Source organism: Eublepharis macularius, chromosome 17 (assembly GCF_028583425.1).
Source record: "Eublepharis macularius isolate TG4126 chromosome 17, MPM_Emac_v1.0, whole genome shotgun sequence".
NCBI lineage: Eukaryota > Metazoa > Chordata > Lepidosauria > Squamata > Eublepharidae > Eublepharis > Eublepharis macularius.
The window spans coordinates 14,212,202-14,340,264 of NC_072806.1; the positions used below are offsets into that span (position 1 = coordinate 14,212,202).

The 128,063-nt window shown below is 44.3% G+C and overlaps 3 protein-coding genes and 1 long non-coding RNA gene across 5 annotated transcripts; 2 read left to right on the forward strand and 2 right to left on the reverse strand.

The window, feature by feature from the left end:
• Positions 1–7,758: 7,758 nt before the first annotated feature.
• On the forward strand, positions 7,759–9,172 carry LOC129344453 (uncharacterized). Its single transcript, XR_008598394.1, has 3 exons — positions 7,759–7,923; positions 8,635–8,744; positions 9,073–9,172. It is a non-coding gene; the product is annotated as an uncharacterized LOC129344453 (long non-coding RNA).
• Positions 9,173–14,008: 4,836 nt separating this feature from the next.
• On the reverse strand, positions 14,009–57,449 carry LOC129344885 (trichohyalin-like). The gene is made up of 29 exons (XM_055001800.1): positions 56,920–57,449; positions 55,290–55,393; positions 52,988–53,331; positions 49,652–49,745; positions 47,350–47,532; positions 42,536–42,656; positions 40,136–40,326; positions 39,216–39,305; positions 38,418–38,571; positions 36,608–36,661; positions 35,120–35,235; positions 33,457–33,561; positions 32,827–32,927; positions 31,857–32,049; positions 31,258–31,353; positions 30,987–31,112; positions 28,403–28,540; positions 27,746–27,900; positions 25,945–26,185; positions 24,751–24,930; positions 23,422–23,631; positions 22,935–23,092; positions 21,153–21,318; positions 20,741–20,862; positions 19,754–19,895; positions 18,870–19,006; positions 17,306–17,504; positions 15,576–15,643; positions 14,009–14,375 (listed from the first exon to the last, which is right to left on the reverse strand). The coding sequence occupies exons 1-29, from the start codon at positions 57,413–57,415 to the stop codon at positions 14,162–14,164; spliced, it is 4,698 nt and encodes a 1,565-aa protein (XP_054857775.1). The 5' UTR covers positions 57,416–57,449; the 3' UTR covers positions 14,009–14,161.
• Positions 57,450–57,845: 396 nt separating this feature from the next.
• Positions 57,846–72,872, forward strand: ZMYND12 (zinc finger MYND-type containing 12). Its single transcript, XM_055001229.1, has 8 exons — positions 57,846–57,961; positions 61,375–61,516; positions 63,455–63,626; positions 63,982–64,151; positions 64,705–64,827; positions 66,551–66,668; positions 67,646–67,791; positions 69,576–72,872. The coding sequence occupies exons 1-8, from the start codon at positions 57,846–57,848 to the stop codon at positions 69,693–69,695; spliced, it is 1,107 nt and encodes a 368-aa protein (XP_054857204.1). The 3' UTR covers positions 69,696–72,872.
• Positions 72,791–119,659, reverse strand: SLC2A1 (solute carrier family 2 member 1). Of its 2 annotated transcripts, none has more exons than XM_055001228.1 (10): positions 119,452–119,659; positions 91,442–91,534; positions 84,266–84,426; positions 82,435–82,675; positions 82,166–82,328; positions 79,898–80,085; positions 77,471–77,575; positions 76,882–76,983; positions 76,000–76,203; positions 72,791–74,920 (listed from the first exon to the last, which is right to left on the reverse strand). In XM_055001228.1, the coding sequence occupies exons 1-10, from the start codon at positions 119,467–119,469 to the stop codon at positions 74,720–74,722; spliced, it is 1,476 nt and encodes a 491-aa protein (XP_054857203.1). In that variant the 5' UTR covers positions 119,470–119,659; the 3' UTR covers positions 72,791–74,719. The 2 variants fall into 2 exon arrangements, with proteins under 2 accessions (XP_054857203.1, XP_054857202.1); XM_055001227.1 differs by having other exon boundaries at positions 91,442–91,537.
• Between the last annotated feature and the right edge of the window lie 8,404 nt (positions 119,660–128,063).

Sequence of the window (128,063 nt, forward strand, 5' to 3'; positions counted from 1 at the left end):
ATTATTCATTTCAACAATAACAGTACAACAATATTAAGTCTAGGTAATTTATTAGGTAAAAAAGTTGAGGTCTTCGGGTGGCTTCATGCTGGAGAAGATTTCCTTTTCTGTTAAAGAAAAGTTTATTGTGGCACCCTAAGGAGAGAACTTATAATGCTGCTTCTACCAGAAAGGAATCCAGTGCAGCCTTCACGGCTGACAACATTTCGATGAAATTAAAAGAAGCATGAGTTCTGGGACTTTTATTATTCATTTCAACAATAACAGTACAACAATATTAAGTCTAGGTAATTTATTAGGTAAAAAAGTTGAGGTCTTCGGGTGGCTTCATGCTGGAGAAGATTTCCTTTTCTGTTAAAGAAAAGTTTATTGTGGCACCCTAAGGAGAGAACCTATAATGTTGCTTCTACCAGAAAGGAATCCAGTGCAGCCTTCACGGCTGACAACATTTCGATGCAATTAAAAGAAGCATGAGTTCTGGGACTTTCACAGCATTACAAGGTTTTCCTCATTTTGGCTTCAGGCCTGAGGAATATTTATTTAATTGAAGGGAAATAAGTCTTGATTGGAGCCGTCAAGGCTGACTTTATAATTTATGAGGTAAAAAAGTTCGTCTTCGGACGGCTTCATGCTGGAGAAGATTTCCTTTTCAGTAAAAGAAAAGTCTATTGTGGCACCCTAAATAAAGATCCTATATTGTTGCTTCTACCAGAAAAGAAATAAGTTGAGGTCTTCGGGTGGCTTCATGCTGGAGAAGATTTCCTTTTCTATCAAGAAAAGAAGTCCCTTGTGGAACTCTAAAGAGAGAATCCTACATTCTTGCTTGTAAAACCAGAAAAGAATCCTGTGCAGCCTTCATGGCTGACAACATTTGAATGCAACAAACAGAAGCAAGTGTTGTGAGGCTTTCACAGCCTTATAAGAGGCTCCTCTTTTTGGCTTCAGGCCTGAGGAATATTTACCTAATTGAAGGGAAGTAAGACTTGCTTGGAGCCTTCAAGGCTGTCTAGGTAATTTATTTATTTATTCATTTTTTATTATTCATTTCAACAATAACAGTACAACAATATTAAGTCTAGGTAATTTATTAGGTAAAAAAGTTGAGGTCTTCGGGTGGCTTCATGCTGGAGAAGATTTCCTTTTCTGTTAAAGAAAAGTTTATTGTGGCACCCTAAGGAGAGAACTTATAATGCTGCTTCTACCAGAAAGGAATCCAGTGCAGCCTTCACGGCTGACAACATTTCGATGAAATTAAAAGAAGCATGAGTTCTGGGACTTTTATTATTCATTTCAACAATAACAGTACAACAATATTAAGTCTAGGTAATTTATTAGGTAAAAAAGTTGAGGTCTTCGGGTGGCTTCATGCTGGAGAAGATTTCCTTTTCTGTTAAAGAAAAGTCGATTGTGGCTCCCAAAAGAAAGATCCTATATTGTTGCTTCTACCAGAAAAGAATCCATTGCAGCCTTCATGGCTGACAACATTTCAATGCAACTAACAGAAGCAAGTGTTGTGAGGCTTTCATAGCCTTATAAGAGTCTCCTCTTTTTGGCTTCACGCCTGAGGAATATTTATTTCATAGAAAGGAAGTAAGTCTTGATTGGAGCTGTCAAGGCTGACTTTATAATTTATGAGGTAAAAAAGTTGGTCTTCGGACGGCTTCATGCTGGAGAAGATTTCCTTTTCTGTTAAAGAAAAGTCTATTGTGGCACCCATCCTATATTGTTGGTTCTACCAGAAAGGAATCCTGTGCAGCCCTCATGGCTGACAAGTGACAAAATTTCAATGCAACTAACAGAAGCAAGCGTTGTGAGGCTTTCACAGCCTTACAAGATTTTCCTCTTTTTGGCATCAGGCCTGAGGAATATTTATTTCATAGAAGGGAAATAAGCTTTGATTGGAGCCTTCAAGGCTGTCTACGTAATTTATTACATGAAAAAGTTGAGGTCTTCGGGTGGCTTCATGCTGCAGAAGATTTCCTTTTCAGTAAAAGAAAAGTCTATTGTGGCGCCCTAAATAAAGATCATATATTGTTGCTTTTTCCAGAAAAGAAATAAGTTGAGGTCTTCGGGTGGCTTCATGCTGGAGAAGATTTCCTTTTCTATAAAGGAAAGAAGTCCCTTGTGGCACTCTAAAGAGAGAATCCTACATTCTTTCTTGTAAAACCAGAAAAGAATCCTGTGCAGCCTTCACAGCTGACAACATTTGAATGCAACAAACAGAAGCAAGTGTTGTGAGGCTTTCACAGCCTTATAAGAGGCTCCTCTTTTTGGCTTCAGGCCTGAGGAATATTTACCTAATTGAAGGGAAGTAAGACTTGCTTGGAGCCTTCAAGGCTGTCTAGGTAATTTATTTATTTATTCATTTTTTATTATTCATTTCAACAATAACAGTACAACAATATTAAGTCTAGGTAATTTATTAGGTAAAAAAGTTGAGGTCTTCGGGTGGCTTCATGCTGGAGAAGATTTCCTTTTCTGTTAAAGAAAAGTTTATTGTGGCACCCTAAGGAGAGAACTTATAATGCTGCTTCTACCAGAAAGGAATCCAGTGCAGCCTTCACGGCTGACAACATTTCGATGAAATTAAAAGAAGCATGAGTTCTGGGACTTTTATTATTCATTTCAACAATAACAGTACAACAATATTAAGTCTAGGTAATTTATTAGGTAAAAAAGTTGAGGTCTTCGGGTGGCTTCATGCTGGAGAAGATTTCCTTTTCTGTTAAAGAAAAGTCGATTGTGGCTCCCAAAAGAAAGATCCTATATTGTTGCTTCTACCAGAAAAGAATCCATTGCAGCCTTCATGGCTGACAACATTTCAATGCAACTAACAGAAGCAAGCGTTGTGAGGCTTTCATAGCCTTATAAGAGTCTCCTCTTTTTGGCTTCACGCCTGAGGAATATTTATTTCATAGAAAGGAAGTAAGTCTTGATTGGAGCTGTCAAGGCTGACTTTATAATTTATGAGGTAAAAAAGTTGGTCTTCGGACGGCTTCATGCTTGAGAAGATTTCCTTTTCTGTTAAATAAAAGTCTATTGTGGCACCCATCCTATATTGTTGGTTCTACCAGAAAGGAATCCTGTGCAGCCCTCATGGCTGACAAGTGACAAAATTTCAATGCAACTAACAGAAGCAAGCGTTGTGAGGCTTTCACAGCCTTACAAGATTTTCCTCTTTTTGGCATCAGGCCTGAGGAATATTTATTTCATAGAAGGGAAATAAGCTTTGATTGGAGCCTTCAAGGCTGTCTACGTAATTTATTACATGAAAAAGTTGAGGTCTTCGGGTGGCTTCATGCTGCAGAAGATTTCCTTTTCAGTAAAAGAAAAGTCTATTGTGGCGCCCTAAATAAAGATCATATATTGTTGCTTTTTCCAGAAAAGAAATAAGTTGAGGTCTTCGGGTGGCTTCATGCTGGAGAAGATTTCCTTTTCTATAAAGAAAAGAAGTCCCTTGTGGCACTCTAAAGAGAGAATCCTACATTCTTGCTTGTAAAACCAGAAAAGAATCCTGTGCAGCCTTCACAGCTGACAACATTTGAATGCAACAAACAGAAGCAAGTGTTGTGAGGCTTTCATAGCCTTATAAGAGGCTCCTCTTTTTGGCTTCAGGCCTGAGGAATATTTACCTAATTGAAGGGAAGTAAGACTTGCTTGGAGCCTTCAAGGCTGTCTAGGTAATTTATTTATTTATTTATTCATTTTTTATTATTCATTTCAACAATAACAGTACAACAATATTTAGTCTAGGTAATTTATTAGGTAAAAAAGTTGAGGTCTTCGGGTGGCTTCATGCTGGAGAAGATTTCCTTTTCTGTTAAAGAAAAGTCGATTGTGGCTCCCAAAAGAAAGATCCTATATTGTTGCTTCTACCAGAAAAGAATCCATTGCAGCCTTCATGGCTGACAACATTTCAATGCAACTAACAGAAGCAAGCGTTGTGAGGCTTTCATAGCCTTATAAGAGTCTCCTCTTTTTGGCTTCACGCCTGAGGAATATTTATTTCATAGAAAGGAAGTAAGTCTTGATTGGAGCCGTCAAGGCTGAGTACGTAATTTATTACGTAAAAAAGTTGAGGTCTTCGGGTGGCTTCATGCTGGAGAAGATTTCCTTTTCTGTTAAAGAAAAGTCTATTGTGGCACCCCAAGGAGAGATCCTATATTGTTGCTTCTGCCAGAAAAGAAATAAGTTGAGGTCTTCGGGTGGCTTCATGCTGGAGAAGATTTCCTTTTCTATAAAGAAAAGAAGTCCCTTGTGGCACTCTAAAGAGAGAATCCTACATTCTTGCTTGTAAAACCAGAAAAGAATCCTGTGCAGCCTTCACGGCTGACAACATTTGAATGCAACAAATAGAAGCAAGTGTTGTGAGGCTTTCACAGCCTTATAAGAGTCTCCTCTTTTTGGCTTCAGGCCTGAGGAATATTTATTTAATTGAAGGGAAGTAAGACTTGCTTGGAGCCTTCAAGGCTGTCTAGGTAATTTATTAGGTAAAAATGTTGAGGTCTTCGGGTGGCTTCATGCTGGAGAAGATTTCCTTTTCTGTTAAAGAAAAGTCTATTGTGGCACCCATCCTATATTGTTGCTTCTACCAGAAAAGAAGCAAGTGCAGCTTGAGAACTGTTTGCTTCAGGGGGGGAAGAAGTGCAGCCTTCAGGGCTGACAATATTTCAGTGCAACTAACAGAAGCAAGCGTTGTGAGGCTTTCACAGCCTTATAAGAGTCTCCTCTGTTTGGCTTCAGGCCTGAGGAATATTTATTTCATATAAGGGGAAGTAAGACTTGGTTGGAGCCTTCAAGGCTGACTACATAATTTATTCCGTAAAAAGTTGAGGTCTTTGGGTGGCTTCATGCTGGAAAAGTTTTTTTTTCTGTAAAAGAAGGAAGTCTATTGTGGCACCCTAAAGAGAGATCCTATATTGTTGCTTCTTCCAGAAAAGGATTCTGTGCAGCCTTCACGGCTGACAACGTTTCAATGCAACTAACATAAGTAAGAGTTTTGTGGCTTTCACAGCCTGATAAGGTTTTCCTCTTTTTGGCTTCAGACCTGAGGAATGTTTTTTTCATAGAAGGGAAATAAGACTTGATTGGAGCCTTCAAGGCTGACTACGTTGCTGATAGGTTAAAAAAAAAAAGTTGAGATCTTCTGGTGGCTTCAAACTGGAGAAGATCTCCATATGTGTACACAAAAGAAATCTTTCGTGGCTCCCTAAAGAGAGATCCTATATAATCGCTTCTCAAGGCAGAAAGGAATCCTGAACAATCTTCATTGCTTACTGCATTTCTATTAGTTGAGCAGGAGTTGGAATTTTGAGAGGCTTTCACAGCCTAAGAAAGTTTTCCATTATGGAATGTTGTGTCCTTCTGGCTTAAGGTCTGAAATGGTCTTATTGTACAGAAAGGAAAAAGGAGTCTATTGGAACCTACAAGGCTGGCCACTTATGAGACCTGTTTCTGGCTACCATACGTCCTCTCATGCTGTGTGTGGGGAAGATATTGTTGAATATAAATGACACTGGATGCTTGTATCAGCTCTAACCATGAAAAGATACATTCCTTATTAATGCTACTGTGGCTTCATGCTGAACCCACATTTATTAAATAATGAATGAGCCAAGGTCTTCTGTGTGCTTCAAGCTGAAGAAGAGTTCCTTATCGGTAAAGAACGAATGAGTCTCCTTCTGGCTTAAGCCCAAAGAAGGTTTTAATGTGTAGAAGGGAAGCAAGAGTCTATTGTGGCCTTCAAGGCTACCACACTGTATGAATTTTTCTTAATCTCCTTGTGGGTCACACTGACAGACATTGCTCTTGCTCACAGCCACAGTTTGGAAACTTCTGGAGGAAGGTATTAGGTGGGAAAGTTTCCGCTCCTTCAGAATTTTATTTCTGCAGCCCTTTCGTGACAGGACAGTGCTGTGCCATAGGCCTCAACAGTCATATCGGCCACATACAAGACAGGTGCTCTTAACAGAAAGGGAGAAAAGTACCTAATAATATTTTAAATATGTAAATAAAGTAAGAAGTGTTTTCAATAAAAAATAAAATAATAAATATCTTAAATATAATTAATTAAGCTAAAATTAATGGTTAAATAAATAACTATAATCATTATTAATAACTTTTTATAATTAAATAATTTACTTAATTAATGACTAACATTCTAGAAGTAACTCAGAAACCCATACAGGGCCATTTTGAGGTTGCAGTCTCCCAGCCAACACATCTGGAAGGAGCAGTCTTTCCCACCTGAGTTCCACCTCCAGAAGTTTCCAAATAATGACTGAAGCAGGGGTGAAGTTCATCAGAGTGACCTCTGGGAGAACAACAGTTAATAGCTGAGTGACTTGTTGTTTCCTCCAAAAATAAGCAAGTGTCTGTCTGCTGGCTACTTGAAGCCTGCTACTCTTTGCTTAGATAGAAAGCCAGTGAGATGGATTCTGTGCTTGACCACTTTTTTCCTAAATGAAAGAGCAGCAATGAATGCTGTGGTGGCGCAAAGCCTCACATGCATAAATGAACAATAACTAGGCAGGGATTCTCTTTGGGGTTACAGTCTGGCCAGTTCCTCCCATAGTCTGTGCAAGATCTCTGAAGGACTCCTCTTTGCCTGTGACCTGCTGTCAGCATTTGAACCTGGGGCGGAGTGATTCGCATCGGGAGGAACTCCATTCCAGTAGGGTAAGCCACTCTTAACTCAGTATTCAACAGAGAGGGACTTCCTATCTTTGTTGGAATGAATGTCCAGAATATTTTTAAATTGTTAAGCCACTTCTTTAAAAAAAGATATACAGGAAAGTTACTTTAAACACTCTGGGAATTAGCTAACTAACTAAGGTTGAGCAAGCTTATGTTTTTTTCTGTATTATTTTAGAGAAGAAATAGAAGTGTCCATACATCTTCTCATGGCATGTGTGGAAAAGATTTTATTGCCTCTACAAGAACAGGCTTTGTCTGGCTTTAACTTTCAAGAGTTTTATTCTGTATTAAGCAAGTGGGATTCTTGTGGAGGCTTCGTACCAGACCCTTGTTTATTAGATTAAAAATGTTGAGATATTCTGGTGGCTTCATGCCTGAGAAGATTTCCTTATCTGTGCAAGAAAGAGGATTGTATTGGCACCCTAAAGACTGCTCATAGATTATTGTATCTAAACCAGAGTGGAGTCCTGTGCAGCCTTCCCAAATACATGCTGACAGACTCCTGTATTCATTGATTGCATGTTGCATCTACATTAAAGATAACTGTGTCTATTCCTTGACGCAAAAGAGTTATCTTGAACTGCTTATTAGCATGCTGCATTTAGCAGTGCTGTGATGCATCTTTAGCTCTCCCTGGCATTACCTGACCTTTGGGCTTCATTGGAAAACCTGTCTTCTCACTGTCCCAAGGGTACACAAACCCATCCATCAAGGCATCATCTTGCAGCATCCTTGGCCCAAGGAACTTTAGGCCACAATAAACATGTTTTTAAAATGCCACAAGAGGCTTGCTGCAATAAACTAACTCAAGCCACTGTCTAGCAGAGCCCCTTTAAGTTCATTGCCTGTATTGGTTCAGGCTTCTAAGTTTCCACAGGCCCAGTTCTAGCTTAACATCCTGGAAGCAGAATGTCTGGCTCAGCTAATTAACTGCACCTGCAACCTGTTGCCGAGAGGGGGGGGGCCTTGAGAAACAAGGGAGTCTTATCTCAGTTCCCGCCTAGCAACGCTGATTGCACGCACCTCGGATTGGCTATCAATCAGAAAAGAAGATGGCTCCTCTCAGCCCTCAGTAACTAGCTCAAACTAGCTTGAAGAACTTCCAACAAGCTCCAAGAAGGAGGGAAGGATTGCTCCATGCTACTTTTCGATCAGCATGAGAGAGATTTTTGCTCTATGCCAGGCCTGACGGCCAGACCTGCTTGGTATAGTTTAAGGAATATGTTTGTGAGTACGGGCCTCAAATTTTCCTCAGAGAAATGCTAAGTTAGCCAGCTTTATGTTTTAGTTAGTCAGCTATAGTTACAATAGACAAGCTTTTATTGTTTTAAATGCCTTTTGCTTGTGCCTTAGTAGAGTGTTTCCTGCTACTTGCATACACTCTTCGAATTAATAAATGTCTTTATATAAGCCTTGTGTCCGTGAGCGTCTGACCAAGTGTGTGCAGAGTCCCCCAGGTTGGAAAAGAACCCAGAGACCGGTGAGTCTCAACAGGAGGGATAAGGGCTATTCTTCCAGGAGGCCTGCTAGGGGTTTGAGTGGCTGTAAGCAGCACTTGAAACGGCAGGTGGGAGGTAGCCCCTTTGACCCCTATCCCAGGATAGCCACCTCTCTAGAATTGTAATGCATTGCAGTTGTCAGAGAGCCCTTGGCAATCTTTTGTGTAGTTTTCCTTTTGAAGGCAGGATCCAGCGCTCAGACAGGACGCTCATGCTGGAGGCAAAATGCCATTGATTGGGGGGGGGGGGTAACTAAGACCAGCAGGCTCTCAGAGCATGCATGGAATATGCCTCGCCAACTACATGATGTGTTCTGCCAATGGAATATACTTGCAATCTTATGAAAGCCACAATGCAGGACAGGGTTTTGATTTTTTGGTCTGTGCACGCCAGTGTTGTTTAGAGATAAACTCCACTGCTTCTCATTTCCCCCCACCAGAGCAAATAACTGTTTGACTGTATATGGATGTGAGAAGGGGAGGCTGCCGAGTGCTTCACCACGAAACTGCCCACCCAGAGATCTCAACTAACACGAAACACTAGTTGGAGGTAAATGAAAATTGCTTACACATTCATAAATATGTTTTCTGGAAAAGCGCAAGGTGCTAAAGTGCTAGACAAAAATATATAGGTATAGTATATGCAAATCTAATCCAACAATCCAGTAAATAATTTTCCTATCAATCAATAAATAATACATCCAATACCATACAATGGATAACACACAAAAATCCTTCAGTTCTTAATAGAAAATCTCATACATTACAACCAACCGGTGAAGAGAATCCTACATAAGAACCATAAGAGGTAAATTGTAAAGTAGACATAGTAAGAGTTCCAAAGATTGTATCTTGCAGTCTCTTTTTTTCCTTTTCAGGTGGTGTAGTACTTTCCAAAGTGGGCAGATTCTCCAAGGTGATAACAGCAGTCTAGAAAATCATGTTGAAAATGGAGTTGAAGCTGAAGAGCCTAACGAGTTTTGCCAGCATATCACATAATCTCATTTTGCAACAAACTTTTTCAAAAGCTCATATTTAACAGAGTATTCACTGTAATAAAAATATGAATATTAATAAATTCTCTTTTGCCTTCTCAAAAGTCTTTTTGATTATGTCCCATTGTTTTATCAGTTTAGTCCACCACTCCCCCAAGTAACCTGGTTGCTTTGTTTCTGGGGTCTGGGTAAATGGCATCACTGTGCCTCCATATCCTTGAGCTACCATGGAGATTATAATAATAACAACAACAACATTCAGTTTATATACCACCCTTCAGGACAACTTCATGCCCACTCAGAGCGGTTTACAAAGTATGCCATTATTATCCCTACAACAAGACACCCTGTGAGGTGGGTGGGGCTGAGAGAGCTCCAGAGAGCAGTGACTAGCCCAAGGTCACCCAGCCAGCTTCAAGTGGAGGAGTGGGGAATCAAACTTGGCTCTCCAGATTAGAGGCCCGTGCTCTTAACCACTACACCAAACTGGCTCTCTGTATTGTAGTATTATAACAATATTTGGCGAACACCAAAAATTCAGTCCAATTATCCTGTTGATAATTGATATAACATCTTAAGAACTGCTCCAGGACTTGATTAATCCTTTCAGTTTGACCATCTTTCTCGGGATGACAGGCAGAGCTGAGTCCCTGCTCAATAGCTCCCGCCAGAAGTTGGCAACAAACTGTACTCTGCAATCCGAAATTACCTTATCAGGAAACGAGTGCAGCGTTACCACGTGTTGCATGAATAGGATGGCCACTCTCGTTGTGGTGGGGATCTTGGAGCAAGGGATGAAGTGGGCTTGTTTGGAATATAAGTCCACCACCGCTAGAATCACAGTTTTCCCCTTAGAGGAGGGGAGGTCGGTAATAAAGTCCATTGAGACCACTGCCCAGGGTCGAGAGGGGGTCTCCAGGGGCCAGAGCAGTCCAGGTGGCTTGCCCCCTCTAGTTTTCCCCATTAAGCACACTTGGCAGGCAGAAACATATTGGGAAACATTTTTTCTTATACCCGGCCACCAGAATTGTATCTGTACTAGGTGCAGTGTTTTTAAGCAGCCGAAATGTCCAGCTAATCTGGAGTCCTGACATTGTTTTAATACTTCCCCCCGTAAACTGGCTGGAATGTACAATTTCCCTTGTTTGTACCAGCCTCCCGATTTGCCTTTTTTCAGCACATCTTTGGGTAAGGCATCCCTCTCCTTTTTGGTCTCCTTGGAGACTCTCTCTGCCCAACCTGTGGGAACGGTGTCTTGTTTCACTCACTGGGTTTGGCTTCTAGTGATTACAGCCCCTTCCAGTGGGGTTGGTGAAAATATAGTGTCTACTACTTCCTCCCTTTGGCTTTCATGTTGGGGCATGTGTGATAAGGCATCCGCCAGGAAATTAGACTTGCTGGTGGAGGTCTCCTCATGAGGGGGCTCCTCTCCGTAGCTCTTTCCTTGTTCCTGGGGCACTCAGCAGTGAAGTGGCCCGTGCCCCCACATCTCAAACACTGCCCTTCCTCCAGCAGCTCACTGGCCGTTCCCACACGGCTTACCTGAACCTGAAACGCTGTGCAGAATGCCAAAAAAACCGCGGAAGATCACGTTTTCTCTCACGAGTTTTGCGTGATGTTGCGCAACATCGTGCAAAACTCGCGAGAGAAAATGCGATCTTCCGTGGTATTTTCAGCATGCTGTGCAGCGTTCCGGGTTCAGGTAAGCCGTGTGGGAATGGCCACTGTCTTGGGCTCTGGGGCATTGGCTCTGGGAAGCTTCCTCTCTTTCATTCCCCCATCAGGGTGAGATTTCTTGGCTCCCACTTGATGCTGCATTCGTAGCAACTTCACTACTTGGTCTCGATTCTCCACCTCACATGCGAGTTGAATCCACCCTAGTAGGGTTCTGGGATCACCTTGTACCAATGCCTTGGCTACCAAATTGGGGTTCAGCCCAGCCCAGAAAAACTCAATCTTGATCCCCTCTGTCCAGTCACGTATCTTTGCTGCAAACTGTCTGAACTTGGCGACATACTCATGCACTGGTCGGTGCCCTTGCCGCATCTTCAACTTTGTTCTGGCCCACTTCTCCTCAAGCGGATCCCCAAACTGGGCTCAATGCTCTCACAACTGCATCGAGGTTCAGTAATTCAGGGGCTTGGGCCTTTTATAGGGTAACGTACCATTTGGCCAGGAAAAGGTTAATAAAAGCATGCCAGTTCAGTGTTTTCATGTTTAAAATTTGGACCGTTTTGTCTGTTATGGCTTCCCACTGTTTTTTGTGGTACTGGCATTTCTTTAGTGCCTGTTCCAGCCCATTCCGTGGTGTTCCGGGAGCATTTTGGCAGGGAAAGGGTTAATAAACACGTGCCAGTTCAGAGTTTTCATTTCTAAAATACTGCTGTGGAGTGTCTTTAACACATCCCACTGTTTTTTGTCATTCTGCTATTTGTTTAATGCCCGTTCCAGCGTGTTCTGGCTTTTACCCTGTCCCAGGCCCCTCAGAGGAATGACAGAAGGGCTCTGGGACTGGAATGACAGGCCCTTGAGTAGAATGAAAGCCCCTGGGTGTAGAGGAAGAGTTCTGGAACCTGAATGACACATCCCTGAATGGAATGATGTTCCACTCTGAATATTGCAGAAGAGCTGTGTGTCTGGAATGGCATGCCTCTAAGTGAAATGATGGCCCCTGGGAGTTGAGATAGTGGTCTGCAACTGGAGTCACCAAGACTGGATTTAAATTCTTTACATTATAATTGATATTTCTGAGAGATGTGTTGCTATCACCATATCAGATCCACTTGTATATTTATCCTTCCTATCACCTGCTCAGTTTCATTACACTTTCATGAGGTTTATATCGGCCACGTCCTCTACTTTCAAGCATAAATCCTTCCGCTGTCTCCCTTCATGTTCCCCTGGTCTATTCCACAGCCTTCCATGTTCCCCTTAAGTGTCACATCCTGTATGAGTTCCTTGCTCACTTTTGCTCACTCTGTTGACCTCTGACCCAGAACACTCCTCCATAGTCTCTCTGTGAAAAATCCCATCTCATACTCTAGTTAACAAACAGTTAACAAACTAATGGTTTTATCTCTTTATTTACTTAGTTTGTACTAAGTACTTTTAGCCCGGTTTTTAAACCCAATAAAGGAAACAAATAAATAGTTCTGGGGTCCCCAAACTTGCAACCTTTTGGAGCCTGCAGGCACGTTTGTAATACTGACACACCATGGTGGGTGCAGACACAAAATGACTGCTGCAGCAGTCATTTGGGGACTGAACTAACCATGGTGTGTCAGAATTATAAAGGGACCTGAAGGCTCAAAAGATTGAGGACCTTTGAATTATTTATTTGTTTATTTTGTTGGATTTATACTCCACTCTCCCTGCAAGCAAGTTCAGAACAGGTAATAACACACCAAGTGCATAAAGGGATAAAACAGTAATAGCATAAAACAAGATAAATCCTTCAAAACAATTTGTTAACTGTTTGTTAAGCAGGGTATGAGATAGGAGAGACTATGGAGGGGTGCTCTGGGTCAGTGGTCATCAGAGTGTGCAAAAGTGAGTAAGGAACTCAGGCAGGGTGTGACACGTAAGGGGAACATGGAAGCCGGGAAGGCTGCTGAATGGGGGAGGGGGACAAAGGGAGGATTTATGCTTGAAAATAGAGATGGCTGATATTAACCGCATGAAAGTAAAAGTAAACTGAGGAGCTGACAGGAAAGATAAATACACAGATGGAACTGGTGATACCTACACATCGCCCAGAAATATCAACTAAAATGAAAAGTATATTTCCTTGTATATCGTTTGAGACTTATGACCCCTTTGGACAGGTGCCTGCATGAACACCGTGGGCAAAAAAGTGAGTGCGTACGCCGAAGAGAGACGCATAGCCTCATACTTCTGGCAGCTGCAAATTGAAAACCATTGTAAGGCAGTAATCCCTCTGCCCCAACCTCTCTTCCCTATTATTTGTAGTTTGGAGATGGAGATGTGAAGAATTCCACCTTCCCTTGTTTCCTTTGGCATTGCTCTCAACATTTGCCTATGGCTTCAGTACTTGTAAACATGTCTCTAAAAGAGCATGATTTGGGACCAATAACACCTTGAAGACCGACTAGATTTCCAGGGTGAGCTGTCAAGAGTCAAAGCTCTCTTGATCAGATGATAAGGCCTCTGATCATAAGACAATTTTACAAGAGAAGCCTGTTACACAACAAGCAAACTAGTCATGGTGCTTTCTTAAGCCTATTAAGTTTTGTATAGAGTCACAATTTACATGGTATTTGCAAAGTGCTTAGATGTGATAAACAACCAGTGAATGGGACAGTGTGTGTAGAATGCTTATGTTTTTAAAGATGTACTTTACATGTTGAACAAGCTGATCATGGAATTACAACAGCTCATGCTGTTTGTCTGTTAGATTATATAATCCTCAGGGTGGGGAACTTTTTAACTCCTCCTTGGGCTAGTTTATATAAAATGTGAAAGCTTTCTTTAAATATCCTTTAAATGCCACTTTGAGACAAGACTAAAATGATATGAATCAGCTTTCTGTGTAAAAAGATGGAAGGAGAAGCTTCTAGGTTAGGACTTTGCCCCAAATGGAGCCAGTATTAATTTGCTCCTGTGATGTGTGGAGGCTACAATGTGGTCCCTAGCCTTTATTGGCATATATGAACGTACGCAGGATTAGCAACAACAAGCTCGGGCACAGGCTAAAATATTGGATTCTACCTTGATTTGGAAAGTGAATGGCAAGCACAGACAATCTTTTTGAAAACATTTTTTTTAAAAATCCAGTACAAAATCAGTTTTGTGACTACAACTGTACAAGTCCATTTTTTTAAAAAAAGTATTCCAAAGACTTGTTTAAAGGCAAATCTCAGAGTTCAGCGGGCAAGCTGGACCCAGCAGTCACGGTCACTCAGCTTCTGGGGTCCCTCTGCAGTTCTCCTTTATCTTTCTTCCCTTGTCACCCTTACACATCATCACAGCGGGTAGGCTGCTCCTGTTCCTCCTCCTCCTCATGGCAGTCTGTGGCATCCCCTGGAGAGGCCACGTTTAGGTAACCGATCTCTGAAGGCTGAGAAGGCAAAGGTGAGAGCAGAGAACTCTCTGCTGCGTCCTCAGGTCTGACATCCTGAATGGCTTTCAGGAGGTTGAATGAGTCTGACAGCCCCATCAGAGAGAAGCTGGAAGAGAAATCAGTCCCGTGATTGCTAGGCAGGTATACTGCATCAACTGCATTATTTTACCTACCTATTCCCCCACTTTATCCCCCATGCTACAGTAGCGTAACCTACTAAATACATTAGCTGGGCAAGAAGTGGGGCTCTAATTTAACCCAAGACTTAGCAGCACTTAGCAATGGAACCAGTTCTCAATGCCATGGTGAAGCAATCCTTGAGGAGCTTATGGGCATATCTTTCCTAACCATAGATAGCCTACGCATATCTGGCATGGGCAGGGGGGAGTAGAGATTCCAGGTCAGAAAGGGGGGAGTGGTGGAGCAAGCTTTTATCTAGCAGCTCACATTTTGACACTAAATACTACTGAGAAGGAAATCAAGGGTGGTTAGATCCAGACAAAATTTTCCATCAGCAGAACTGCTTCGCCCTTCCTACTGCTGCCCATTGATCTCTATGAAATGCTTCTGCAGGATAGAGGACCGGCAGCAAAAAAGGGGGAAACAGAAACTGCCAGTTTAGTCTGCATCCAACCCCATGTCATAGTTAGCCACAAAGGAAACAAACTAATACTATTTAGAATCTATGTGGTTTAGTAGGTAGAGTGTCACACAGTCATGACACAGGTTTAAACCTCCACTCTGCCATGAAACAAACTAGGTGGGGCTTTGTGTCAGTCACTCTCATCCTGACACACCTCACAGGGTTGTTGTGAGCTTTGGGAAAGAGCCTTGTGCACCACATTTGCATTTTCCAGGAAGGGCAGGATAAAAATGTAATACAAATAGTGAAGGATTTGATCTGTGCTGGATTAATACATTATTCACTATCTACAACCCTGCAAGGTAGGCTGAGCTGAGAGTGTGAATGCACTCCACACAGACCTCCTCCTGATACTTCTGTACAATTGATCTGTATATGCATGCTGAAGAAGTGAGGCAGCTGCTGAACAAGAGTCACTTGCCCAAGGCCACCGAAGGCATTCACAGCAGAGAAGAGATTCAAACCAAAGACTTCTCACCTCGTCTTCTCAGCCCTTTCGCCCCACCACATGGAGGAGCTGGGCTTTGCAGCAAGGTTTTATTCCTTGCTTGTTATGGGAATGGGTAAATGATACAGAGCAAAGGGAAATAAGCTGGCAGACCAGCCACCTTGTAGGTTCTCTGCCACTTGCACACACCCACATTCAACTCAGACATACAGTACCTTACACTGGGAAGGGGCACCACTTTGCTTTGCAGCTCACATTCAGAGAAGCCAACGTTCCTCAGTTCCTGGAAAGGGTTTAGCATACACAGAGGAAGAAATTAAACCAGGTTTTTAATTGATAAAACTTTGGCTGGGGGGGGGGGGGCGCTTAAAAAAACCGAACAGCATTAACCAAGATGAAAACAGAGTGAGGTAGTAGACACAAATGGGCAAGATAATGGCTACTTAAATGCATTTCTTTTTCTGTCAGACAATTTTTAAAAATACAGAGTGGCCCATAGCACAAAATCAAACCAGTACCCAGTTTCATTCACCCTCACAGCACTTAAACAAAGAACTCATGGCACCCTCTCAAAAGTGCCCTAGCTTTTGGGGGGAAGCCACAGCTTTTCTAGTTGTGTTCCTTTCCCCTTCAATATTTTCACGTGACCCAAATCTTTTCTTAAACATTTGAGCAGAAAGCCCTAAATATTTTTATCTGTTCAGATGTGTTTCCATTTCTAGAAAAGTCAGCGGTGGAGTGTGTAGTTGCTACACAAACACACTGGAACTTTTGCTGAATTCCAGATGGAGAGCCGTATGAATCTGTAGCAGGGCCCTAAAACAGGAGACTGGAGGCAACTTTAAAGATCTAACATAATTTATTCCAACATAAATGTTCATGAGGCAGCGCTCACTTCGTCAGGTGCAGGTACACTTCATGCATCTGGTGAGGTGAGCTTTGACTCATCATGAAAGTTTGTGCTGGAATAAATTCTGTTAGATCTTTTAAAGTTGCCTCTGGTCTCCTGTTTTATTAAACTGCTGTGTTAATAATGCTTACAGATGTAAGCGTGATGGTACAAATAATTCAGAGTGAGCATGTGAGCGTAGTTCATGGAAGTATGGTAAATTTTTTATCTGCTATTCATTTCTGATCTTGCCTTAACACTCCATCTTTGATCCGTATACTTCTGACCTGGCTTAAGGAGATCTATGGGCAAAGGAAAAACGTGAATTGATGTGTTGCCATATTGCATTTTGAAGCTGTTTCATAGAAAGATTTGAATGAATTTACTCCATGCTGTTTTAAACAACATTTTTGAGTCTATTTTGTGTTGGGTCAGGTATTTTTGATTTATTAGCTATATTGATGGAGTGCTTTATATGAATATACACCACTGAGGAAGACCCTTGGGCTAAAATGCATCTGGTTCTGGTTCTATACATATGGAGATAAAATATACGAATATACCTGTATATGTATGAGTTTACCATGTATATATATACAAGAGTATGGTACTTATATGTTGAACCACACTGTCAATATTTTTAATCATACTTTTGCATTTATATTTGTTGAATTAAATTATATACTGGTGTTTTAATTATTTATATTACATTTTTAGTTATACTTAATCCACTTCTGTTTTTGTTCCAACCTCGATTTTGTTCCAAAAATCTATCTGCTATTATTTTCAGGGTAAGGTTTTGGAACTGCTAGGACAGCCAGACTGGAACGGGATTCGGAGTTTTGCATATTCTTCTGGCAAATTTAAACATACTCAAAATGCTATTGGGAAAACAGTGGCTGAGATCAAATGCCAAGCAGCTGCAAAGAAAGACGGAGGGGGGGGCAGGAAAACATCGGTGGGAAATGAACAAGCAAAGGCTCAGCAGGCTGGATGAAGGTAAGCCTCAAGACACCAATAGAGAAATGGGGTTGGGGTGTGTGTGTTAATCCTTACCCCTAGTGGCCGGAGAGGAGGCATGCCAGGGGACTGTGGGAGTGGGGTCCCACCAAAGACAAGACTTGAGCCGGGTTTTCTTACTTCTAAGTTGTGGCTGTGAATGTTCCGTAGGGCACGCTCCAAGGCACCGACCTGGCTGCTCAGCTGCAGGGTGCGTTCTTGGAGCTGCTTGTTTTCTTCGTCCAAGAATCGCACTCTGGAAGGGGGGGAAAAAACCCACCGAGAGGACCTGTCAATGCCACATCTCCCCAACAACACTCTCCGGCCGCTGTTCACTCAAATGTTTTGTATTGGTCTCAATCGAAAAGGGAAAAGGAAGGAGAATCAAAAGACAGAGCAAGACCAGCCCTTCTGCTGAACTGTAAAAAACAGTTCTACCCTGGAGGAACATTTGGCAACAGGGGCATTGAATCAATTTCTTGACATTACTGGAGACTTTTACTGCTGACTGCTTGTTTGATTAATGATGGGTAGTCGTTGTGCTGTGGCTGGTTAGTTGTTTTCTTGTTGGTTTTAGGCCTTTGGTCTTAAGAGTGCTCTTTTTATAGAAAGGCAGGGCAGAAATTGTCCAAATAAATTAATAACCACTGTTTCTGCTCCTTAGCAATGCTCTACCACCCTTTGAGTGCTTGGCATGGTACATAATGCAGACAAAGTATTCAAATAGTCCCCCTCTGGATAGCATACTGGAAATAGGCAAGGAGAGACAGAAAAACATGTTTGGGTGTACTAAATACAAAAAACGGGGATCCTAATTTCCTCCAGCATTCTCCAATATTGCTCCCATTTCAACCCTGGACAGTTAAATGCTGCTGCTGCATTTAGAATACCATGTACAGTTCTAGTTGCCATGTTGTAGGACTAGGAAAGGGGCAGAAAAGAGTAGCCCCAAACGGCCAAGGGATTTGAGCAACTTCACTACAAGAAAAAAAAAGGCTAAGGAGTTTGTGGTTTTTTAGTTTACAGAAAAGATCCTAAAGGCGAGGAGAGGGGGGAGAGATTTATGAAATTACGCATGCAGCGCAGGAAGTGGAGAGTGATTTTTTTTCTCCCACTCCCATCAAACTAGCGCTTGTGGATGCCCAAAGGAATAGGTTTGGAACAGGCAAAGGAACTGTTTCTTCATTCCAAGAATACTTCACTTGTAGAACTCACTATCACAGGGCATTAAGACGGCCACTAGTTTAGTTGACTTTAAAAGGGAACTGAGCAAATTTATGCAGGAGACATCTATTAAGGGCTATTAGCCACAGTGGCTGATGGAACCTCCATGTTCAGAGGCAGCAGCCATCTGAATAATAATGCTGGGAAGGAAACGGGGAGGCTTTGGCCTTCTGCTTGGCTGCTGCGTGAAAAAGGATGCTGATCCATCATAGTCCGCTCTTCTGTTCTTCAACCTTAACCTCCTTGGGTAGAGAGTGTGATTTTGTGTTACAACAAATGCATAAAATATGGTCAGATTTGCTCTTGTTGTGGACCCTACCTCATGACTCTTCTGATTCATATGACAGAACTGCAGGTTTGCATCAAATTGAAATACAATCTTTAAAGTGGTGGCTACCTGTTTTGGGATGCGGAAATGACCTGCCTGTTGCTCTGCTCAGTTTCTTCTTGCTCATGGAACCTTTGCAAGAGTTCCCGTTTCTCGTGGAGCAAGCTCTCATTCTCCGAGGTCACCCGCCTCATCAACAGATGATCCTGTATTGAGAGGAAGAAAGGCTGTATCACTGCACAAGGGACTTCTGGGCACTCTACATCTCCCCCAGTCCTTCTACATATGCCCCTAAAGTTTCCCAAGATTGAACTTGATCAAAACATTATCAAAAGGTATGATGAAAGAAAAAAAAAACAGATTCTGGTACTGGTGCATATCACATAAACAACTCTTTAAGAGAAGCTTCGCCTGCAAATTAACTATGATTAGTTCTCTACATACGGTTATCTATCCTCATATTTATCCTTCCCTTCTTCTAAAGAGTTCATAGTGGCAAATGTGCTTCTGCACCTTCCCCCAAGCTTTTGCCTTCATAACAACACTGTGTGGTAGACCAGGCAGAGAAAGGTATTGAGATATTTAAACCTTGCTTTTCTCCCCAACAGAGATCTCTGAAGCAGCTTACAATGTCGTTCTCCCTGCCTCCATTTTTATCCTCACAACAACTACCCTGTGAGGTAGGTCAGGCTGAGTGGTTAGTCCAAGATCAGCATCATGGGATAGTGGAGAATTCAACTGGGGCCTCCCAGGTTCTTGTCAGATGTTCAACCACTATACAACACAGCCTTTCACGCTGATACAGCAAGTAAAATGGTCCAGGGTTAAGCTCCAGTAACAGGCAGCTTGTTAAGTGTAAGCCATTCAGCAGCAGCCACATCCAATCTCAGGCAGTGCCTAAAAATTAATTTGTGACTGCCTGGAAATGATGAAGCCTTCCCTCCCATTCTCACCTTTTCCATCTGGCTCTTGGACAGCATCGTTTCATTTTCAAGTTGTTTAATGCGCATGTCCCGCTGTTTCACTTCCAAGATGAACATCTCCTTTGCTCTTCGGAGCTTGGCTTTGTGGCGAAGTTGTCTCTCGTTGTGTTTTCTGCAGAGACAACAACATCCTCCTAAATGGCTGGATGCACTTGAGCAATACAGCTATACGGTACCCATATAGCACTCCATCTATGGCAGAAGTCAAACTATTTGTATGCTGGAGAAATTCAGGGCAAAAACGTGTGTCATTTTTTTAGAGGCCGATTTAGAAGTGCCCGATCCACTGTACCTTTCCTCTTCAGAGCAAAACGAGTAATTCAGTTGTGGTACTCACTGATAACAGACATTGTGATAGCCACAAACATGGAGGACATTAAACAGGGATTAGACAGGTTAGCGGAGGATAAAGGGAATCTGCATATCCAGAAGTAGTAAGTGGTTTGATAGGGAATATCTGAAAAGTCATCCCTGGTGTGATAAGAAAGTGCTCTGGAGTGCACAGGAGTGCTCCTGGACCCATTCCCCATGATCCCCCCCCCCCGCCGGACAGGTAAGAAGTAGCGGGGTGGAGGCTGGGAGCAGGGGATCTCCCGCCCCCACCAGGGGACTGGTAACCCTAGCCATCAGGGGAAGGCCTTGGCTTCTATTCCCTCTTCAATAGTCCTCCAGGGAAACTGGTTGGCTGCTGTGTGAGATACAATGCTGGAATAGATGGACCATTGGCCTGATCTAGCATGGCTCTTCTTTCTTAAATTAGCTCTGGAAAAAAAGATTCTGCAACTTATTTTTAAAAAATTATCTATACAACATCTGTCACTTGGACAGCTATCAGATGGGCTGAGTTTGGCAGAGGCAGTTTTCTTGGAGGGGGGGGCTTTGTCCTATTGACTTGTACCATAGAAATTCCCAATGGATGCATCTCCCGTACATAACCAAATCTGTGCTGGAAGTTACCTGACAGAGGCGTCCACCTGCTGGAGGATGTGACTGTATTCCTCATGGAAGGTTTCCTTCTCCCGCTGCAACGCTAACAGCTGCTCTGAGAGTTTCTGACTATATTTTTGGCAGTGAAGATGCTGAAAAGGAGGAGCGGCATTTTCAATCTCATTTTCTATCAAGGTTCTCTCAGAGGGGAGCTGTCAGGAAAATGTTAGCTGGTCCAGAATGCAGTGGTCAGAATATGCAGCTGTGCAGAATGCATATGCAGGTTGCAGAATTCTGCTCAGCCTGATGCAGCGTCTTGATTTCTTATTTTAAGTACAGCCTGTCCCACAATGTGGCTCATTTAAATCCCATGTGCCGTCTCAGACCCTTCTACAAAACAAGGAGCACAATGAACCCATCTTGCAGAGTTATCAAGCTGTACCTCATTGGAAAGGGTCTTCTTCTCTTCTTCCAAGACCTGCAACTGAGCCTCCTGCTGTTGGCACTGGACCTGCAATTTGGCAGATGTCCTCGTGAGCTGCATCTCTTTCTCTAGAGAGAGTCTGAGTTGTTGCTGGAGTTCTTCAGTCCGCTGTTCCAAAAGCTTCCTGGGTCAGGGCCGGGGGGGAAGAGAAGAGTCATGCCAAGGCTAAGGTTCCATATTGTGCTAAAACTTGGGGATTAGCCAACCAGAATTCTTCGAAAGTTATTCAGAATCAGTTCCTAAGAGCACTTCCCAAATGTATTCTGCAAAGCCTCCATCATCTCCATCGAGGTGTCAAGCAAGCCTGTAACCTGCCTGCCATACTCAGTGATGTCTTTTACTGGGGGGGACGGGGGGATAGATAGTTTGTGGTTCTGCTGGCCTACTGCTATTTCCTATGCTACTGCTATCCTGTACTCAGCTGTCTTATCTCGAGGCACCGGGGAACCAGCTGAATGACCTTGGTGCTTGCATCTCTTTCCCCTTCCAGCTTTCCCGCGAGAAAACATGCACCAAGACTAACAGACTTCTACTTGAAAAAGGGGGAAGAGAGAGGAGGGTATAACTGGCCCACTGGCCCTTGCTCTGGCATTCCTGGCAATTGCTTTGTACTGTGCTCTAACGGTGGTAATCTCTTAATAAAGACCTTTAACTCCTCCTGCCTGGCCTGATGAAGTGAAGTGGTCTAGGAGAATCCCCTGGCACAGCCTGACACTAGGAAGGGTGTTTGTTTGTTTGTTTGTTTGTTTAGATTTATGTCCTGCCCTCATTGCAAGTGGGCTCAGGGCAGGTCACAATATCATAAGATCATAAAAACCACACTTTAAAATACAATAGTTAAAATCATTAAAAAAAAATTCCACAGATCTCATTAAAAAGTGAAGTGGAACAATTGAAAGCAGGCAAGGAACCAGCAGGGTAGTTTGTCAGCTCCTCAACCACTCTCATAGGCCTGGCAGAACATCTTCGTTTTTACAGGCCTGGTGGAACTGTAATAAGTCCCGCAGGGCCTGGGTCTCAACTGGGAGAGCGTTCCACCAGGCCGGATGAGCTTCTAGTGAATGGCCTCCTGGTGGTTGGGCCCTCCTTCCCACCCTCGCTCTTCTGAGTGGCAGGAAAAAAGGCCCAGGCTGGAAATGACCTCTGGAAATGCATGATGTCACATCCACCCAAAAACTCCAGGTAGATGTGATGTCAAATGTCACCAGATATCATTTCCAGTCCAGGCCCTTCCTCAAAAGCTGCTGGGGATGCTGGCCAGTGGCCTGGCATCTCTATCACCACCTGTAGTCCTTTTAGTACTCCTAGCCCCAAGCCAGGATCAACTCAACGCTATGGCCTATTCATTTACGCTTCAAGCCACATTAATGATGCAGTAAGGAACTGCAAGTCTCCCCCATGTATTCTCTCTTCCTACCAGGTTTCCTAATGCAACATAAGGCAGGTAATTATTATCCACATATTACAGAATGAACAAGAGTCCAGTAGCACCTATAAGACTAACAAAATTTATGGCAAGGTACGAGCTTTCAAGAGTCTCAGTATACCTGAAGAGTATCTGAATATCTGAAGAAGTGCTACTGGACTCTTGCTCTTTCCTACTGCTACAGACAGACTAGCATGGCTATCCATCTAGATATTAGAAAATGTTTGGGAGTTACAAAAGGGCATTGCCATTCAGAAGGGAAACGCAGATGCAGATGCGAAAATGAAAATCACAGGGCAAGCGATCTGCAGTACCTTTTCCGCTGCTCCTCTTGAAACTGCCGCTGTACCTTAACTTCATTCTCTCGGGCCTCCTTCAGTTCCTCTTCCAGTTGCTTTTGCCCCAAGATGTGGGTCTCGGACAGACGCACCTGGTGGTGGGACTCCTTCAGCTTATGCTGCAGCTCCAGTATCTGGGGAGAATTGAATAATGCATGAAAGGCTTCAAGCTGGATCAGGGCAGATGGCTGGATCACAGTGGAAACGGGGAGCTCAGAGGAGATGATAGCCCCAAAAGAACAGAGAGGATGACGGTCCCTCTAGGATTTACCATTTTGGGAGTGGGGAGAGTTGTGCAGAAAAGAGCCATGCCATATTCAAAGTCACATTGTCAGGACACCTTTTTCCATGATTCTGATTAATCTACTAACAAATAATACTACTTTAACCAGGCTGTTATTTAAAAGCTCATGAGATTAATGTCACAGACAACAATCTAGGGTCCCCCTGCCCAGGCTCTTACCCTTTTCTCGGCCTCAGCAGCCTTGGCTTTCTCCTGCACGAGTTTCTCCTGCAAGCTGTTCTGCTGCTTAATTGCTTGGGATTGTTTCAGCAACTCCAGCTCCAGTTCTTTGACCTTTTGGCGACTGAGTTCCCACTGAGAAGTTAGAGAGGAACACATCTTGGAGGAGTCGGAAAGCTTCAGCTGCACTTGCCTCAATTCAGCCTTGATCTAAAGGAAGAAAAGACACATTCTCAAGTTCCATCTACACATTACACCATCCTCATGTTTACTGAGGAACAACATGAGGGCTTTGCATCACTCATGATAGGAGTTTTGTGCCTTCCAGATTCATGCCTGTTCTTTTCTGTTTGTGACCAACGCAGGAAGGGAGAAGCAGTTTTAGCTTCTCCCCACCTGCTGTTTTTGCATCTGCAAATCGCCCTGTGGAGCTGCTCTTGACTCCTCTGTAAAAATCACAAGATCTACGAGGCAGCACATAGGTTTCACAAAGCAGCCAATGGCGGCACCACAGGACAATTAGCAACCTGACAGTGCTGTGCAGATAAACAGCAGGTGGACAGCCCACATTTATATTCAAAAAGCATATGTATGTATGTATTGTCAAAGTCACAACTGATTTATGGCAACCCCAGCAAGGGGCTTTCCAGACAAGTGAGAAGCAGAGGTGTATTGCCATTGCCTTCCTCTGCAAAGTTTTCTCTGCAAAGTTTTCCCATCCAAATACCAGCCTTGCTTAGCTTCAGAGGCCTGATGAGATTGGGCTATACCATGCTGCTTTCCTCCCCATTCAAAAATTAGAAGTGATTTATTATAAAACACAAATTAAACACTTAACTCGCAAATAAGAATACTGCTTGTGCAGAGTTCCATTCAGCCCTGTCCCCTTTGCTTAAGTGGTTCTATTCTCAAAACAGACAAACAATTCACATAAAATGATTCATATAATACAGCAGCTCACTAACAATTACGAACAGGGGTCTTGCAGCACCTTAAAGACTAGCAAGACTTTATTCCAGAGTAAGTTTGCTTCTTCAGATGCAATGAGGCTTGACTTTGTGACATCTGAAGACAGGCTCTCATCTACAAGTTCTCATGCTAAATTAAAATTCCCTTAACCTTTAAGGTGCTGACAAGACTCCTGGGCCTTTTAGCTGAAACAGCCTAATACAGCTATTCCTCTGGAACTGCTAACCATTAAACATTTATCGACAAGGCAGATTTAAACAGGGTAAGTGTTGGTGTCTCATTGGGAAAGCTGAAGGCACGGGAAAGCTCCCGCATCTCCCAATGGTGACAAAACCACAGGCCGGATTTCCCACCACCCACCTTGATGTTTTCTTGCTGGAGAAGGATGTTGTGCTTCTTCAGTTCCAAGTTCTTCTCCCTCTCATACCTCAGCTCCTTCTCTGCTGAACTGCACACGTTCTGAACCCTCTGAAAATCGTGCCGGAGCTGCTGGAATTCCTCTTGTTGCTGCTGCTGCAGGAGTCTCTCACTGGGCAGGCACTACGCCAAGGAAACAGAGGCCGAGAGGAAGGCAGCTAAAGCATGTGCATGTGCAGTGTGGGTCTGTCAGGCATCCTGTGGATCAGGCCATCGGTTTCCTGTGAGCTGCCAACTGGAAGAAGGAACTGCAGGGAATCCATGCAGGGGGCCCTATGCCAACAGCCCAGGATCCTATTGGTCCTAGGAATTAGGTGATGCCAGGGAGCCAATCCTCTACTACTTCCTCCTATAAAGCTCTCAGAGGCACTGCACTCCCTCAGTATGAGGGTGCTTTCAAAGCGACTCTTCTGGGCCTACGGACTACCTGACCAACCTGCCACTCATTTGCCTACCTATCAACCCCATGGAGCTCAGCAGCTCTTGGCTCAGAGCGCCTTGCAGGTTCAAAAGGCACCCAGAGGCAATACATTTTTAACTGCAGTTCAACAATGTGATCCCTACGGGATAATATTAGAAGTCCAGCATCCTGTTTTCCGCAATGGTCAGTCAGATCCTCCTGGAAGGCCTTGAGGCTTTGAGCAAGTTACCCTCTCTCAGCTTCAACCCAGGTTTGATTCCCCATTCTGCCATGGAGCTTGCTGGTTGCCATCTCTAATATGGGAATAATGGTGCTCTACTCTGCAGGGTTGCTTGTAAGAATTACAGCACGTTAATGTATGTGACACACTTTGGAACCTCTTATTTATTATTTTAATTACAACAACAACAACTGCACTTATATACCACTCCTCTTCTAGACAGATTAGTGCCTCACAGTGAACAAGTTAGTGTATTCCCACAATACAGCTGGAGAGCAGGGGCTGAGAGAAGTGGCTTGCCCAAGGTGACTACTGAGGTGGGATTCAAACCAGCAGACTGCTGATTTGCAATCCAACCACTTAACCACTATGCTACAGCATTATTATTATTGTCTGTCCCTTGTTATCTTCGCCTTTACTATCTCCCTTACACACTAAATTGGAAATGTAAGCCCTTGGGGCAGAAAGAAAATGAAGGATATCTTCCTTTTTTTACCTGCTTCATATCACTTTCTGTATTCTCCACAGCAGTCTGTGGCTTGACAGGCCGATTCTCCACAGCAAAGGCTTCATGTTTCCCCCTCAGAGCCATGGCGTTGTTAAGCTGATGCCGGAGAGCAAGGATGTCTTTCCTCAACTGGGCATTTTCTTCCCATAAGAGCTGTTTTTCTTCATTGCTCCCTTTCACCTGCTTCTCCAGTTCTTCCGTTTTCTCATTGCTCTCTAATAATTTCACGCTTGATGTTCAAAGAGGAAAACCAAAACAGAGTGAGACAGACAGATGGAAAGTTAATAATTTAAAGGAAACACATATTTCATAATTCCCTTGAGCAGAGATAATTACAAACATTAAAACCGAGATATGCTTATGCCTAGAAAGGAATCTTATGGCTTCTCCACCAGGCTTCTGAGCCCTGAAAGGAGAAAATAAGGAAAAGAGGGAAAGGATTCTCCTATCTGCTGTTGTGGCAAGTGCTGCCCATAGAAAGTGGTGCTTTTACTGACCCATGTTAGCACATGTTAGTGAGAGCCAGTTTAGTGTAGTGGCTAGAGTGACAGGCAACCCAGGTTTGATTCCCCACTCTGGCATGGAGCTTGCTGATTGACCTTGGGCCAGTCACACACGCTCAGCCTCTCCTGCCTCACAGGGTTGTTGTGAAGGTAAAACGGAGGAAAGGTGAATGATGTGAGCCACTTTAAGTACCCACTGGGAAGAAAGACAGGGTAAAAATGAAGCGAAATCGACGGACAGACAGTCAGACAGCAATAAGGTTCGTCTGGTGTTGCCCCAAAGTGGACATATTTTAATAAACATTTGTTTACAGGGGATTAGCACATGCCTTATTTACAAATACAGAAGACTTTACCGATTTGCGGGGGCGGGGGGGAGGAAGGGAATGGTGGTGGGAGAGATAATGGGGACAAATGACTGAAGTACAATCTAGCTGCAATCTCACAATACTATCTGAAAGGACCACAGAGATCACAATGCCAATTTATACTTTAAAAAAAAACACTGTTCCAGCTTCTTCCACAAGACAGTTTCTTGGTCCAAAGGAAGACAAGCATGTCTCAGGTCATGTTGCTCAAGGCTCACTGCATCCTGACAGCACAACTTTTAACCAACACATGGCTGGAAATGGTTTGGGGAAAAGTTGGCAGCAGGGATGAAATGCCCTAAGATGCTTGATCGAAACCAGGATTAAAGCTGGAGGGGGGGGGCAGAAAGCGAGAGGGTGGTCCATCTCCAGAGCAGCAGGCAGCAGCCCCCTGCCTCACCTTCCAGAGGGGGCACATCTCTGAGAGATTCTGGCCCTGTCTTTCCCCAGACCAAGCCTATGGGTTGGACTGAAGCCAAGACCAGCGGAACAAAGTGACTCCATCCCCTAAGAGTCGTCTTCAGAATTCCATAGCTGTTACTGAGCAGCCATTTCCTAGTGATGAGGGCTCCACCCAAATCTAATCGATACGGCCGTGGTCAGGCTGTGCCTCTGAAACATTGGCCCGATTCATGGTTTGCTGCTTTTTGGATCAGACAGAGGGATCCTTGGCCTCATATATTTCTTCTTATGCACAGCCAGGTGATTAACAGATTTCTGCTTCTGAGGCTAACCACAGTTTTTTGTTCATTTGTTAACAACAAACTGTGACTGTTGTTATGTTTGTGCCTAGCTGTGGCATGGCATTCCCTGGGCAGGCCTGACATAGCAATGTTCTGGTTTGGAAAACATTTTGTATTTATTTTCCCCAGCACTGGAATTATACGCAACATCAAACTGTGGGCATGTTTCATTTACCACAACTGCTCTTTCTCTTCTCCCAGGCTGTGGATCCGATCTTCCAAAACCCTCTCTGAAGACATTCTTCCACTTGTTGAAAATCTTTCACTTCCATCTTTTTGTTCCATAAGGAGTTGGTTTAACTGCTGGCATTCGTGGGATAGCTCCGAGGCCTGAAAGGAGACACTTGGTAATACAGAGATCAGTTATTGGATGGGATCAAAAAATCCCAGTGGGCACTTACAAGCAGACCTAAAAAAAGCTCTTTGGAAACTCGTCAGTTTGGATGAATCCCTAAAGTTAGAATATGTGAAAGGGAAACCTACTGTACATCTTTAAACTATGATTTAATTGTCCATGAATTTCAAAGATGATGTGCAGTGTTTATAGGTGCTCTGCTTATCTCGCTGTCTTGTGATCTTAGATGGTATCAAAATACCCCTGGGGAGGAACCTACACTTTCCATGTCGGAAGTCCCAGGTTCAATCTCAGCCTCTCCAGTTCTTAGCCAGGCTAAGAAACTCTCTGTTATGATATCTTGGAGTGCTGCCACCAGTCAAAGCAGACAATACTGGAGCAAGAGATGCCAAAGATTTGGGAGAACATAAAGCAGCTGCACATGCTGTTTACAACCCAGTGTATTTGTAGTGTATATGAGCTTACTGCAATTCTTACCTTACTTTCCAGCAGAAGGTTCTCTTGCTGCAGTTTCTTATGTGTCACATTAAGAAAATCTCTTTCCTCTGCTGCCTCCTGAAGCATCTGGAGTTCACTGTAAAGTCTCAGAAGTTCTGACTTAGAGTTGTGCAACTCCTGGTTAAACAGTCAAAGAGATAATAAAAGTATTGATCTCTTTGAAACTCAAATTAGAGGAGCTGCTTGCCTTTTTCTTTCTTTCGTTTGTTCTTTCTTTTTGCTGAAGGAAAATCTAATATTCAAATGCCTAAACTTAATCTTTCCTTGAAGGGAAGGTGTTCTAATAACTTTTACTGACCCTTTTTTGGTTCTTTGAAACACTTCTTTCTCTCTCTCTGTCTACCTCATACTGCTTCATAACTTATTAGTTTAAAGCAGATTACTAAAATATAAAAACTAGACAATACTTAAATGGCTGTGAAAATCACTCATGAGTGCATAAAATTTCACAACTGAACAAGTGATGGGTCTACTATTATCTTCTAATAAAAGAGGTAATGTCTCCATATTGTCTATATTTTGGAGCAAAGGAAAAATTAAGAGACTCCTAGCCTCAGAAAAATAGCTTCATTCAAAAGTCACATGATATAGAGTGCCCACACTACATATACCACAGTTGCATACTCTCTCAGAATATGGTACCCTATGATACCTCCCTTGTAGAACTCTAGATGGTAACACATTTAGGCATGCCAACATAAAGACACGCCTCTTCTGAGGAACAGTCAGATATGAACAATATAAAAGATCACCATATAAAAGTTAAAGGGGTAATATATCTATTATAGATTTTTATAATCAACTCTCATCAGATCTCAGAAGCTAAGCAGGGTTGGGCTTAGTTAGTAACTGGATGGGAGACCTCCAAAGACCAGGGTTGCAGAGGCAAGCAATGGCAAACCACCTCTGTTAGTCTCTTGCCTTGAAAACCCCACTAGGGGTCACCATAAGTCAACTCTGACATGACGGCTAGATTTCATTTTCATAAATAAATATTATTTGAAATGACTGGTAGAATATGTAGGATGAAATCCTTAGTGTTCATGTGCAATTATATTTAATTCTAAGGTAAACTACACATCAGAAAATTACCTAACGTCAAGAACAATTACATTCAACTACAAAACATATATCCATGAAAGAACAACTCTCAACTATAGAGCACTACTCTTATATACAAACAATACCTAACAGAAAGGTCCAACTTTTCAACACAATGCAAATGTTGATTAGAATATACAACAACTTATCAACACCAATAAAATGCTGGTTAGATTACACAGCTCAACACCATAGAAATGCTGATTAGAATACACAACTACAGGCATCCAGTAATTCTCCTGTTTCAAAGGAAAAATTCTTCCTCGGGTTTGAAATTCCTCATGTATAATGTTGTGGTGTTCCTTTGCTTATAGCTGTCTTTAGATTTTACAAACTCAAATATTAGTTGCACAAATCGTGCCTACATCTATTAACATAAACTATCATCCGTTATTTCACTCTACGTAGCATCACTGAGTCATAATCGCCACTCACTAGTCATTGGCATATGCCTATGAAGTCTCCAATGGTTGGCATTTAGTGCTGGCATTTAGCCCTGACTGAACCACCTTGCAAATATGTCTTGCACCCTGTAATCCCATAAGGACTGGAATTGTGCTGGTTTTACAAATAAACACTCAGTTTTTCAGGACTGCAGAGCTAACAAATTTGGTGTTTATTGCCCACTAAATACAGAACCAAACTACAGCCATGCAGATTTCTCCATCTCATGCCTGCAACAGCTACTGGACTGGATGCCAGAGGCAAGTAAGAATCCCCTTCATGCAAACAGGTTTTTGCAAAGAAAGGCAGAGCTGGTTCTTTTTTCAGGCAGCTGATGTGCTCCAAACAGCTTATGTATGCACGGGCAGCGTGTGCAGGCTTACTTGAAGGTGCTCAAAGAAAGAGCTGTTCTTTACTTTCCCTCTTTATTCTTTTATTTCTAATTAGTCCTTTGTCACGTTAATCTCTCTTCTGCTCCTTCTTTCTTCCAGCCTTCTGTTAACAACGATGCGGAGTTTGATTCCAATGCGCTAAGACATGCCTAACTCTGCAGTGGATTGTGCAATTAGACATCTTCTGGCTTTCAATCGTCTTTTCTCGCAAGTTCCTACTTGTCTCTCTGCTATTCTCCCTCTCCATGATTCCTCTGATATTCTTGCCTTCTGTAAACCTAAATTCCATAATATCCCCTGGCTCCCCCCTTCTGCCATGTTGCTCCCTATAATTAAATCCTCAGGCCTCCTGTCTGGCTCCTTCTGTTGATGTCTTTAAATATCTGGTAATGAACATTTCCCATAACTATCATGATACAGAACACACAGACACACACACGCACACACACACACGTGTTCCTAAAGCTGTTTTAGAAATAATCCAGAGGAGTTAGCTGTGTTACGTCTGTAGTAGCAAAATAGTAAAGAGTCCAGTAGCACCTTTAAGACTAACCAACTTAATTGTAACATAAGCTTTTGAGAGCCACAGCTCTCTGCACAAAGATGCTAATTTGTGGGCGTCACACCTTCTTTTCATCTTTCAACACTTGCTGTGTCATTTCAAGGTCATGAGCCAGCTGCTTTCTCCACTCCATCTCTTCGGACAGTTTACTTTCCAGTACTTCAACCTTCTCCTGGTGAGCTTTCAGCATCTGTGACCAACAAAAAGCAGAAAGCAGAAATATGCGCGTGTGACTCCGAGCATCTCACAGCAGGCCTCGGAACCTTATGCAAATCAGTGAATGCTGAAGATAGTCCAGCCTCTCCCCATCCCATTCAAGAACTCCCAGACTTTACCTTCTGGTGATCCTGCATTTCTTTTGCTGTATCTTCACCTGTCTCACCCATTTTGATTTTCTGTGCTTCACGTAACTCTGCCTCTAACTGCAAGACCTTAACAACAACAAGATGCTTCCTATGAGATATTTTCATGTTAAATTAAGACTTTTGATACAGTCCAGAAGGAAGTTCTCTTGACATTTCTCTTCTGCAGTTGTCTTACACCCACACATTAGCGTTCGCCACCAAACACAGGTTTGGATACCCATATTTGTAGAGGCTTTGGCCTTACATGAGGGGCATCTCAGATCTGCAAAGAAATCATTTCTGAATCATCTTTTACAGAGTGCCAGATCTCAGCGGCACCTGCCCATCTCAGATCTGTGATCTTCTACAGCTTATCATGGGTCTTTCAGGCTGATGGAATAAGCATTTCGCTAGGCTTAGGTTCAACCCAAGTGGGAAATGTAATCCTAACCCTAACCCAAATCAATCTAGTTGTGTGAACTGCCACAGAGGCAGATCCTGACCACCCTGAGGCTGGGGGAGGGGGGGAGAAAATGTGTCAATCTGACAAAATGATGAAAAGGCTGCAGGATCCGGCAATTTCAATTTACCTTGCCCCGCAGCCCGTCGACCTCGCACTCAAAGCGTTCGTGCTCTTCTCTGCTTTGGTTCTGCATTTCTCCCAGAAGCGACTCCAGCTCCTCATTCCGCTCGACCAAGTCCTCGTGCTCCTGCTCCAGCTTACGCAGCTCATGACGGAGCTGGGAATTGCGACACTCAATCCCTTCCATGACTCTCTGGCACCTGAGCCAATGAGAGTGCCGCAAATCAGCCCCAGGTGCCTAAAAACTGCTGGAGCAATGCATGGAGAACCAAGGAGGCTACAGCATGGCCTAGAGGGCTGGACTTAAGGCTAAGGGCAAGGGCAGATGGGCCATTTAACTTCCAGGGAAATTTCCTGGAGGATCACTGCCCCAGAGGGCCACTGGTAAGACAGCTGCTCCCACCCGCAGAATTAACGAAATACTGAGCTGAGTACAACCAGTAGATTGATGGCAGCTGACTCCTAAATTACCATAATCTAACTCAGAAGCTTCATAAACAACACTGGTGACTGTACCGACCCCTGCAGTACCCCTATAATAGGTCCCAGGGAGATGACTTGGCACCCCCAGTGTTGACTCTCCATGTCCTATTGAACAAAAAAAGAGACTGAAACCATCGGAGAGCTGTGTCTATAGTTACTCTACCAATCTAGTCCTGGTACAGTCCAGGAACTAAAGGAATCTCCTTATCTGATGTTAGTATGAACAGCCGTGGGACAGAAAAACACAACTGGTAACCAACCCCACAAAATAAAAGCATATGGAAGTAAGAATAATGGGTGTAGTCAGTTTGTGGAATTAAAGGAAGGGGGAATCACTTGCTTATTCTCAGTTTTATAATGGGTTGGATCCAAAGATGCCCTTCCACTGAAAGAGGAGTTTTTGGTCATTGGTAGAAGATCCCTTCTGTCAAAGTATGACTCCTTACTCAGCGAAAGGATGTCCCTGAATCCAACACCTTGCTCAGGTTATTCACCTTTTGTGAGGTGTTTTGCTTTTCTCAGATGTTCCTTCATCATCTGAGGTGGCTTCCCCCAACACGTTGGCCTCTTCAGCTTTCATCGCTTCCCTTTCAGCCTGAGATCAAAGGAAAAAATCTTCAGAATTGACACAGGGAAGAAGTAGGAGAAGTCCTTGAAAAGAAGCCACTATTGAACTAGGAACTTCTGCTTTGGGAGCCTGACAGTGCTGCTCCAAGACTACTGCTGTTACCCTCTGACAATTGCCACAAACAAAGGGATAGTCACAATCCCCCCCCCCCCACACACACACAGTGAAACAGGAGTGGACCTTCCTGATTAGACAGCTGTAAATATTTCCAAAGTAACAATCCCACTTTGCCCAAGAAAACTGTTAGGGCTGAACTCTGCTCCTGCACTCAGATTTAAGGATTCACGGACATAAGGACTGTGGATTTCCCACATCTCCCCCCACCCCCAACTGTCATTTTCAACCCTGGGAAAGCTTATTTCTGGAGCTGAGGGATGTGCAGAGGTTAACAGCCACACAGTGCAAGAGGCTGAAGCGTGGAAGGGGAAAGTGCTCTTGCCTTTAAGCATTACATTTAAATTGGTCTTAAGTCTGACCAGGGTGGGGCGGAAATTACCTGCAACTGGCAGCCTTCAAAGTCTTCAGCATCGTTCGTCTCAGTACATAAATGTTTTGGCTCCTCCTCAGACTTCTGAGACTCTGGAGTCACCTCTTTGAGCTTCTAAAAGCAGATTTGTTGGGGTGGAGGGAGTAGTGTTGCAAATCAGAAACAAACAAGCAAAAACAAAATCCAGAACCAATTATTGATCATAGATGTATTCCTAACAATGACAGAGCTTTCCAAAAATCAAAAGAACTCACAAGGCACCTTGTCTGCTATTCTGCTGAAGATTTCCACATCCAGAGTTTAATCTCAAAACCTCCCTAGTCCAGTACCGGCACCATGATTAGGAGATCAAGAGCGCTCCTAAGAGTTTGCACATTCTTTTTCTCATGGCTATTCCTCCTTTTTTGGAGTGAATCATGACATGCAATGCTGAACAGCAGTTAATACTAAACAGGGAAGGGGGGAGGGACATGAGAGCCCTCAGCCTCTTCCACACTTCTTAATGTGGGTAAGAGATTACAGATGTCAGCTTGGGCCCAGCTGACCCCAGAGACATCCCCAGCTTTGTTTCAACATCCGATCGAGAAGAGCCTCTGAACCCAAATGTCTGACAAGTCCCACAGGCAAATATTTTCCAGGAGTGACTTTAAGATCTCACTGCTCTGCCAAAAACAGTGATGGCTGGTGTGACAAAAAGGTTCATTTAGAGGCCATCTGTTTGTTCCAAAACAAGACTCTTTTGTCTGAGCTAAGCAAGGCTTCTGGATTAGCTCACCAGGTTTTGCGTTTGCTATTTTTCTGAGATACGGACCTCCTTGATCACTGAGTAAATGGCATTTGGTATGCATGTTTGAATAATGTTTAAACAATTCTCGGTTTAAAGTTCAAACTAGCACTCAGTCATCTACACCTGCTTTTAAGGGGAACCAGGAAAGATGCTGAACACATTGCAAAGCTGTATCTCCCTTCGGGAGAGATACAGCCTTACAATGTAAAGCTGCATGCAATGTTGGCATGCAACGTCTATAAAAACCAGCTCGACTCTGGCAGTCTTTTTCATGTGTTCATCCACTGACCCCGTTTATCTATCACTCTGAGGTGTTTCTTCTTTCAAAGAGTTTAGGCTGATGTACATGGATGGATCGATCCCATTTTTCTCCAGTCATAGCAACCCTGAGATTTAGATTAGGGTGAGACAGAACAACAGAGACAAGGCCACCCAGTGAGGAACATGAACCCAGGTCTTCCCACTCCAAGTTCAACATGCGAATCGTTATGCCACACTGATTTGCAGTACAACTCATTAAAGCAAAGCCTCCCGATCAACATTGCAATCAAGAGACACTGTTGTGTAGTAGTTAGAGTGTCAGACTAGGATTTGGGAAACCCAGGTTCAAATCCTTGTTCTGCCATGGAAGCTCACTGTCATGGAAGCTTCAGTCAGTCACAGCCTCTCAGCTTAACCGACCACACAGGTTTATTGTGAGGATAACATGGAGAAGAGAATGATGCAAAGCTCCTTGGGGAGAAAAGCGGGGTAGAGATGAATTAGGTCAATATATCACTAGGAGTTCTCAATGTTGGGAGCCGTTCCTTGTTCCCAGTGCTGGGCCAGGTTACTGATCTCGATAAATAACAAACCCGCATTTCTGCTTTAGTGGCTCAGACCTACCTGGTCCAACATGGTTTTTCTCTCGGAATCAAGAAATCGGACTCTGTTGCGCAAAGCCAGGATCTCTTTGTCCAGTCGGATGTTATGCTCTTTGGCTTTCTGCAGCTCAGAAGCTTCTAGAGGCAAATTGGAAACCATGAGCAAGGCAGACACTGGCTTTTCTAAGGCCTGGGTTCATGCCTATAGGAGAACCAGAATGGAACACAGGCCTTCACACTGCAGGTGATGGACCCCATTTTGCCCATCTGTGGGAAAAACTCCTTGTAAGCGGAAGACCAGCACAGCAAGGAAAGAGAAGAGGGGAAAAAAAACCTCTCTCTCTGCTGCAACGGTTGTCTATTTACAGATCAAAATTCCAGCAGGGTGATCTGTGGCATCAGAGACAAAAGAACTTTCTTGTGGTTCCTGGCAGACTAACAAGTTTTGCAGTTTACATTTTTGTGGGTATAAATGTGAGCTTACATGGTTGGAAATGCATTAATTCTTTCAAGTGCCACAAGACTCTCACCAAGTTTCTTAGGCAAATCAGAATCTGTCACCAGCCACTGGCAGCAGTGCAGTCTGTGGGGTTCTGCCACCATCTCCTCTTGCAGAAGCGAATCAGGACTCAGATGTGGAAAAGGCACAGCTCTCCAGAGGGAAACACACAGCCTGTGACAGGTATTCCCTGCGCTTCCCAGGTTGCTTGTGCCAGCATACAAGGACACGGCTTGATTTTCTGAGCTCTTCTGCTTCTGTGCCTCCCCATTCAAGCATGGGAGTGAGCAAGTTATGTTTCTGAAGCCTTGCTGGAATGACTGCCTGAGATGTGGGATATATGCTAACACTGTTCTGTTCTAAAAGAATGTTATGGAGGAGGGAGGGTTAAAGGGAAATGGCCAAATCAGTCTGTTCCCTAGGCAAAGACCCAGGCCTGACCTGGAAACATTTATAGCCAGCCCAGTCAGGGGAAGAAGTCAATGGATTAGGAGAGCAATACTGGAACCTGGGAGCATCATATAATCACTTCTGCTTTTCTCTCTGCAGCTCTCAGTCGCTCATCATAGTGAGTACAGAAAAGAAGGGTCTTAGTTTTACTCTCAGTCAGTCCCAGTTTCACAGAGGTCTATTTGTCAATGGTTGCTGAATGGATCCTCCATAAGAGGCACTATAGCTCTGTGTACTATGAGTGATTCCGCACATGTTGGATAATGCACTTCCAATCCTCTTTATAGATCATTTGGAATGGATTTTTTTTGGTGTGGAACAAAAAATCCACCTCAAACGATTGATAAAGTGCATTGAAAGTGCATTATCCAACGTGTGCGGAATCAGACTATATGATGGAGGCATATAAAAGGGGAGGGCTGATGTTCTTGTACCCTGCTTGAGACCTTTCCAGGTATAAGGATGTTGAGCTAGAATCGATGGACCCTTGGTCTGAGCCAGCAGAGCTTTTTGTATTCTGAAAAACATGCAAAACGTGTGATTGGTCAGGGTCCGACTTACCACTGTCTCTTGTTCTGCTCATCTCTTCTTTCACGTTTTCAGCCACCGCTGGAGCTGATTGCAAATCAAGATACATTGATTTTTATGCTTGTTTACAGTAGTGTAAAACAACATACTAGGTACTGTGCAGAAAAGTATTACAGCAATTCCTGCCAAGAAGGCTTACAGTATATATTAGAAAGTTCTCTATTTTCACACCAGCAAATCCTCTAATTTAGGTTTTAATGGGGGAAACACGACAAAGTAGCCCAGCAAAGGTGAAGAAAATTGCACTAAGTTTAACTACAGTGACATATGTTATCTTTCCTGTGACCCTCAGGTTGTTTTAAAAAAACTCATGTTTTTGTTTTTTTTAATTTGAAGCTTTAAAAGGCCATTGGGGTCAATTAGGCCACAACAGAAAGGAACAGGAAAAGATGAAACATGCCCATGGGACTGAGAGACAAGGGGAGTAATCTTGTCTATTCAGAAGTGAATTCCATTTTATCAAATGTGGCTTACGCTCATGAAAGTATTTTTAGAGGATTGCTGCCTAAATGACCCTAATATGGTAAAAACTTTCATTATACTTTACTATTAATACACTATGTTTGATGGTGCAATTATGATACGGTGTTAAGCTTTTAGCAGTTTTAAATTCTCACCCCCAGAATATTTGGGAGTATCTGGAAAAGCTGCATGGGTAAAGTGTCTGTAAGGCCTCACAGAAATTTACACTGGGTACAATACAAAGCCCAGATACCAATCGGGTATAGTTTACCTTATACTAAAAATAACAGTTCCTAGTGCACTATCATATTTTTACAATAAACTGGAATCATTGTCAAATATATTGTCTATAGCTGAAGTTTACTCTGTGTTCATTAAAGAAAGTGATAATTATAACATAGGAATAAAAACTTTAGCAGTTGTAGTTAATCCACAACAACCTATGCTGTATGAACCTCTCACATCTAAAAACGGACAGAAGGCATCATGAAAAGAAATACTTAATTCTTAAAACAAACCAAAGATCCAGTTTGATTTTCAAATTCACAGAAGCATGTTAATCAAAACAGCTTCTCCAAAAACTTGGTCTCAGTTTCAGCATTAAGGGGGAATTTAGCCATAAAAATGGAACATCACAGAAAAATTTGAAATTTACATTCAAAGATGTTGGTTCACAAATAGGTTCCTAAAAACGGTACTTACAATTCTTAATATATTTCTCACTGGCTTGTGCATCCCAGGTAACCCTTGAGATAGAAATCCTGTAGTAGTTTTATCTGAGATCTGGCGGAACGGTCTTGTCTGGAAGCTGCCACACGTTGCTATGGATGTACCCCTGCTACAAATTTGTCTGAAGAATTGACTGACCAGAAGTAGGACAGGAGGTTCGATCACACCATGTGGGGGAACAACTAATCCAGAGCCTGCAATAACTGAATGTTCTAGGGTGACCTTTCAACATTAGCCAATGGGAGCTTTCAGGGTCACAGTTGCTAGCAATCAAACAATTGATCTGATTTCCCCTCTTCCTAAACTCTGATCAGACTCATTCCCAGATGGCAACCCTTCTGGTTCTTTGCCATATACAACATATATGTGAATATAATTTGTATCAATGCATTACTTCCTTCATGACACAGTACAAAAGCGCTACATGAAGAGCTACATGAATTGCGATTCAGGGGAGGACTTAAGGATTTTCAGAAGTTGGAAGATAGCTGAAGAAATCAATTCAGGAAATCATGCTGTAAAGACCAAAGAATCAAGCTCTGAGATATGCTGATAAAAGTGAGTTACATGCAGTTGCTGGATCATAACTCACCCAGCATGCTTTGCTCTTTCTTCTGCATGTCCAGTTCTTCTGTCAACTTCCGGATCTCTGCATGAGCCATCTGCAACCTGCACGCTGCTTCGTCCAGGTCTTGCTCCGCATGCTCGCGCACGGCTCTCTCTCTTGCCAGTTCTTCAGCATGAGACTAAAACACAAACCGTACTCTCATAAAAGAACGGAACGTGGCTGGGTGACCTTTCTGCGCAAGAGTGTTCAGCAACTGGCACCAGGCACATGGATGCAGGCAGCTGGTGATGCATTGCCATGTGCAAGAATGCACGCAAAAGCAGGCAGGATGACAGGAGCTGTGACCTTCCTTCTAATACAGTTTGTGGGTCCACCCAGGACGTTCATGATCTGTGGACTAGGGGACGTTAAACACCAATCCACTATCTATCCTAGTGATGCCCACCAATATGTTTCCTGGTACCCATACGTTTCCTCTGCAAAACATCTTTCCCCCAAAGCAAAGAGCCAATCCTGGCTTTCCTCAATCTCACTGCATCAGGAGGTATTTCAGAAGTTTCCTTTGGGCCTATAAGGAGCACCTGTTCAGAAACAGCTACACCCTTCATAGGAGGTTGCTTCACTTGGGACCTCCCCAAATTGCCCCTCTCTCAGTAGTATTTTGTGGTGCTGCCCACTACCCTTGTTCGAAATTTCAGAAGTACCCACAGGCCCAACAAGGCCAGTGACCTGCTTTATCCCATTGTCACATTTCCCATCATGCTGAAGCTGTACCTCTTGAAGCCGAGCTACACAAGAAATTAAAAAAGGCAAAGTGTTTACCCTATTCAAGGTCTCCTTGATGCGCTGCATGGATTCACGCTGCTGCTGAAGCTCATCTTCTAGCGTCTGATGGATGTGATCCAATTCATCCTGCACACACGAAAAAATTACACATAAGCAATTACAATACAAGAAGTACTGAGGGGGAGGAAGGGAGGACTGAGAAGCTAGTTAAATATGAACTATCTATGGATGTGCATTTTCTTGCTCCTATAGATAGATGTGGCCATAAGGATATATATGTTACAGTTGTCCATTGGCCCATTTTTGACCAAAGAAAAATACAGCATTTAAGCCAGTGATCACCAACCTATTTGAACTTCAGGAAGTTTTGGAATTTTGAGAAAAGATGGTCCCACCTCAAAATTGCTGCTGCAGAAGGCAGGACCAAGCAAAAAATGGCTGCCTTAGGAGACGGAGACAAACACAGTACCTCCCTCCTTGCTTTACAGAAGAAACACAGAAGGGAATTTTTTTTTAAAATAAGGAAATCCAAAGGGAAGAAAGAAAGAGAAGGGGGAATAAAAAGAAGTAAAGGCTGAAGGGGGAATGGAACCACAAACCCTGCAGGGGCTGTGGCTGCTATTGCAACTGTGCAATTCACACAATCAAATGAGACCCTTTTATTTGAACGAGGGCAGCCAACAACAAGCCCTGCTTTATAATGTTCCCGCCCTCATTCTGAAAAGTTTGGCGGGTGCCAGGAGAAATCCTGGTGGGTGCCCTGGTGCCATGTTGGGAAACCCTGATGTAAGCTCTTCTCTAGGGAAATGGTCACCATCTCCCACATAGGCAAATGTGGCATTTTTAAGAGCACATTTTAAACAAGGGTCTGCACAATCAGCAAGTTAAATATTTCTTGGGGAAAAAAAGAGAAAAATAAACCCTTGCAGCTGAGTTCAGAAGCCAGCTATAGGTACCTGAAGCTGCGCAGTGCAAAGGTTTTCTAAACAGACGGGGGATCCCAACCTTTGCTCCAGCCCTTCCAGTTTCTCCAGCAGTGTACTTCTTTCAACCAGCAAGTAGGCAATCTGCTCGCTGGGACTGCTGTGGGCTATATCCAGCAAACCTTCCTGTTCCAACATCTCTTCCACTTCCTTCTGCTGGGATTCTGAAAGGACAAACACGCATGCTGTCCAGCAGAACAAGGAGCATGGGGACTTGCTGAGAGGGAAAAAGGCCTGGACCCATCAGCCATGTTCTCATTGACCACAACACGTGTTGGCACCTCAGCATAGCACCTTTCCTTTATACTGAAAAATTATAAAACAGGATAATGGCAAACATAAGGATCATATTCAGTTAGCCAGAACAAACTCTGCAATCAACTGACCATACATGCTTTGGTCTATAAAGCCTTCTTCAGTGGTCGTTGATAAATGGCTACACACCCTTCGCCTATTTATTACATGGGACAGAATAAACCTGACCAGGCAGAGAAGAGGAAAGACATATATCTACACAATGAAAGGGGCTTTAAAAAAATGAAAAGCAGGAATTCAGAGAACATGATAGACATGTGATGATAACAATACGCCAACTGCCTTTCCTTTATAAGCACTCAAGTGGTGGGCAGGGAAATGGCTGCTGCGAGGAACTGGGGCAGGGAAGACGGCACCAAAGTGGGTGGGATCTGTCCGGACTTTCTAATTCCCAGGGATGCCAGGCTGGTTTTGCTGTGATCTTTCTCAAAACACTGCATCAAAGCTAGTTTGGGAAAGACTGCAGAAAAGATGTGGGGAACCCTGGAGGTGCTTGGAAGCAGCACGATGCTGTGAGGAAGCGGGGAAAATCCTTGCTTTCCAATAGTACCCAAGCCAGAGCAAACAATGTGTGTGTAAGTGCCCTCTCTCATCATGGGCATAAATGGGCAAACTCTTTCCAGAGGACAGCCCAGGCCTGGTTTCTGGGCAGAGCTTCTTTGCACATGCGGGGTATGAAAGAAGCTCGGTACAGATATAGAATGTGAATGAGAGAGGCCCTTTGTAACTAGGCTTTATTTCCTAATTTCTCAGAGCAGCAAACAAATCTCTTGAATGGCAATGGAAGCATTCATTCTGGTTGCCATGTGTGATTTCAGCCTACCACCCTTCAAAGCTGCACCCTATGAGAGAAGCTCGTCTTTGGCTTGATAAAAAATTGTCCTGCTGCTGCCAGCAGCACTCACAAAACCTTCCTGGCCTGAGCAGATGGCGGGAAAGCAACTAAATAAGCAGGCTGGAGAGAACAAAGACAGTCTTGCCTAATGAACTCAAATAAAAAATGGAAGAGCAGAGGCAGCCTAGTTGCTGGAAAAGGGCATGGCTACCTCACTCCCCACCCACCATCCAATTCCACGTATCAGCCTGGAAAAAACCCAGGGCAAATCTATGTCACGTTTTCACTTGGTTGCCAGTTCTATCTGCTCTACAAATGGAAAAAGCCCTTAAGGCTTTCACTGTACCCCTCTGCTTACTAAAGGACTACACAGAGGCATTGAGGATGAGCAGCAGAGACAGAAATGGGAAGCCGCCAGTCAAGTAAGCAGAAAGCAGAAACAATCATGCCAAACCCACGACGGTGACTCTCTCCTCCTCCAGCCCCAAAGCGTGCATCTTTAGATCCTCATGGCACTAATTTAAGCAGCTACAGGAGAAGTGTACGTGTATGCATGCACACATAACAGTGATTTCCATTTTTATCCCACGTGTTCTCAAAGGAGCTCAAGGCAGAATACACAGTTGTCCCTTCCTGATCCTCACGGTAACTCTATTGTTTCCCACAGAGGGATGAGCGTGTGTAGTCTCCACTCTGCTGCTGCAGCTGCCAATACAGCGCAGCACTAACGGAGCTTCCACATTGCAGGTTTCCCTGTATTTTCCCTGGCCCAGTCCCCAGTGGTGGCCCCATGTCACTAGAGGCTGGTTCCGGCGTTAATAAGAAACACCAATTGACATATCATTCTAATAATCTGTCTATCAGGTTCTCTGAATAAACAACCAGACTTTTATGTTGATCCCACAGCACCCCAAGTATCAATTCCACCCCTATCCATCCCCAAAATACAAAAAGCAGAGTCAAATAATGCACCACCTCTCCTGTAACACTATTTAGAATATGGTGGATGAGCTGGGGGAGAGGGTACATGTGAAGTGGAGAGCCGTGCCTTTTCCACATCTGAGTCCTGATTCGCTTCTGCAAGAGGAGGCGGTGGCAGAACCCCACAGAGAAAAGTTAATGCTTTCCCTGATTACTGCCTGTACTTGCTCAGAGATGCCAGAACATGCTTCATGCCTTGAGGGCCCTGGACCTGATAAACTTAACAGAGACAGAGATATTACCATGTTCAAGCTGCAGCTTTGTGAATTCCGTTCTAAGTTGCGCATTTTCTTTCTCGAATTCAGTTGCAAGAGCATCTCGTGCCTCTGTTAAGTTGCGGACATGGCCCACGTAGTTTTCCACCTGAAAGAAGGACAACAGTCGAAGTTGGTCGTTCCCAAACTGTACACCAGAACGCTTGAGATGGGCAAGAAATCAGTTCCAAGGGTTTAGTCATATTAGTTTGCAGCACTACCTTCAGGAATCACTGGGGCAAAACGTTTCAAAAGCCAGAACCCACTTTGCCAGATGCATAAAGTGGACAGAAATATACAAACATAAAGATACCAACCAAAGAAGGGCAGGGTAGGGGGGTTGGTCCAAAAAGGGCCAAAAGAGCCAGTATTCCAAGATGTGTGTGTGTTATGTGCTGTCAAGTCGCCCCCAACCTATGGAGAGCCTAAAATAAAAGATCTCCAAAACGTCCTATCGTTAACAGACTTGCTCAGATCCTGCAAACTGGAGGATGTAGCTTCTTTTATTGAGTCAAGCCACCTCGATTTAGTTCTTCCTCTTTTCCTACTGCCTTCCACTTTCCCTAGTATTATTGACTTTTCCAGAGAATCTTGTCTTCTCATGATGTGACCAAAGTACAATAACCTCAGTTTTAGCTTCTAGGGACAATTCAGGCTTGATTTGATCTAGTACCCACTTATTTGTCTTTTTGGCCATCCATGGTATCTGCAAAACTCTCATCCAGCACCACATTTCAAATGAATCCATTTGAAATTTTCTTCCTGTCAGCTTTCTTCACCGTCCATCCATACATAGTAATGGGAAATACCATAGTTTGGATTATCTTGATCTTGGTTCCCAAAGAGACATCTTTATCTTTAAGGATCTTCTCCAGCTCCCTCACAGCTGCTTTTCCAAGTCTTAATCTTCTTCTGATTTCTTCACTGCAGTCTCCCTTTTGGCTGATGATTGAGCCAAGGAATAGAAAATCTGGAACAATTTCAATTCCCTCCCTGTCAATTTTAAAATTGTGTATTTCCTCAGTAGTCATTACTTTTGTCTTCTTGATGTTCAGCTGTAATCCTGTAATCCCAAATCATAGGTGTGCTATTGTAGCTCACACATGAACGAACTCAAGTTCCAGACACAAGAGTATACAGTGTAATCAGAGTGGGCGTGGGTTACTCCAGTGGGAGATAAATTGAGAAAGAAAGATTAGTATAGTCCATAAACCTGTAAGGAACAGCAATTACTTTCTGCAGGGTCTTAACTATTCCTAAGACCAAATGAGGTCAAGCATGAGTAAATCAAATCTGCATACTAATACCAACTCTATAGCTTCTTGCTGGAGTTTCCCTTTAACTGGTGGAGCGAAGCAACTTTTAAAATGCATTTGTGGGGGAGATCTGAATGGGTTGTGTGACTGCACAGCGTACCTTGGAGGTTTAGGGTGCACTGAATGGAAGAGACTCTCTGGGGTAGGGAAATATCTTTACAGAGTATTCAAAGCACCGTCACAAACATTATCTCAGTAGCAACAACCCAGCAAGTTATAACAGTGTCATTACTGTCAGATGGGTGAGGATGACAGCGCTTGCAAACAAAAGGTGTTAACACAATTATATTGCTTTTTCTGGATTTTGCATGGGCCAATACAGCTGTTTACAATTTTTTTTAACAGGCAGCAGAGGGAGCTACTGCTTTGCATAACTGGACAATAAAGAACGCTCTGACTCACTTCGAATGGCACGGAAAGGAGTTCATCCCATAATTGCTCAAGAAACAGTGCTCCTCTCTGTGGGTGATTTTGCTCATTTCCTGTGATCTCCATGTTTCCAGAAATTGACATCATCAGCAATCCGGACCCTGCCAGGATCAAGCCTAGCTCAAAGCGCATGTATTCCAAAAATACACCAAAAATTCTGATCTTATCTACCTCACAAGAACTTTTCCCACATCAGCCTGTCTGCCTGGAAATCCCCTTGCGTGTCCACAGGCAGCTTGGCACACGAGCTGCAAGGGCCTTGGGGCTTTTGCCAAGCCTCTTGCAACTCACGGTCACCTGCACGAGAACCTTCTCCTACTACACAACACTCCCTAGGGGTTCTGCCTTTCAGGGGAAGATCCCTTGTGGCAGACAGACTGTCCTGCAGGAAAGTTTCATCACCATTACTGATCTTCACCTTGAGGAATCACCAGACAAACCCTAGGGTTCCCTGGGACTCAGTTTGAAAGCCACTGATCTAAAGCATCCATCAATAAGAGTTTAATGGGTCTCAGCTGGCATCCCTCCCCAGCCCCTGGCCACACAACCAACTTCTAATTCTTAAGTGGAGATACATTCTGGAAATAACACGTATTTCATTTTCTTTAAAACATATTCCCAGATCACACAGGGCAATACCCAACAAAGAGAGTTGAGGACTCTCTCCTAGGGCGGGGTGGGTGGGAGTGAAATGACACCCATCCAGGAAGGCTATCTTGGTCTCATTACTTTCAAAAAGCCAAATGACATAGATCCGGACATGTTCTTTGCGCTTCCTTTGTTCATCGCAGGACAAGGCTGGCTTACTTGGCTGCCTCTCTTGCTCACAGCAGGGAAAGGCAGTTGAAAATAAGTCTTTCAAAACTTGACGTGGGCAGCTTCTGTACTACCTGGGAAGAAGGCTTTGGGTCCCTGAGCAGCGTGGCAAAGTCTGGCTTGGCGCTGTTAGACTGGTGACAACCGATAAAGGAAATCAATAATTTGCGTCAGAAAGAAAAAAGCCCCTTGTCCCTTTCTATCCTGTTGTCTTTATTTCTCACTTTGAAGCTTGCAAAGCACAGTCACTACTCTTACTGAAATGAACAGCAGTCACAGGATGTGCTCCTGCGCAAATCTCATTCATTTCAACAAGATTCGCACAGGAAAGTTCCCTGTGGATTGTGTTCTGTGTGTTTTTTCACTGTTAACATACCAAAATTTTGATAACTAGATGTGAATTCTAGCACATAACCAGGAAACGAAGAGGTAAGGGGGGGGAACTGCTTTCTCTTACTGCAAGAAAAGCAGGAAATAAAATAGAAAAAAAGATAAAAATCATATTTATGGACATCTTTGAAAGGTACTAAGAATGAGAAGGCTGAATCAGGGCTTGTTCGCACGCAACCGTGCGCTAGAGTCAGTCGTGTCTCTATAGATACCTCACGAATCCTCAGTAGTTGCCCACAGCATGACCTGTAGGGTAAAAATGCATCATTCCAATGCTTACCAGCCCCATGAGAAGATTCACGGTTAGATGGAGAAAAAGCAAAGACTTTTATAACATGTTCATACAGCAGTAAAATGCTCAGACATCGCTTTATATTAAATGGTACTTTAAGCAAACATTGAACATAACGCATGAACAAATCCTATCTTATATAGGGCATTCTCAACATTCCACTACGCTAGGTTAGTGCAGAGCTAGCAAACGACTTGCACCGAATCTGACCAAGCGGACCGTGAAGCCCATTTGCAGGCCCACGAGACAGCAGTGATAAACAGTGAAGAAAGCCTTCTTCTCCACCATTCTTGTGTCAGCAAAATCCTCATTTAGTTGAGCTTTTCCAGATGCTACAGGGCGTATTAGGCTTAATGAGTAACACACACACACGCACGCACGCAGAAGGTAAAACTTCTGTAGTTCACCATTATATGGTAGTTCAATTTTGCTGTTGATAAAATCACTCTCATTCTCTCAGTCAAAGAATCTATAGATGAAGTGTCAGAAATGCTTGCCTCAGATGCTGGAGTTTATTTCTCTCTTGAGGACACAGACAGTGTGATAGCCAGCGTTACATAGTGCTTAGAGTGTCAGACTAGGATCCGTGAGACCCTGGTTCGAATCGCCACTCTGCTATGGAAGCTTGCTGAGTGGCCGTGGGCCAGTCACACTCAGTCTAACCTACCTCACAGGGCTGTTGTGAGGATGAAATGGAGGAAAGGAGGAAGATATAAATTGCTTTGGGACCCCGTGGGGGAGAAAGCAGGATATAAATGACATAAAATAAAGTGTCAGAGCACTTGGGGTTGTAAAAGATTCCAGATGTAAACTGGACAAATGGCTACCATGGCCAGTAAAGGCCAGCCACTGAATTTAACAGAATCAGTCCTGGCTAACACTGAGTCTCTCTACACATGCATCTGAAGAAGGAAGCTGTAGCTCTTGAAAGCTTATGCTACTATAAAGTTGGTTAGTCTTAAAGGTGCTACTGGACTCTACTATTTTGCTACTACAGACTAACATGGCTAACTCCTCTGGATCTCTACACAAAACTTCTGATGTGTACTTCAGTGTCAGGAGACTCAATGTTAGCTGGGAAGCGTAGTTTTAAATAACAGAGCCAGTGGAGATCACTTCAGAGAGGACGGATTTTTTCACAGCCTTCCACCACATTTGGCATACTGGACTTTCTCCCCTCCTGGAGTCTTTGCCTTGCCAAGGCTTAGTTAATTCAAAGTTTTAAGCAGGGATGGTGACAGGGCAAAGGTTCTGGAAGGGGAGACAGTCCAGCACACCAGAGGCAGTGGAGGGCTATGAGAGAATCCATCCTTTCCGGAGCGATCTCTGCCAGCTCCATCTTGTAAGACTATGCTTCCCGGCTAACATTGCATCTCCCAGCACTTGACAAACATGGCTTAGGCGTCTTGTGTAGAGAGACTTATTTGCAGTCCTAAGGAAGCCTTCCTCGCAATAAGCCTCACTGAATCACCTGTGACTTACTTCTGAGTAGTCATGCCTTAGATTTCTCCCTTTGGTAAGCAACCATATATTTGCTATCAGTGCTTCATCATGTCTACCTCTTTCATCTCTTCCACTTGCTGTTGTCTGAGTTGCTCTAACTCGCTGGTGGCAGAATGCAACTTCTCTCGACTGTGCAGGAACAGGCTCCAAACATAACAAAGCTGTTCATCTACTGAGGCTTTCGGGTCAATTCCTTCATCCTTAAGCTTCTGCCTTATATCTTCCACGTAAGTATGTTCCTGTGGAAAGCAATATGAGAACAGCATCTCAAACATCTGCACTCATGTGGACTGGAAATATGCCTTTTTAAAAGTAGCTTGGTTCCCATAATAATGACATACTTTGTAAACTGCTCTGAGTGGGCATTAAGTTGTTGTGAAGGGCGGTATATAAATTGAATGTTATTATTATTATGTTATTATAAGTCTCCTGTAGTCTACATGGACCATGTGCTGCCCAGGGCTGTCTTAGTCAATACTGTGAGTATTTGCTTTCCCTGTGCACTCCAAGCAGTTTACATCAGATAGTGAAGTATCTCATTCACACAAAGAGCCGGAGTGGTGTAGCAGTTATAGTGTCAGACTAGAATTTGGGAGACTCAGGTTCGAATCCCCACTCTTCCACAGAAGCTTGCTGGGTGACCTTGGCCCACACACTCTCAGCCTAATCTACCTCACAGGGTTGTTATGAGGATAAAATGGGGAGAGAAATGGGGAATAAATAAATAAGGGGTGTCCTTAAACTGAAGCTCACCTAGCAAGCACAAAATCACCTCATAGCAAGCTGAAAATAAATATGCATTTTATCATAAATAATAATAATAATGTCAACAACAACTGTGCTTATATACCGCTATGCTTATATCTGCCCTGCGCCTGCTGATGCAGGGAGAGTGGAATATAAATCAAATCAAATAAATAAATTCTAGACAAATTAGTGCCTCATCCAGAGCAGTGAACAAGTTAGTGTTATTATTATCCCCACGATGCAGCTGGGGAGCTGGAGCTGAGAGGAGTGTGGGCCAAGGCCACCTACTGAGCTCATGGCAGTAATCATGGGATTTGAACCAACAGAGTGCTGATCTGCAGTCAAACCACTTAACCACTGTGCAGACTCAGGTAAAGCTCCATCTAGTCTAGTGTTTTTATCAGCGGTCAGATAGACATCTCTCAGAAGCTTTTGAGTAGTACATGATGATAATAGCCAACACAGCTCAAGGGTACACTATGTCTGTACAGAGAGGACCCATTTACCTATTGCAGTTAATACATTCCTATTCTCACACCCCTATTCGTATAACAAAAATCAATGCCTAAGCCCCTTCTCATTATGCATCGCTAAAGGATCTATTCTGCTTATTGTATGCTGCATTTACTTACCTTGCAACAGTCTGTCCTGCAGAGTTATAAACCCAGGAGAGATTTTTTTTCTTCTAGTTAAAAACACTAAGAAAAAACCCCCCATCGTTCTCAAATAGTACGCTAAGACACGTGAAATGGCATACTGTGCAAGCCTTAGCATTCCCAAGTATGACTTTATATGGATACAGACAAGCCATCCATTCCTACTGAGACACGAACATCTAAAGATGCCAAGATGGGGACTGAATCATGAAGAAAGAAATCCAAAATTTGAAGAAGGCATTCCTAAAAGGCAAACAGTGAAGATTTACCAGACACGGGTAACAAAAAGGAGTCCAGTGGCATCTTAAAGCCTAAACAGATTTATCGAAGCCAATTCCTTTTGACTTTTACCGCATTTGACCCCAGTGAGGCCGCACTTATTTTTTTACATTATTTCTAGTCCCAAGGACTTTTATCGTACGCTACTATGTTTCTATCTTTTTGTATTTATATTCCTTGCTGCTATCTACTCTGAGCCTGCCTGCGGGGAGAGCAGACTCTAAATTTAATTAAATAAATAAATAGTCCACCTTTCTCACTGAGACTCAAGGTGGATTGCACAGTATGAGCTGGTCCAGTCAATTTCAAGTATGCAGAGGGTGTATGAATGCAAACTGGCAGAGATTTATACAAGATCAATTCCCAGTGGGAAAGTTGGACAGCAGCTATCAGCAACGGGGACGGATGGAACCTCCATGTCCAGAGGCAGGTTCTCTACCAGTGGCGCGGTGGGGGCAGCGCAAGTGGGAAGGCTGCAGCTCAATTAACCAGCTAGTCAACTTCCCAGAGGAAGAGGTCACCGGGGCTAGACTGGAGAAGGATTCCCCCTCGTCTAGGGCCGGGGTCCCTCTTCACGCAGGGCGGTGTTCGGTTTCTCTTCAAAATCATTCCCGTGCCGAAGGGGAGCCGATCGCATCCGCCCCCGTCCAGCCTCCCGCCACCGCCACAGACTCACCGGCTGGGCTCCCTCCATACGGGCTCGGTGGCACGAGGGGGGAGGCTGGTTCCTCGGGACCGAGGCAAGGCCTCGGAAACCATGGCAACGAGGCCTACAGTTTAGGCCAAGCCAGACGGAGCCTTAGAGGCCCGCGGGCGCCATGGCAACGGAGCTCATGGCCACGCCTCCTCAGCCTGTTCGGTTTTCCCCCCTTCGCCTCCGGCGAGACTGATGCATAGAAATATAAAGTCCATAAAAATAAAGGCACGCGAGGCTCCCTTTCAGGAAATACAAGCACAGTTCATTCAGAAGCTAGATCCACAGTGCAATCTTATTAAGTCCATTGGTTTCAATGGATTTAGACTGGAGTAACTCTTTAGGATTACAGTGCCAGTCTACTGGGATTAGGGCGATAATGGCTGCTTTGGAGGGTGGAATCTATGGCATTATACCCCACTGAAGTCACTCCCCAACCCAAATTTCCCAACCCAGAGGTGGCAACCCTAAGTCTGGGATATACTCCCAGGTAACAACAAGAGAGGGGTCTTGATGGCACCAAAAAACTGAAAAATGTTTATGCCTGTGGTATATTTATTGTGTATATGTATGTACAAAGGAGAACATTAGAATGCTGGAATGAATTTTAAGTTAGAGACTCCAGTTTCTATTTTGCTGCAACAGACTAACAATGCAATCCTACGAAGAGTTACTCCAATCTAAGTCTATAAAAACTCTTTAATAGGTTGGCACTATAACATGACTAATATTTTGGAAAGACTGACAAGAACAAACGTGCATAGAATCACATTCTTCTTTGGACAGCAAGAGTTGTCTAAAGGGAATGAAATGGTAAATCTTTTTTTTAAAAAAGGCACCGCAAGACTCCAGATTCGTCTTACCTTGGGAATGTATACTCAGGTTTCTCAGTGGGGGCACTGGCTTACTACTCCATGTCAAACATGTAAAAGTAACCTGCCACACAGGGTTGCTTGGACGATAAAAATGGAGTAGAGAATGATATAAACCACTTTAGTTCCCAATGGGAAGAAAGGTGAAGTATAAATGAAGCGGATGAGTACAGCATTATGGTCCTAGCCTAAAACAGCAGGATTTGAGTCCAGTAGCAGCTTAAGAGACTAACAAGGCTTTCAGGGTATAAGATTTTGAGAGTCAAAGCTCTTTTGATTCTCAAAATCTCATACCCTGAAAACCGTATCTCCATTCTGCCATAGAAGATTGCTGGGTGGCCTTAGGCCAGCCATGCACACCTACTTGCTCTGTTGCGTTTCTTAAATCTTACGTTTTCCCATGTACTTTGTATCACTTCATTTCCTCCCTTAAGTAACTGATGAGGACATTTAACAGGAGGACACTTAAAGATGTGATTCTCCCACCAGTTCATCCACTGTTTCCGGAGACCAGGTTACTGCTGCTTCTACTCCTAGCTCTTGGTAGTGATAAAAGGCCATTCCCTTGACTTTTGTAAGCAGTCTCTCCTTGTTATCAGGACATATTAACAGAAATCAATGAAGAGAAGCACCAAGGAATGTCATGTGGATAGTACTCAAAGTCAGGCAAGCCCAAGGGCTGGATCACTTGTTGTCATAGTCAGAAATGCGAAGGGATAGGAAAGATCTACTTGTATATGCAATGCTGATCGACAACAGATTACAGAGCAGCAACATAGAAGGGACTGTCAAGCTAGCTCCCACTGAAGCAGCCAGGTCTGGGTCTTGTGAACACCTGCGTATCAGACCACCTGGTGGCCATATGGCTGCCACCCTGAGTTCAACAAAAGAACAGCAATTCCACTCAGTCTCCTGCTCTCCATTCCCCTTTGCCGCCCATTCTCTTCAGAATGTCCACTTAAGAGTAGAAGAGCCTCTGCTTTGCATGCAGGTTCCAGGTTCAATCCTTGGCCTTTTCTTAAAAAGGGTCAGATGGTAGGTGATGTGAACGACCTCTACCCAAGACCCTGATGGACTGATGGTTTGATTCTCTATAAGGAAGCTTCATGTGTTTACTTAAAATTCCTACCTACTGCTTCCTTTCTTCAAGCCCTCTTCAAAACTTCCTTTTTAAATTTTTAAAAATTTTATTAATAGAATTAAAAGTCCAATAAAAAGAAGCCTTCTTCAAAACTTCCTTAAAAAAAATCTGAGTCTTCAACTGAAACAAATCTTAAATGTAATCCTAAACCGAGGTACAGCCTTCTAAACCCATTCCAAGTCAATGTGCTTAGAAGGGTGTAACTGTGGTTAGAATGGAATGCACCCTAACCCTTCCCCATCAAAATTTAGATTGTAATGTTCTTAGGGCAAGGATCTTTTTCAATCTTACGGTACTTTGGGGTTCTTTTTAAATCCCACTTCTCTAGTACAGAATTGGGGGGGGGGGTTTGAGGTCAATTTAGAAGGAATAAATCAGAGTCTGTAATGCTAATAGCAACATGAACTACAAGACCAGAGAGCAAAGTTGTGAATTTCTATTAGATGAGATCTCAAGTTCTTCCCCTTGAAACCAGTCGGCATTTTAATGGGGAACCAGAAAGTACTGAATTTCCAAAAACTTTCATATAGCAGCATTATATTTAAACTATTAATGGGTACCTGTAACTCCCCTAAACCATTATATAAGGCTAACTTAACTAGGTCCTCAGCAAAATTTGAGTCCAGTAGCACCTTAAAAACTAACACGATTTTCAGGGTATACGTTTTTGAGAGTCAGCGCTCCCTTTGTTAGATATGACTTGAATTTGGCTGTTCTACTGCAGACCAACACAGCTACCCACCTGAAACTTAACTAGGCCTTGGTTCCTAAGTAGGATCTATGGCTTTGGCCTTATATGAATTCAGCAAAAAATCACTTTGCAAGACAATTTGATTGCACTATCACATATCGGCAGGCTTCAGTTGCCAAGTAAGAGCTTGGGAAGGCGCTGTGGTCAGAACTGATCTCAATGGACCAATAGCCTGATTCAGTATAAGGCGGCTTCATGTGTATGTATGCATTTGGATAAAATTGTTACATCTTAGTTGCCTTCAGAGACAGGTGATTTGGCAAGATTTTCACAAAAAAGAGAGCACAGCAGAGAGAATAACAATGACACACGCACGCATACACACACAAACTGCAAATCTGGAATGTTCCTATTAGTTACATATATGTATTTTTCTCTGATGAGCAGCAAGCTTATGAAGTTGTGCAAAGAAAGTCATGTCAAATTTTCACCACTTTGATCCGAAACAGAGTTGCAGCAAATTATTTCATTTTTCTCTGTTTACCAGTAGCAGAGAAACCTTCCCATTCCACCACCATTTAACTGTCGTTCAATTCGATTCCAATTTGAAGACTCAAATCACGTTTTTCCTTATCAAGGGCCCTTTCTCCATGAAAGCAGTGTGCTGAGATGTAAGGTGGCTCACAATTTTCTCCTCGATTTCCATGCCTCGGTTCACTTCCTCATCAGAAAGTGATAGTTGCCTTTCTGAATCCCTGGTTACCACGACCACAGAGGTTCTTCGGGAGTCAAGCATGTTTGCTATTACCACCTGGTGTCGGTATTTCTCCAAAGCCTGCCGAGCTTTGTCAATCAAAATGGAAGGATTGGTTTCTAATTTGAAGGAAATCACAAAAGCCTCAGGAGCCCATTCCTTAACCAGAGGAGAGAGCATTTTTGGCACCATCTTCATCGTGATCTGCATCAAAAAGAAGAAAGCAGAAACATTTTCAGGGGACAGTAAGACTGTAATGATTTTAAGTAAATGCGGGTATGTGTCTTTAAATGCTTGGTGTGGCATAGATGAAGAGTGGGGGTGAAAGAGAGGGGTGAGTGAGTGAGATGATTGGTTGATGACTGAGAGTGTGGGTGGAGTGAAGGCAGTTTTGGACTGAAAGTTGAGAAAAAAATTCAGTCAGGGCAAGAGAGGCAAGTTGTGTGCAACAGCCTGAGCATGTTTAAGCATTTCTGAGAAAAATATTGAGTCTGGCATTAGCAGGCAAGCTGTGTGCAGCCTGAGTATTTTTAAGCAATTGTGAAAGAACATTCAGTCAGGAGAAAGCAGGCAAGCTGTGTGCAGCCTCAGCTTGTGTATGTTGTCTGAAAGAAATATAACCTGTGTGGAAGCCTGAACTTGTATTTGTGAAAGAACATTCAGTCAGGCAAAAGCAGGCAAACTGTGTGTGCGCCTGAGAAAACGTCTTACTTGTAATTGAGAAAGAAATTATTAATATCAAAAGCAGGCAAACTGTGTGTGAAGCCTGAGAGAAGATCTGTGTGACTGGGTTTAAGTAAAGTAACTTTAAGAATTGAGAACTACTTTTTTGAAACCATCAAGTTTTAGAAATAATATGAAACCGATACGCTTCTTATAAAAATAAAAGGTTATTTTGTTTTTTTTTAATCACAGAGTTATTCCTATATCCCATTCCTTTCCTCAGGGTCACATAGTACCACAAAAAGCCTGACCCTTGGGCACGTTACTAAATGGAGAAATTTAAGGTATTCTGGAATTCAATTCCTGGCAGCAGCAATCTACCAAGAGGGGGCAAGAATAAAAGGCTTAAAGACCAAATATACCCAAGAGAAAGAAAGGGGCCATAACAAAGATATACTGATGCATAAGAAGGAAACAGAAAGACAGCAGTTCTGCATGCTGATCCACAAAAGTTAATAGTTTGAAAAAAAATTACTTGTCCACCTGCCTACATTGATTAATTTAGAATATTTCTATCCTTCCTTATCTCCTTAGACTTAAGACAGCTAACAAGCAGCAATAAGATGCAAATACATAAAGTATAATATATTAATCAGCAAGATGATAAAAACAGTACCACACGCACATATACCCCTTTGCAGCCACTGGAAAACATACAGCTTTTGTGAGTCGCTGATGGGAAACAGCTCTTACCAAAGCTGGCCAAGGAAGAGATTTTTATACATCTGCAATTAAAGTCTATACTTTAGACCTAAGCTGAAGTTCCTGATCAGTTATCAACACTGCCGATGTCTTTTGAGCAAGTTGCTATCTGTTTCTCACCCGGAAAAAAACCCCAGGAATTAAATAAACTACCTCACAGGTTCCTTGTGACTACCCGGCCCAAACAAAAAACTTTGACAAAGACTCATTAAGTCTTTTAAGGAGCAATTGTTTTACACGTACTGGAAACCTCTCTCGAAGTCCACTCTTATCTTAGGACAAACTTTTAACACATCTGAGGACAAACCTGACAAAGAATCTGTCCCAAAGTAGAGAGAAATTGATGGGCTCACAACATGGGATCGGCTGCTCGTCCTTCTTTTGTCTCCCCATCTCTCCTCCTACCAGCCCTTTACAATCCACGCTGCAGCCTGTATGAGATTCTACTAATAAGGCAAACAGATGGCTCTTCCCAGAGAGCCTACAGCATTTCCACTATTACCAGGAATCCACAGCCACAGGTGATGGATCATCCTGTCAGTTCCAGATTCCAAGCAAGTGCGGAGCAAAATAGACTCACCCAACAGAGAAGGCTTAAGGAAGCTAGTGGCCCTTCTGTAAGGGACAATTCAACATCCGGGTAAAGGGACAAGCTTGAACTAGATCTCTGGCTTCTAATACCATATAGTCTACCTCACAACCCAGAAATGTTCCTGGGCAAAGTTGCAAAGGGTTACCTGAAGGGGTCCATCTGTAGATTGGATCTTATGTTCTGGCATCTCTGAAGCAGGGATATAGAAGTCTGACACGGCAGCTGCCAAGTAGAACATGGCACTGGAACCTAGTGGGGATTGAGAAAATAAAGGTTATGTAAAGGAAAAGATGGTTGGAGAATGCAACACCTGAATAAACACACAGTCCAGGAAAACCAACGCTTGTCCCCTTCATTAATAAAAACTCTCAAATTTTTATGTTAAGCCATTTCCTACACATCTACAGCCATGTTCACACAAAGTGGTTTAGAGAGCAATCCAAAGTGGGTTCAGCGCAATCTGAAAGAGCAAATGCTAAACTATGAAGCTGGCCACATGGGAGACTTTTGCTTTTTTAGTGAATACTTTGAGTAAGTAAAGGCTAACCCTTTATTTCTGGAAGGTTAGCCTAACTGGAAGTGAAAAAAGGGAAACATTTGCCTTTCAATAGAGTAAGGGCACTCTCAAAATTTTGGAAATAAATGGAACATAAGAGTATACATTAGCTAATTTACAATACCAGTCTTCACCTATCTACTCTGAAGTTCCACCATGTTAATTAGTGCTAACACATAAAAATGCATAAAATGACCATGGCTCAGTGGGAAGCCTCTGCTTTGCATGCAGAAGATCCTAGGTATGATCCCTGTATCTTTTTTTTTTAAAGGGGAAATCAGGTCAAAGATGTCTACATGAAATCCACTGGAAGTCAGCATAGACAATACTGACCTTGTTAGTTTTAGGTGGGTTGCTCTATGTCTGCAGTGGAACAGCAGAATTGAGTCCAGTGGCACCTCAGAGAACAAGATCTTCAGGTCATAAGCTTTTGAGAGTTAGAGCTCCCTTCTTCAGATTCAAGTATAATGGAGCTTTGGCTTTAGAAAGTTATACCCTGAAAATCTTGGTCTCTAAGGTGCCACTGGACTCAAATACACCTGCCCTTATTGTGACTTCGTATAGTAGTTTTATGTGTGTACAAATGTGATAAAGGAGTTAGTGTCAGTCAAGGTGGAAACCTGGGTTCAGACCACTACCCAATGTAATTTGCTCTCAGCCTGACCCACATTACAGGGTTTTGTAGATAAAACAGAAGGAACATGTATAGCTGCCTGAGGGCATGGATATTAAAAACAGAAGGTATGGGCACTTCCTAGAGTGAGTCATTCACAGAGCTGACAGTGATTTACTTCCAAGTAAGCATGCTTAGGAGCAATTTCAGGTAGAAAGCTGTGTTGGTCTGCAGTAAAACAGCAAGATTTAAGTCAAGTGACACAGAGAACAAGAAGATTTTCAGGGTATGAGTTTTGGAGAGCCAAAGCTCCCCCTCTTCTGATATAAGTAGGAATGGGCTAAGGATCTCTACTCCTTCCAGTATCTGAAGAAAGGTTCTTTGACTCTTCACAGCTCACACCTGGAAATCTAGTTGTCTTTAAGATGCTAATGGAACCGAATCTTGCTCTTCCTAGAGTGAAACAGCCACAGATTTGACAGTGATTTACTTCCAAACAAGCCTGCTTAGGACCGGGCTCCATTCCTATGGGAACTTCCCATTCAGTATGGCCGGACTGGCCGCCCAGAAGCAACTGTCCTCCTCCTCTTCCTCCAGGCTTCTTACCCAGCGGCGCGAGGGCCCGGGCGGCCGCCCGCAGCAGCCCCAGGTACTCGCCCAAGCCGGTGAACTCGACGGCCAGGAGCGCGTCTCCGTCCTTGGCGCGCCGGTAGGCCAGGAGCGCGTCCACGAGCCCTGGGAGCGCGTCCACGTCGGCGGTGACGGAGGGGGCGGGGCCGGAGGGCTCGGCCACGCGCAGAGCGTCCAGGAGCGCGGGCCCGTGAACGGGCAGGGCGCGCGCCCAGGGGAAGGCGGAGCGCGCGCGGTGCAGGAAGCAGACGCCGTAGCCGGCCTCCACCAGCTGCTCGGCCGAGGCCGCCCCGCGGCGCCCGCTGCTGAAGTTCTCCAGGAAGCGCACAGCCCGCGCCTCCAGCGGCACCTGCGTCCCGCCCGAGGTCACCAGCACCACGCGCCTCCCCCGCGCCCGCTGCGTCTCCGCCCAGGCCCGCACGCGGCGCTCCGCCTCGGCCAGGGCCGCCGTCTCCGGCGGCAGCTCCGCCATGCCCGGATCCCTGTCCCGGGCGTCCGGCAGCCGCGACTTCCGCTTCCGCAAATAGCACGGGCGACGGGGCGTATTCCGGAAGTCCCGCCTTCCGGTGCGTCGCGCGTAAAGGAAAGGTGGTTGTTTGACAACCGGGAAATCCTCCATTTCCTCTCCTCAGGCGTAGGCCTCGAACGCAAGAGAAGGGAGGGCCTTCCGGAAAAGAGGCTGTCATTGCCAGCGATTGCTGGTCTCCAACCAACCTCTCCCGCCCCCAAAAGTGCACGTGAGGAGTTTTATCACAGAACTGGCCAGGCCTAATTCGACACCGTAGATAGCCGCATGACATTTTTACCGGAAGTTCAATGTGTAGCTTTTTTCCTCCGGAAGTCCCACCTTCTCTGACGCTGTCTTAGCAACCGCGCCCTTAGCAACCGTCGCAGAGCGCGAGATGCAGACGGAGCGGATCGTGCACCTGGCGCTGCCTCGAGGGCGAAAGGCCTTTTGCGAGCTGTGCCTGGCGCCGGCGACGGTGCGCTGTGGCGGCTGCGGCGTCACCTTCTACTGGTGCGTAGTTCGTCAGGTTGCCATCCTTCAGGGAGCGCCTGGAGATCTCCCGGAATGGCAACTGATCTCCAAGCGACAGAGGAGGAGGATGGCATTATACCCTGGGGAGGGTCCTACCATCCTGCTCTCTCCAAGATCCACCTCCAGAATTTTCAGGAATTGTCCAACAGGGAATTGACAACCTTGCATATTAGGGTTGCCAACCTCCAGGTGGGGCCTGGAAAGCTCCAGGAATTATAACTGGACATCAGACTACAGACATCAGTTTCCCTGGAGGGTGGACTCTCTGGCATCACATTCTGCTTTGGGGTGGTGAAACTCTTCTAAGGTTGCTAACTCCAACCTGGGAAATTCCTGGGGATTTGTGAATAGTGGAAGGAGCAATTTGGGGACAGATTTCACGCAGAATTTATGGTATACCATAGAGTTTGCCTTCCGAAGCTGCCATGTTCTCAAGGGGAATTGATTCCTGTAGGCTGGAGGTCAATTGAAGTTCTGGGAGAACTCCAGCCCTCACCTGGAGATTGGCAACCCTAAGCTGCTATGGAGCGGGAGAGGTAGGCCTCCCCACCCTGCAATCCCCATCACTCCATTCTCAATGTGAAGCATCTGCTTCAGGTGGTAATCCTTTGTGCCTTTTCTTGGGAGTAAGCAGCACTCAGCTCTAGTTAAACAAAGTGGCTAAATTTTGGAGCTGTAAATAGAACTCGTTCCAAGATTTCAACCCTGTTGAACAAAAATGGGATTTATTTCCAAATACACCTGCTTATGATTCCTCTCAAACACTCCCCACATTGACTTTGGTGCAATTCCCCAAGTAAATTCCCTGGGACTTGCTTCCTGATAAGCCCTGCAATAGCGCTGTCCATGGTTAAGCTTTCAAAGTTTGGTCAAGTTTGCTTCCATGTCTCTATGCAGAAGATTGGGAGTAAGATTACAGCCCAGCGCATAGTTACTCAGAACTAAGCCTGTTGATTTCAGTGGCTTTAGACTAAAGTAATCCAGGCATACCCGATCTCATCAGACCTCAGAAGCTAAACAGGATCAGCCTTGGTTAGTAATTATATGGGAGACTCCAGCAAAGACCCGGGTTGCAGAGAATGCATCACACATCGGACCCTGAGAGACTGAGCTGCAAGTGGTCTCTGCTTTGAATGTGATCTGTGCCACAAATATGCCACTTTTCCAGACCTTTGTCTTCAATATTTTATTTATATCATTTATAGTCCGCCTTTCTCACTGAGACTCAAGGCAGATTACACAGTGTGAGATTAGTACAGTCAATATCACAAACGTTTCCATAAACAATGCCATAGGGTAAATAGATACAAGTTCACAAAGACATGGCATTAGCAGGAATCCAATACAACATAGTGGTGAGGTCCCTAGTTCCGAACTCATTAGCGGATCATCTGAGATCCCCTCCCTACAATACACCCCTCCTATCTGATGAGGGATTATAGTACTACGACTGTTGTACAGCAAGACCATTGTTTCTTTAACGTGGTCTACAAACACTACAAACCATGCATCTGATGAAGAGAACTGTGATTCTCAAAAGCTTATGTTACTACAATGTTGGTTAGTCTTAAAGGTGTTACTGGACTCTTCTATTTTACAAACACTAAATGTTTATCATCATCATTAGTGTGACTTGTGAATAAATGCTTTTTCAAAAGCGTGTTGACTTCTGTACTGCCCAAGACAACTCACAACTTTAAAAACAGTTCAGACATATTGATGGAGCAGATCTCATTAATCCAGTTTCCCAGGTCATTTTATAAAGCCGTATTTTCCTGCACATCTGGGGAGTATGTAGAGGTCTCCCGAACTTGTTCATGGCGATTCCATTGTTTATCAACACTGTATAGTCTACGGTATATATTATCTGTTTATTGTTTGTATTATCCTACTCTTACTACTCTTGTTTTCTACTTCTGAAGTTCATATTCTGCATTTTTTGACATGTTGTAACTGGTACTTTTTGTATTCATTCTAATTTGTAATCCTAGTCCTATTGCATTGCTTATTGTATCCCATGCTATTGGACCACATGGGATACGCAATTACTAGATTGTAGTTAGATGTCTCATCTAACTGTTGGATCATACTGTTTTTACACTGTGTAATCCATCTAGTGTCTCAGTGAGGAAAGCAGGCAATAAATAAAGGAAATAAATTTGTACAGGGTCCAGCCAGTTTAGTATTGCTGTGTTTACTGAAATGCAATACTAGGTCTTTTTTTCCAAATATGCCATCAAAAAGGTGGGGTTGTCTTAAATTTGCATACAGATTACAGTTATGTCTGGTAATAAACAACTTTTTAAGTATAGCACTTTTAGGGGAGAAAAAATCGAGTCCAGTAGCACCTTAAAGACCAACAAGGTTTCCAGGGCATAAGCTTTGAAGAGTCAAGCTCCCTGCATCAGATTTTTGGGGCTGGGGGGGTGCATCTTATCTTCTGTGCCATCTTCTTTTCAAGTAAATATGGTAGATCAAGTGATTAAGTAACAAAACAAACTAGGAAAGTGCTGCACACAGAAAGCCGAGTCCTCTGAACATGTGCAGTAGATTTGTGTTGTTGTTTTGAAGGGCTAGATCCACTAGGGGCTTGCTACAAATCAGAGCCTCTAAGCTAGTAACTAGTTGCCAGGGCAATTGGTGCTTGTACCTAGCAAGAAGAAAAGGTGTTACGTGCTATCCCCTCTTTCCTTCCCAGCTTGAAGCTCCGTTTCGTTCCTCTTTCCTCACTACTCGTTCAGGAGAACTCTCTCCTCCCCAGAGCAAATACAAACGCAGGTTATAATCAGCTGGAAAACATCTCCTGGTGGTCCCTGTCTCCAAGGAGGCTCCGTTGGCCTCGACAAGGGCCAGGGCCTTTTTGGTCCTGGCCCCAACCTGGTGGAACTCTCTGTCTGAGGACACCTGGGCCTGTCGTTTCGGTGGGCCTGTAAGACGAGATGTTCCACCAGGCATATGGTTGAGGCCAGCATGAGATCTTTACTGAGCCTCCCACTAAGTGTGGGGTTTATACAGTGTGCACTGGCTGGCTGCCTGACGTATGGGTACAGCACGGAGCTATATAGTGCCCATTCGTTAGCTGACCCATGTATGAGTTGCAGTATGTTATCTGTCCGCTTCCCTCCCCCTGTATGTTAATGGGCAGGAATCTGGAATTGACCCCATCTTGGGACAGTTGTTATCTGTTTGTTGATTTTATAATATGAACTCTTGTTTTATCAATTGTTTAATATTTTATTGTATTTTTATAACTGTTGTACCTCGCCCTAAGCCTGCTTGTGGGAAGGGCGGGTTAGAAATGTAATAAATGATGATGATAGGTTCAAGGGATGGGGGAGAATCAATCCGTGTCTTACAGTTCTTACTCTTAATAACCACTTTTCTCCTTGCAGTGAAGTAGAACATCAAAATGCTGATTGGGTCAGCGTTCACGAGAAGATATGCCAGCTGCTCATTCCGTTGCGTACTGCATTGCCATTTTACGATTCTGAGAAAAAGAGAAAGCATGGGCGGGAGCAGAAAATCAGTAGAGAGGTCAGTCACTGAAGAGAGAGGAAAAACTTGAAATTTAACTCAGCCAGATTGATATAAAGCATAGAAATTAGAGTTTGAGGGCCTTCAGAATCTTTGACTAAAAACCCAAAATTGTTTGATTAGCAATGTTGATCCATAGAAGGTGATGGGGCAAAGGTTGGTTGCTTTACATTGACCTGGATAGCCCAGGCAAATCCGATCTCATCAGATCTTGGAAGCTAAGCAGAGTTGGCCTTGGTTAGTAGCTGAATGGGAGGCCTCCAAGGAAGAGCAGGGCCTTTATGCAGAGGCAGGCAGTGGCAAAACACCTCTGTTAGGCTCCTGCCTTGGAAACCCAGCAGGGGTTGCCATAAGTCAGCTATGACTTGACGGCACTCTCCACCACCAATTACGTTTCTGATAGTGGCTGTCAAATCAGCACCAAAGGAAAGGTTGACAGCTCCACACAGGGAAGCCGAAATCGCCTTGAGTTGTTCTTTTGGGACAGACAGAATACAAATAAAAAAGGGAAACAAAGAGCTCCTCTCTCCCCTCTCCTCCTTCCTTTTGGTCAGCTGTTTGTCTGAGATGGAAAATTTCTGCCTTGGGTGCTGGCATTTTCTTTCCAATGGGAGGAACTGGCAAGTAAGCGATCTGTGAAAAAGCATGTCTTTGCATCCTAAACATAAGCAGGAGTATTGTGGTATTCAGGGCTTTTTTTCTGGGAAAAGAGGCGGTGGAGCTCAGTGATGGAACTCAGGACTGCACAATGACAACACTTTGGGTCAGCTGGAACAAGGGGGAAGTTTTTGAAAGTTTAAATCGCCCTCGAGGAAAATGGTCACGTGGCCGGTGGCCCCACCCCCTGATTTCCTGACAGAGGAGAGTTTAGATTACCCTCTGCGCCAGTGACATGGAGGGCAATCTAAACTCCTCTCTGTCTGGAGATCGGGGGGCGGGGCCACCAGCCATGTGACCATTTTCAAGAGGTGCCTGCTGAAAAAAAGCCCTGGTGGTATCATAAAGGCTAACAAAATTCTATCCCAGCACATTTTGGTAACTAGAGCCCATTTCTTCAGATGCAATGTGTGGATCTTGATTATGTTGTCATTTTATGTAGAAAGTATGGAGTGGGGAGCAGGGTGAAGGGGACATGAAATGCAGAAATTATCTAGTGCTCCCTTTTACTACTAACTCTGTATTGCCACCTCTCCCTTTTTCTGCTGGGAATGAAAGCAGCCCTCCAGTCAATGGAAATGGCATATCATTCTCTGTCTTTTTGGGCTAAGGGGTTCTTGTCTCAGGCAACTGGCTGTGAGGGGCCACTGACTTCCCCAACAAGGGGAAGAAAACAGTGCTAACACCACCTTACAAAGAGAGTTCAAAGCTGATAGTGTACTCAGCAGCAAGAACTTGCTTATGCACACAGCAGAACAAAGCTTTCCACGTGCTTTACCTAGCAACAACAATTCAAGTGCTGTGCACAAAATAAGAAATGCAAATAAGCTAATTTTTACTGTAGTTATTTTGTTAACCATTTTTATATGATATAAAGTTTTTGGCAGAATGGGAGGTAGGTTGGCACCTGACACTGTGGCAGTTGGTGGGGCGGGCGTTATGAGTTGGAATTGTGACGAGTAGCCAGGAAAGGTAGAGAAGTACTTTCCTCTATACTCTCACGCCCCTTGCTGGTATCATTGTATCATTAAAAACTAGAAACGTACTTTTAAAAAGTAAATGAGAAACCAGAAATGCCGTGGAATCCAAATTCTGCACCAAAGAATATTCTGGACCCTATAATACGTGAATCTCTTGGTGCATGCAGACTTGGAAAACCAAGAGATACAAAGTACCACATTGAGTCATCGAAAGTTACCAAAAAGAGGGGTGGGAGAGAGATGTACATAGTGGGTAGCTGATGATGCATTATCCGTCACTTCTGTCTTTGTGCTCTCCCAGAAATTCCTAGCAGAAGTGACTCACAACACGGCCCAGAAATTTCTCTATGAAGGCAAACACGAAGATGCCATTCCAGCCGCACTGCATTCTCTGAAATTCAACATTAGCGTCCACGGTTTGAATTCCAGTGAACTGGTGCCTGCTTACCTCATGTTAGCGGAGGCGAGCCTTGGTGAGTATGGCTGGAACTGGGTCCACACAGTTTTGATTTCCAGGTAGTAATCCCCGAAGTGCTGAGATCTGTAACTATTTATCAGTGGCCCATCTTGAAGATTGCAGCCAAATAACCGATCAGGGCTCACTTGCCAATTTTTTAAAAATGCAGTAACTAATTCATTTAAGCCCCTGCTGGTGATACAGAAGGCTCTCCTCCCACCCTGCTTCCCATCTTCCTGCCAGAAACTGCTCTAAATTGCCCGTTGTCCTGGAATGCCAGATGTCAGGGGTCAGAGAGTTTGATCGAAAGGTGAGTTATAAAGCCCCTGAAGCCCATTTTCTTCTCTTCTGTTGGGTTTTATTCTTGTCAGGCCTTGGACATCTCTCCCAAGCAGAGGAGTACCTGTCCCAAGCTCGGTGGAGTGTCCTCAAGACGTCTCAGTGCAGTCCTGCCATTGAATCAAAGCTGCATCGTAACCTGGGACTCCTCTACGTGGCCAAAGGGAACTTTGAGGAGTCTTTGTACCATCTGGCAAATGACGTAAGACATCCTTTCCCAGTTAAAACTTAGCAAGCATCCTCATACAATGGAGGCACTGAATGGGTGCTCCCTTTAGACGTTAAGGGGATATCTTCTTCCAGGGCTCCTCCTCCTCTAAGGAAACAGGAAAGCTGAGATTGGCTTTTTGTGAAATGCTTTTTGGTGTCTGCTTCCAAAAAAGGGAAGGATTTGTGCCCTGCATGGTCACTGGGAAGGTTACCAGGCTAAGAGACATAACAAAATCTGTGTTTATGACTAAGTTGGGGATGCACAGCTGTAACACAGCTGCCTGGGATGAACTCAAGGCATTGCTGGTCAGCTGGTAAGGAGTTTCTTGGAGCCCCCTTATTTTCTGTTCCAGTCCCATTCCTTTGGATTTTATCCCCAGCACTCTTAGAAGCGGATACCAGGAAACGTGACAAGTGTGCCATGAGCCTTCTGGGCACCCCATTGGTGATCATGACTAGCTTTCTCTGTTCTGTATTTTAGTTTGATTTTGGCACATGAGTGGTTATACTGTTACCATACAGTCTTTCTCTGGATCGGATTTCAGATTTACTTTGCTAGCTGTGCCTTTGGAACAAATGATGTGGCTGTCTCAGGAGGGTATTTCCACATGGCCAATGTTTTCTTCCGTCAGAACAGAATGGATGTTGCTGACTCAATGTACACCGAGGTCAGTAGACTATGAACGTGCTCTGCAGGAACGAGGGTGACAGCAAGGATAGGAGGACTGCACCAAAGGAGTGTTCTTTTTGCGATATAAAATAACCCAAGAGTCTTGCAGCCTCTAAAATACAAAGATATTTTATTATAGTTGTAGCTTTCATGAACTGGAAGCCCCTAAATGGCAGCTTAATTGAAGAGAAGTGGTATATAAATCAAATAAATAAATAAATAGAATAAGTAAGCTGCAGATTCATGAAGTAGAAGCTTCTACTGCAATCAGATATCTTTGTATTTAAGGTGCGGTGAGGCTCTTTTGTAGTTTCAGCTCCCCTTCTGCAGTTTGTCATTATGTAACATGCAGTCATGCAAAGTTGTGATTGCCGACATCATCGTTTGCCTCACTGCTTCTGTCCAGCAACTGTCCGCTTGTGTAGCATCCAGTTTGGTGTAGAGCCAGTTTGGTGTGGTGGTTAAGTGTGGCAGGACTCTAATCTGGAGAGCCAGGTTTGATTCCCCACTCCTCCGCTTGAAGCCAGCTGGGTGACCTTGGGTCAGTCACAGCTTCTCGAAGCTCTCTCAGCCCCACCCACCTCACAGAGTGATTGTTGTGAGGATAATAATAACACACTTTGTAAACTACTCTGAGTGTGGCATTGTTGTCCTGAAGGGCGGTATATAAATCAAATGTCACGTTATTATCATGCATTTCCATCGCTACACATTGCAGAGGAGAGGAAGGGTGTGGCCATGGATAATGAGGAAAGAGAAGCTCCACTTTGATGCCTCCAAGAGAGCTGAGGAGACAGTGAGGTGGAGGGCAAGAGAGCCTGGCCTCTAATTATAAGGGGCCAACCAGGTAGAGATGAAGATCAGGGCAGCCCCCCTCCCCCCCAGTTCAGAGGCATCACCAGCAAGGTGAGGATTACCTATCCTTCAGTACATCCGTGGTAGTTAACGGCCTCTGACTGTGACAGAAGTTTGCCTCCTGGCTCTTCATAGATCAATTAACCAGTGGGGGGTGGGGTGGTAGAAATAATATTCAGCTCATACCTTCATGAACGAGAACTCAATGCGGGGGTGGGGTGCAAAGGAGTTATCATTTTTATATCTTGTTCCACCCATAGTCAGAACTGCCTTTGTGGTTCTCAGTGGCATGTGAGGAGCTGCTGGGTTCTTGTAACTCCATCTTGAAAGCTAAATCGATTTTTCTGCCCCGCTCCTAGAGGCCAAAAAAGGACATTTGTTGTCCAAAGTGTTTAGCAACAAATATGCAAATAAGACGTTTGGTTATCAGACAGGTAGAGAGTAGGTGTGGACATGTTTTAGAACAGTTGGAAAATCTTTTTGTTAGATGGGAGTTTTAAAAATAGATGCAATAGTACTTTGGGTTGGGGGTTTTCTTTTGCTTGTCGGAGTTGTCGGCCTTTGGCTTAGGAAATCTTCCCACTTCCTTTTAGAAAAAGGAGATTCTTAAGAATATGGATCTTGCACCCAGTTCTGATTGCTGAGTTTGCATGGTGAGATTGTGGAATGCCACACTTAAGAAGTACATACCTTGAAAGATACCCAAAGGAGGAAGTCATGCTGAACCATGCTGCCTTCTGCATACTAAACAAGTGCTGTACCTTGAAGCCATGCCCACTCCCCAAATGAGGAACCATCACTTGTTTTGTTTTCTCTCTTTTTGTTCTGTAAAATCACTTTTTTCTTTTTTGTTTACTGGCCATGAGGTTACTGAAATTTGGTACAATCACTTCAAACGCTTGATAGATCAGCAGTACCAGTCGCTCATGAGTCCGTCTGAAATCAACATGTTGCCCGAGGAGGAGACCACTGGAGACGTTCTTGGTAAGTGCATTAATTTGGGGAAGGGGGAACAGTAGCATGGTGTATGGTTAGTGTGTCAGTCTAGGATCTAGGATACCATGGGTTGACTCCCCACCTGGCCATGGAAGCTAACTGGGTGGCCTTGGGCCAGTCAGTCTCAGCCTAACCTGCAGTTGTGAAGATAAAATAAAGGAGGGGAGAACAATATCGTCCCCACTGGCAAGAAAAGCAGAGCATGTATGTATGTATGTATGTATGGTGGAGAGTGCCGTCAAGTCATAGCTGACTTATGGTGATCTCTGGTGGGGTTTTCATGGTAAGAGACTAACAGAGGTGGTTTGCCATTGCCTGCCTCTGCAACCCTCGTCTTTGTTGGAGGTCTCCCATCCAATTACTAACCATAGCCGACCCTGCTTAGCTTCTGAGACCTGACAAGATTGGACTTGCCTGGGCTACTCAGGTCAGGGCATGTATGTATATATGTATAAATAAATAAATGTGATCTTTCCCAAGGGATCAGAACAGGTTCTAATTAGAGCTACAGTGTTTAGCTTAAGTGACTAACAGGTTAAAAAACTTTTAATTGACCCCCAAAAGGACCTTGGATTAATCAGGCAACAAATATTTTAAAAATTGTTAGTAATTTTTAACACAAGTATTCACAAAATCTTGTAGGCAGCAGGGTAGAAGAGGCATTCCTTCTGGGCCAAGGGAAAGGAAAAGATCTCTTCCAAGATGATGCCACCACAGGCTAAGCCAGTCAGTTAACTTATTACAATCAGTATGCTGAATCTGTTCAAGATTTCTTTAATCTCATGATTGTTTTAAGTGATAATTGCTCTGTATGTTTGTTAAATCAGACAGAGCAAATCCGAGCCATCCATTTAGCTGCAGGGCTGGTGGGAGATTTGAACTCAGGTCTTCCAAGTTTACCACACTTGCTCTTTTCCTGTTGGCTGAGAGTAACCCCTTCCTCACGCTCCTTTTCTCTGCTGCAGATGAAAGCCAGCAAGCTGAAGCGACGCAGATGCTGAACGCCATCTTGGATATCCGAGAGCAAGCATCCAAGCCGAAAGTGGATAAAATAGCCACGCTTGTCTGCACCCTGGCCATGTTCCATTGCTTGATCTTTGATATGCCGAAGGCAAGTTGATCAAAGAGGTTTGTTTGGCTGTGCCACCAAAGGCTTAGCTATGCCCATTTTTAACTGTTATGGGACTCTAGGATCTGTGAGTTTTGCCCATTAAGGGCTGGTTCTTTCACATGCCCAGATTCATTGATTCAAAGTTTGTATGTAAGTCATAAAGTGGATCTATTCTGTAGGCAGCTTTCTAGCCACATATCTTTGGGAAGCTGAGACTGGCCTCTACATATTAGCATGGGCAGCACATGCGGCTTGAAACCCAATGTCTTGTATTATGGTATGCAGAGAGGTTGCAGATGAATTCTTTCTCCGTAGGCTTTGATGCATGAATAGCCCCTGAAGTCCTGGATATTTGGGAGCGTGCTATAGTGCTTAGAGGGCTGGACTAGGATCTGGGCGACTCAAGTTCGAATCCCCACTCTGCCGTGGAAGCTTGCTGGGTGACCTTAGGCCAGTCACACACCCCCATCCTGACCTACTTCATAGGGCTGTTGTGAGGATAAAAAGGAGGAGAAGGATGTAAGCTGCTTTGGGGTCCCCAAATGAAGTAAATAAATAAATAAAGCTGATTTGAGACAGGAGGGTGAGAAGGAAGGCAATCGTCGCGGAGTCTTGGACCACCACCAAACACACCAGATAGAACTATCTGCCTTGAGTGTTGCTGACAAAGGTTGGCTACAAATAAATAAAATATTTTGCTGAGCAGAGCACTGAAGCAAAACGAAAATGGTGAGGACTTGCTTGCCTTCTCCTGTTCCTTGAACGGGAGGCTCTCCCTCCCCTTTTGAAAGTGTTGATTCATTTCCAGCTTTGTTCTTTCAGTCTGTCTCCAGTGTGGTGTAGTAGGTACGGTGTCAGACCGGGACCAGGAAGGTCTGGGATCAAATCTTCCTTCAGTCATAAATTTCCTTAGGTGATCTTGGACCACTCGCTGTCTCTCAGTCTAGCCTACTTCACAGCATTGTTATGAGGATAAATATGGAGAGAGGAGGGAAACAATTGTATACCATCCTGAGCTCCTTGAAGGAAGGGCAGGCTAAAATTAATACATAAATAGGCATTCTGTTCGTTCCTTTTTTTTTTAAAGAAGAGAATCCCAATTAGCCAAGTGCACATCACGTTAATAAACAAATGTGTGTGTGTTATGTGCCGTCAGGTCGTCTCCGACCTATGGCGACCCTATGAATGAAAGACCTCCAAAACGTTCTATCTTTAACAGACTTGCTCAGGTCCTGCAAACTGGAGGATGTGACTTCTTTTATTGAGTCTGGCCATCTCATTTTAGGTCTTCCTCTTTTTCTGCCGCCTTCCACTTTTCCTAGCATTATCGACTTTTCCAGAGAATCTTGTCTTCTCATGATGTGACCAAAGTACGATAGCTTTAGTCTTGTCATTTAAGCCTCTAAGGAGAATTCAGGCTTGATTAGATCTAATACCCACTTATTTGTCTTTTTGGCTGTCCGTGGTATCTGCAAAACTGTCCTCCAGCACCACATTTCAAATGAATCAATTTTCTTCCTAAGCAGAGTTATTCTAGCCCAAGCCCGCTGAAATCAATGGGCTTACGCTCGGGTAACTTTGCTTAGAATTTCACTGTAAGTCACTGGTACAGGTACAGAACTCATTAACGAATTATTTTGTATTTTATTTGTGGGATCTGGGCCTCACCTTTCCTCCAGGGATTAGGGTTGGGGTTTTTTTTCTTACGACTGCTGCTGAAAAGTCTAGAAGTCACTCCATTGCACTGTCCTTCTTTATGGCCACTCTTTTCTGTACAACTGCAGGCTCATGAACTTGCGAAGAAAACTCTGCACCTCATAAAGTTGGAACCGGTCGAGGGGCTGGAAGACACTCTCCACCGCTTGGTTAAACTGATCAAATCCAAGCCTTTCTATGTGAAATAGAAGTGCTTTCGATGCCATGTCCCAACCCGACGTTCAAGTAACCACAACGATGTTAGGAGCTGCCACCTGCCAAGCTGCCCTGGCAATCATTCAGCTGAATCTCCTTTCAATTTTAATTAAATGTAAAGTTTTTATATTTCTACGGAATTGTAACCTCAGAAGGCTTCCAGTCGTCACTCAACTGCAGTGGTGGGTGAGGCCCAGGAGCGAGCAAGCAGGCCCTGTGGTGGTGGCAGCTGTGCAAGGGCTGCTCATTACAGGCTTGTAATGATTTGCTCCCAGCGAGAAGGAATGCATTATTGCACAAAGATGTGCTTGCGTCGTAGCATACAATCAAGGCTGCATTTAAAGCTCTGCAACCTAATGCAGTGCTAAGAAGAGCAAATTTCTGCAACTTGGATGCATTATTTAAATTAGATTTATATAATTTTTGCCTAGTTTAATGAGGTTGTGCTAATCCTGGGGGGAGGGCCAAGGAGGCAGCAAGGCCCTCTGTCCTTAAAACATCGACTTTCCCAGCGTCTCTGATTTTGGGAGAACTTTTCTGTAACACTTTAATCATATATTTACAACTGTGAAAACTAGAAAGTTCATTCATGGTTTGGGGTGGGGGGAGTTAAATATCTAAGGAGACTAACTTATATGCCTTGTACCGCACTGTGCTCCCAGACAACTGAGGTGTATGCACAGCTGCAAATGTGGCCTGTTAAAGAATGCATACAAGACACAAAACCACATACCTTCAATGGGGCTGGCTAATGTCTGTCCTTTTAGAGTTGTACTTTGTAAGATAATTCTGTCTTAGTCTCAACCCCGCCCCCTCTCAAATAACATATCTCCCAGCACCACTCTCTATCCAGAAGTTAATGGGATTTGAGAATAGAGCCAGAGGAGTTAGCCGTGTTAGTCTGTAGTTGCAATAGTAAAAATTCCAGTAGCACCTTTAAGACTAACCAACTTTATTGAGACGAGCTTTTGAGAACCACAGTTCTCTTCGTCAGGTATGAATTGGGATTTGAGAAGGCTCAAAAAGGTTTTGCCTCATTTATGGAACAGAGCAAGGCAAAGCAGGACATTTCTGGCTCTTGTGAAATCTGGTACTTTCTGCATTCATGGCCCTTCAACCCTGCTGCTTCCATATTTTTTTGTTAACTTATGCAGCTGTCAGATTGGCCTGTAGTCCACAGAAGTGTGTGTGTGTGTGTGCGCAGAGTGCCCTCAAGTCAGAGTTGACTTATGGCGACCCCTGGTGGGGTTTTCATGGCAAGAGACCAACAGAGGTGGTTTGCCATTGCCTGCCTCCACAACCCTGGTCTTCGTTTGAGATCTCCCATCCAATTACTAACCAAAGCCGACCCTACTTAGCTTCTGAGATCTGGCGAGATCAGGCTCACCTGAGTTATCCAGGTCGGGGTCCCCAGAAGTGTACAATGCATAAAAATGCATTGATCTTTAAGCTGCCACAAAATTAATTTTTTTGCCACAACGTATGACTAAACCTCTGGAACTGCAAAATGCATGATGCTCTGACAAGATTTTGCAAAATAAGCATTTTTTAAATTTACTTAGCGTATTTATGTGCCTCTTTTCTGTTCAGTGAATTCCTGTGGTGTTTGCATAAGTGGCATTGGCATGGAGGATTTTGATTTTTCTTCTTCCACCCCTTCTTCCACCCCTTCTTCCATCTTATAAGCCCGTGTGAACTCCAAAATGCCTTTTGGCAAATATTTAGAATCTAATTCCAGCTCAACAAACCCACCTATACCCTTGTGCACCTGTTAACCCCTCTCAGAGTTTTATGGTTTTTAAACTGGGAAGTATAGAGATAATATATCCCCTCAAGAGCCGAATCCAGTAGGATAGACTAATTGTAAGGGGGGAAATCCTATCCTATAACCTATGTCCTCTTGCTTCTCTAAGCCATTAAAAATAACAAAAATGGTCTAAAATGAGAGTTTCTCTCTCTCCCCCACTGAGGTATCACATCAGGCTGTAGTCATGACACAACAGCAGGCGTATTTCCAGAACCACTAATTAAAATGCTGTACATAGAAACAAGGCTGGTAAATATCAAATCCCAAGGCCAATTCCAGTGAGGGGGGAGGAGGGAAACCATAACCTGGTTTGTTTTTCTTTTTAGTTCTTATCTGAAGTAAAATTGACATTTTTTAAGAGCAGAGGAAGGCAGATTGGGAAATAAGTAAGTAATGAACAAAAGGACCTGAGAGGGACAGAAGAGAGGAACCTAGTTGGCCAGACAGAAGAGGGCTGGCAGTTCCATGCGTGATCCGACTCACCCCCCACCCCCCAAAATAAACTCCTTAATAGATATTTCAGGACGCCAACTCATAGGGGAAATTACAGGGCCAGGAAGAGAAGATGGGAGACTGAAGAAAGTAGCAGGAAAGGTACACAAAAGGTACATGTGTGGAGAAGGGTGTGATGAGAATAAAAATGAGGAAATGATTGAGTAATTAAAGAGTTGGTTGCAATACTGCCAGTGGCCAGGAGGAAAAAGTTCATTCCCATTCCTTGGGACTTACTCCTGAGTTGAAACTAAGAGTCTCTCTACACAAGACATCTTACACGGGAACACTTAAGTGTAGGGAGACGCAATGTTAGCCAAGAAACGTAGTTTAAAAAGATAGAGCCAGCAGAGATCGCTCCTCAGAGGATTTGTTAATTTCATTTTTGCCTCCTGGAAGGCTCTTATCAATTTCACCTCTACTTTGGGGAGACTAAGATGAAATTTACAACCTCTCTGAGGTACAATCTCCGCCAACTCTTTTTAAACTACCCTCCTGTAGAGAGGTGAAATCAACAGCCTTCAGCTCTGTCTTTTAAAACTACGCTTCCCAACTAACATTGCATCTCTCTACACTTGAGTCCCCTGTAAAGGGACTCTAAATGAAGCAGCCAGACTAGTCAAGATCAGTCAAGTGGGGCAGTAGGGAGTTCTTCAGCCCTAAAATTGCACTCTTAGATTCCAAACCAGAGGATCCAGCTTGACCCTCGCCCCCGCTAAGCTCCCACCGAAGAAGAGATTCTCCCACAAAGACTGCCGTGAAAGCAGAAGACGCAGTTCCGGGCTCTCAAACGCTCATGTCATTTATTCTGCTCATACAAACGTCTCTTCCCATACATTTCTTTCCCCCCCTCCTATTGGCACTTCAAAAAGGAGTTCAGGATAACATTGCATCAGACACAGCAAAATTAGATTTTTTTTTTCATTTTTTGTTCTTCCTAAAACGTATATTGTCTTTCAAGTGTGGTCGCATACTTTAAAAACAGACAAATAAATAAAAAAGTAGATGCTTAAATAGCTGTGACCTTTTTTGTTTTTTTGCAAACATTCCAGGAGCTTGTAACAAACACGCTCAGGGAGCCGGGGACCTTTAAGGGCTTGGGGTGGTTATACTAAGAAAAAAAATTCTAAAAATTCAGTGCAACAGATGCAGCTACAGTGCAGGTAAGTTATCTATACAAAACAAGGTCATTGTACAAGTCTTCCGTTACAGTTGCTACAGAAATTAGATCTGTTTTTATCATACAGTGTGAATATAATTCAAGAATATTTACAGTAAGTTGCTTGTTCGTCAGAAACCACACTATAATTTAGTGCACTATTAACACAGTTGAACAAAAAATATATATATAATATAAATATTTTCCAGTCTATACACAGTAAGCAGGAAATGTATGCAGCCATTTTCACTGACTCATTTCTTTTGGTACAGTGAGTCCAGGGCGTTAAGGGCCAGGAGAGAACATTTGCAGAGAACACTCCTGCCCTTGAACAGACACAATAGAACTGTGCCTTTATGGAACCTTTGTGTATGGGGTGGGGACTTGGGGGGGGGGACTTTGATATGTGAGGTTTAGGGCATATTAGAGCTCCTCCATCCTGCTTGGAGGAATTCTTCACATGGAACTCCCTGCCACAAGATGTAGCATTGTCCATACACTTTAAAAGGGGACTCGACAAATTCATGGAGGAGAGGTCTGTCAATGAGTACTATCCATGACTGCTAAATGTAAACTGCAGGCTCAGGAGCAGTCTACCTCAATGCCAGTTTATAAAGGGGAGGGCTATCGCCTTTCTGCTCTGCGTGTGGCCTTTTCAGGAGTGCCCCGGTTGGCCATCGTTGGGAGATGGGACGCTGGAATGAGTAAGCAGGGCTCTTAACCCAGAACCCTCAGAAGGGATCTATCAAACCCACTTCAAATTCCTTGCGGTAGGGGGTGTGGGGAGCCAGTTCAGCCCAACAGAAACCTATTTGCTGTCTTGCAGCCCCGTGGCGCAGAGTGGTAAGCTGCAATACGACAGCCCAAGCTCTGCTCATGACCTGAGTTCGATCCTGGTGGAAGCCGGGTTCAGGTAGCCGGCTCAAGGTTGACTCAGCCTTCTATCCTTCCGAGGTCAGTAAAATGAGTACCCAGTTTCCTGGGGGTAACGTGTAGATGACTGGGGAAGGCAATGGCAAACCACCCCGTAACAAAAGTCTGCCAAGAAAACGTCGTGATGCGACGACCCCCCATGGGTCAGTAATGACTTGGTGCTTGCACAGGGGACTACCTTTAGCTCATAATCCCCCACCCCCACCGCTGAAAGTGTAGCCTTTTTAAAAAACCAAATTTGGATACGAGATTTCATCTAAAAATACTTTCCATGATTAAAATGGTTTGCTTCTGGAGCTGCAAGCTTGGCATGCAAACTTCTCCTGCTTTATTTTTCCCCTTAAAACGGGGCAGGGTTGGGGGAGAGCGAGCTGGCTCCCAAGAAGGGGCGGCTCGCCCTGAATGGGAAGCCATGGATTCTGAATGGGTTGGCATTGAAATCCTGGACATGAAACCAGCTAACCGTTCCTAGCGAATGGTGTCAGTTCATCACCTGGAAACCAGGCGGCAGCCCCGCAGATGGGCTCGAATGCCTCTTTCACCTTGGACCTGGCTTCTGTGATAAGCATCAAGAACAGGCAGGAAAAGAAGAGTGAAGCAAAGAAGGAACCAAAGTCTTTTGTGGCTTAGACCTGGGAGTCCGCTCCCAAGCTGTGGAACTCATCCGGCGTTTTGTTTTCAGACTGCCCAGCTCCCCCCTGGCGGAACCCGGAGGCTATCTCATCGAAGGTTCGGCCCTTCGTCTCGGGCACCTTGAAGTAGGTGAAGACGAAGAACAGGATCAGCAGCACCATAAAGATGATGAAGACATAGGGGCCGCAGAGTTCCTGCATCAGAAAGAGGAGGGACACAATGAGAAGGGAGATCTTTTCACAGCCAGGTTGGTATTGTTTACTCTGACAGGTAGCAACTCTCCAGGATCTCAGGAGGTGATCTTTCACATCACCTGCTACTGATCCTTATTTCATTTCATGAGTTTCAGCCCCATGCACGAATGTTGGCCGTGCATACGCAAACACACTTATTTTCAAGGAGGTGAGGCTCTGGGGCAGCTACTTTTGCATGCGATGGCACCAAAATCGCTTAGAAAACAGTCCTCCCTCTAAACTAATGACCTGCCGAGTTTGAGAGCACGCAACCATCGAGTTCTGTGTTTATGGACTCCGAGGAATGGGGAAGGCATGTGTCAAGGTGAGTGTTGAGCAGCTGCACACATAACACACACACTATTCTTTTGCATCATCCCCAAACCCGTTGATCCAACGAGTTTCTCCTCAAGCACATGAAAACTCACACAACGATGGACTGCAAAGAAGATGAATGATGAGGGACGAATCCTTGCAGCAGCCCAGGACTCCCTTTTTAAACTCACTGGCTACCAGCCTGCCCTTGCACTGTTTATAAAGTGCAGAGAAAGGAAGGGCTAGACGTTGTTTTTTCCTTCATGGAAGGGGAAGTAGTTATGCAGACGCTGAGGATCGAACCAGGGACCTTCTGTGCATGAAGCAGATGCTTTACCGGGTATAGATGCACCTGGGAATGGAGATCCCTGCTCTCAACTGATCCAGCAACGGATCCCATAGCCCAGGCACATTTGTGCTTGCAGGTGTTGGAACACTGTCCTCTTCTGGGGTAAGCTTCCCAGCCTGAGCTCACTACGCTCTCTTTTTGGTAACTTCTGTGTGAGTGTCAATGGCTTCTCCCTCTTACTTGCTCATCCATTTTATCCCTTTCCCCAGTTCCCACTTGTTCCTTGGCGCCTCCCCCTCCCTGCCCAGCCCCTCCCTGTCACCACCTCCCCAATCACCTCCACTGTAGCCACAGCATCCCACAGTAAAGATGGCGCCAGGCAGCAGCCAATCTAGCCCGCCATTTCCTAGAAGCAAACGGGCTTAATCTAAGTTACCTCGAGGTATTGGAAGGCCATCCCTACAATGAAGTTTGACGTCCAGTTCGACAGGCCAGCCACAGCAAAGGCAGAAGGGCGCGGGCCTTGGCTGAACAATTCCGCCACGATAAACCACGGAATGGGGCCCGGGCCAATCTCAAAAAACGCCACGAAGCCCAAGATGGCAATAATGCTGATGTAGGACATCCAGTTCATTTGATCCTAGCACCAGGAGAAGAAAAGAAGGTAAGTAAGACCTACAGGCAAACATAGTACACTGGTGTCAATTCTCACTTTCTGCAACCTGTTTTGCCAGTTTTCTGTTGCCCCTACTCCAAGGAGATGAGGGCAATCTCTCTGGTTTTCAACATTTAATCTTCAAAGCTAAGCTGAAAGTAAACGACTAGCTCGAAGTCACCCTCGGATCTCGAAAGCTGAGCTGGGATTTGGACCCAAGTCACATGAACCCAAGAAGCTACCTTATACTGAATCAGTATAAAGTCAGTATTGTCTACTCTGGCTGGCAGCAGCTCCCCAACCTTGTTTTTTTAACTAATCCTTGCAACTGGAGCTGCTGTATTCAAAACAGAGGAGTTAGCCGTATTAGTCTGTAGCTGCAAAATAGTAAATAATCCAGTAGCACCTTTAAGACTAACCAACTTTATTGTAGCATAGGCTTTGGAGAACCACAGCTCTCTTCATCAGATGCATCTGACAAAGAGAGCTGTGGTTCTTGAAAGCTTATGCTACAATAAAGTTAGTCTTAAAGATGCTACTGGACTCTTGACTATTTTGAATTCAAAACAGATTCTTATCCATGGCCCCTCCCAACATCACCCAATATCAAAGGTATCAAGAGGTCTTGAAAAACAGATCTGCAGTTATGCATTCCCCACTCACCAGGAGGGCCAAAGCAATTGTCATGAGGACTGCACAGCCCGCCATCCCAGCCAGGCCAACAAGATGGAGCGTCCGTCGTCCAGCCCGTTCCACTACAAACAGCTGTCAGAAAGAAAGAGAGAGAGAGGAACAATGATGAAATGAGTGCCTGTTCATTAAAGGGGGGGAAAGGGTGAATCAAATAACTAAAAGTTGCAGGAGCAAAATGTGCCCCTTCCACAGAGGAGTCTGCCTGCTCTCTCTCTCTGCATGCAAACTTTGGCTTTAACCTTTTAGTCTTCCTATCTGCAGCTAAAATAAAGATGAAGCTTTCGACCCTCCTCCATTCATTCCTTTGCCTCCTCCCCTCCTTCTGTTCTCCCTCCACCTGCCTGTCAAAAACTGTGTTGTAAGATCCTTAGGGACCTTGTTTTTATTTTCTTATTCTGTAAGGTACCCTAGTAGGAACATCCATCATCACTGTCTCAGCTGAAGTGTGTTCTGATATTAAAGTAGCCCTAGGCATAAAATAATCCTTCCCCACAAACATGCATGCTTTCCCAGCTCCCAGGAACATCGGCTACAAAGAGCAAGCTCAGCAGACACGCACCGAAACAACTGTGAAGGCTGTGTTTACGACCCCAGCACCTATGGTAGCATAGACCGGCTGCTTCACCCCAGCTTTTGCAAAGATTCTCGTAGAATAGTAAAAGACCTGAAAAAGAGAAATGTGCAAACCGTTAAGGAGCATCTACCAGCATCCTTGAGCATACAGAAAGTGCTGACCTGAGGCAGAAAGAAACAATGGCCAAAGAACTTTCACAGCTCCCAAACAGGCTTAGACCTATGACGTTTCCACCCTATTCTCCTGTGCCCGATAGTGATCAGACCTAGATACCTTTCAAGGAATTTTAAACTCACAGGGCCTTAATCCAGAGTATCTGTACCATATTTTCATTTCAGACATAACTATCAAAGCTCTCCCATCCAGAGAAACCCGAGACGGGTTTCTGCAAGAGGAATAAAATTATCAGCCACCATTTCAAAGGAATGCCCCAAGTTTATTAGAAGTTGGGACATTCTATGCCAAATCCACAAATGAGTTGCATCATAGTCATGGATTTTGTTGCAAGTTTTTGCTGAGTCACTCTACATGTTGAAATGTGTCTACAGCTGAAACTTTAAAAATCTTCTATCACTGGGGTAAGGGGGCATGGCCACACCGCTCTAAACATTCGTTCAAAGACAGGCACTTTGCATGAAGCATATGCGCTTGCTCTTGAATGAGACGTACTCCACCCCACAATAATCATTAAAGCCTCACTTTGAGGCTCACCCTCTTTTTCAAAAGTGTAGAGTACGGTGTGCCGAAATGAGCAGAAATGAAGCAATAATGGATTACCAAACATGCATACCAAATTTCTAAATGTTAAGGAACGTATGCAAGTAGATCCAGTAATGGGTTTTGATATGTGGATTCACATACGAGAGATCGGTTCACCCAGCATATTTTATTACAATATTTTCATGCGCGCATGATGTTCTGAGCTGCAAAGTTTTCTGAAAAGTGCAACAAGAAGCCTACTTCTGCCTCCTCGAATGAGCAAGTGTGCAAGGGACTGCAGTAGTTTAGTAGGCTAAAATAGGTTTAGTAACTTCAAGAAAAATCATCTTGGAAGATCAGGTCTTCCAGGGTGGAGAGGTAAGATTCATGAATATGCTTCAATGGCTAAATTGACTACCTGTTTACATAACAGACGGTTAAATGAGTTTTGGAAAAAATGGAAGGATCTTTTTGAATATTTAGGTATAATTAATCGATACAGAAGCTCAGAGGGGGAGAGGGAAGGAGAGAGAAGGAGAAATGTTATGTATTGTGGCTAAGGGAAGACAAATATGCAATGTTCTTCTTTTATTAGATCAAAGAAGCTTAAGTGTATTGTCTAACTCCCAAAACTATTATAGACGTATGGCTTACATACTTATGTTTGTATAAGATTGTATAAGTTTCGATTTTAATGTCTAATCTAGAGTCTGTATAACCTTTTTGCTATGCACTTACTTTACTATACTTTTAAGTAAAATTCTTTATTAAAGAAAAAAGAAAAATCATCTTGATAACTCAACCCATTTGTACTTTTAAATTATTTTAAAACTATATGTCAATATTAGGTGTGCTTTACCAGCAGGCCTACGATATCCTTGCTAACTACTAGGAGCTTACAGTGCAAAGAAATCTGGATAGGTGGAGGTTGCAGGTGGTCTGCGACACGCTGGAATTGCAAACTGCTTCCGGCACACACTGGCCTTCGTTTCCTATTTAGTGATTTAGTAATCAAGTTTCAGGCTATAACCAGTAAGACCCTGCCATGGGCCAATCTCTCACTCACTTTCTCTCTCTCTTTCTCTCTTACTCTCAGTTCCCCCTCAGCTCCCTGAAGAAGGGAAGGAACAGGGTTTTTTTCAGCCGGAACGCGGTGGAACGGAGTTCCGGAACCTCTTGAAAATGGTAACATGGCTGGTGGCCCCGCCCCCTGATCTCCAGACAGAGGGGAGTTGAGATTGCCCTCCGTGCTGCCATGTGACCATTTTCTCCGAGGGCAACCCACTAAGTTCCACCACCTCTTTTCCCAGAAAAAAAGCTCTGGGGAGGAATAAAAATAAAGTAAGTACAGGCTATCCCAATGCTATCAGATCTTGGAAGCTAAACAGGTCAGCTCTGGTTAGTACTTGAATAGAAGTCTAAGTTCATTACACAGAGGGTCAAAACACACAAGATGCACGGGTGTGGGTCAGATCCTGCAAGGATCCCTGGGACTACCACTCCCAGGGAAGCTTGTGGGACCAATCAAGTGCTCTTCACGTGTAATTCATCTCATGTGTTTCCACTCAGTCAGTCAATGGCAAACCACCTCTGTTCATCTCTTGCCTTGAAAACTCTACAGAGTTGCCATAAATCAGCTGTGACTTGATGGTACGTTAAATTACATCACTGCATGGTAAAGACGAATAAACTCCTTTGCAAGGTCATACTCACCGCGTTAATCCCCGAGAGCTGCTGAGAGAGTTGAAGGACGATGGCAATGAGGATGGGCTGGCGGTACATGGGCGAGCGGAACAGCTCCGGGATGGTCACTTTCTTCTCCCGCATCATTTGGCGGCTTTCCTCCTTCATCTCCTGGAGATCACTGCTGACATCGGTTGTCCCTCGGAGCTTCTTCAGAACTGGAGGCACAGTAGGAGGGGGGGGGGGTCAATGGGATCCCAATCTCACACCCAGGGCTGCAAGGAGCTTGAGCTCTGAGGTAGACAAGTCCCTCACTATGTTCAGTCTAAAGTCTGGAATGCCCTGAGAAACCCATCCTACAGCTTCTCAGACTATCTTGATCTGAATGGAGAAAACCCATCAGTGGACAGTGACTATTGGCTAGTATCTGCAACATCATTGTCACAGCTTCTCCCAGCCAATTTTCAAAATGTTCACCATGTTAAAAATAAAATAAGGATCAATTTATAAATAGGTAAAGATGGGGCGGGGGTGTCTTCTCTTTCCTGTCATTCATTAAGACAGAGCAAGGCTGTCGCCTGTGCATGTGTGTTATATGCCCTCAAGTCACTTTCGACTTATGGCAACCCTATGAATTAACCTCCACAACATTCTATTGTCAGCCTTGCTCAGGTCTTGCAAACTGAAGGCTGTGATTTCCTTATTGAGTCAATCCTTCTCATGTTGGGTCTTCCTCTTTTTCTGCTGCCTTCATCTTTTCCTGACATTACTGTCTTTTCCAGGGAGTCTTGCCTAGCTCACAAATAATTAAGAAAGATTTGTTTGATAGATTCATCAGGGAATTAAACCTGCATATGAATAAAAGCAATTGTTCTGAATGGGAGGGGCGTATATTTTTAGAGAAGCTCTGCAGGCATCACTCTACACCCATCTTAGAAAATGCATTTCCCAGTTCTCGAACCGAAAAGAATACCTCTTCTAAGACAGACCCAATCACCTGCAGATTTCGTAACCTACTCAAAAATCATCTTAACATTTTAGAGCTTCTGCCTGATTAATTGGAGGACAAGGTTTTTAATGAGTTAGACAGTTCAAAGGGTAATCCATCCTTCTGATATCTAGGTCAATAATCCAAAACTCTCCAGAGAACTGAAGCTCCCACTTCCTCTGCTCTGCAAGCTCAAGCCACCTCCAGTTTCTGAGGTTTCATTAGAGGCACTCTTTTCAATCTTCCTCTTTTCAATCCTACCTCTTTTCAATCTTCAAATGCAAACCATTTTCTGACAGCAAAAGCAGAGGGGTGATGTTCATTGATTCCCCTTCTCGTTACAGATTACCAATTTGTCCTCGAAGCTGTTACAGAGAGATCCCACTTGGAACAGAATTTTAGGGAGTTCAGTGGGCTGCAGCAGGAGTTGGGTGCGGGTGGAGGCGGTGGGAGATTCTATTCTGCTAAAGTAAGTGCTTTCTGACAGCAAAAAATGGCATTTTTATCCAATCCATAGGAATCTACTTCTTTAAATGTGAGATTCCTGCAGTCGAGATTGTAAGCTCCTTAGAGCAGGGAACTATCTTTTTGAAAAGTTTTTGTTTCTCTGTCCATGGATGGCACTGCAGAAACCACCTTCCTACACCAATACTTAAGAAGAGCCTTGTTGTATCAGGGTCTAGCAAAACCTCATGAGATGATGGCCATAAGCAGAGCTGAAAGAAACAGCCCTTCTCTGGTGTTTCCAAGGTACAGTTCCTCTGAACATGGATGTTCCATTTAGCTGCCATGACTAAGAGCCATCGATAACCCTCCTCCTCCATGGTAAATGAATATGAATCTATGAAGCTTCCTTAGACCAAATTGGGCCATCTAGCCAAATACCAGCATTGGCTTTCCATGGTCTTCAGATGGAGATCTTGCCCAGCCCTGGTACCCAAGACTCTTTGTGATGGAGATACTGGAGACAAACTGGTACCTTCCACATGCAATGAAGATGCTCCATCACTGAGCCACAGATACCTTGAAGCAATTGCCCCAGGCACACAGAATATACAGTGACCCAAACTTCAGCGCTTGCAACCCATGGTCCACATGAACCCATGAAGCTGCCTTCTGTTGAGACATACTCTTGGTCTATCAAGGTCATCATTGTCTACTCAGACTGGCCAGGAGTTTCCAGAGTCTCAGGCAGAGGTATCCCATCACCTGGTACCTGATCACCTTAACGAGAGATGCAGAAATTGAACCTTCTGCATGGCAAACAGATGCTCTACCACCGAGCCACAAGTTACTACAAGCCCACTCACCACTCTTAGCTTTATTCTCCTCATTACGATTGATGAGGAGGAAGCGAGGACTCTCGGGGGCAAAGGGCAGCAGGAGACATTGCGCCAAGGCGGGGACAAAGATGAAGCCTAGCAACAGTGGCCATAGCGACTCGCTCCCCATGATCAGATCCATGCCGAAGATCTGTGGAGAAAGCACAGCAAACAGGTTCACAGAAGTGTATCAAAACATCAGTGATGGGGAATAACCTTTACAGTTCCCAGCAGGGGAGCCGATGAGAACCACTCACCTGTGCTATAAGGATGCCCACAACGATGCCAAGCTGATGAAGGGTCCCCAGAGCCCCTCGAAGGGCTGTGGGCGACACCTCGCCCACATACATGGGCACGAATCCTGTGGTGAGGCCAGAATACACCCCGATGATGAAGCGGCCAAGGATCAACATTTCAAAAGAGCTGGCCATCTTGGAAAAACCCATAAGCACGGTGGCAAGGAAGGCGAGGCTGTTGGACATCAACATAGAGTTCCGCCTGGGAGAGGAAAAGGGCCAGAACTTAAGTCAGGCACTTGCTGTGTGAGACAGCACTCAAGGAGGGGAGCCATTTGTTAAAGGAGACTGATGAGGCTTGAATCAGTTGTTGAACTACAGACATGTTCTTTTCGGTGCAGAATCACTGGGCACGCTTTTAAGATAATGGACAAGATAATCTAGACAGCAGCTTGCTCCGAGGCTTAGAGTGGGCAGCAGGCCAAGGAGAGTAGAATGGCAGTTCCAGCTGGTCATGGCCTTCCACAATAAAGCGCATCCAGCCAGAGAAGAAGAAGAATTTTAATCTTTCAGCTGCTGGTCATTACGCAGCAACACATTTTGCTTCACAGCTTCTGTGCAGAAGCAAAAAGCCTGTGGAGTTTCTGCAACAATATTTGTTTGTTCTGACCATGCGATGCCCCATGTGACACTCTTCCTTACTGTAAGCTTCTTGGGGCAGGGCTTGCCTTCTTGCATTTTGTCAAGTGCCATGCACGTTGATATTACATTGTTATTTATTAACTACTCCAATTACTCACAATGGGTATAATTAATACAATCAGTATCATCAAACTGGTTTAATTAATTGATTATTATGTTATCACGGTCCAACACATCCAACTCGGATTTTATCCAAGCATCTAGGAGTCAGTGAGGTGCCGTCTTAGTATGTGGCATGTTCCAAGCAGTGCGGCTGTTTGCAACTGTCCTTTTGTTACGCTGTCCATGCCAATATTGCCTAGATGTTTTGGTAGTCCTTTTAGAATTTAGAATCTCTATTAGAATAACCTTTGTATGTTTCTTTTAATATTATTTTTGTGGCTGTTATATAAGGGTTCACAGTGATTCTTAACTTTCCCCAGACTTTTAACAATTACAGGGTTCTTTCAGGGTCAGTTTATGGCTGTTTCCACACGTCTTACCTGCCTGCGGAACACTGTGTGAAAGACAGCGGCCTCTCGCGCGAAATCGTGCCAGGAAGATGCTGTTATCCGGGAGTTTTGCGTGATTTTGTGCAAAACTCCCAAATAACAGCGTCTTCCTGGAACGATTTCGCACGCGAAGACGCTGTCTTCTGGGTCTTTCACGCGATGTTTCACAGGCAGGTAAGACGTGTGGAAACCGCCTATTTCTCTGTCTAATAGATATTAAGGGTTGGATCCAACCAGCGTTTCTGCTAGTGAAAACGGGAAGTGGCATCCTCTTTGACTACCCAAAATGACTTTGGTAAGAATCATGGGATCTGCATACTAGGGCTGTAATATGGAGTGGACCAGAGGAGACTGAGTGAAAAGGGGGGCTGCATCCAACTCTAAATCTTCCAAATGTTTCATGTGAATATGTGCCTTGCTGGTTTCAGGGAGGAGGAGGAAATGCAGAAACAAAAGCCTGACCCAGGCGTAGAAAGACCTAAGTTAAGTACTGATGGGACTGCTTATAAAATGGCAATTGGTAGTACGGGCTGGAAAAAATTGGGCTTTGGGGAAGGGAGACTGTTTTACATTGTTGAAAAGAAAATATTGCATTGATTCCATGTTATAACAATGAAATACAGTGAGCTAAACAAAAAAAGAGGGGGTTATGCACTCACCGTCCAAAGCGGTTAACAAACAGCCCAACAGAGAAAGATCCAACCATCCCTCCAATGGAGAATATGGACACAGAGAGGGACCACAGAGTGGTGAGGGTGCTGCGGCTGATATACTCCCCATAGCGGTCATACCACGTCAGATTGTAAAAGCGTTCAATCACCTGCAAAGGAAAGGCCAGGAGGTCATTAAGACTGAGTACAGTACCCATGCTTGGCTCTTAAGAATGAAAGGAATTTGTTCAGGGTTTGGGGGTGGGCAAGATGTTAGGGGGCCTCAGCCAGTCTCTCAGCAGTGTTTCTCCCTGAGCTGAGACACTGGCAAAGAGCTCTTTAACCCTTTACCCTCTCTCAACGGAGTGGCAAGAGAAACTTGGGTGGCTAATGATACCCTGGCAATTGAGAGCAGACAATTCTCTGCTGATCTCTCTGTTGCTGTTTCACAGAGGGGGAAACGGGCAGAGGATGAAAGTTGCCTTTGCCAGAGCCTCCACCCAGACCAATCAGTCAGGAGGCACCACCAGCATCGCCAAATCTGGCTCCATTCAAAATAATGGTCAACTATTAGAAGCGAGTCTCTAACCGGAGCCCTTTTCTTCCCACCCAACCACAGACATTCCTTTCTGGTTTCATCACCATCCCTGGCTTCTGGCAATGTGCCTTGGGCCTGCCCATATGTGGACTTTAACCTACTTGGGGCTCTGTTTGCCTCAGCTGCCAAACTAGACAGACTGGATGGGTAAGAGAACACATCTCTCTGAGCCACAGGGAGATACTTTCTCCACTAGGTGGTGGCGAGAGTCAAGTTGGCACCAGCGCCAGGACTCCTGGCCAACCAATTTCACCGTGACCTGTCAGGAAATCTGAACTGGCTGGTTCCAATCCTCCCCTTTACCGGCTGTTCATGAAACCCTGAAGGGTGACGTCGTGGAGGCTGAGTTGTTTGCTGAGTCATAATGGCAAGGGAGGAATGGAAGAGGGAGGGAAAGCACGCGGGAAAGACGTAGCCAGCACTTTTCCTCAGTCACTTCACCCAAATTCCTAATTTGCTGCCTTTCCCCAAAAAGAAGAAATTGCCTTTCTTACAGGCCAGCCTTTCCAGTTCTTGGGCCCTGCGTCGTCATCACTTTGAATGGGCATTTTTGTTTGAGAATTTTATTTTTAATGAAATGAAATAGTTATTCATGGAAAGCAGCTCACTTTGGGTGCTGAGGAGAAGCAAACGGGTGTGTTTACTTCTCCCTTGCTAAAGGAGACTGTAAGTTGTACTGGTCTATTTAGACTAGAGGGGCTTTCCGGCAAAGAGACCACGATCTTAAAACAGTGCATTTACATTGTTCTGTTGTTTCAAAAGCAATCCTGCTGGTCGTTCAAACAAAAATAATTCACATTTTTGTTGTAACCTGCTTTCGCTTCGGTCCATTGAATCAGGAGTACAACAAAAGGAAAATTACCTGCTGGCATACCCACACACATACACACACCCTTTCAACTAAATGAACTGTGTTTGTCATCTAATGGAAGGGGGAAAGCTCTCTCCCAGAGCTTATTTGAAAAAATGTAACAATTTTATTTAACAAACAAACAAAAAGCTCTCATCCAGAGTAGGGGTGTGCAAGCCAAAAATTTTCGGCTATAGCCGAAAGTAGAAAGCCGAAAGAAGATTCTCTATCGTTAAAGCCGAAAGCCGAAACAAGAATCTCTTTCGGCTTTCGACTTTCGGGATTCTTTCGGCATTATTTCGGCATTCTTTCGGCTTTTTTCTATGGGAAAATGCCTCCGTCTTCCAGGACGCCTGGAGGAGGCATTTTCCCACCGAATAAGCCCAAAATTGGTGGGGACCTTCCTCTAACCCTTCTCTAACAACCACCCAAGTTTCAGACAGATTGGACTTTGGGGGGCCATGTTATGGCCCCCCAAAGCAGGTCCCCCCATCCTCCCATAAGAAAGCGAAGGAGCAGCATATTGTTAGCATGCTGCTGCTCATCTTTCTTCATTATTTCCTATGGGGAAAAAATGAAGAGGCAGGCTTCCTTTGCCAGGGGTGGCATTTTGCATGCAAAATGCCCCCTTACCCTCAGGGGCCCTTCTCCCACCCCTCCTCCCACCCCCCACCAAGGCTCAGCCTGCTCCCACTTGGGGGGGCCATTTCATGGCCTCCCCAAGTAGGTGCTCTAATCTCTACCACTGACAGCTGGGGGAGGCTTGTGTTGCCAGGGGTGGCATTTTGCATGCAAAATGCCCCCCAACCCTCTGGGGCCCTTCTCCCACCCCTCCTCCCACCCCCCACCCAGGCTCAGCCTGCTCCCACTTGGGGGGGGCATTTCATGGCCTCCCCAAGTAGGTGCTCTGCTCTCATCTCTACCACTGACAGCTGGGGAAGGCTTGTCTTGCCAGGGGTGGCATTTTGCATGCAAAATGCCCCCCAGCCCTCTGGGGCCCTTCTCCCACCCTTCCTCCCACCCCCCACCAAGGCTCAGACTGCTCCCACTTGGGGGGGCCATTTCATGGCCTCCCCAAGTAGGTCCTCTCAGCCCCTAAAGTCCACCCCTTACAGCCCCACACAAACCCAATTCCCCCCCAGCTGCCACACACAGACCCAAATCCCCACATTAGCCCCTCACAGACCCAAATCCACCCCCACCTGCCCCACACCCATAACCCCAGGAACAGGCTGGCAAAGGCCAGCCCTCTCCCTTTGTTCCCTATGCTGGGAACTTCTAAACTCTCTTTCCCTGGGCAATTCTGCACAGCCCAGGGGTGCCACAATGGTGGGCACACTTCTGAGTGCCAGCTGGTCCCTGTGAAAGAGCACCTGAACCACAGACACCCTCCCTCAAATTCCCCCACCACCTACAGAGATGGCTGGCCAGCCAGCCCCATTGTTCCCTATGATGGGAACCAACTGCACAACAAAGAATAAAACAAGCACAACACAAAATAAAGTTTTAAAAAAATTATTTTCTCCCTTCCAAAGTACAAGTAGGCAAAGCATTATGACACATTACACCAGCAGTCCCCCACACAGAAAAATTAAAACAAAACTCACTTAACATCAGAGAATCACAAAGCACGATTCCTGTCAAAAACACTTTATTTCTTGAACAGCTTTAGGTTACACAGCAGGGGGGAACACCAAAGGGCATGGCAGCAGTATCTTACACAAAAATAACACAACTCACTTAACATCAGAGAATCACAAAAGCACAATTCCTGTCAAAAACACTTTATTTCTTGAACAGCTTTAGGCTACACAGCAGGGGGGGGGACACCAAAGGGCATGGAAGCAGTATCTTACACAAAAATAACACAACTCACTTCACATTAAAGAATCACCCCAAAAATTGCTGTCAAAAGCACTTTATTTCTGTAACTGCTTTAGGTTACACAGTAGGAAGGCACCACAGAGAAGGAAAGCAGTGTACTACACAAAAATAACACAACTCACTTCACATCAGAGAATCACACAAACACAATTGCTGTCAAAAACGGTGAAGTGGGTTGTATTATTTTTTGTAGTACATTGCTATCATGTCCTGTTGTGCCCTCCTACTGTGTAACCTAAAGCTGTTCAAGAAATAAAGTGTTTTTGCCAGGAATTGTGTTTTTGTGATTCTCTGATGTTAAGTGAGTTGTGTTATTTTTGTGTAAGATAGTGCTGCCATGCCCTTTGGTGTTCCCCCCTGCTGTGTAACCTAAAGCTGTTCAAGAAATAAAGTGTTTTTGACAGGAATTGTGCTTTGTGATTCTCTGATGTTAAGTGAGTTTTGTTTTAATTTTTCTGTGTGGGGGACTGCTGGTGTAATGTGTCATAATGCTTTGCCTACTTGTACTTTGGAAGGGAGAAAAAAAAATTTAAAACTTTATTTTGTGTTGTTCTTGTTTTATTCTTTGTTGTGCAGTTGGTTCCCATCATAGGGAACAATGGGGCTGGCTGGCCAGCCATCTCTGTAGGTGGTGGGGGAATTTGAGGGAGGGTGTCTGTGGTTCAGGTGCTCTTTCACAGGGACCAGCTGGCACTCAGAAGTGTGCCCACCATTGTGGCACCCCTGGGCTGTGCAGAATTGCCCAGGGAAAGAGAGTTTAGTAGTTCCCAGCATAGGGAACAAAGGGAGAGGGCTGGCCTTTGCCAGCCTGTTCCTGGGGTTATGGGTGTGGGGCAGGTGGGGGTGGATTTGGGTCTGTGAGGGGCTAATGTGGGGATTTGGGTCTGTGTGTGGCAGCTGGGGGGAATTGGGTTTGTGTGGGGCTGTAAGGGGTGGACTTTAGGGGCTGAGAGGACCTACTTGGGGAGGCCATGAAATGCCCCCCCCCAAGTGGGAGCAGTCTGAGCCTTGGTGGGGGGTGGGAGGAAGGGTGGGAGAAGGGCCCCAGAGGGCTGGGGGGCATTTTGCATGCAAAATGCCACCCCTGGCAAGACAAGCCTCCCCAGCTGTCAGTGGTAGAGATGAGAGCAGAGCACCTACTTGGGGAGGCCATGAAATGCCCCCCCCCAAGTGGGAGCAGGCTGAGCCTTGGTGGGGGGTGGGAGGAGGGGTGGGAGAAGGGCCCCAGAGGGTTGGGGGGCATTTTGCATGCAAAATGCCACCCCTGGCAACACAAGCCTCCCCCAGCTGTCAGTGGTAGAGATTAGAGCACCTACTTGGGGAGGCCATGAAATGGCCCCCCCAAGTGGGAGCAGGCTGAGCCTTGGTGGGGGGTGGGAGGAGGGGTGGGAGAAGGGCCCCTGAGGGTAAGGGGGCATTTTGCATGCAAAATGCCACCCCTGGCAAAGGAAGCCTGCCTCTTCATTTTTTCCCCATAGGAAATAATGAAGAAAGATGAGCAGCAGCATGCTAACAATATGCTGCTCCTTCGCTTTCTTATGGGAGGATGGGGGGACCTGCTTTGGGGGGCCATAACATGGCCCCCCAAAGTCCAATCTGTCTGAAACTTGGGTGGTTGTTAGAGAAGGGTTAGAGGAAGGTCCCCACCAATTTTGGGCTTATTCGGTGGGAAAATGCCTCCCCCAGACGTCCGGGAAGACGGAGGCATTTTCCCATTGAAAAGCCGAAAGAAAGCCGAAAGAATCCCGAAACGTTTCGGCTTTTTTCTTTCGGCTCCCCGAAACGTTTCGGCATTCCCCGAAACGTTTCGGCATTCCCCTAAAGAAGCCGAAACACTTTTGTTTCGGCATTCTTTCGGCATTCTGAATGCCGAAACGCACATCCCTAATCCAGAGCTGACAGAGAGTTCCTCTAGTTAACTTATAAACAGCCAGGCAGGAGAACCACACACAAACCCGGATGTCTCATCTAACTTCCCCCAACCAACCTCATGGGTGTGTTGTTAGGATAAAAATGAGCATGGGGTTGGAATGACATATGCTTTCAGACCTTTGAAAGAGTAACCAATAACACAGTGTTTTTTTCATTGGTTGTATTTGTGAGTTTTAATTGACACTGCTTTGCTGATCATCTTACGTGGTCATCAACTGAATGAGGCTTTCTGCTACCGCACAAAGAAAGTGGGTTGGTAAAGTTAATGGAGGAAGGATTTTGGTTTAAAAAGTGGAGAAAGCTTCCTAATTATGAGTGAAGACAGACAATCCATTTGGCAAGTTGTAACTTCCCACCAGTGTACATATTAAACCTGGGAAGGGGTAATTTTGTCTCCTAGTGGCAAATGTGACTGTTGGTGAGAACTCTTCGTTCCAGGGAGTCCAAATCTGCCTGCAATGTGAGAAGCCAGGAGAGGCCTGGGTGCCAAAGAGGGTCAAATCCAAAACACAAATGTTTTCCGACTCATAAAGCTTATTTAAGATGTTACAGTGAAAGAGAGGAGATTATGGCATCCTCTTAATTGGCAGGGAAGAAAAATCTCTCCTAGGCTCAAATTAATATCTTAAGTACCAAACACACGGATTAGGGTGTTTAAAGGAGGTACCAGGAGGAAGGGATTCTTTAAGGGTATTTCTTGATGCCCCAACTGTTTATCCTGTTTTGGATTTCTGTTCAAACCACTCTTCCTGAGCTCTGGCATCTAGCCACATAAAAAGTACAATTAAGATTATACTGGTCATTGGATGCGGGGTTGCTGAAATGAATTACAAAGTCCATTGATCTAGGACTCTACTATTTGGAAATAAAATAGGGGAAAGCAATTATTTTGGCATGGTTAGGCAACTTGCAATTCAGGTCAGGGCCTTAAAGGAACTCCAGACGTGCTTAAATTTGGCTCAAGAAGTAGTTCATGGGGGCGCAGGTATTAATCCAAATCGGGCTTGCATTTATGCAACAGCTTTCCCAGAGATCTTTCAAACAAAAAGTTCAGCACAGAGCAAATTTTAATTCTCTTGGGAACCTGCTGAACAAATCCCATCAGAGCTATCAGTAAGTTGGGTAACCGGATGTGTTATTTCAACTGGGGGGTGGTATTTCCTTGGTTTTTAAAAAGCTGTCACAGACCAACCTTGCATAAAAGAGCAGACAAGATTCTAGCAAATCCTATCAGGTCAATGGGTAGATTCAAGGTTTTTTGACACAGTGGCATCTACGCCTCAGTGCTCAAGATTGCATTGCAAGCAGGAAATTCACTCTGCTCTTCTGCTTATATGTATAAACAAACCCCTCCTTTCCCAGCAGCAACCAACTAACTTTCTACAGAATTCAGCCCGCTGATGGTTCTCCAAACCAGAACAGAAACATGAACATTTCCCCTCAGACAGGAAGTTAGGTCTTCATGGTACACATCAAGAGGTTGACATAAAAATAGGTTTCGTGAGAAAAGGAGAAAAATAGTCACACAACATGTGTCTAGTTGCGGGGGAAACATGGCGAGGCAGGCACACACCAGGGGCAGGTCTTCCTCCTTCAGCAGGTGCAAAGGAGAACGGGCCCCATCTTTAGCTAAGCCAGGGCAACAGCTTGCCTGCAATTGCAAAGGGGTGCATATAGCCATAAACCAATTATTGCCCCATTCGGAATGAACAGACACGGGACTCAAAACCTGAACTGTGCCCTGAGGGAAGGGACAGCAAGAAGGCACTACTGCCTCTGTGGAATCTTACAAGATGTATCTTCCCGGGGACATCTGGTGACGACACTGGCCCCGAGGTCAAAGTTTGTGCAGCTTGGTAACTTTGCTTTGTGTGGATGTTGGTGCACAACATAGATGCCACTGACCAGGTGCCCTCCTTACCTCCTGAGGGGCATTGATGACGCCAGTGTTGTAACCGAACTGCAAGGATCCCAGAACCGCTCCTCCTACTGCCAGCATCAACCGCGCTGTCATCTGCTGCAAGGAGAGGAAAGAGAAGATAAAGCGGAGTTTAATTGACTGCGAAAACTTTGCAGCTCTGATAACAGGACACAAAGGCATAAATGCACACAGTGGCAGGCTGCAACTTGGTAAGCCTGTCATTGGCACCTGATCTCTGGGTAAATTCAGACAAACTCTGAACCAATCATTACCTTACCATAGCACACCTCTCATCTGAAGAAGTGAACTGTGGCTCAAGAAAGCTCCTACCCTACCACAAATTTTGTTAGTCTTATAGGTGCTACTAGACTTTTGCTCTTTTCTGCTGCTACAGACAAACACGGCTACCCATCTTGATCTCTCTCAGCACCTGTGAAACATCTTGTTAGTCTGACAGAATACCATTTTTATTACACTTAAACAAACACACGAAAAAAGGACAGCTAAACTGATATAATAGTTGCTTGTTGGGCTAAAATCCAAGGATGGGTAAAACCAACAAATTCAGCCTCAACATGCTCAAAGGGCCCATGTGGGATTATCTATTTGTGGTCAGTGCAATCATTGAATGCCTGAATAGGAATATTATTACGCAGATTTTTGAAAAGAAGCCCAGGCAGTCTCTCTTTACTATACAGTCTGTCATACCCAAAAAATGAAGAAGCAAAAATGCTCTCCATGAAAGGGCTGCTTTATACTTTTCCAACCAAAATCAGATGCCAGGCAGCGGAGAATAAGGGCCAGGCCAAAATTCCCTCTTGCAAGGACATCCTGTTAACGCGCAGCCATGATAGAATCTTGAATGATAGAGTTGGGAGGGAGCTGGGAGTTAGACGGTGGCCACGCCAGCTCACACAGGCCTGCATTCAGACATCACAAGCCTGTGCCAGTTCTCCTTCCCCTCTATTACTTTACTTTTACAACTACCCAAATAAAGGAGCAGCATTTTTCTGAATTAAGTATTTCCTATTCTGCTTTGCCTCAAATAAACCTAATCAAATACACTCCTGCAATTTCGCATTATGTCAGCGTGGTCCTGTGTATAAATCTCCACTACCCCCTCCATCTCTTTGAGCTGGGCAGGTCTCTTTGCCCGAAATTTCTCCATCTGGAAGCGGAGATCAACAATGCCTTCTGAAGTGTTTTGCAAATTAAATGTTGCATATAAACAGAGCTTGTAAACAGCAAGTCAGAACTTGCCTTCAGGAAAAAAGCTTCTGACCAGTAGAAGGCATGTGGTTGTCAACTGAAATAAACGACTAATACAGGTCATACGTGGGCAGAAGGGCTAGCAAAAAATGTGGACTAGTAACTTTTGTAGGCTTGTCTGCAAGGCTGAAGTACAGTAATAATCACTGACTCTGATGGTAATAATCTTGAAGAATGAATGTCATTGGAGTGATGTTTTGTCTTACAAAATCTAGGAAGGCGTGAGGAGTTTCCTCTAGGGCAGGATTCCAGAATCCCACAGGGTTTTCTATCCGTCTATCTTTTTCTCATGAGATGTCACCAATATAGCCATCCCCCCTCTCCTAAACCAAAGTACAAGTCCCTACCAAACCTTAGTTGAAATCTTAGAAGATGACAGTTAGCTAGGGACATGAGTTCCAATAGTGGATGGGAAAAGAACAAGTCCCAGTTTAGCCATAATCGATGACAATAAAACAGAGCACCAATTTACACAACAAAGTCTTTGAACTAAGCCTCCCCCAACTCCTTGGCAAAGCCCACTTTCCAACCTCCTTTCTGCCTAAGCCGAAACAACAATTGGGGGCTTGTTCAAATTGGAGGTCAACACGGACCATTACATTTGGACGCTTGCCTGATCACTGACAAGAAGTAGCTGTCCTACTTTGGCTGCCAGGGGCAAGCAAAACGGGAATCCAGTTTTCACAGGCCAACCTAAGCTGCTTTGGAATATTCACATGGCGCCCAAAGCCCCTGAACCATGTCAACTCTTTCTTTGTTCTGGAGCAGGACCCGGGACATGGGCCTCAGTTAATTGCCAAAGATATCATTTTTCTAAGAAAAAGGAGGCAAAAGAGTCACGTGAATTAGATTTCGGAGGCTGAGGGGACAAAGGGTAAGACTGGCCCAACAATTATCCTCCTGTTACAATAGAGACGCCAACCTCCATATGGGGCTTGGCGTTCTCCTGGAATGACAACTGATCTCCAGACTACAGAGATCAGTTCCTCTGGAGAAAATTACTTCTTTGGAGGGTGGGCTCTGTGGCATTATACTTCCCTCCCCAGGCTCTACTCCCAAATCTCCAGGATTTTCCCAGTCCAGAGTTGGCAAGCCTATGTTAGAACATGTTCAGCAATTCACACATTTCTAGAATGCTGAAGTTCTAGGCTAGAGACATGAAGTTCCAGAAAAAGCCAAAATAAGAACTCTCCCAACTAATATATTGTCTCCCAACTAACTTAACAATGAGGAGAGTGAAAGAAAGATATCTGTCATGAAGAGGGCAACATTCACCAGAAGAGTCAAGGGCCAAGAATTCCAAGTTGAACTTGCAAACGCGGCCAGGCATTTTAAGCAAATCTGCTGTGATTGTTTTATTTTACCTCACAAGAGTCAAAGAACCATTTTTTTTAACCACAGTGTCAACCGTTTCCATTATCAACCTTTATTTATCTTCTGTTTGCCAACAAAAGAGAAAAGAATATGCTTACGATAGCTTCACGCAGGCCTGTAAATCACCACCCTTATTGAGTAAGGGCCATGTGAGTTCATGTGCGGAGGAAAGGAAAAATTTTAAATGGGAAAAGAATAAGTTGTTTAGGATGACTTTGCCATACGTACTCGGGGCACTCTAAACAATGTCTCTCCACTTAACTTTAATTCATAGAAGGAGAAGCAAATATGGAGATGTTCTCTCAAGGTTGTTGTGTCTAAAAGCCAAGGAGGAAGTGTGAATTCAACATAATATTGGGTGGAAGATAAAGTGGTGAATATTGGACTGTGACAATCAGCCACCACCAAATGTAACTATTTAACCAGTACATAGGGTTGCCAGCCTCCAGGTAGTGGCTGGAGATCTCCAAGAATTACAACTGGTCTCCAGGCCACAGAGATCAATTCACCTGGAGAAAATGGCTACTTTGCGGGGTGGACTCTATGGAATTATGCCATGCCAAGTTCTTTCCCTCCTCAAACCCCACTTTCCCCAGGTTTCTCTCCCCAGATCTCCAGGAATTTCCCAACTTGGAGCTGGCAACCCTACCGGTACATCACTGTATATAAAAGTTGCTGGCATGCAATCACCTATGTCCCAGAATTTGAAGGTTTTTTGCCAACTGCCATTTTCTTACCTCATTTTCTACCCCTTTATTAGAGTTTAAAATGTGTTACTATTTGTGTAGCAAAATGTTACTCAACAAAAAAAACCAAGCTTGTAGACAGCTATCCGCTTACTTGTCGATGATGGGGAATGATTACCACAGGCTAGTAAAAGAATATACTAGTACAAGCCATATAAAATGTATAAGAATTTTTTTTTAGGCTGAATGTTTCTTTTTGGACTAGTAAGTTTTGTGGACTTACACGGCAAGGCTGAATGAAATGCACATATTCCTGACACCTCCCTGTGAAAATATACGTTCTAAGTTGGGGAGAAAATGAATTTTAATAGAAATATGTCAGAAATTCCCTGGGTGGCCCATGCCACAGATTATGTGGTGACATGGGCCTTCTTATTCTCTTAACACAAAAGAAAGATGCCTAATCTTCGGTTAAAAGCAGTGCATGTGCTAACCGAGGTACCGGAGTTGCAAGACGAATTTCCCATTAATCCTGCCCCATTTCCACCTCAAGACATAGAAATATGTGTGCTTAAACTATCACTAAGGTGAACGGCTGGTCCCCAGGCAATTCCCTAAATTTACACCCAACTGCTAAATTTATTCCCACAGAGCTGGTGCCAAAAATGAATCTTAATAAATGAGTAATTTGTATACATACTCTTTCCCAAAGCTATCCAAATTGCAACAGATTTGTCCCTATGCAATACAGAACATTACTATTTTACGACGGCAGCAAGACTTTTATACGCACAGAAATGGAAGGTGCAAGAAATACCAACTATTGAAGACTGGATGTATAAATTGCTGTACATGGCGGAAATGGATAAAATGACAAGAAAATTGAGAGATCAGAACTTAGCAGAATTTTTTACTGATTGGGGAAGATTGAAAACATATTTAGAAAAGAAATGGGACGTGAAAGGAGAATTATGGCAATTTGAAAATTATTAGAATGTTTTTTTTTTATTGGAAGAGACAGAATCTTTACCATATGAAGTGAAGTATTAGCTAATTGTGAGCCTAAATTTAAGTGGACTTGGAGTTAATAGATATTGGTAAAATTAATAAAGTAGATATTTTATTTAATTGTTAGCTTAAATTTAAATATATTTGAAGTTAACAGATAGTAATAGATAATAGATTTTAAGTTAATAATAATAGATTCGAAGCTAACAGATAGGGCTTAGTTTAACAAAGCAGAATGTAAATATGATATAATGAGTTACAGAAAAAGGGGATAGATTAGGAATAGATTAAGATATAGGGTTGGAAAGCTGTTGTAAATCCTGAAAAGGGGGGGAGGGAAATGGGGGGGGAAATGATATTGGGATGATATTTGAAAGTGGTATGTATTAATATTCTCACCTAATAAATTTTTTTAAAAAAAATTGCAACAGATTTGTATTTTTTTGAAATAAGGTGGCCGCTCTTTGTGCCCTGGATTCCAAAGTGCAATCTATATTTAAATCTGAATTGCTACATCCAAGCTATTGAGCGTGACCAATGATCAAAATTCATCTAGCAAGTCTGCAAACGGAGGCTATTAATAACTTTCTAATAATAATTTTTAGAAGCTGTTCAGAAAACTGTTATGTGGCAATGTTTGATTGCTTGTGCAAAGTACACATGCAGTTAAATTGTTTTTTGTTTTATGATTGATTGCCATGCCTAGCTCCAAGTTTCCTTGGGAATACATTTTTGGAAGGCTACTAACCTATTTTTAATTGTTGGCGACACTTAAAATTATACCAGCACTTCCTTGCCAGTGTACGGGCCTATATCTATGTGTGCAAACATTAAGTATGTATGTACTGAGGGAACATGTTGTATATTATGCCTTCTGACAGTACAGTGATTATCTAACATGATGATGAGGAAAGCAACACAACTGAGACATCTACAGATAACATAGGACAGTCTACACAATCAAGGGATTTTGCAGGTTTATACAAAATACAGTTGTATAAATTAAGGGGAAAACCTTGACTATACTTCTGCTAAAGAACAGTTGGGATTTCAGTCAAAGGAGGTTGGGAGCAAAAATTGAAAGAAAGAAAGAAAGAAAGAAAGAAAGAAAGAAAGAAAGAAAGAAAGAAAGAAAGAAAGAAAGAAAGAAAGAAAGAAAGAAAGAAAGAAAGAAAGAAAGAAAACCTCAGTAGGTATCCTGAATAAGACATGCTGGAACAGCAAGATGAAAAATTAGGAATGAAAACAAAATCCACGCATCAATTTTGCATAATTGCATACTTGTGCAAATGATATTAACTTGAGAGCCAGAATCCAAAGAGTGTTTTGGGCTTGGGCAACAGGCCTGTGCTAGCCCAGTAGAATATTTTACTAACGTTTAGTTTCTTTGAACAACTGACAATACACACATCATGCAAACAGTACCACAAACCCTCCAAGCAATGCATTTGATGTGGGGGGCTGCTAAACTCAGGGAACTCTTTAGACCATACTGAAAAAAAGGACCCAGCAGCTCCGTCTCAGGAGTGAAGCTTGCAGAGTCTTTAGAGAAGAAATAGAGGGAAGCCTCAGCTGAAACACAAACCCCACACTGCAAAACTGATTTCACTGTCCAAACTCCCCACCAAGAATGTGAAGAGCTGCATTTTATTTCATTTTTGGTCAGATTGCTGACCGCTGCCAGCTAAAGTTGTGACGGATAACTTGGTTTACGGCAGCGGTTTTTCAGTTTTAGAGATTTAAATGAGAGGCTGTAAGAGATGACAGGTCCAAGAATGCTGGGGAGGGCAAGTTTTTGTGGAGAGGTATCGCCTAGCTACAAGGGAGTAGGAGGCACGGCTGGCTGCAGGGAGGGGGGGAGTGGAATGAGAGCATTCCCTAAAAGAGCTGGGGGCGGTTGCCTCATGCCCTTCCCTATTTCACAGATGAAGATACAGCCATCCTTTTATGGTTGCCAAAACTGACTCTTAAAACAATTTTGGAAAGGAAAAGTTGATTCCAATGAAAACTCTGTGGGGCAATGGTACCTCTTTCTTCAGTACTGGAAAAGAATAGCGCTAACCAAAAATGTTAGGCAAGAAGCACTATCTTTGATTTTATTTAAACTGCTTGGATGATTCATCTATTAACCTGTTCCCCTTTGTCTTGTTTTCTTTATCCTCTCTTTTCTGTATGTTGTGCCTGATTTTTTTGTACTTTTTATGTATTGCTAATAAAATTTCTGGACAAAAATAATAGCCTGAAACTCCAGTCCTGGCTTGTGAGTGGGGAGACACAGCGCCATGTTACCAAAACTAGACAACTGGAGCTAGCTCTTCTTGATGCCAGAGGCCAGGCAGAAGAGTTACATAAGGAATCCTTGCCCCATCAGATTGTCTGCTAAAGCAGCCCTGTGCATTGCCAAAGATTTCAGACTCTGTGGGGCAGCGCTGCAGTTAATCCTGTCAGGCTACACAGCTGCCCTGCAATGCACAACAGAGCACACCAAACACTCCCTCAGTAAACATCACCGAGGAAAATAAGTTGTGGTGGACTGTCTTTTAGGGAAGCTCGTCCACCACTTTTGATCTTCCCACTGAAGAAACTTCTGAGGAACCTCAGGATTGCCTGGCGTACAATTTGAAAAACCACAGGCTATTATTCTCTCACTTTGCCCACTGTGAAGAAATTAAACAAGCATAACCACTAAATTGCTACTATAGGCACAATGCTATATTCGCAGCACTTCTCACTGAAAGCCTCAGACCCAACAAAAGTCCTTATGAATGTGTCCTGCTGCCAAAAAGGGTTGTCAGAACGGGGGGTGGGGGGATCTTGATGTTCATACTTCCCGATTTAGCTTCTGTCAAAGCAGGCAGAACCTGTCCCCCGCTGCCTTCCTTTTTCTAATCTCAAAGGCACACTTGCAGCTATAGGAATCTGGCAAAGGTTAACAGAAAACCTCACACAACAGCAACATTGGCATTGTCCATCATGCTGCCATTCAAAAAAATGAAGAGAAAAGATAGCCACAGTTTAGCAGTCTGCCAAAATAAGAGAATCTGGATCTATCAAAAAGGTACACTCTATACTTTGCTCATCCATGTTTATACCTTTGAGAATTGGGATTTGGACACATTTAATAAGCAGCCATCCCTCCATGTTTCACTGTTTTGATGATGAAGAGTTGGTTTCATATCCTGCCCTTCAGTACCCGAAGGACTCTCGGAGCAGCTTACAATCACCTTCCCTTCCTCTCCCCACAACCCACCCTGTGAGGTGGGTGGGGCTGAGAGAACTCTGAGAGAGTTGTGACTGACCCAAGGTCACCCAGCTGGCTTCAAGTGGAGGAGTGGGGAATCAAACCCGGCTCTCCAGATTACAGTCCTGCTGCTCTTAACCACTACATCAAACTGGCTCTCTCTGATATTCGTCACTTTTCAAAAACAGTTGTCTATACCTGCGTTAATTTCTGCTGTGAAGTATTTCACATCTTTATGGTTTATACTGGCATTGTAGCTACCACTGTCTTGTGGGCCCAGCTTTGGTAATCCACATGCGTCATGGCACAGACAGCCATGTGGTTGGGACATAGAAGCTACAGCTTTGTCTTCTGTTGGAGGAATCCACACAGTAGCCATACCTGACAGAGAATACGGAGGAGACACAGGCAATTTCATTCTCCTCAGAGCAAACTAGAGAGTGGGTCAGCTATCATCATTGCTGAGCATGGCAAGGAAATCCAACTAGACGCTGGTGGCAGCGTCTCAGAAAGCAATGTTACCTTTTCTTAGTTGAATTTCTTTCTACCTGCATGACAGTTTTCTTCTTGGAAACAAAAATTTCCCTTCCAGACTTGGGTTTCCAAACATATTTTATGTACAAAAAGTGCATACTCCATAAGAATGTGGCCCAGTGGTATAGAGGTTGGACTAGGATCTAACAGACTCAAGGTCCAATCCCCACACCGCTATGGAAGTTTGCTAGGTAACTTTGTGCTAGTCACACACTTTCAGCCTAGCCTACCTCACAGAGTGGTTGTTGTGAGGATAAAATGGAGAAGGGGAAAACAAAGCCGTAAGCCCATTTGGGTCCCTGTTGGGAAGAAAAATCGGGTATAAATATCTGAATAAATAAGTAACAAAGAAGTGGCTTGTTCAACCCACAGCTTTCATCAACAATGCTAGGCAATTTTACTGGTAAGTACCATTAAACTGTGTAGGACTTACTCCTGAGTAAACATACTGAGAAATCAGCTGCACAGCCTTCAATGGCCATCTATGAGGCCCGAGGTCCTGGCCCCAGACTTTGCCAAGCCCAAGAGCATCCTGTTTGTTATATTTTAAACAAAATTACTGATTTTAAATTGATTTACACCACATGAGCATAGATCCAGAGGAGCTAGCTGTGTTAGTCTGTAGTGGCAAAATAGTAAAGAGTCTAGTAGCACCTTTAAGGCTAACCAACTTTATTGTAGCATAAGCTTTTGAGAGCCGCAGCTCTCTTCGTCAGATGCATCTGACGAAGAGAGCTGCGGCTCTCAAAAGCTTATGCTACAATAAAGTTGGTTAGTCTTAAAGGTGCTACTGGACTCTTTACTATTTTACACCACATGGGAAGCCAAACTTTGGCTGGAAAAAATGGGATTAAAAATACAATGCAATATCTGAAATTATGTTCCATTCTTGTTCACCCTCCTAGTTTAAATGCTTCAGAAACCAAGGTAACCACTGTGTTAACAGGAAAGCACGAAGTATGATGCATTGTAACTGGAAGGGGTAGTCTTTAGTCAAGATGACATAGAGCAGCCCATGAGTAGACACAGACGTGTACAGTTCTATTTCCTACAGTGGCCAGCAAGCCAAACAAGAGAGAGATGGGTGCAAGGGAGGTAATATTTCTCTGCATTACTGCTCGGTGCCCCCTCTAAAGATGGTTTGCTTCATGCATTGCCATCTTCCCAGTAACAGAAACAATATTTATTTATTTGCTTCAATTTATACTCCGCCCTCCCCACACCAGCAGACTCAGGGAGGATTACACTTCATAAACATTCCATTAAACTTACATTTCAGAAACATTTAAAACCACAAATAGATACAATATAAATATTTAAAGATAGCAAAGCAAGGACCGGGGAGAGGGGTGGCTTCCTTTCTTCTCTCTCCTTTCTTAGTTTGTCCAAGCAGCTTGCAGCCTCTTGCTCTCTTTCGATTTGCATGTGAGTAGACTGGGGGAGAGAGAAGGAAGGAAGCCTCCACCGCTCCACTTGTTTAAATGGGTTTGGGTGTGGGTGTGGGTAACAGCATGTATGCCTCCGGAGATGTGTGTGTGGTGCCCTCAAGTCAGAATTGACTTATGGCAACCCCTGGTGGGGTTTTCATGGCAAGAAACTATCAGATGTGGTTTGCCATTGCCTGCCTCTACAACCTTAGTCTTCGTTGGAGGTCTCCCATCCAATCACTAACCAAGGTCAACACAGCTTCTGAGATCTGACAAGATCAGGCTTACCTGGGCTATCCAGGTCAGGGCATTTCCAGAGATAAGAAGGTGCAAAATGTTTTAAAGTCAGGTGACTTTAAAGTCACCTGACTTGGGGGAACTACTGGAACGGCGTTCTGGTACGTTCCCCCTCGAAATGAGCCCTGCCAGCTGGAGGTGAGAAGGAGGGAAATCATTGCAAACATGGCAGCTGTACTGGTCCCAGGCTCTATTCAGAGATGGTGAGTGAACCTAAGAGCAACTGTGCCAAATAGCACAAGGATTTCAGGGATCTGTCATCTCCTGTTTGGCAACCCTGGTTCTGGCACCAAAGTTTCTCCCGGTACCTGGCATCTCTGAAGTGGAGAGCAGCTAATCTGCCTGTATCATGTTGATTCCTGTTTCCTGCCTGGACCAGCCCCAGGAAATACACAAAGAGAAGCAAATGATTTCTGACCTTACTTTGGCCCAGGTGTGGCTATATGTGTCGCAACGCATCATCAACCCATAGGATGATGTTGTTTTAGCTCACCTGACCAGCTTACGTAAAAACAAATGTTAAGTCATCTGTGCACATTATAAATCACCTATTGAGGCACAGAAGTTGGCCAGGATGAAGAATATAAAATTTATCTTCTGAATTAGCTTGAATTAGAGCAAAGTCCAATTCAGTGTACTCTGAGGGAGCTGCTAGTGTGTCAAGAAATGATCTATTTTGAACACTCTGCTGAACCCACAGTAACCATTTGCAGAAGAGGTTGTCTGGTGCCTCTCTACAAGACTCTGTTTTGGTCTTGCCAGTCTCTGATGGGGGATGAGTAGTTCTGTTGCATTTCTGCCTTGGTTGCAATCAAATTATTCCCACCTCCCTCTCTCAGAACATCATTCATTTACTCCAAGTGCAAAGAACCATCAGATTTAACTGTCCTGAAAGGAGGTTGCCCATTACAACTCTGCATGAGTCCCTGCTCTATGCTTGCCAATTAGGAGGCATGTGAAGAACTGTGCATCATATAGAAACAGAAGAGGTGGATTCTTCTGAGGATGGACTCCCCCCCTCATGCTATTACATTTCTTGTATTTAAGACTCAAGTCTGTCTCTAACTTTCATTGGGAAGCTTTTGTCCTGGCTCTGGAAACTTACAAACAGAACACAATATGGTAGCTTTCCCAGAATCTAGTTGGCTTGGATCTCAGTACAAGTCTTCCTTAAGTGGCGGGGCCAAGTCAGTCTTGCTTCCCCAGTTTACAACTTATAAAGTGTCAAAGAACACAAACTTGATCAGGAATATCAAGTGACAAAAATCAAATGTTTACCAAAAAAATTTAACCTAATAGGAATCCAATTCCACAGCCAGAACTGTTTAAAAGAGACTTGCCATGGATTCACAAAGGGTAACATTGGCGTTTTTGCCTCTCTGAACCTTAGTTTTCCCACCTGTAAACTTGGCATAATAAGCACAGGCTGTTATCTAGGCAATAGTGGTACGCTTGAAAGACTGACAGTTTATTTATTGAATCCCGCCTGTAACTGCCAAGTTTTGATTACAAAAATTCTGGCATTTGGGTGGGGCACAGCAGAGGTGGAGCCAGAATCAGGACATGGGCAGGGCCACAGAGGGAGGGGGAGGCAAGAACCTTTCCCACAGCTGACACTGGCGGACTGCCATGGTGTTCAGCCACTGCCCCTATCAGCTTGAGCTGAACAGGGCTTCTATGGGTCAGTTTGAAAAGAATCCTACAAAGGCACCCCGGAGTCTAACATGCATGTGAAACGATGCACTGGGAATAAACTCAGCAATCTGCCTTCCTACACATGCACCAGCTACACATTTTAATCACATGTCCTAATGAAAACGTTCTCTCTTTTGTTTGAATTCCAACTTCATATTTTTATTTTTTTTAAAAAACCCTATAGCAATCAGGCTCTCTCATCCTGACTTTTACATCATAATATTTTGGCAACAACACGTGTTGATTTTTTAAAAAGTGTAAAACCACTTCAGATGCTGAGAAGGCACTACACAATTTCTTTTTTAAAAAATAAACAGGCCCAAAGACAAAAAGCCGGAAGGAGTGAGGTTTTTCCCCCTGGTCTGTTGACAATATGAATCCTTAATTCGTCATCCCCGCTACAGACACCACCACCCAGTCTGTTTCCTATGCCTATGACTAAGTCCTTTCAAAGCTCCGACTTCAGTTTAAGGAGCAGAGGGATAGCCATCTTTTCTACTAAAAAGCAAAACTTTTTCTAGTCTTTTTAATTTTAGGAGCTTTCAAGGATTTCTCCCCAGACCCCTCCCGTATTATTCCACGGGATGTAAATTCTCCCTGTTTGCCAGAAGCAATTGTATGTCATTTATACAATTGTGCAAAGTGATTGGCGGCTTCACTGTACTTTGGTCCTGCACAGCAACCGGAGGTCACAATTATGCCCACTTTACAGAAGGGGAAAACAGAGGCCAGGAAATGACAGCCTGGCCTAGGTCGTCCAAGGGATGTAGATGTGACTTCAACCCACGTGGTCTGGGCTCGGCTGAAAGTCACCAGCCATGCTAGGCCATTAATGGCTCAGTGATACAGTGACTCTAAAAGGACCAGTGGACAAGAGGCTGCTGGATGCTTTCTGCTGGTGGCCAGCAAAACTGTGGCATAAGGATGCTACATGCTCTTTCAAAGCATAGCATGATGAATGCTGAAAACGTTCTGTATACCAGCGCAGCTACATATAATGAAAGAAAAATTTTGCTAGGGGGCAAGTGGTCAATGGGCATGGATACTGGATTGCATTCTCTGTGCCACAAATTCTCATCAAGCAGGAAGCTAATATTCAATGCAGACTGATAATAGTGTGGGTGCGAGCCTGGCACTGCCTGCCAGGCAACTAGCGAGGCTTCCTGTTTCTCTTCCCCAGACTTATTTCTTACCACTCCATCACAGTGCAGACAGGAGCAGAGTTTTAATTCAGAAACCAAAATGTGGTCACCATAGCAGCCTGCAAAGGTGGGGTGGGGGTTCCACAAGCAAACAGGACCAAAAGTCAGCAACATGGCAGAACTGAAGTATAATCATTCACCCCTTCTCTAGACTTCCCCTTGCAATTGGCCAATATTCTTATGTTCCCAGAGACCCTCCATTCATGTTGCTCTAATACATTCAATCTTCAGTCTTTTCAGACCCGGGGCCCACTGACTGCAAGCATGTGACGACAGAACTGCAAGAGACAGATCAGCCCTGAGGTCTCTTTCCTTGAAGGTTTCCCACAGAAAGGCTGAAAAGAAATATTATGGATGGGGGTAGGTCTAGTGGACCTCACTGGATACCCCTCCCGTTATATAGCTTTGAGACGAGATTTACTGAAAACTCAAGTAGAATATTCTGATGCCAAAACTGGGCAGAATTTCAGCACTGCGAGGGTGGAAAGAGATCGCTTGCAGAATAAACAAAGCTTGGCACTGGCTAGAAATTGTCAAGGTGCAACATGGGACAGGGAAAGCCAACAATCCGCCTATTTATTGTTGTGTAATAGCTATTTACCACAATCACATGTCTGGGGCTTTGCAAAGACGTAAAAAGACACAGCTGGCCTCTCCTGACAAAGCTTATGATGCTGGATTAGACCATGCTGAGAGAGGGCCAACATGGCTTAGATTGCGCTGCAAACCTGGGAGGCACCCATTCAAATTTTGCTTCTTCAGGAGTGGCTTCAGGCATACTACAGTCTACCTACAATATGGAGGATCCTGTCCCACCCTTCAGGGCTGTTGCAATTAGTGAGATAACATATCAGAAGCATTGGAATATGCACTTGGAAGTGAGCTATGCATGTTAATTATTATGACTGCAATTGCTTGCTATTTGCCTTGCTAATAAAACTTAGCCAAACCACAAAACCAGACCTGGGAATGGGAGACAAAATCAACAAAACCAATTTAAAACATGTTCATTTGGAAGCAAGTGCCACTGATTTCATTGCAAACCAGTATGCGGGTGGATTTACTCTCCCCAGCATCACAAATGAGCGATTACTTGTGCACTGACCCAATGGTGCAAACGGAAAGGAACCCGATTGTGTGGCCCAGTACAGAAGATGTTGCACTTGCTGAAAAATCTTGCTGAAAACATGAAGGCAAGGGAGCCCTCTACACAACGGACCCCTTTCCACAGCTAAATCCTTTCCCATGTAGGAAAGGCAATATAGCAAGCTTTCAAGGTACACAGTATGCTTCTTTATAATAGCACTGCTAGTGTTTATAGCACTTTACACAGATTGTCCTGTAAATTCCAGGCACTGAAAACAGGTTGCTTATCTGAGCAGGATCACGTTGGCCTCAATAATCAGGCAGGTTTTTTTAAAGGATAATTTAACTTATCAAAAACATCCTCAATAAATGCGCAGAATACGTCCTGAGGTTTAGCACCCTCTCTTCTGCAAAGCAACCGCATGGCACATTCTGGAGTTCCTCAGCAGAGAGAACAATGTGGAAAAGGCCGGAAGTTTAATTTCCTGAAGGCAGTGGCTTTCAAACACCCACTGGAAACCCAAGCCGTATTCATTTCTGGGTTTTTAAAATTCTTTAAAAAATATTTAAAATCTTGCTATTTCTGCCCCAAGGCGACTGATCACAAACGAAAACAGGCAGCCATAAAGCACGTCGAAAGCCAACAAAAGACCATTTTTCCCCCACTGGCGATTGAGGGAATAGGACTTTAAATGGCCAAAAATGGTATGCCAGGAATTGTGGGACCAGTATGAACAAAAACCACAAGGGACGAGGATAAGAAGAGGACAAAAAGCTGGCAGGATCCAGCTGGCTAAAAACTAGCAGGAAACATTAGAGACAGCTTCTGTGGTCTTTTCTCTGTCTCATTTTCCACTGTGCAAAGTATTACATATTACACACATGTACACAAAAACCCACAGTGATTTTAGATCTTTTAGAAACTGCCCCGGATTCAAGCATCTTGCTGAGCAAAAGGCAGTATCTATCCACCCCAACAGTGGTGACATTTATTCAGTCATCACTTTGTCTTGTAGAGCAAACATGCTTATTCCCCACCCAAGTGTTTCACATACATTAAATAAACTCAGCAACAACCTTGTAAGGTAGGCCAATATCACTGCCAAATTAGGGAACAGTTGAGGAAGAATAGAGGCTTCTTCAAGGCAACCTGTCGGGCTGAAGACTTGCAAACCCTTGGGCTATCGAGGTTAGAATTGTCTACTTGCAGCAGTTCTCCAGCGTCTCGGGCAGAGGTCTGTCATCCCACCTCCTACCTGATCCTTTTAACTGGAGATGCCGGGATTGAACCTGGGCCATCCTGCCTGCAAAGCAGAGTCTCTTCTTCTGAGCCACTGCCCCACCCCCAGGTTCCAAACTGAGGGATTTCTTACTTCTAACATTACAACATTCTACACATTTAGTGGCTGTTACCAGAGCTGCAAATTATATGCAGAGAAGAGCATCTTCATTTTAAAAATGGTCGTGTGGCAAACCTAATGAAAATTAACTATGAAAAAAAATATCTCCCCCCCACAATTTTCTTTTCATACTAAGCAGAGCAAAGGAAACAAGAAATCAGAGATTTTGGGAATAACAATAACTGTACTTCTATACTACTCTTCTAGCCAGATTAGTGCCCCACTCAAAGCAGTGAACAAAGTCAGTGTCATTATTATCCCCACAATACAGCTGGGGTTTATCCAAGGCCACCTACTGAGCTCATGGCAGTAGCAGGATTCAAACCAGCAGGGTGCTGATTCGCAGTCCAACCGTTTAACCACTATGCTACAGCACTCTTCTCCCACATCTCCCATGGAAATTAACCCTCTCCTTCATCTGAATGTAGGAGAGCACTCCTTGTTACAAATCCCAACCCTTCTGTATCTGCAGATTACACCCTGTGCTGAGCACTGCCTTGGTACATTCCCCTGCCCCAAACTGGACTCCTCCACCCCCTGACCTCAGATCTCAGGCTTTCAGGGGCTTGTCCTGCACACCCAATCAGGATCAAGACCTTGCATGGAGTCACGCCTCCCCCCTCTAAGCCGGAGCATCATGTTCAACTTTCGCCTACTCTTGGCGGACTCCCTCTCCCTGCCTGCTGCCAAGGGCAGTCACAAGGGAGGAGCTGCCCAACACATGTCAGTAACTCCCTTCCCAACAGAGAGACAGGCAGGGAAAAGGAACCCGCTGCGCATTAGCAAGCTGGTGGTGTGATGCTCATATTTTAATTTGGCAAGCAGCCAGCGGGAGCTGATTCCGATTGGAAAAAGTCAAGCCTCCCATTAGAAGTGCAGCAAAAATACTAAAAATTTCCACCACATCTCTTTCTGGGCTTCCCCTGGGCCAGATTTCCCCACAAAATTCAGGAAGTTCAGGAGAACTATTAAGTGAAGGAAATGAAAAATAGCCATTTGCCTTCCAGATAGCAGTTCAGTGAGATCGTCAAAGGAACAGTGAAGTTCTCTTGGATCAGTAACTGTCTTTCAGCCAGCAGGCAAACTTTAGGGGTCACACAAGATTCTTCCTCAGATATCCCGGCAGATGATATATAGTTTCAAATGATCCTCACCTTCACATTCCTATTGCATTCTGGCCACAAATCTCAGCACAAGGAGCTGCCTTGAGCAATGTATTAAGCTAACATTTGAGAATTGGGATTTGGGAAGGGGATGCCTTTGGAGGTCATAATTAAATACATTCTGTACCAGGGTGTTTTGTTTCAGGTACTTGGTTTTGTTTTCAAATAAACACACGTCTCCAACACTTGTTCGTAACCAGGGCTTTTTTTCTGGGAAAACAGGTGGTGGAACTCAGGACTGCACATGTCACTTTGGGTTAGCTGGAACAAGGGTGGAGTTTTTTAAAGTTTAAATCGCCCTTGGTGAAAATGGTCACATGGCGGGTGGCCCCGCCCCCTGATCTCCAGGCAGAGAGGAGTTTAGATTGCCCTCCCCTCTGTCTGGAGATCAGGGGGTGGGGCCACCCGCCATGTGACCATTTTCAAGAGGAGCCAGAACTCCGTTCCACTGCATTCCCGATGAAAAAAAGCCCTGTTCGTAACACAGCTGAGGTTTTATTGTGTGAGGGAGGGGACGATGAAAATAAAAGGTTATCACAGGCTTCGAAAATTTGGGGCAGAATGTCGTAGTTATCCGGAAGAGTTTGACCAGTTGTTCTGGGCAGCCCATTAAGCAAATGTATTTATTTAAAATAGTCGTATCCCACTATTCCGTAAGGCCCAAGGCAGCATACAAAACATAAACATATACAGTTAACCAGTTGATACACAAAAATCAAGTTCAAACAAACAAAAAAAACCTTTGTTATTAGAGTTCCTTCTAGGGTTGCCGGGTCCCTTTACCCTCCCAGCAGGACAGGAGGGACCCAGCACTCATCTTATTGACTGCTCTTCATCTGTGCACTGTGGGCGCTCCCCTGGTGTGATGACATCACTCCTGGGAGTGACATCATCACGCAGGCCCCAGAAGCGCTTCTGTGCTTCTCACTGAGCCAGTTTGGGGTGATGTCATTTCACTGTGCTGGGAATACGCCCAGTAAGCCTGTTCCCCCGCCGGCTGGGTGAGTGATGGGGGGGAGGGCAGAGACTGGGAGCCGGAGATCTCCCAACCCCATCAGGGCACTGGCAGCCCTGTTTCTTTCCATCATATACCAGTTTGGAGTAGGTAGCTGTCTGCAGTAGAAGAGCAAGATTAGAGCCCAGTTGCACTTTATATTTCCAAGGTATGAGCTTTCAAGAGTTAAAGTTCCTTTCCACGGAAGCCATAAGGACTCTGTATGGAGGAAACTGGCCCTGCAGATTTCTCAAGAAATCCCCTATATAGTACTAAACAGACCTATAGCTGCTTAGCATCGGCCAGATTGCTCAACCAACTATTTTCCAATCAGACCCTAGAACCATAGCACCCACATGTGCTTATGTATTCATTCACTACAATAATCAGTCTCCTATGAACTTTAGAAAAAAAATAGCTGCCCCTCTCTTTGGCCAATGGAGTATTAGTTAGAGCAGGGGTCCCCAACCTTCTCCAGCCTACATGTAGTGGGGAGTAACATGCAAAATTATGGGATGAGAAAATATCTATATCATCACTCTTTATATATCCCATGCCAAGGAAAGCTAGCATGGAATTGTCTCTTAACAGTACAGTCGAACATGCAGGGGAAGGATGTGATCAGATATACACCTATCCAATTTTCTTTACCCCAGAAATTCCACTAGGGTTGCCAACTGACCAGAAAGAAAGAGGCCCGGTCTGCTCTTGTGCACCTAACAGCTGTTGAATTTGCAGGTAAAATTTGTATCAACATGGAGTTAAATAATACCAGAGCATGGACTGAATGCCTACTATTAAAGACACAGGAACTAGAGCAGATTAAAAAGTTGGTTGTTCCAATCTTGCCAGGGATACTATGTCTGATGGGAAGAAGAGAAAGAATGAGCATTCCCTAACAAGAGAAAGAAAAATTTCCACAAGATCCAAAGAACAACCTCTGGACATATTCAGTACTAAATCCAGGGGCAGGCAGGCAGGGGGAAACCTGTTATTTTATCTTTTGTGGGTGATAACTTATTCACACCAACCACAGCAGTGCTATTACAGCAAGTTACTCACCACTGTGTTATCATCACGGTCGCCTTTATCTTTTAAGCCTTGGAGATGCAAGTCTATTTCGTGTTTTTTTTTTTTAAGGACAGCCCGTCAGAATATAGGAAGCTGTTAATTCACCAGAAACAGAGTTGGTCTTACGGAACAAGGAAAAAGGTAACACTGTAGGTCTCTGCACACATACCCTTGCCAGAACAAAAAAATGTACTTTACTAATCTTGTGTGGTGGTCAAAGTGATCCCCAAAGTCAGAGAACTAAAAAAGCCTTGAGTAATTAGAGAAGAAGGGGTGGACTGATGGTGCTACCAGCTACCAAGAAAAGGCAACACTTTATTGAATGTTTCCCTTTGGTGGTAAAATAACAGAAGAACAGCAAAAAAATGGTGGGGGAATATTTTTAACATTAAGAAAACAGATTATTTTATCAACTCTGTATTTTTTCTCTTGCATCCCACATGTGCAACTGAGGTAAGTATAGCCCTAATAAATTTAGATTATATATTGCAGCTTATATATTATATATTGCAAGGGGGGGCATTAAAAAAACTACAGGGCAGCTGACGTCATTAAGCTGTCGAAGAATTACAAATTTAATCCATTTCCCCCCACCTCTCCAGGTCAATTTGACCCCGCTTTTCAGGTGAAAGGCTCAAATTGCCTCCTGAAGCTTTGGAAATGGAACTATGCATTTTCTGGTGGAAAATCCCCAGCAAGCACCCACCCACCCCGCCACCCCCCGCCTCTAGCCTATTATTGTCTTCCAACAGGCAAAGGATCTGTGGAGCCCCTTAGAATCCTGGCAGCCACCGAAGCCAAGAATGATAATAAATAATGGCAACAAATATTTATTATTATCACCTTTCTCAACAATGATCTAGGGCAACTCCCACCAACCTGAGCTAGTCCACAGTTGCCTTTGTCAGTGAGATCAAAGTCTGCTCCATTGTGTGTTGGGCCTCTTTGATGAAGGAGCAAAGAGAATCACCCTGCTTGAAAAATTATTTGTTTTAAACATATCAGTTTCCTAAAGGTTTGCCTTTTGGAAGGAAGAAGGAAACCGGCTGAGAAGGAGCCCTGCATTCCTACAGAGAAGGCCTTTCCTTCCTCTCTCTACAGAAAGAGCTGAGTGGTGTGCTCCCATCCGTCACGTCCCAAGTTCCTCTTCCAAATCCACACCTTATGAGCCACCGAACAGTCACCACTGCCAAAATTCCTCCCCCTTTCCCCACCACTGCCAATTTGTCGTCTGTAATCAAAGTGTCAGACTCAAGTCCAAACTCTGTGACAAGCTCTAGTGCAAACCCAAAGCAGGGAATGGAAAGAAAGGAACTTAAGAACAACCTTGCAAAATTAAACGTTGCAAAAGCATCTTGACCCAGAAAAAAAAAAGAGCGTTGCCTCAAATGCCCTCTGATGTGGGCAGGGCCTCCTCTCAGGCAGCTCGGCTGGCTTCCACCTGCGCCTCTACCAGATACAAAACTAAGCAGGAAGAAAAAAAACATACATTTTCATGTTGAAATCTTGGAGGCAGGCTCAGCACATGCCATTTTTCAGAAATTCAGATACTGGGACAATAAAGATGTGACCTCCCCACTAGAAAACAGGAGGAGGGCGGGAGAACCACAGGAAGCCAGAGGGTTTCACTCGTGGATACGGCACACTACGGTAGTGCACAAGAATAGTTTCCTAACCATCAGAATCATTCAGGCAGTAAAAAGAAGTCACTCTCAACAGCATCCGATAATGTTATAGGGAGAGAAAACGTAGCTCAGGAGCAGAGCACAGGCCCTGCATTGTGCATCGTCCCATGTTTAATCCCTAGCATCCCCAGCTGAAATCTTTCAGGGAGGAGGGCTGGAGAAAAGGATCCCCTCCCCAGCTCACATCTGGAAAGCTGCTGTCAATCACAGCTCTGGCCCTTGACTGACTGACTGACTGTCAATATTCTATTCCTCCATAAGGCCTGTGTGTGTGTGGGGCAGAACTTCTCGAAAGTAGGGATGTAAACATTAAGCAATTAAACAATAAGGACTGTTTACTGTTTATACATTGCTGTAAATGTTTCAGTGGTTTCCATAGCATGGAAAAGCAGCACATACTGACCTGGCTTTACTGGTAGTCACATGAGCACAAGACTGATGCTGCAGCATGTTAACCTGCTAATTTTTCTTTTAAAAAATAAGCTGCTGAGCTGGTAATATGAATGCATATATATATATGTAAGAATATGTAGGCAGGCTAGATAGATAATGATCTTGTTAATGTTGCTGATGTGGACACAGGTCTCTCTCTGTCTACTACACCACACTAGATCTCTGGTGACAGAGCAAAACCTGCAGAAGACAGTGTGGTGTAGAATTACAAGTGTTAGCCTAGGATCTGGGAGACACCAGGTTTAAATCCCCACTCTCCCATGGAAATAAGCTGGGTGACCTTGGGCTGGTGGCGCACTCTTGGCCCAGCCTACCTCGCAAGATTGTTGTGAGGATAAAATGGAGGAGGGGAGAATGATGTATGTTTCGGGTTCCCACTAGGGACAAATCAAAAAGAGTCCAGTAGCATCTTTTAAGGCTAACCAATTTTATTGTAGCATAAGCTTTCGAAAATCAAGTTCTCTTTGTCAGATGCATGGTACATGCATCTGACGAAGAGAACTTGATTCTCGAAAGCTTATGCTACAATAAAATTGGTTAGTCTTAAAGGTGCTACTGGACTCTTTTTGATTTTGCTACCACAGACTAACACGGCTAACTCCTCTGCATCACTGGGGACAAATAAGAGTATAAATGAAGTAATAAATAAAAGATGAAATAAATTTAAACGGTTGCTTTATTAAGTAAAATTTATGTCTTTACAAAGATCGATGTCACCAAAGTTTTGGATCTCTCTCAATCTGGCTTCAGGCCTGGTTTTAGAACTGAGAGTGTTTGGGTCACTGTCGTTGTTATTAAGCCTGTGGGCACTTCGGGAATTTTGAGAACGGGACGTGGGTGCCTGCACAAAATGGCTGCCATGGGAGGCAATCACAAAATGGCTGCCATAGAAGAAGCCCCTGTTGGTTGTTCTGGACTTCTCAGTAGCTTTTAATAACCATCACCCATGTGATCCTACTGGCTGACCTTGCTGGGATCGGTTCAGGGGCCATTTCTTGTACCAGCTCTAATCGTTGCCAGCAGGCAAGTTCCAGAAGGCTATATCCATCAATATGTGGATGTGGTTACCTATAGATTTGCAGTGGGATGTCATCAATATGTAGATGAAACTGCAGCTTTATCTTTCCTTTCCATTTGGATCTAGAGGACTGATTGAGATTCCAAACTTGTGCCTGAGGCCAACAATGGACTGGACAGGTTTGAAGAAGCCAAAGCTAAAGCCAAACAAGATGCTGTCACTACAATTTGGGAATCTGTCTTGGAATAGATGTTCATCCTGCATTCAGCAGTGCTACAGTCCCTCACAGACACAAGATCACAGTTTGAAGTACTTCACAGTCACTTAGTACAGACATTACAGCAAACTGTGATTAAGGAAACTTAACTGTACTATAACTTGATCCCTGAATTGACAAGCCCTGGTTTCTGACCTGATAGTGAGAGAGAAATCCTGGTTTGAGGTGGATTTGCAAATCCTGGTTTGTGCCAACCCTGGTTTGGTGTGACATGTGAATTGTCCGAACATTAACTATTGCTCTGCTTAGTGACCAGAGTGTTAAGCAGATAGAAAATGAAAGCAGACAAGCAGTTCTAAACCATGATTTGTCTGTATTTTTGGAGACTTAAACCAAGCTGTGATGTCTGACATGAGCCTGGGTTATGCTGATCCTGTTACTCTCCCTCATCTTCACAAGTTCTTTCTAAAATGCAACCCTAATTTATCATGCTTCATCTCATCCTTAGCAATGAGAGTGAAGAACTTTGACATGTTTTGTCCTCAGGTCCTTCTAGACATCTAGTAATGAGCAGCATGTCTGAAAAAGCAACCTTGTTCTCTCGGTTCAAATGGACCGTGGATGGACTAGTAACTGCCTATAGCCAGTATTATCCTATCATATTTGTACGTCCATCTGCTCTTGCCTGCCCATGGCAGTCATTGAGATGGTCAAAAATAATATAAGAAGCCATGCTCTTCATCCTCTACAAGAAATTATTTTCATGAGCACCTGATCAGAAATCTGGTCAATGGACAGTTGATCAAATGTATCAAGAAGCCAATGTGGGACATTGGCCAATGTGTTGGATTAAGGAGACTCATATTCAAATTCCTGCTCAATTGTGAGAACAGGAGAAGATCCCTGCTGGATGAACAGTGATCCATCTAGTCTAGCAACTTGTTTCACACAGCTCTGGAGGGCCACCAAACAGGGCATAGAGGTCTCGATGTTGCCTCATAGCATTGGTATTCAGAGCTTTGCTGCCTCCAGGTATGGAGGTTGCCATGGAGCTCACCAGATGGCCTCAAGCTCGTTGTTCTACCTCAGATGGTAACTGCAAGGATAAACTGAGTGAGGGATCATATATACCATCCTGAGCTCTTTAGAGGAAGGGTGGGATGAAAATGTCATAGACACAATCCAAAAAGACCGTTCACTTAGAGAATGTCTGATGGTCTAGTTAAACAGGTTTGGCCTGTAAAACACCTGGATGGGAAACTTCCTGGGAGCCCTATGTAAGCTCAGCAGGTTGGTGGAAAAGTGGAGGAGAGGCATCATAAACAAACAATTGGGTCACCCATTTCACAGATGGTAAACTGAGGCCAAGAGAGTCTTGCTCAAAAACACTGAGTGAGTTCATATCTGATGCAAGATTTAAGATCCAGGCCCAAAACAATATCCACTGCGTACTACAATGGTTCTTGAAAGAGGGAAAAAAATGTGTTCATTTCTCCAAAGAAATCTTGATCATGAAAATGAAACTCCTAAATGGATTTTCTTTCATTGGTGGGGGCAATACAGTTAAAACAAAGAATAAAAGGTATTATAATTGTCAAAAAGCAACGATACAGTCAGAACACAAGAAAGACCGAGCAGAAAGATCTCATATCTGGTGGTCAGATCATCACGGTTAGCTTAAGACAAAAATACCTCTTCCAAATACTAGCTTAGACATTTATTACTGCATAGAAGTTGTTCTCCATGCAAAGCCGAAACACGAAGATCTGATAAACTGAAATATTTAGCAATTTGTTCCAAAACCATTAAACACCTCTCTGCTCCTCAAGGGAAAGGAGCGTTATAAAATTACACAACTACATTTACCTGGAAATAGAAGATGTTGAAAAATCAGATAATTGTGATATTTGAGGATCAAAAAAATCCTCTGGGGCATAAAAGTAAGGTGATTCCCAACAGTCTGAACAGTCGCTGACATTTACGTACATGCCCCCAAACCTGTAATACTACCCCACCAAGTAGAAACACACTCTGGATTTTACTCAGCTATCAAACTGGAAAGTCACTTTTCAATTTATATTTCAAGAGAAGGGAAATTTCTGCCAGTCCATAAAACATTTGAAAATTACACTGAAAACATTACTTCCCTCCCCCAGTTACCAGTTCACATTAGTCCTAATAGTACCAGAAATCAACCAAGTTATGATGGGATACGCTTAAGCATGGACAAAGGTCTGAACTTTAGAATTTTTGTGTATTGGGTTCCCCCCAATACACAAAAATCCTAAATAGTGAAAGGAATTTCTAATGAAATATTTCCCCTCTTGATGAGCCATGGAACAAATTTTCATGCATAATTTCTGTACCTCAGCATGCTTTTTCACATAACAGTCAGAAATAAATACTCTATAGACAAAAGCTATCAAAGCAATTTCTTTGGAAAACTTTCTCTCCCTTTGCGTCATGTGAAGTAAGGCCAGTCTAGATAATAAACACATTATCTTGGTTCCTTTAATCTAACTGATATCTATAAAACACTGAAGTGTATATACTATCACCATCCCCTTTTAAAGAGATTGTATCCTTTTCTTTAATGAGGCAATTAATGGCATACTGATTGCCTCAGTCCTGCTCAAATTACAGTGCAATCCTAAACAACGTTATGCTAGTCTAAACCCACTGAAATCAATGGGCTTTGAGTGGAGTAACTCTGTTTAGGATTGCACTGTGAGTCATGGGAAACTTAAGTCCCATTTGCTTGCAGTGGACCTGAGTCACAGGTAATTGGAACTGGATTGGGGCCCTTGTGTCTTGTTTTATTAACATCTGTATTTTGTTAAAAGTCACGATCCTCACTCCAATATAATAAATTTAAACATCAGTTAGCGGAGAGCAGTGTTACTGCTTTATTTTAAAAAATATTTGTATGATTAAATCTTTTAAAAAGTCTGAAAAATTAATTGTAACCTACTTTGCAGGGCTGTCACAGGGCAAGAAATACAAAATGCAATTAACAACGTATTCCTTTTTTCTTTCAAAGCCACCTTTTCAGTGTAGCTTTTGGTTAGACCGCTGGCACCCTAACTCATCCCTAACAAAAACTAAACCCAAGTAAATGGAAATGGTAACATTCATCCTATTTTGCCTGGGGCAAGGATCGAGGACGGCTGTGTGCTTGCATTCACTCTTTCAAGTAGCTAGTACATTGACAGAGCTGCTCAGAAGATCAAAATGTAGATTTGCAAATCAAATGTTCCAGATTTGCTCCCACTACAGCTTCAATTGGCATAAACTCCCTTTTCCCCCCTAGGTTACCAGAGTGCAAATGCTGAGACTGAAGTGGGGGAATGAGGACATATCACTCCCAAATCTGGAACAGCACACTGCCAAATGAGTCTGCCAGCATCCCGATCTTCAAGCCAGTTAAGCCAAAGGCCCAGAATGAAAGAAACTGTATCCCACAGAAGCAAGCACACACGATGACAGAATGTGGCGTTTGCTTATGAAGGCTCATGAAGCCGCGTTATACTCAATCAGAGCATCAGTGCATCAAGGTCGGTATTCGCAGCGGCTCTCCAGCATCTTAGGTGGAAATTTCATCACCAACTACCTTGTTTTTAAACTGAAGATGCCGGGGGATTGAACCTGGGACCTTCTACATGCAAAGCAAAAGCTCTTTCACTGAGCCATAGCCTCTTTATACCTGGGTATAAAGTGTTTGCAGAGAGTCCAATATTTCACCAAAAGAGGCACATCCCATTGGTCCCCTCTCCTCTCTCTTTCAGGTGCTTCTCTCCCGTTTGGTATCAGAGGCCAAGTGGAGGAAATGCACAGTAGGAAAAGGGCTGCAGGGAGAGATGGCGCACCTCTTTTGCTCCAAGTATCAATCCCCTCCTAAAACCAAAATAAATCCTCACTATATGTGATTTTGGCAGATTTGAGTTTTTAAAGGGTTTGGCTGCTTCTGTAGTTTGAACCTCGGCTTGCAATTTTCGGCATACTTACTAGGAAATAAACCCCAGGGAGCCCCGTGGCATTTATTAGAGTAAACAGAAAAAGAACTGGGATGAACAAGTCAGTTCCTATATGATCCCCTCGTGGCCATCTCCAGTAGGCCAAAATCAGTTGAAGATTAAGCGCATCGCAAAGTGCTTTCCTTGCAAGCCTATGGCAGACGAAGGTCCACCAACTTTCTACAAACCTGCTGTTCAACTGGCCTGAAAACTAGTGCCATATAGTGGAAAGAGAGTCTGGCATAAACGTAGAAGACCCGAATTCAAATTCTAACACTCACTCATTCATCTGGGGCCAGTCACTCTTTTTCAGCCTAGCCTATCTCGCAGGTGTATTGTGAAGACAGAATGAAACCACCTCACTGATACAGCCCTGAGCTCCGTGGCGTAATACAAATGTAAACGTCGCCATGAATACAAACTTCATATAAAACTAAATTCTTGTAGAAAAGTGCATAGACGCTAACTTCTAAACTGTTGGGTCACTGCTTCGAAAAGAACAGAAATCCCACCATCGGATAATTTCATTTGGGTAGCCCTGTGGGTCAACAGTCGAAAAGTAACATCCAGTCCAGCAACACATTTAAGGTGCTGTTGGACCCAGGTCTTGCTCTTCCACCATTAGAGAAGAAAACGCTCCAACAAGTTCCATTCAAATGAGCAATCTCTTAAAGACACTCAGAATGGTTTCAGGTGGGAAGCCCTGTTGGCCTGCAGTAGAAGAGCAAGATTCAGGTCCAGCAGCACTTTAGAGAGACCAACTAGATTTCCAGGTTCCAAAGCTCATATCCTGGAAATCTACTTGGTCTTTAAGGTGCAACTGGACCAGAATAAGATGGGTTGGCAGATATTTTCAGGGGCTCAAATGTTCAGGAAAAAAGGCAAACAACGGCGGGGAAAACGAATACACGAGCCAGAACAAAGATCACAACCCGTATTAATAAAGAGGCCCACCCGGTGGCGGGGCCGGGGGTGAGTTCTTAATGGGGCTTAGCATGTTGCGAAGAACAAGATCTCCAGGCTCCGAAACTATTTCCTTTTTGCTTCCAGCGGGGAATCTTAAAGAACCGGTCGGCTCCACGCGACTCCGGCTGCTTCGCGACCACAAAACGCGGCAAACGCGGACCGCCGGGTCAAAGGGGCGCGTTACTTTCCGGCGGCGCCCGGCAGGCCCGTTAGCCACACGCGGGCGCAAGCATGGCTGAAAATTTTCCACTGCGCCCTCTCCCAGCCAACCCCGGATCTGCCTCCGGCTGCTCAAACGCCGGGCGGGGAACGGAGAGGATGCCGCTCCGAGAAACTGGCGCGTTCTTGGCTGCTCCGGGCACCGGTGGCGCCCGGTTGGAGGCGATCGATGGCCATCCCGTCCCGAAGGCGGATCTGATGGGCCCCCCTAATCTTGCCAAGCGGATGTCAGACGCGAGTTTCAACTTTTAGAAACTTCAGACCGCGCTCTTAAGCAGGTCTACTCGGAAGTCAGCCCCCTTTTATGAAGCGCGATTTACTCCCGGGAAAGCGTTCTCGGGACCGCAGCTTTGCAAAGCAATTATCCGACTCCCGCCGATTTCAATAGCGTGAACTGCGCGCTGCCGGACCGAGCCCGTCTCCCGCGCCCGCAGCCGTGGAGAGGCTGGGAGGACTGATCGCGATCGAAGGCTGCAACAACCGAGAATACTTTCCTGAGAGTAAGCCCCGCTGCAGAAAAGGGGGCTTACTTCCGAGGAGACCTCGCTGCCGGGGCTGATTCCCAATAGCCGAAACACATCCCTATTGGGCTCGCCATGAAAGATGAACATCCTTTACTCCCACTTTTACTACTTTATTGGAGGTGACTTGAATCCCGCCCCCAACTCTCCAGTTGGAAAAGATCATTCGGGCGAGGGCTCTATGAAGCCAGGGCCGACAACGGGGCCTCGCCTCCCTCCTCTACAACCACCTTTCCTCTCCGCCGGGTGTTGCCGTTCCAGAGGACGACCCTAAGAAAGGCTTCCCGGCCCTCTTCCCCACCACCACCAAAAGAAGCCGGGCGGGCTTCCCCGTCTAGCCACACGAGGGAGCAGCCGCGCGACCCCTCTCCATCGCCGGGCCAGGAAGCGAGATCGGGGCCCGAAGCGGGCCGAACTCCCCGGGAAAGGGACGACCCGCTGGCTTGCGCGCGAGTTCCCCGCCAGGCTCACCTTGCCGCCGGACTCCATGGCGCCCCCGCGCTCGCTCCCAAAGGCCTCGCCGCACGCCCTCGCCCGCCGGCCACGCCGCTGCTCGCTCCGGGGAAGCGCTTCCTACGGGGCAGTCCCGCTCCCGGCCGGCCGGCTGCTGTCGCCTCCCGATCTGCGTCTGGCACCTGCCCAAGCGTGCGCCGACTCGTGCGCCCCTGCCCGGAGTTCGCCGCGCCGCAATGCTCTCCCCGAGGACGCGCCGGCGGCCGGCTTAAGTGATGAGGTGTGTGTCACGCCAGGCCGGGCCCGATTGGCTGCGCCGCCCGGGGGGTGTGTCGGGGGTGTGCGGCGAGCCGGAGGAAGGGGAGGCGGGCCGGCGCAGGGCTCCTCCCGAGCGCATCGCTCTGACCGCGCGGGCGCGCCTGCCTCCCTCCCCTCGCCTCCCCGGCCGCTTCTTGCGTGAGAAAGCGCAGGCGAGAGATGGCGATGGGGAGGTGGGGTTGCCAACTTCCAGGCGGGGCCTGGAGGTCTCCCGGATCCGCAACTGGGATCCAGGCGACAGAGATCGGCTCCCCTGGAGAAAACGGCTGCTTTGGAGGATGGAGTGTACAGCATTAGACCCTGCTGAGAACTCTTCAAACCCTGGTTCCACCCTCAGATCTCCAGGAATTTCCCAACCCAGATTTGCAACCCTAAATTCAACCTAGAGCTGCGGGAGAAGAAAGAATTCCAGGCAGCGAATTGCATCGAGCACCTTCATGACCGTTTCCAAATCCATCCATTGCCCTTCGAATCAACTTCTCAAGGTGATGGGTAAGAAGTCAAAAGGGGTATGACCCAGCCATACTGAAAGCTTTTTTTTAATGCCCCAAGCAGTTCAGCACAGAAACAAGCCCCCACCCCACTTCTCCGGGGGTGGGGGGAACCCCTGGGACTCAACCATGTTGGCTGCATCCTAGCCCTGCAATTTAAACAGGGGTGTCATTTTAGATTTCGGTGGGAAAGCAAGGACGTTGCGAGAAGGGTAAAGGCACCTTTGTGATGCATTCAAAATTATATTACAAAAAAAAAGGATGCATGACTTTAAGAGCATTTGGTTGTGGTCCCTTTTCTGGCTAGCCTCATAATAGATCAGAGATTCTCCAGAAGAATAATCACGTGATGGAGATAAGATGCTCCTCCTGTCCTTAACGGCACTGCTGGAATTTAAGCAATATTATACAGACAGTGTGATCAAAACAGATTCTCCTAGAAGCAGGTTCCACAGAACTAAACTACCAAGAAAGTTGACAGAAGGATTGCGGTCATGCAGTTCTTTTCTCCCCCCCCCCTCCTTTGGCACAGATCAGATGCTGTTAAAATTGCTTGAGCTGCAGACGTGATGCAACTGGCACAATCAACTAGCAACTTCCATTCGCTCTCTGCATGGTGAAAAAATGAAACACCAGATCTGCAAGCCTGCCAGCCAACAGACACACATACACACCCTTGGCAAATCTTGGAAGCCAGACAGAGAACACCTTTAGCTTTGGCTCTGAAATCTGCTCCTTCCACGCTTTGCATGCCAGGCAGTTCAAGAATTAATTCTCAACATGTTCAGAATGCCTTCTCCCATTGGCGCCCATGCACCGTGCATCAAAGGCAGTATACTTTTCTATACTGGTGGAGTACCATCGCCTTCATGAAGATAGTTTCAAGAAGGTAGCTATATTGGTCTGCAATAGAAGAGCAAGATTTGAGTCCAACAGCACCTTAAAGACCAATAAGATATCCAGGATATAAGCTTTCAGGGCTCTCTTTGTCAGATACAAGTAGGAATGGAGATCCCTGAGCCTTTTTATCCAAGCGAGGAGTTAGAGGTGTTGTAAAAATGGGAGCAAAGGTACAAAGGTTACAATGCAGCTTGATTAGAGCAGGGGAGAAATACAGAAAATTAGCTTGAATATTGAGAGAAGAATCCTATGTCTGTATTCAGTAGAAAGTTGGACAAACAAGTTAGTCCCTATGCAAACGAATGTGAAGAGTGCCCTCAAGTCATAGCTGACTTATGGCGACCCCTGGTGGGGTTTTCATGGCAAGAGACTAACAGAGGTGGTTTGCCATTGCCTGCCTCTGCAACCCTGGTCTTCCTTGGAGGTCTCCCATCCAAATACTAACCAAGGCCAGCCCCACTTAACTTCTGAGATCTGACGAGATCAGGCTCATTTGGGCTATCCAAGTCAGGGCATGCAAAAGAATAAATGAACATAAATCTGACATTAAAAATCACAGTGTCAGTCCATGGCAGTTAGGTCCCTCAAGCTCTCCTCAGTTAACACACAGGTGTTCCAGTTGAAGCAACTTTATTGAGATCCATACAGTTCAGGGTGTTCACACAAAGGTGGCAATCGGCAGAAGTGACAATTCAAACAAAGGCATTACTAATTATAGGGAAACTTCCCTCCCTTCGGGTCCATTGACATTCTGGCACGAAAACCCAAAGAAGTTACATGGGAACTGATTAGTTTAGGCTAGACAAAGTGAAATTATCCCAGTCTCTGGGAAAAGATACATCGCTTGATGCTTCCAAGGACACTTGCTAGAAAAGTGAAAGTAAATATTTTCAACAGATAACAGAGAGTTCCCACTGGCTTCTTGCATTTCATGTTAGCAATTAAGACACTCTCAGATGACATATACAGTATGCAGAATATAACTTGGGCGAACAGTTATGATCAGCACAAAATGCATAACACAGTATTGGCAGGTATGCTGGCATACATGACACACAGCACTCAAAAACTAGTGGGATAACATTTCAACCTTCCAGGACATTCCGTCGCTGGCCTAAAAGTGGTAGTCTTCAAACAGAGAAGCTTCAAAAGGAGATTATAAAGTGAGATTGCTGAACTGAGTTCATTCACAAATTCAGAACTACGGACCCTCGAGGGGTGAATAGGGACACAGGATTCTTATCTCACTACAAATGCTAATTTTCTGCATTCCCCCCTGTTCTAATCAAGCTAATTACATTTCGCATTGTACCTTTGCATCCTGATTCCCTTCTTTGCAACACACCTTCTGTCTTCTGACTGAGATACAAGGGCTCAGGCATCTCCATTCCTACTTGTGTCTGATGAAGGGTAACTTGACTCTCAAAAGCCTATCACCATCATGGTTTGTTTCTAAGCACCCCAGAAGAATCTGGCTGGCCACTGTTGGAAACAATATGCTGGTCCAGGTGGACTTGGATCTGATCCAGCCAGGCAGTTCTTATGGACTCCAAAAGAGATTTAGAGCTAAACTACATGAGACGAATTGCATGAGGACTCTCAAGTGAAGGGAGATGCAATGTTAGCTGGGAAGTGTAGTTTGAATTTCTCCTCTCTCTACAGAACCAGCAAACATTGCTCCTCAGATGGTTTGTTAATTTCACCTCTCTACAGAACTGGCAAAGATCCCTTCTCAGAAGGTTTAATAATTGACAGAGCCTTCAAAGAGGAAATTAACAAACCCTCTGAGGAGTATTGTCGAAGGCTCTGAGGAGTGATCTTTGCTGGTTCTGTAGAGAGAGGTAAAATTCAAACGACGCTTCCCGGCTAACATTGCATCTCCTTTCACTTGAGCGTCCTCGTGTAATTCGTCTCATGTAGTTTAGTGCTTAGAGACGCAACATCACCTTACCTGGGACTGAGCTTTGACCCTCCCCGCATTCATATTAAATTATGATATATGCCTGTTGCATCTCTGCATAAGTCACCGTTCTGGACTTGATTCCTTCTATCAGGTGTGCCAGAAGCACATGAGAAGAGCTGCTCTCCAGGTGATCAGTTCTTACTCTAGAGAAAGGTACAAATAAAGTGCTTCCCATATTGCTCTTGAAAATTTATTCCACATACCATTAACAGTAAAAACGGATGTTCTAGCCATGGGAGGCACTGTATTTTTACCAGGGCAAACTATTGTTTTGGGAGTGCTTGGAAGATTTTGCACCCTGGCAACAGAAGTACTTTGCTATGGAAAAATACCTGCAGCTAATGAGCAGGAAAGATGATTTTACCTGAAACAGGCTGGGAAGAAGAATCAAGGGGGATGCATATGTGGGTCTTCGTCAGAACCCCAAATTATTTTTTTAAATATTTTTATTGCCTCTCCAATATTTTGCTCGAAGCAGTTTTAAAAACACACACAGAAAAACAAGCGCTGTCAAATCACCATGTTACAATGGAAAACTGTAAAAGAGCAGCATAAAAATATTTAAACAATAAAGCTGTCTTCTTTGGTAACACCAACACATCCAAACCACATTCATACAGAACTCAGCATGTGTCTTAAAATAATATAAAGCTTAAGTAAGAACCTTTGAATCCAATAACCAGCAGCCGGCAGAAAGTTCTAAAGAACAGGAGCCTGAAAAGTTCCTGGAATGCTGACCTCGTAAAACTTCACAAAAATCAACTTGATTCACAACCTGATGAGTGGATTTTTAAAAAGCCCCTTTGTTAGTTGCTAGCTGGAATCCTCTCAGCTCTTTAGCAGGTTGAGGAAGAGACAGATCTCAATCTCCTTCTGCAACCTGATATCTATCCCAGTTTTTGTCGTTCCAGTTTTTAGCCTACTCTGTGAGCTTTTGGTGGATTTTCACCTGCATAAATATATGATTGTTTGCCCAGATGGAAGGGGATCTGAGCTCTAGCTCCCGGAAGCTGAACCTCACAGTCCTGAGCCAGTACCAAATGCTCTCTGTCTTTTAAACCTTGGGTAGTACGCTTGGGGGTAGATCCAAGCCCAAGAATCCACCTTGTTCATCACACAGTTGCTACAGGGTGGAATGAAAGAATGATTGTAAATGGAAAAGCATTGAGTGACTGAGAATGACTAACCCTTCCCCCCGCCCCCCCCCCCACACACATGCCATTTTCTCCCTGTAATTTTCTTCCCCGGCTTCTTCTATCCCCCCAAGCTGAGTTTTTAGACAAGTGCAGCTTTGCAGGGCAAAGCAGATGTGGGGAGGAGGTTGCAGAGCGAAACTGGAGGATGCAGGAAGGGTCAAGCATCCATAGCCACACACCACTTCTCAACCACCAGTCACATCCTCCTCCAAACCAAGTTTCCAGATCTGGGATTCACTGTCTTATGTCTCTTTTGGCACTGGTGACTGCTGGAGAGAGACGGCAGATGCATAGAAGCTGTCAGAGGGGCTCTGTGGAATGATATTATTCTTTTTTTTCCCATTTACACATTGTCTCTCGGGCCTACAAAGCAGTTCAAGATATTATAAGAGAAAAGCTGTTCTGAAAAAAATAATAATACATGAAACATTACAAACAGCAAGTATTTTTATAAAGGGGGAGCGTCCTACTCCTGTCTGTCCCCAGGGGTATCCCTTTCAGTTCTCCTCCCCGTAGTAGCGGACATGGAGCACTTCCAATTCCTGAGTTGGGAACCTATTGAGGACTCTTAGCTGTTTCCATCCTAATATGGGCCTGATGTTCACTTTCCTGCACAGGGCTAAGTTACACTAACAGAGCCCGTAGTTTGAACTAGAGCTAAGCTACAAGAGACGAATTACACAAGGAGGCACATGTGAAGGAGGCAATGTTAGCCAGGAAGCTGAGTTTTAAAAGCGTTTGGCAGGCTTTATCAATTTCCCCTCACTATATAGCAGGGGTGGCCAGACTTGCTTAATGTAAGAGCCACATAGAATAAACGTCAGATGTCTGAAAGCCGCAAGACATGATACATTAAAGTGATTTCAGATAAGGAGGTGGGTTTGGGAGAGTGTCCTGAAAGTAACATCACAGGAAGGGGTGGGGTTTGGGCACAGTATGGTGGAAGTGACATCATTGGAAGGAGTGGAGCTTGGGAAGAGCCATCACCTGACCTTTGACTTGGAAGTGACGTCACAAAAGTGATGTCACATCCTTGCTAGGCTTCACCCTCAAAGTCCCCAGATATTTTCTGAGTCAGACCTGGCAACCCCAACATTTTTATTGAAAATATGAAAGACATGGAAGGAAGGAAGGATATGGAAAGAAAGAAGGAAAAGGAGAGAGGGAATGACATGGAAAGAAAGGAGGAAAGGGAGGGAAATAAATTAAACTAAAATAAAATATGTGGCCCTGGCGATACTCAGAAACCTCTGGAAGCCGCACAATATGTCTAGAAGAGCCACATGTGGCTCCCGAGCCGCAGTTTGGCCGCCCCTGCTATATAGCAAGGGAGATGCTGCTCGGGTTTATTTCCTCTTTGCCTCTTAGAAGGGGAGGTGAAACTGACAGAGCCTTCTGGAGGCAAAGAGGAAATTAACAAACCCTCTGAGGAGATCTTTGCTGGCACTATAGAAAGGGGAAATTGACAAAGCCTTCCGATCTCTTTTAAAACTCAGCTTCCCAGCTAATATTGTGACTCCCGTCACATGCTCCTCCTCGCGTAATTCATCTCTTGTAGCTTGACTCTCAGAGAGATAATTTCTCAGGTCAGACTGGCTTGGGACTTTGGGCTGTTTTACTAGTTTTTCACTTTTCCCGGCAGGGTTTAGTTTGAGCTATCCGACACCCTTTCACTGGGTTTGGTTTCTTTCTGACACTCCCTGACACATTTCCTTGTGTGCTTGTGTTTGAGATGGTGCGTGACCTACATGCCGCAAACAAAAAGCCCTCAATTAATTACCCCCAATGAATCATGCAAATCGTGGATCATGCCTTCACTTAGATCAGTTTGCATATCTGATTCCTCATGAGTCAGGCTCTCAAAGAGTTCAGAAAAGCAGGAGTGGGGAGATGCTACCAAAACAACAACCAGTCATTCCTATGGGTGCCATTCTGGGGGGATGTGAGTTGTCACCATTTAGGATTGGACCAAAGGACAACTTGGACTCAAATCCCAGCTCGGCAGGAAGTTAAGTGAGTGACTTACTGCCAGACATTCTTTCTAAGTCCAGTTTATGTCTGATAAGGATTGTTATGAGGTCAAAGTGGAGGTTTCCAAATCCCTGTTGTATTTGGAGAATTAGTGACACAAAAGTGTGATAAAATCAAAAAGAGTCCAGTAGCACCTTTAAGACTAACCAACTTTATTGTAGCATAAGCTTTCGAGAATCACAGTTCTCTTCGTTAGCTTTCAAGAATCATAGTTCTCTTCGTCAGATGAAGAGAACTGTGATTCTCGAAAGCTTATGCTACAATAAAGTTGGTTAGTCTTAAAGGTGCTACTGGACTCTTTTTGATTTTGCTACTACAGACTAACACGGCTAACTCCTCTGCAAAAGTGTGATATATTTTTTAAAAAAATGTTTTCAGCTGCCCCTACAGAGAAACTCCTGGCCATGTTCAGTTGCATTTTGAATTCTCAAATATCTTTTAAAAATGCTTCTTGGAAAATATATATTTGATCCTCTGACATTATTTATTTATTTATTTGCAACATTGGTGTCCCACCCTTTGGCCCAAACTTGAGCCACCATGACATGTAAACATTAAAAGCAGAAAAATAATAAAATAAATCATAAAATCAGCAAATAAAACATGTATTAAAAACAGCAATCAAAACATAGGGCAGGAAGGAGAGGTCATTAAGGGAACGCCAAATGAAACTAAAAACCCGTCCTCTGCCAAACAGTGATGGAAAGGAACAGAAAAATATCCCAAGGAAAAGAGTTCCACAAACAGGGCCATCAAGGTCACCAATTTCAAGATGGTGGCTGGAGATCTGGATTTATAGCTGATCTTCAGGCAACAGTGATCAGTTCCTCTCGAGAAAATGGCTGCTTTAGAGGGTGGACTGTACAGCATCCGTCCTCTTCCCCAGGCTCCATTCCCAGATTTTCAGGAATTTCCCAACACAGACTTAGCAGTCCAGTTACATAGTCCAGGTCTTCACTGTTTAGAGTGGAGGTAAAGTATTCTTTTTGCTGACTATGATGTACATTAATTTCACTTACCTCCCGGCAACAAGGCTTTGGCAACCCTTTTAGTATTGTTTTCAAACCCCTGTTTAACCTGAGGTTTCTCAAGAAATGAGAGAAGAGCGTTCAGGGAGGACGTGTCAGGATGCACGAATCCAGGCTAACTGAATAATTTTTGCTCCTAGGAACGTTGACTTTTGACCATATTTCAATTTAATGCCTGAAGCTGAGCTGGTTTGTGATAAAAGATTCGATATGCAAAGCAGGTGGTGACACGTCTTTTAGTGAATGGATTTCAGTTGGCAAAACCACATGCAAGCTTTTGAATTATGCATAGACAGGCAGGGTAGCCAAAGAGGATGGAACAAAAGAGAAGCGAATTAAATATAACTCCAAATGTGATACAAATTAATAAAACACTGGTATATAATTTAATTCAACAAATCAAAGTGCAAAAGAAAGATTAAACACATCAACGGTGTGGTTCAACATATAAGTACCATAGGTTAAAAAAGCTAAAGCAACGAGTGTGCAAGCACAGAGTCATTACTGACCCATGGGGGATGTCGCATCATGACATTTTCTTGGCAGACTTTTGTTACGGGGTGGTTTGCCATTGCCTTCCCCAGTCATCTACACTTTACCCCCAGGAAACGGGGTACTCATTTTACCGACCTCGGAAGGATGGAAGGCCGAGTCAACCTTGAGCCAGTTACCTGAACCCGGCTTCCGCCAGGATCGAACTCAG

What these genes read in the sequence shown, in the direction of transcription:
- LOC129344885 (XM_055001800.1), bottom strand. Translation starts at nt 57,415, where the DNA reads ATGGCGGAGCTGCCGCCGGAGACGGCGGCCCTGGCCGAGGCGGAGCGC. An exon ending in GAAAGAGCAAAGCATGCTGG is followed by an intron (nt 36,662 to 38,417) that starts GTGAGTTATGAT and finishes ATTTGCAATCAG; the next exon opens with CTCCAGCGGTGGCTGAAAAC. An exon ending in GAAGAGAAAGAGCAGTTGTG is followed by an intron (nt 26,186 to 27,745) that starts GTAAATGAAACA and finishes TTGAACATCAAG; the next exon opens with CGTGAAATTATTAGAGAGCA.
- ZMYND12 (XM_055001229.1), top strand. Translation starts at nt 57,846, where the DNA reads ATGCAGACGGAGCGGATCGTGCACCTGGCGCTGCCTCGAGGGCGAAAG. An exon ending in AGCAGAAAATCAGTAGAGAG is followed by an intron (nt 61,517 to 63,454) that starts GTCAGTCACTGA and finishes GTGCTCTCCCAG; the next exon opens with AAATTCCTAGCAGAAGTGAC. An exon ending in GTTAGCGGAGGCGAGCCTTG is followed by an intron (nt 63,627 to 63,981) that starts GTGAGTATGGCT and finishes TATTCTTGTCAG; the next exon opens with GCCTTGGACATCTCTCCCAA.
- SLC2A1 (XM_055001227.1), bottom strand. An exon ending in TCATCAATGCCCCTCAGGAG is followed by an intron (nt 84,427 to 91,441) that starts GTAAGGAGGGCA and finishes TTTCCTTTGCAG; the next exon opens with GTGATTGAACGCTTTTACAA. An exon ending in AGCTCTCGGGGATTAACGCG is followed by an intron (nt 77,576 to 79,897) that starts GTGAGTATGACC and finishes TCTCTTTTTCAG; the next exon opens with GTCTTTTACTATTCTACGAG.